Here is a 111,497-nt window from a genome sequence, read left to right on the forward strand (position 1 = left end):
TACAATCATCGTCAATATCATCATTTCATTGGTATCACATCTACAGCAGAACATAGGCCTCCTCCGTTAATTTCCTATAGGACTGGTTGAAAGCCTGCATGCAGTCATCCGACGATTTTGTCAAGTTAAGAAACAATAAAGATAAATGTTAATTTATCAGATGAAAAGTTACTAGCATACAAAATAATACATTCTTTGTTTTGATATACGTATAACAAATAGTTATTACGAGTCATGCGTAGGCAAGCTTTGTGTGCAAATTTGGAAGTACGCGCACCTAACCGTGCCATAAAAATATCAAAATCATGAATCATACAGCGAATAAGGCTACACGAACTTAACGTATTATGGTCCGTGACATATTTTTATAGAACTGTAAACAACCGTAGATTCAATGAAGCGTTTAAAAGTTTATTTACTAATTAAAACAAACAAAATGAAAACATTTCTAAATATAATTCAATCACAAACTATTTTTTTTTAAATATATGTTAAAAGCATGTAATAACACAATAGTCCTGACAATAAAATAACAAAATGTATTCATTATTCGAATTATTCGTATATATAAATACATGAATAATATTTATATCGGAAAATCTTTATAATGTTACTCTACTACTGTATTAAGAATATTGTAAAAGCGACCACAAAAAACCCGCCCGAGTTTGTTGTCAGCTCTTTTCAGATTATGTTGCGTTTGGAAGCACCGTGGCTTTGAATTGAAGGATGCCACTATAAGGAAACTCGATTCGATTCTAGTTTCCAACAAAGTGGCCTTTTCTTTCCTTCTTATGACATACAAGAATGTCCACTATAAATAAATGTATAATAATATAAATAAATAAACTGAAATAAACGTTGTAGTTTCTCAACCAAATTGTGAATAGGATGTTCTACGTTAATTTAAAGAACTCTACTCTTGTCTATCGACTAATCACTATTCCATCCTTCACCTTGTCATCTCCTTTACTTGTATGTCACGACAACCAGGAAAATATTTTGTTTTGTGAAGTATTACATATACTAACAAATTTATAATTTTTGATTTGTAATAAAACAAAATGTAGTAACTCCATTAAATTAATAAAACATAATAAAAAATGTTACCTATTGTAATCACGTTACATAATTTTGATAAATAAACTATCAAACATTTAAATTGTTATTTGATTGATAAACTTATTTAGGTAATGTTTAAATAATATATTAAGTTATAGACTTCAAAATAATTTTTAATACATAACCCGGAACTTATGTTGAACATAGTTTAAGACTCCTTGAATATTTTATCTGAAATATTTATCAAAATCAAAAACACTAAATTTTGACCTTCATGATGACCTAATTAAATTTAGTATTTAATATTTTACCTAAGAACCAAACTCTTTAATGTAATTAATGGCTGGCGGCAATTGATACTTTTGAATTAATTTTACTAACAAATTTATAATTTTTGATTTGTAATAAAACAAAATGTAGTAACTCCATTAAATTAATAAAACATAATAAAAAATGTTACCTATTGTAATCACGTTACATAATTTTGATAAATAAACTATCAAACATTTAAATTGTTATTTGATTGATAAACTTATTTAGGTAATGTTTAAATAATATGCTTATTTATTCATTGTTTTGGAGTAAAGATACGAAAGCAATTACGGGAAAAATAGTTTAATGTATTTCTTAAATAACTGTAAACATGAACGTTAACAAAATAGTGATGATACGAGCATTGTTCTAAGTTAAAGCCGGTCAAAGTCACCGAGTTAATCAAAGAAGGATCGGCAGGACGTTTCGCGTCGGCGTAAACGCGTGACCGACATCGCAATCACGTCCGCGTCAGCGCGTTCATTCGCAATAAAGCTTCACAAGGAAATACTTACATTCCCTAGAAAGGCACAAGTACAGTTTCTTGTTCGATGCATTTAAAATGATAGATAATATACAATTAGGATCGATGGAGTTAAAATTCTATGAAAACTATACCACATGCAAAAAGAAAAGATTACCCAGGTAACTTTCTTATTTACCTTCCATCCTAGGTTTTTGGAATGATAGATCACTATTATTCTCAAAAAGCAATAAAAGAAATTTAGCACAAATAAAAAATGATAAATCGTTTTACACAGGGTATTGAAAAGTTGGAGGAGAGTTGAAATAAATACTTATCTTGGTAACATACCATGTTGAAACTAAAATAAAAATCTGTTATATATATAGATTCAGTTATTAATATAAAAAAAACGTTCATTTTAATAGACTTGATGTTAATAAAGACTTAAGGTGTGTTAAATCGGAGACAATATATTTTGTTTTATTTCTTACAAAATGTATTCAATATTTTTAGGATTAAATGAATTGGTCCTTGTGTACCGGTATAGAATCAAAAGCGAGTAAGATGACTTTTAACGAATAAATCACGATTAGGGCCATGTAATAGGTTTAACAAATATATGATCAAGAAACAAAGACAGGTGATTTTTTTCTGCTAAGTTATGGTTTCTGTTATAAATGGTTTTTAATGACTTAAAATTCTGAATTACTGGTTTGCACCGCGTCTATTCTACCTTAAAATAGTTTCTCTCGATGCCTTGCAAATACATATCTAGACGGCCCCTTACATTAAAGACAGTACGAATAACCCAATAGAACGCCGAGGCTCCCGAGAGCGCTGTGGAGCTTAGTTACTATAAAACATTAATCGCGTTTAGGGCTCTATCACCTACAACCCTATTTATTTATCTGCGTGTGTACTGCTGTCTATATATGCTAAGGTTAATATAAAAAGTAAGGGGCAACCACCGAGATAGTTGATAAAAAATTCGAATTGCACACATAACATGAAACGTACTTAGTGTACAAAACTGTCAGAATTCTGATAAAATCTTGCAAACATATCAATCACTGACTGTAAAGGAAATAAGGGTTTGAAATAAAATAGCATTTTTGAATATTTCACTATTTATTTGTGTTTATATTGTAATTAGTAATTAAAATAATTCCCATTGAAATGCATTTCTCAATTTAACCTTTTACCGTGTTTATTGTACCGCCATCTATCGAGGTATTTTCCTACCACCAATGACGCTTTTACCCGTCGTTTACGAATAATATTAACTCTAACCAAAAGGTGACGCTGAGATCACTTCAGAAGCGTTAGAAATAATTTAACGTTACCAAATATAATAATTCTTTTATTTTATTTTATGACTAAGTACATTTTTTTTCTTGTTTACAAAAAATACAAGCATTCCATTAATCACATATGTTGACACACAAACTACACAAAAGTCTAGCAATACAAATAGTAAGAGATAAGCGAGGTACAGGCTTGCTATTATAGACCCCAGACAGAGAAGAAGTTGTAATCTAATTATCGCTGCATGTTCAAAAGTAGCTGTAAAATAAAATAAAATGTTATTAAATATTTCTGTTTTAACCGTAAAATTAAATATACAGGGTGATTGTTATATTTAAAGGTTAAAAGAGCAAAAAGCTTTAAAGCCTTTGTACTTATGTCAAAAGCGAAGCTTTGAATCCCAAAAACATCACAATAATTATTTTTCTATAGGAATGTATAATTGATGTATATTGACAGCAAAATTTCCCGTGCCTTCAAAGCTTTTACACCTATAACTAATCACCTTTTCATTGTTCTTATAACCTTTGATAATTAAAAATTTAAAACTTAATAACTTAAATTAATTATTGGTGAAATTTTAATTAAAATATATATGCTATATATATGTTTCAATTAAGGCATGTAAAAGAACTCGCAAATTTCAGATTGTTTTAAAGTGGAGTAAGATTTCAACACAAGAGTGCCATAAACTCGACTCATCTTAAGAGCCACGTTCGAACTCTTCCGTATTTCCCAGGAATAGCCGCAAATGTAAGATTTTACGATAACAGTTATTCACAGCTCGTGAGCTACCAAATAAGCGTAACGTAAGCAGTTTACACCAGCGCAGTGTTCCGTCTTTCGCTGATTTAAGATGAATCAAAATCATGACTTTCGATGAGACGGAAATTGTTTACTAACAATAACAACGTGTACGTAGATGAAATATAGCTAAAGATACTATTCTAGAATATGTATTTATTACATTGAAGGAGTGGTACAAATATTGGAACCTGTCTTAGACGAAAAAAAGTTTGAAAGTCTCTTAAAAATAATCATTAGTCATTCATTACTGATCCTTTAATGATCACCTCTCTGATTTTTATAGCTATTTAAAGCTTAAAAAATAATTAAAAAAGATATTTTATATAAGTTGTCTCATAAGTAAAAAATTCGTTTACATTTATATTTGTTTTATAAAAAAAAGTATCTTTGTATTTCTATAAATTTGTAACGATTCTATTTCTTTAATATTGTCTCGCTATTTGAAAAAGTATATTATTGAGTGCGTAATAGTGCTGTAAAGTTTTTATACTATTGGTTTAACATTTATATACAACTTTTTGCTATTTTGAAAGAAACTGAATTGTACATGTATTAATTTATTAATATACCTTAACATTCAATATCTTTTTTAAATTCCGCAAGAAAAAATCCAAATGTAAATTTCATATAAAAACCCCTATTCTGAGCCAATAACCTCGGACAAGCGAGCTCATTCGAGAATACGCAGGTGCTTGCATGTACTTTTGCATTTGCAATTTATAAAACAAAAAACATAAAGCGTTCATTAATGCACTATGATAATGTTATATGATTCAGTTAACAAGCGTGTTTTCCAACATAACGGAACTCTTAAAACACAAGTCATAATAAATCAAAAGCTGGATTAAAGTTAACAAAGGTTGCAATAATAAAATAAATTTTCATCTGAATAGGTGGTCAACTTGAAGTCAACAAGAGATGTAATCTATTATATGTTGAACAAAGAATTTTCCAATTTGAATTTGAAGCAAAGAAACAACTCAATTTTTTTAATACATTTTAGTTTTATTACAGAATTGTACATAAACAGTTATTTGTTTAGCTGTCATTGCCAAGATGTAATTGTAACTCGTCGAGACGCTTTTAATTTATGTGCAAGCAACCGTCAAGGAAATAAGTTTTTTTTATGTTGTCTTTTCGCACAAACAAATTGACGCGAGCGTGAAGTATTTTCGCAAGATTTAATTTCTTTACTAACTCCATTAGTAACTAGCTAAAACATTTAGACATTTTAGTCTTTTGACTGGTAAGTTTCATTTCTTTTAAAAACTCTTTACTGACGATATAACCAAACCCCCAAGGAAAAATATCGTGTTTTCTTGTATGACTAATCTGTACCACACAGCGCATAATCTACAGAGCCGATGTCGTAAGATTCATGACTTTTTCAAGCCTAAAGCTTAATTGAAATATTACTATTTTCGAAAAAAGGGCGAATACACCGAGAAAAATAAAGAGCGTCGGAAGACGCTGGGCGCCGGCTGCTTCCAACTGATCTTGTTAGAAACATATGAGGGAGTCCAAGTCCTGCAGTGGACGTCCTAAAGCTGTAGTGATTAATGTGACCCTATTTTTTAAATAATTTAAAAGCATGTAACACTTTAGAATTTTATGAGTTGTGGTCAACAAGCGCACGCACACTATACCCTACACGTGCCCCTGGCTATGGTGGATGCTCGTGGAAAGTGGGTCTGCCCCAACTACTAAGCAGATGACAGCTGGAGCCTTTGGGTTCTAGACCACGTACCGGCATGCAGAGTTTAGAACGTCTGCCAACAAAGTGAACAGACTAACTTAGTAATTCTAATGTATTATACGCTTTCAAGTCATGAATTTAATAATGATTTATTTTTATTATTATCTTTAATATATTTATCTTAAATAAATTTAATATTGGACTCGAACATTCACATTATTGCATGGAAGCAAGAATATTACGTTTAGTGCCAAGACAAAAACAAAAAAAAGAACAACTTCGAGGTTTTTTTTTACCGCGGGGTAGAGCGCAGAGAGCGGTTCGTCTAAAACTTCTTTTAAAGCTTGAGGGCTCTTTCGAAGCTTGGGTAGCTTCTGAAGCTTCCACTCAGGTCGCTACGTAAAATTTTCTACGGATTTGGTAACCACCAATCTTTTATATCGCTTAGATGATAAAAATTGCAATAACACTTGTCATGAAAAACCGCGTCTTAACTTAACATAAATTTAAAAACAAAAACTTACTCATAAATATTATTGTACAGTAAAAAACAATTCCATATACGCAATTCGGTATATAGAAGGAAGAATCTTCCGATGAAAATCCAAATCCTTTAGAAAACCTAAAAAAAGGAGGAAAAAAACAATTTTTAGTTATAGCTCGTAGTAGTATTTTTTTATTATATTTATATTTATATTTTTCCTAGTATATTTCATATCAAATAATAAACTAAATTTATTTTAAAAACATGATTATGAAACATTATTTTCAATATAACAGTGAAGTAGACAATCACATAACAACATTAATAAAACTCTTTATGCATCTCATTAGCATGTTATAATAAACAATAGAAAAGCACCTAATCATATCGGTTAACTAAACACTACACATACACGTACAGGTTACTTAAACAGAAATTAAAAATATATACTTACTCTGATGTAAGCACTCGGGTGCAACTTGCGTGTTCGGAAAGGTCACAAAGGGCCTTGTAGTCGTGGCGAGCCTCGGCAGCCATTTCCACATACAGAGCATACATGGAAACTAAAATTCCAGCTAAGGAAGTGACTATAATGGCACGATCAATGCCTTTAATCCCCATTTCAAAATTTAAGATACCTGAAAAATTATTGAAACGTTGTGGTTTTTGAACATGCTTTATTTATCTTAATAAAACGAGGCGATTGTGATTTATGTGAATAATTGTAAATAATTATTCAAAAATTCTCTGGTATTGGTTACATAATTTTTCGATGTTAAAGAAATAACTGGTCTAATTAATTTATCAAGTCGTATGCCTCCTTAAAAAACTTAAAATCTGTAACAGTTTGATCTTATAACACCTTGGTTAATTTCAATTTCATCAAAAGAAATTTTAATTAAGAATTTTAATATTAATAAGCAATGGTAAGCAGTGGATTGTAATAGGAATAAATGGACTAATCAAAAATTTCCCTAAATAGATCAGATTTATTCCTACAGGTTAAAACACTCTATTCCTCATAAAAATAAATAAGTGCTACTGTAATATTTTTGGTTGTTAAATAATTGATGAATAAAAAGGGAAGTTTAATAAATGTATAATGCTAAGCTCGCAAAGCGAAATAAACAATATTGTATTTCACATACATGTTATAAACATATTGATAAAAAGGTTATTAACTTTTGCATCGATTAAAACCGCTAAATCTATTGTGGGACTATAGATTATAAACGTTGGAACAAAAAAAAATTTACTGCAATCTGAGCTAGAAAAAATCGTCTTTATTTGAATTTTGCTACCACTTTTGACCTTAAAATTAGAAAGAAACGTTACCTTCGTTTTAAGCCGCAAAACTGAACAATCGTCCAGCACCTAATAGAAAATGACAAACTAATCAAAGTATTCGTTAGTCTTTTATATTAATTTTATACACGATTGTTTAATTTCCTCCAATAGATAAATATTACACAACCTCACCCATTCACGTCAACCGACATACTGATATGATAGCGGATTAAATACTTGTTCCGAAGATTCAGAGCGTAATAATTATGTTAATTTTATATCTTGTGATAATTATTCATTATCAAGCAACTCTGTCAAAAATACAATAAATCTCGTTGGATAATCTATTTTGATACAAATATGTAATTTTAAATCATAAATAGCAAGTTAACTACTATATTGACTTAAAAGACAAAAATGAGAAGCTCGTTAGAATACACGTTACATGTTAAAAGATACTTCTGTAGTTATTTGTATGTTTAGTAAAAACGTAATCACGTTTATCTGTTCGCTATTTTATTTTTCAAAATCATTCATTTATAGCAGCGCTTTCCAATAAGAAAATTTTATCACATATAATCATACAAGCACTGCTCGGGCCCGATTTATTCGTTTTGTACAGAAAATTTGCTAATACCTTGTTACATAAATTGCTGGATTTTATTATTCTGAATTTCTTGGAAAAATCTTTAAATATATATTTGTGATAAGTACAATATAATGCCCTAATTACTTAAACTTAATTATATAAAACAACCTGTTTTTGTCGTTGGAAATTTTGTTCTTGTTATTAAAAAAAGGTTTTATTTGTATGAACAAAAGGTACATATATTGTTAAATAAATATATAATATATATGTTTATACTGACAATAGTTATATTATCAAAAGTTTGTTTTTTGTCTTTATTAATCGATGTTTAAAAGTCAACATACTCAACTATCACATTTTTGTTAAAATCTGGACGTGACTCGCTACAAAACGTCAAAAACAGCACGCCCAAAGTACAAAATTTACTTTAACTGTTTATCTGGTAACACTTAAACTCAAATCTATCGCAAATTCAGACCATCCGTCTTAAAGCATAAGTTAAAAATTTCCTTGTCTCACTCAGAAGGCGAGAAATGCAACGAAGTTATCATTAAAGATACGTAATACCAACCTAAATTTAGAGGTGAAGAAAACATGTCGTTAAAATAATACATTATTAATTTTAAAAAACAATATCATTTAAAATATTTATACACAATGTACCAATTAATTCTACTAATATTACAAACATTATATTTTCTGGTACAGCAATATGAAATAGGTCAACAAAATAATGACATAGAAAGAGAAGCATGCCTGCGTAAGAAGAGTAAAACCAAGCGCCACATTGCCAATGACGCCCGATATCGCGGAATGTTCTTCTCGTCATGTTGGTAGCTTTGCATTAGTTCACCATCGCGACCGCAACGCAGCGTTGGCGTCGTGCAACACCTTTCATTGTATTGACTATTGACTGATTCCGAACACAGAGAATAATGTATAAATCTAATTTATCGTTTTATTGTATTAGTTCTTGTTAAAATATATTGTAATATATATAAGTTTAAGTGTAATCATGCCTCCGTTTACGTAAATGTGAAAGAATACAGTCCATTAAGTGCTACGCGGCCATTTTACTTGCAATGCGGCAACGGTGTACAATCCGCCATTGGAAACGACTAGTGTCTTTCTCTGTGGGCAATATTTGTAAATTGTCGAATACTACGGAATAGAAACAAGGTAATACCATGTGTGATAAAAGTGCAGTGCGGACTTTAGTGTAGTGAAGCACGGTGGTCGGGTGTTTCGAATAATGTGCGAACGATGGAAAACGAAGTGAAGCAGCGCAATCAAAGAAATAGGCGAAGGGAGCGGGCACAGCGCATGCAAGCACAGCGAGAGAGTAAAGTTAAGGATGGGGACAGCGGCGAGGACGAGTCTCCGGCGAGAGAGAAGCCGCCTCGTCCTCCGGCCAGGAGGAAGAAGTCGAAGGAGCCGCTCGGCGAAGAGGATATTATTGATGGTTTCGCCATAATGGCATTTCGCACCTATGAAGATCTTGAGGTAAATTATTTTGTGTGCTTGCATTCCATTCATTTGAAGCTGGTAATACTCTTTGCAGGGTGCAAAGAGCAATATTATTAGGTATAGTTTTGATAAAAAGAAATAGATTTAAAATGCATGTAAATTACAGATCCTTGAATATTGTTTACATTTACATAATGTATCATATGCTATAATTAATTGCAAATCCCTGTAACACAATGCAACTGTCGTATTAAATTTATTTGGTATTTACTTTGTCTATTTAAAAGACCTTAAGATATCGATTTCGTAACTAATTGGTTTGTTTTGCAAAAATACGTTCTTTTCATGAATTCCATTACAAAAACGGTGCTTCGTAATAGCTTCGGACGTCGTCTCGGAAGTGCAATGACCTATTGAATGAACTCCAAGTACTTTTATTTACCAAGTTAAATAGGCTCATATAAGATAATGTGACAACTATGCTACTTTTATGCCTTCAATTTATGAGTATTGTTCTCTGTATGATAGAGGTTAATAGGTCTGTACGTATAAAGGAATGACCAGCTGACTGGTGCAAGCGGCAGCCCTATAGACGGACATAGTACAACAGTGGTCTCCCACTAAGTGTAAATTTGGTTCAAGTAGCTTTCGCTCGTTGTTCATTTATTCGACGACGACAATGTGTTTTGTGTACTAAAGTCGTTCATGCACAATAAAACAACATTCTACGCTAACGTTCTAAATTATGGCGACGGGTCTGCCGTTTGTGGCTCGTTGGATAAGTGCGCGCGTATATTATAGGCCCGAACAGGTTTCTTTGCTCCTATTAATCCACCACATGCGGTGTGCAACGTTTATGCAATTTTTGCTTACAATGGACGTAATTTTTACCATTAAACATTTTGTTGTGGAATACGACCGCGAATTACCTAGCATATGGTCGAAAAATGTGAAAGGCATTATGCTTTAGGTATCGATCATTATATAAATACAATGAAAGTATTCTTTAGCATTACGAGAATCTACGTTTATTACACGAAAGTCGTCTAGTTTATGAACTACATAAACTACAAACGCTATAAATAATTTATGGCATTTAGTAAACATCAGTAATAATTTGTTATATATACGCTCAAAAGCTTCTTTTGTTTACAAAGTTACAGTACAAAAATGAATTTCATGAAACATTCAAATCCAATTAGAAAGTAATAATCCGCTTATGCACTTTCTATTCGTTGTTTTCTTTGACTTCGCTATTAAAGTCTGTCGTTTTCACCGAAATTTTATAGAAAGAATAGCGTCATGTAAACGATTAATGAATGTCTCCATTACAACAAAGAAATAATAATTGTATATGTGAAATTGTACACGTGTTTTTATAAAGTGTAGTATAAAATTACACGTAATAAATTAATGTCATTGCCTACCAATTTTAAAACAATTAAATTACGTGTTGTTTGTATATAATTATCATTTAGTTCCTTATAGGCGTGTGTATCTTATACGTTTCAAGATACAATAAGAAATTTTAAAATAATATACAAGATGACCAAAATATATGCAGCTGTCTTATATGAAAAAAAAATTAAATATTGAGTATACGACACAGAACATGTATCTAATAAGATTGTTAGTTTCAACAAAATTACATATTCATGACGTATTCATTCTTGATTAGATTAATGAACGTTAATAAAACCGAAACCATATATTATCGTTTTATAAAAATAGTTTTGCCTAATAGCAATCAAATTATTACATTTGCAATATATCCTAATACATTGAATACCAAGGTCAGTATTTAATCTTTATTATATGATGACCTGTCTACGATTTGCGTGGGATCTAAGTTTTCATATTAAAACCTAACGCAACAAGTTTTGTTATCACGGAATAAAATCTTTTGTTTATAATAAATTCAAAAAATCGTAAACGTTATGAACTAAAAAACTATTTGACCTTTTATTTTCGAAAATGAATACCATTAAATTCTTACAATATTAATGATATTTAACATAGTAACCAAGAAAATCAATTACGTTTAATTAGGATAATAATGCATTATATTCACAAGTAAGTACGCGATAACAGTGATAATGAAAATCAGCTGATTTAATGTGATATTCAAAACGCTATATAAGTATTTGGTATTGTACCCGATTCGGAATTAAAAACTGCTAGCGTGACCGTGTCATCTGACTCGACCGCCGTGCCGCGGTCCACAAAAACAATGAGTAGGTATGAGGTAAATGAATTATTTTCCCACGCCGCTGTTACCCTGTCCCGCTTCAACTGAAGGACTTATCAAATTAACTATTGTCATGATTATTTCATCCACCTTGTTGTCATGTAAACTTTTGGATGATAACTTTAATGTGTTGATATTTAAAGGTTTTATATTATTGTCATATTATCATTTTCATTAACATTTCAGCCCTAAAACGTCCACTGCTGCACATGCGATATCCAATAGGGTCGACTAGAAGCGGACTGCGTTAAACCTATATAATATTAATACAGTTTTATTGACGACAATAAACATTTGTTGCAGTAATCCATAATTATCGCGATTATAATTAAAATGTTTTATACAGTTTGTATTCAACTCAATTCACAAAATGCGCAGCATCATACCTGGTTTGCATACAAAACGTGGCAATTAAGTTGTATGAAATGGTTTCACGGTAATTAACGTTTTTATCATATGTTCTTTTGTAATTATCACAGAAGCTTAAGTTGGTATTACGAACATTTTTAAAGATAGATGTTTTTAAGACTAAGATCATTTAAGGTAAAAGAATATCTTAAATTTTTTGTAGTTTCTATCATATTTTTATAACACTTATGTAATGCAGCAAATTAATGTAATTAACAAACATTGGTAAATATACAAATTTGATAGTTGAAAAAAAAGTAGTGTAATGTCTATTCACAATATCTAAATATTGACAGAAAATAAGCATATGCATGGTTCCATGTATACAAAAGTATGCTTAAACAAAATCAATAAGAGCTTCAAAAGATAAAACAAGATGACGCGAGCGGCGAACAAGTATCTCGTCGTCTATCGTAAACGCTCTTCAGAAACATCTCTGCAAGTATTCCTAGAGTTAATTATTAACACACCGTGACATAAATACTGGAAAAAGTCAAAAACTCGTGAATTTGTTACCCTTCATGCTACTTCTTAAATTGTGTAAAGTTGTCGTCATCAATTGAAAAAGTGTCGGAACTTGTACGATTAAACTTCGTCCGTTATAACACTGTTTGCTGAGCGAAATACTGGTTTATTTTGTCTTTGTTCCTTAATGCTTTTATACACAGCGATTATTATTAGAGTGAAATGATATTTATAAGCTTGCGAATAAACATGCAAAATCACCTCAACACATGCTGATGTAAGCAATAAAAAAACTTAAAAATAAATAAATGCAGTTTTTAAGACTTGTACTCGACCAACAACTGTCTCCTAGCCGCTTTTATTTCAACGAAATTTTTTTACAAAAGACGCAAAGCCGTGCAGTTGCCGTGAACAAATGTTTATTTTTTATCAACTAGCTAACAAAAACAAACAGTAATAAAGAGGAAAGGCGAAAAGAAAAATATTTATTGTCTTGTTAATATATAGACATATCGTAATATCTTTTTATATGCGCTGATTATATATAGTATTTTTAAACAGTTTACATTAATACATTTTATAAGCTGAGAAAAATAAATTGTTATGCATCTAGATGCTATGAGGTAGGGAATCATGTTTCTGCCCTGATCACGTATCCAACTTACATTATAACTTTTTGTGCAGTTTACACCGATACTATGATTCTTAAATTTCTAAGAAGATAACATGGTTATTTTAACGTGTAGAAGACAAGTTAACGTAACATATTCTATTTCCAAAACAATAGCAAATCACTTTAGTTAATTTTTTTCTTCACTTTTTATTTTTTATGATTATATTTCTCTGGAAAAAAATGTTTTTTGTCATAAATTTATCTAATTATTGATTAATTTCACATTAGTTCTTATAAGACACTACTTCGACTTTACTTATCGAGCACTAATGTTCGATTGCGCGGACATCCGTGCCAATAAACAAGTAACAAACAAATTATTAAATAAAAGACGAAGATTTCCACATGCCCATAAGCCTAAACGGTAAAATGTTATTACACTAATATTAATAATTTAATGAATATCATTATGTTTTTAGAATAAATACGAAATATCGTTTTAGTCACTCAAAAAGTATTATTAGACTCGCTAACTGCCATTACATTTCATCTCACGCATAATAAGAATATTCCTTACATGTATGCCTCCGGCATTTACTTGCCCGTTATACATTGTGTAAGAAGTGTTTATATAAATAACGAACAGTATTCTGTGAAATAATACAAAAACATTGAAAATACGTAATTTTTAATGTATCTTTTTCACCAAATTTTACCTTTATTTTTTATATTTATAATCCGTGTATGCAGATCTATTTGATAAAAGTCTTATAAATCTAATGCAACAACATCCCTTGCTAAATTTATCGCACATACTCCGTTTATGCTAAACTAAGCAATCTGTATACGCGTTTTAGTAATCTTTATTTCACTTTCAAAATTAACGGCATAATACTTTTATTACAAATAAGTTTTGAGTTGAATAGGAGTAATATGGTTTGCATTGAGGCTCAGCTTAAAATTTCATTACTGTACTTTTGCTGATTGTTCGCGTTTTCCCCCTCCTCCACTTTGTGTTCCTCCACTCGTCTCCCTCTTCTTAACGCTTGCGTTACCACGCCAGCTGTAATTTCAGTGCATCTGACGGATATATTCATTCATCTGCTTACATCTTTAAAATTTCTTTGCTATAACTTTCGACAATTTTACGTTATGTAATAGGTTACTACAATCTATAAAAAAAAATTGTTTTTTGCTTCGATTATGGCATTCGCTCTATGGCCGATTATGTTTAAAATTATGACATGTACTTGTTTTCGCAGTAGTACGCTAATATACATAAAAATCAAAGCAACATTTAAATAATACCTTTAGAACAAATAGTAAAGACATTAAGTGAAAGTTCTTAATATATTTACAATGAATAGAGAGATAATTTTTGTGTAGAGTATACATTTTTTACATATTTGTGATTTTGTAGTTTTCTAGATGAAAAGCAGGCCAAGTATTATTAGATAGCGCGTTGATACGTTTCAATCACTTTAACTAGTGTTCTCCGCTATCATAATGTCGCACAAAATACTAGCCAAAACATAAAATTTTGGTAAAATATTTAATTAACTAAAAATAATACATTTCTGAGACTTTCTGTGATAATTATCGCCCCCTGCGTCTTTATTCATATAGTCAAGATTTACATTTGCTTTTTATGACTATTGATATGGGTTATCAAAGCCTACGTTTCGTTCAACCCGTGTGACGCACGATAAACAAGTATTGTTCTATTTACTAACAAGCTCACATAGCCTTACTTAAGGAACAATAAAATCTTAAAAGAGGGCCTGTTTGTATTAAGTACTCCTGTGATCTAACGTGTTACCTGCATAAACATATATAACTTAGCAATCTTGTGTTCAATTGTAACAAGAAGGTGATAATTTTGAAAAAAGCGTAATTACTACATTTAATATTATTGTGGCAATTAAATAAACTTCTTTTTAAATAAATATTGATTGTACTAAAAATAAAATAAATGTTTCTAATTGTAAAAAACTAAGAATGCTATGATATTATCAAAACTCATTTCTTTTGATGTTCCATTTTTCATATATATACATGATGTCATGTTTCTAGTTACTTCTTTTTAGTTAGCGTTATTTCGAAAAAGTTTAAAGAGTGAGCCAATCGAACAGTTCGTCTATAATTTGTTTTTGACTATAATATTTATTTGTAACATTGGTAAAACTAAATCGTCTGTATTAATTTACATAAGAATATTTTTATACCATCCTCCATGTATGAAAATCAGTGTACCAAATTAGTAACAGTTCAATTAATGTTTTTGTCGATTACTCGCCGTGAAGCGTATATTAGCACAAGTAACCGATTATTGTTCGTCACAATGCAAACATTTGTAACATATTGCACCATTATCGTTCAACACACGTCAAGCTAGAGCAAATGTTTACAGTGAAGTTAGTAGCGCTGAAGTGACGTGCTCGATCAGTTTAAACAGTTAATACCTCAACACTTTCATAGTTGTAGAAGAAACTATTTCATTACAGTTTATTTCTCTGTTCGAATGTTTATTTTTGAAAACTACAAAATTGAAGTTATTAAAAATATTTTATAATTATAATTTTCAATATTCAGGTGTTTTATTTTATAACAAACCATTTTTCAACCAACCAACATGTTCCATCCCTAACTATTATAATCAATGTCTTCGAAACTATAAACTTTACATATAGGATATTTATTTATTTACATATAAATTGAACAGCAATTTTACTACCTATAAAATTTTGGTGTTTTATATATTTCCAGTAAAGGAATCATGTGTATCGAATTACTGATTGTACTCGGTAGTTTTCATGATTTTTCCGCTGTTATAAAGTTTTCAGGTACGTTCGTAACTAAATTTAGGTATTGGTTTTTAATTCGACCGTAATGCACGGAAGGCTTAGGTTTCTAAGTTTCTTTTAAGTACATCTTTTGTATGTTTGTTCAAATTTGAAAAAATACTTTGTTTACTGTGTATACAAGTGAAAGTAGATTAATCTGTTACTTGCTGATGGTGGGTTTTAGGCATAGTTCGTATCATCTAGGGTTATATTATCATGTTGTTTGTCTTGTTTCTTTTATAAAAAATATTAAGAAAATGTATACATTAAAAAAAATTATTATAATCCCTCATTAAAGCTAGCGCTTGGCTATGTTAATATTTCAATGGCTAAGCGTCAATAGTCTCAATTTTTTATATATATACTGAGTCTGAGTTGGGTTTAGCAGGGTTTTAAAAGATTATTATCAACATACAAATTTACGTTGGAATTTGTTATTGAATTGTATAATATGAAATGATTCGCAAGAAATTTTATAAAGATGAGAAGAAACTAATTTCCCGTTTATACCGTGCGATCAGACCATACATTACGAACCTTTATTAAAGTCAAACGCATCCCATGGTTTCAGCCTAACACACCGCCCATACGCCCTTGACAAAGCATAGGCACCCCCCGAAGATATCTATGGGGGATACGCTGTAATCGCCCCTCTTGACTTGGATCGCATTATGGTATGACGGTAGGCAGAGAACGCCCCTGCACATCCTCTGGAAACTTGTTTGTGAGCAGTGGCAATTCTTTATAATTAATGCACAACCACTGCCCAAACGCATCTAAATTAGCAAATTTATTTTTATTAAACAATTATAAATAAAGATCGAAGCTAAACGCCGAAAGTCTAGTAATAAAAGTAAGGAGTAACAATTCTCAGTTGTTACAATCTTCATGTTGTTATTTATTTTCTATTCTGTTGTACATGAAAATTAAATACACTTCTACCGTAAAATACACAAAATATTTTTTACAAACGTTTTAAATACTGTTATTGGTGTTATAACTTTATTTGTTCGCATTTTTCTGTTTTCGAATTTATGTACCAAAATATGTTGATGGGTAGAAAATTTATTTACAAAACATATTCACACTTTTGAACAACAATTGTTTATATAATCATTAGGTCAATTGTTAAGCACACAGACGGTGGCCTCCCCTGCCCGTGGGAGGTTTGAGGCAAGCGGTGTAATGGTTCAGCGACACGCGACGAGCGCAGCGACAACCGTTTACAAATATTTCGATTACACCCCCTCGGTTAATTACTTCCTTATTCCGCTATCGTACACCATCGTTAATCTATTATTAACTCGTGCGTCGGCACGGGACTTCACGTTGTGCTTTGATGTTGTTTATTAGCGGTTCGCTTGCTCATGAATTTATTGGAGTCAAATTGATTCTTTCGAAACTGTTTACGTTGTGGCTTTGCACAGTAACGTAAACAAGAAATACGAGCAGCTTTCGTTTACCTTAACAATAAATACTCCTCTTTGTTGACACTTAATCTTGGTAAAATTTTTACTGGATAAAGCCAGTTCTTTTCTACAAAAATGTACAAAAGACATTAAACATTTATATTTAGTAAAAAAAACAGTATTTATTTTAAAAATTGAAAGCAGGTCTAAAAATATAAAAAAGCCCTTAAAATATGAATGTTTTTATTTTTGTGATTGTGTTCTCTTTGTGTATGAACAAAAAACGTTAGAATAGCTGTTTTCTACATCAACACAATGTTTTATACATCGACACAATGCATCATCCTTTTGCTATTGTATTCTTAATTGCATTAATACCGGTGTACATAAATAAGACTGTTCGAAAACTTGTATCAGTTTATTTAAGATGTCCATAAAACTTGTATGGAATATGTTTGCTAATGAGACGTGCTGTTTTATATCTTAGTCATATAAAAATAGATACACATACATACCTCTTAACTACTATATTATACACCTTAATATACTATACAACTATAGAAAGAAATATCTACAACTTTACTATAGACACATTCTTAATGATGCTGGCCGAAGATAAAAATGATTAAAAAAAGCGTACGTCGAGTATATTGCCCGAGCACGGGACGATGAAACAAATCGTATTTAAAAATATCGCACAAAAACCATTTGCAAATATTGTTTGTGAGTAACTTTTATTCGTTTCCATTGGATATTATATAATATTATTTAGCTGATATTAATCAGTGATTGCCTCGGTAATAAATGAGTACAACGTGCATGACCTGTTACAGACCAGGTGCAACTAATCAATTAACTGTTTAATCGACAATTGGAGGAGTAGTTGATTGCGCGGTTGTTGGATAGGATAACATAATCATTCATTACCACGTAGTTAGGTATCTAATCCACAGAGCTTACCGGCGCCGAGCTCTGATGACTTAATTAATGAGCCGCCGTGTCGCTTGTAATTAAACGATTCCGGCAAATTGAACACGACGGCACAGCCCGCGGCTGCCGCCAGATTAAAAACAAAATGCAATTTGGTGCGCAGCGCCTTACTCCGACCCGGATTCGAAATTATTAAGAGCAAGGTCGCTACGTACATTCTATGCTCGGATTTTATTATCGTTTCTTATAAATATTAATCGTAATATTTTTCACGTTATAGATACATTTTCCTTTAGCCCATCTAACATTTTTATCGATGTTAACATATCTTGTATAAACAATGACAAAATGTGTAAAACTTCAACTAAATTACGAATATTTAAACAATTTCAGTTGGCATAACTGCTTGGATCTGGTCCAAAAAGTACTCGTCGGCCGTGAATCATCATAATAAATAACTTGTTCGTTTGTTACTAACATATTAATGAATAGGTTGTTTAAACGTATATAAAGTTATTGAAAACAAATTGTTTGTGTATTTTTACGCATTATATAAATAAAGAATTTTTTTTACATGAAATATTTAAGTTTTTAAGTAATGGCATCTTTTTCATACTTACAATGTTGTAAAGTATATGCATTATCAAAATAATGAACCTACGAATGTCATGGTAGTTAATTATAATTTATATTACTCATCCATTCGACTTTGTGAAATAATGAATTTTAACAAAATAAAAAAAAAAAGATATTTTGGCTGTACAAATATTTCATTATCCCAGGTGGTCAATTTATTCTTGGCTTTAAAAGACCTTTAAAAGTGTCAGTTCAATTACAATAAATTAACTTAAAACAATTTTTTCACAAAAATAGTTTTAAGTTTCAATGCAAAATATTTTAAGAAACAAACAACTTTTATGTAACGTTACAAGAACGTGTAACGGTTCATTACAATGTCATTATCACACCGTAATATTTGTATCGTTGCTGTCACATTAGTGATTAATTTGTTAGTTAATCAATTATAGCAAACGACCGCTCTCGGTGGGCCGGCCACGCAGCGAGCCGTTAAGCCGTATAAGTTCGATGTGAGTTAAATACAATCTTATGAACACCACCCCCTATTATCTTTTACTTTTTCAACTCGCACACTTTCATTAAACCACTTAACAATTTAACTCAAGAAGAATTGGATTCCGTAGTAGATAAATTTAATATTACGACGAATAAATCTCTTTAGGAGAATGATAAAAACGAAATTCTCTTGAGATCTTTATTTGGCTTCCACAAAAGATTTTATACAATTCATTTCTTCAGACTCATAAAAAAGTTATCACGAGTTCACAGAAATCGAGGCGAGCTATTTTTCTGCCGCGGTTGTTCTCCCCGTGGGAAAACCGTTCTAAGGCTAAATAGAATCCTTTAACTGTCGGTCCGACATGATATGTTCTTTGGATATATTAAATTGCACTTTATTTAAACACTGCTAGAGCATATTTTAATTAATGGCCATTAAAGGTAACCCGGGGATTTATTAGTATTTTTGCACATAATATATTTTTATTTTTAATAGATTGCGTGATTGCACAAAACTGGGATTAAACAGTATATTATTCCTCGCACGGGAACTTTTGATAAATTTAAAGGAGACAATTGCAATTGCCGCGCTTAATCTATCTCAAGAATATTATGAACGTTACAATCATTCGAATTATGTTTTAAATTTTATGCATACGATATTCGAGTCGAAGTTTTAAAATATGGCTAGAATATTTTTATTAAATTCATCGTCAACAAATCTAACAGGTTTTATAATCTTACGATAGATACGACGTCTAGCGGGGACTATAATTTCACACGTCAAAATAGATCTTGTGTTTAATTTGAATATGTGATTTTCAGTGTAGTATTTAAGATATTCCAAGAATGTTTGACGAATAAAATTTATTTCTCTGTGTTGTAATTATAATTTATTAAATTGCCAATAAAATTGGGATTTATATGTCATATCGAACTATGTTTAAATTAAAAAATATTTTAATAATTATATAAATGTTTTCGTAAATCTGTTTACTATGATATGATTGAGCGAATTAATTTTAACGATTAATTTCGCAGTTTGGATTTGCTATGGCCAAATTATATTTTTTATATAATTACAGTACAAGGGTTTGCTTGAACAATGAGCTAATTTTTGTCACATCTATTAGTACAGATTAGCACGTTACTAATTTTTTTTATATAAAACTTCAAAATCTTTACATTCATTTTAAAATATAGCAGGTTTTTTTATTGTTATACGCGGTTTTCTGAAGAAAAAAAAACATTGTTTTGCGATAAGACGACCGACCTATGTCATTAGTTATTTTGTCTATTAAATGTGATTCTTATTATGTCCTGTTCATGTACAATAAAGATTAAGTAAATTCACAAATGTTGAAAAAATGTTGATTGTTTGTTATCAGGCTGCTGTAAAATGCGCTTCTTCACCTCGTACCAACGCGTTATCAACCAAGCCGCGGCTGCCACTGGCTGCATTGGCCAGCGACGCGCCCCGGAATCATCCTCCCAACAATGTTAATTCACATGTAAGTGACATTCCACAAAAGAATTCCCTTCCACAGAAAGAGGTCATCTGTTACTCGTGAGTTGTGTTACTTAAAACACACACTTCACACAGATCGTCATCGGTAGATATTATATATAAACTGTCCAGAAATATTCCCTGCAACGTGTTGTCTGTTTCATGCACGCTTGTTAAAACATAGTCATATCCTGCAAATCTGAAAATCTATATCACAAGATATTGCTTAAGTTTAAATAAATTAATGTAACAGAATTATGTTAACCCTTTTTTCTATCACATTTTGTATACATTTAAAAAGTTAATAATAAAGTGTCGTTGACATATTTCTTCATATAAAGTTTAATGAAAATGCATGTTTCTTTACGCGACTAATCCTTCTGTGTTTTGACATTATATAGACAGAACTGTAAAAAATAACGTTTAAATGTATATTTTGATAGATAGCCATTTTTATGCATAGCATAACGCAACTTGTAAAAGAACACTCGTTGGAGTATTGCGGCGTTTTTTTTAACCTCGAATACCTAAAGTATAATGCACTGGTTGATCTCACGTGTCTAAAAGCAGCCAAGCTAAATCTGTATGCCATCGGCATGCCTCTTCCGGGCCTTGCTTTCTCGCCAAACGCATAATACGTACGTAAACTGCCACTTACTTTTCAACGCCTCTCAAAGCCTATGTTATAACTTTACACAAAGATTTCGGAGACTTGGTGAAATTTTCATGTTAAAACTTGATTGAAATTAAGTCTTGAAGTAACTGACGTTTTAATTTGGCGCCATTGTACAATAACTACTAGTTTTAACGTAACAAAATGTCAGTTATATTTAAGCACTCATTTTTAATGTTAATAGCATAAATAACACAAGACCGTAATTAAAAACTTTTGAAACAACGCTTTCATTGGCTGCACGGGTGCACTGAATTGTTGTGTCGAGTTTCTTTTTGTTGAGCGGGTGTTGGTAGTAGTAAGGCGGGCGCTTGTGAATCACAATGCGCTTGAATATTGCAGTGGATAAAGCTTGGATAGGATGGGGCAGATTGTGGACGGTCGGAAGCGTGCAGTCGACACGATATTAAAATAAAATGCCGGCGAGACCGGCACGCCTGCGGCCGATATTACATAGCTATCTTCTTTAGTTTCATTTTATTCACTTCCTCAATAAATTACCCATTCGGCAACTAAATTTAAACGTCAAATTTTATTAAATGTATTTTTATCGTTCTCGAATACATTATACATGGTGATTTGTTATAGGTGTAAAAGGTTTAAAGGGTGAATTTATAGCTCATTCGCCAGTAAAAAGCTTTAGAGATTTTAGACATATTTCCGTTTGTCCTGTATAATGTCTTCACTTTGAAGCATAAAAATGCGATAGGCCAAAAAGTTCTGATAGTACAAAATCGGCAGGGATAGTAGACAATAAATAATTTTAATGTGTGGAAATCCGAAATTTTAAGACGCTTGCTCTGTACTAAATATTATCATTAAGTGATTTATTATTTCTGAAACCATTGATAATTGGTTATAGTGTCCCATACATTAATTGCCAGCAAATCAGCTATACACTCCTTTTAAGCTTTTACACCTATAAACGATCATTATATATTTTGAAAATCCAATATATTTTCTTTTAAATAATAACATACTTCAACTCTTAAGAAAATAGTTTTATTCCCTATTTGAAAAGAGTCCTAGGTGGAACGAGAGCAGTTTACTCGCATTTCGCCGGTTCGCCGCCAGCCAAGATATGTCGCAATCCCATCCAATTTGCCTCCCACTGCTTGCGCTTTTGCTCGAATAAAGCAGAATATCTTGCTTCAGGGAGAAAGAATAATTTATATCGACTCAAGTACAACCCAGTTAAATTTTGTATTAGAAAGTTTTACGAGTATCGTTCACTACCTTTATAAAGCTATTTCTTTGACTAAACATGGTATAGTTACAAACGTTTGATGATGTTTTTAACTTTAAAAGTATATCTAAATCCCTATTAGTAATAATAACAAATCCGTAACTTACATATGATTTCATATTTTTATTTGTTGATGTGCATTATAATATTGATTTTATTCAAACAGTCTATTTATTTAGAAATTATAAGCAAACTCTCAATTTATGTACTTATTGGTGCTTGAAGTGCTATTAGTGAATTAAAGTGTTTTGAAGATATATAAAATAGGAATATAGCATTCTGATCGAAAACAAACATTAATTCAATATTAAATTTAATCAAAATAATTGCATCAATTTCTTTTCGAGATCTTTCTAATTTTTAATAAAATAAATAACATTTTTATAATAATGGCAGGTAACTCACGTATATTTATTATAATATTATTAAATAATATTAATAACGTAGTGCCGCTATTTACTTACCTGCTACTTTTTACTACCAGCTATAAGATTCTGGTTACATTTATAAGGTGTCTTGCATACGCCGCGAGTGCCGGCGCGCAGATGAGCGAGATCGCCTCGCTCGCACGGAGCGAGGGGCGGGGGCACCGCAGCGGTGTCGACTAATAGCTCTTCGCAGATTCAATTTGCCGTCGAATAGAACACAGCCTCCCGGGGGCTGTCACGATCATTAAGTTTCACTCCCTATTTCCGACCACTAGCTACTGAAATTCACTTGAATATTCAGTAGTAGTTCAATATAATTATATATATTTACATTTACCCAAAACTTTTAAAGTATATATTTATACAAAAAAAAGTTGTCATCGTGCTGATTATATTTTACATTATCATGATGCCGTGATACAGAATATTAAATCAAATGTTAATTTATGTCAGTGCAAATCAACATTTATATTAAAATTTTAAATTGAGCCGTATACTTAATGAGAAATATAAAAATTATACAATCCTAGTCATTTAAAATTATTACCTCTTTCCATAAATATTTCATAATTGAAAATAAATGGGATCATGCAATAAATGTGTAAATATTATAGTATAAAATATCTTAAATTTTTGAAAAAAATCACCGTCTCTGCAGCCCTAATCTTCAATTGAATCGTATATTCACGTCTATCCGTAACTACACAGGACGCAATTGCATTTGTACGTCCTCATGAAATTGGTTGCGGTGAAGTGAACACGACTTGATTGCTTTCGACAGCAGCGTCCTTATTGTGTTGTCACTGAGAGCTGGCGAACCGCCATCGGCGGGGCACCCGAATGTTTTTATTCCCTGCTCTCTGATATTGCCGTTTGCTTACGTCTACCTCGATTTCCCTTATCTGCCGACAAATGTTTCGCCGTGTTTTATATCATACGGTCGTACTCTTTTTTTTTTTCTGTTTAAACCCTTTTCAACCAATCATGATTATCGAATTTGTCTCTAGATTAAAGCTATTTATTAGAACATAAATGTCTCTAATTTTGTTAAGAAATTATCTTTTTATACTTCGAAGTTTTTTCAATAATTGAACTATAATCCAAAAAGAGATAATATTCTTTTACTACTTTGAATCTTATTCACATTGCAAATATGTGTAAATATAAAAAGTGTTTAATAGTTAGAATGCAATTTATAGAATCAGAACTGTAGTTTGACAATTTATCAAGTTAAAAAACCAATTTCTAAGACATCTTGCTCTCCTTTCAATGTCTTTTTTTTCTCTGAACACCCGTAACTAATTGTAGGCTTCCACATAAAATATTCGAACAGCTGACAATTGCAACTTTCAATATATAGCTAAAAATGTTATGTTATACTTTTATTTGTTTATGTATAAAATAAAAACATGAATGCTACATGCAATAATAATAATACTTTTAGTGTAATATCAATAATAGGTTAATATTAACACAGATTCATTAGTAAATCAGCCACAGTCATTGTTAATTAACTAATTGAAAACTACATTATGGCATTTAATCTATTTGGTTGCTTAAAGACGTCGAAGCTTTGAGTGGCAACCGTATTTTTTTAACTATATATTCTTACCTAATCAATATAATATTGGACAGAAATTATATTAAAGTCACTTAACACGATTACTATCTTTTTTATCGTGCGGGCGCTATCATTGCTCTAAATGCTTGTCATTGCTAAACATGGGGATTTTTGCGATAAAGCGCCGAACGATAGCAACGATTATTGCTTGCAATATATTTGGCGCACCAATTCAATCCCGGTTCCATTAGCTTGTGTAAAATTAATCCAGTCGGGTTTCTATTTAGCTAAGGCGCGGGATGCTAGCGTGTGGATGCTGATTGATCGAATTGCTTTCTAAAATTGTCGTTTTAATGCAACGTTTAAAGTTGTTTTTAGACCACGGATCTGTATGCGGCCTATCATTTATATCGTTCATAGCTCAAAGATATTAATATGATATATGGTTACATAGCTATCCATAGACGATATAATCTATTTTTTTTATATCGCTGTCACTTTAAAACAAATTTCTGCCATGTACCAAACAGAAAAAAACTAAGATTAATCAAAACCGTTCTAAATTTTAAATATTCAGTACAGAAAAAAATAAGTTACATAATATTGCCGATCTCGTTACTTCGTTTAATGCTTAGAGTACTTAAATTAACAGTAGATAATATGTCCAAAAAAATCACGCAGTGGATGATAGTGGCCATGTCGATATGTAACAAGATAAAAGAACAATTCCAGAATGTTTTAACTGTTCAAAGGTTTTAACTTATTCATATTTACAGCTTAATGTTACATGCTGTATGCATATTTATCGACATGATTTTGGTTAAAACGAGTAACAGCCTACTAATGTAATAAAAGGGCGATATGAATTATCTTTAAATAATTAAGACGGTGAAGTAATTAGGACAGCTAGAATCTCTGACTACTTCCAACAAGAAGGTAACGTAACGTGCCGTGACATAAATAAATTATGCAAAGGCACTTAACGCTACCGCACTACGCCGCAACGATGCATAGACGCGCTGTGCGTTCATTCCATAATACTGCATTAAACTGATCGATTATTAATATCGTTAACCAGTTGACGAAATGTGCTTAATTAGTAATTAATTACAAAATAATTGCCATACTTACAATAGAAAAATAAGGTTTTATACTAAGAAATAATGACACGGAAAGGTCATTCACTCTATGATATCGCCGGCAAGTAGCAATTCCGTATAGAATTTTATATTATAATAGTAAAAACAGATAGGCGACTAACATCCATAGCATCCTACATTCTGACAAAAATAAATACGATTATTCGGTTGTTTAATCATATTACACTACAGTGTTGTTTTGAATGAAGCAAATGTAATGACTAGCTTAAAATTACACAAAAAAAATAAGTTTAGCCTAAAGGTTAAGGCTAATAATCGTACCAATGTTACGTATAAATGCGAATAATATTAGTCACTTGAGAGATATAATATAATAAACATTTGTAATTACAATGAGAAAGTATCTTCTTATGTCTCCAAAAAGCGATCACAAACGCGTTACTGATTTTGTATTTAAAAGCCTCAGCTCCCACTTTATGATCAAGATGTTTCTGATGTTTGTTTATTTATTTGTGAAGTACAGTCAGATAGTGAAACGTCCCTTCTTATCATTTCACTTTATTGCATTAAAAATAGTCAATTCGTGTTGAACACAGAATTTCTTTATTTATATTAAAAGAATACCCAATCAAAAATACCCTTCGTAACTTATAAATCTTTCCTTTGAAAGTCCGTAATTCTTGAAAGATTATATCAAAAGTGGTTTATACTGAATGAAATATCGCAACTTAGTAATGTTAGTTATTTTTATTGCAAATGTTAGCTGCGGCATTCAATAACATTATTTATTACTGTCATGTTACACCGCTCAGATTATTAGTTGTGACAAGATCGATGACACGCTGAAGATGTTCTTTGATGGCAATATTTTTAAATCTAATACAGCTAACGTATAACAACTACAATTTATTTTGATTTTGTAACGTGACATTTCGGAGATCATTTTCACTTTTTATTCGTAACGGCTTTATGTGATCTTTGAATAAAATATGTTCTGTATTAGGTAGCAGGTTTTCCTCTTACTCGGGTGAATATCCCTATTGACAAATACTAAATAGCTTTTAAAAATAGCCGCCAAAGGACAGTGAAAAACACAGTCCTATATGTATGATATAGTTGAACAATAATTTTAATTTTCTTATTTATGTGGTGTACATAATACTGCGATCAAAAAAGTAAATTGAATTTGTTTATAAAATATAAATACTTTATTTATTCTTGCAAATCAATTTAGACTTCTTCAAAGTAATCCCCGGATGATTAAAAGTACTTTTGCTAACGCTTTTTCCAACCCTCAAAACAGATGGAATAGACTTTTTCAGGCATAAACTTCAAGACCTTCTTCGATTCGGTTTTTATCTCCTCAATCGTGTCAAGACGGCATCCTCTCAGTGGCCTTTTAAGTTTGCTGAAAAGCTAAAAATCGCACGATTCCAAATCAGGCGAATACGGTGGTTCCGGAACGATATAAGTCGAGTTTTTGACGCTTTCAGTTGTGCTTTTTTTTTTGGAAAAATTGAGCGATTTTACCACTAATCGAGACTTACGTGTTTAAGACACAGAACATTCTTAAAAATGGTTTGGGCTGAGCTAGATGATATTTCAACTTTTGGACGAGCAGACGCTTGACAAATGTTATAGTCAGTCCTACCAACCTAGGAAATTAAAATTACCTGTCTTCCCAATGACAGTTTCGTCTTAATTTTTGATCACAGGTAGTATTTACGTGTAATTATTAGATTTCAAGCTATTTATCTTACTTATTTGCTTTTGTATAACATAAACATTGTGAATAATTTACACACTTTAAATGAATAGATGGACCAGAATCTTTAATAGTTATAAGCTTTATTGTACACTGCTTTATTGTACCACTTTAAAGCATCTGCTTCTGGTGTGTTTTTTTATATTAATAAATACATTAAAAATCACAATATCAAAAATAAGTACAGGCGAGACGAATTATGTAGGTTCGAATTTTAGGTGAATACATACAATGGTACCTATTCTTAATAATTGAATGATTTATCGCATTGGTCACGTTTCGCCGCCATATGGAGTTCTCATGAATAAGTAATGTTCTGGCGCGGTCGTTGTTTCAATTAGCGGTTGTGTCGTCGGTCGGCCGCCTCCCGTCCCCTCTCGGCCCTCCCGGCTCGACATAACTATACGTCATGAGGAATCTGATTTAATGGTTGTCCGTTACCAACTAAACGTTCATTATCATCGAGTTAATGTCTTGAGTGATATACAAGATAAAGTACAAAAGTATTATTATGTCAAATAATAAAGTATTTATTAAAACAAAACGTTTTTCAATATATAAACAGAAGTTCTTAATTATATATTTAATAACTGCAAACTAGTAGTAATTTTTCAGTCACAGTAATTTTAAAATTACAAATTCTAAACGCTTATGATACAATAATTGACGCTACAACGCTTTTTTAAGTTTTTGAGTTAAAAAATAACATATCTTTTCAGCAATATTAAACTAATCATTCTAAAATTTTGATATAAAAAGCGTACTAAATTTTGGATTTTTGTTGTGTATATTTGGGCCTTGAACTTTGGAAGAATTTTTTTTTTGAATAACTAACTAACCCACCCACACCTCATTCAGTATCACAGGTAGATCAAAGTGTGAGTGAAAGTCCGGAAAGGTAGACTGTTGAGACTATCAACGGGGGAGACAATTTGTTTTGAACAGTTACACCCTTTGTTAATAATACACAACGAATAATTTTTCGATAGTGGATAAATGAACATTTACATATTACAATTTCAAGTCTTGATTTATATTGTTCTTAATTATGTTAAAAGAATAGGTTAATAATGTAATATTCTTTAACATAAATATTTAATGAAATAATATCAAACGTAGATCGGCCTAATGACGAAATTTATTCAATATTACTTACAGTTCAAAATTGTATTTTTATTGAAATGTTGAGGTAAGACTAATGGGTTTTAATAAATAAAATATACAATTTTATTTAAAAAAAAAACTTGCACCTGGTACGCACATATGAGCGAATCGCTTACGTTTTTCACTGCTCTAACTTATTGTCATAACACGACATTAAATGTTTACGGCGTCTCGAAAGCTGCATTATCAACCATTTTATTCGAGACGGGTGCGTCGGACGAATGTCCGATGTAATTAAAACGCATTTGTAATGAGCGATAGCAATTATGTGGTAACATCCGGCGTCCCCGAGCTACACACGTCCCGGATTAAGGGATCTTGTACGTCTGTGACACAGTATAAATTGATACGACGCGTTTCAACTTCACTCGTTTATCTGCGTAAAGGGTCGGGAAGCGATCCCTTTTATTAGAAACGGGGACGTAATCGTGCGCGTATAGCTTATTGTTGTCTGTATGTGGAAATAAGGACGCGTTCAATGTTATTATCTCTCGACGGTTACTTAAGGCGCTGTTAACAAAGTTATGCTTTGACACCTCTGTGGTCTGATTTATGTAGTTCGCTCTGCTTTATGTATGAAAAAGGTCTTTTTCAAAATTGACTAATTAATCATACAGCTATTCCAATTGAATAGATGCTAGATAGAAAATACAATATATGTCAATTGCTTACGAAATAACATTAAAGATTTTCAGCTAAAATGTTATTCAGCTTGGGAAGAATGACATGCGAGTCAAAGCTGATTTGATAAATCCGTAATAAAATTGTGAAAATTCATTGAGCGAGCATTGGAGAGTTATCCGTTTATAAAAAGTTACTAGTTGTTTTATTTTCCTTTATCTGTCCCGCCGAGCACTCGCCGGGGTTCGTAGTCTCCCCCGGCCTCGAGCGCGCTTTTCGAACCCTGCCGTAAAATAGACGCGAAATGTGATAAATGGAAAACTCTTTTTATTGTTGGGCCCCGACCAAGAACATTACGGGCAGATAGCCCTGCAACCAAGCTTTCTTATACGCTAGTTACCGCTCATTTTGGAAAAAAGCTTTCTTTATACCTTCAAATAATTGAATTTTACCCTCGCAAGTCTCCTGCTCGCTTTATGTAAGTTTTGTTGCTTAGATTTAGGTTTAATGTATTGATGATTTTTGTGCTAATCCGAGCATGCTCTTTTCCATCGATCTTTGCGAAGTCTTTATTCTGCGTTGTTTGCCTACAAAGAATAGACTAGATAGCAAATACGTATCATCTGCAATATTTTTGAGGTTAATGCTATATGTTCCTCTCGGGATTGTGTTCATTGTCGAGAACTTCCTCTAGACTACGTTAATACCTCTTCCCACCTCCTCGTCTTTATTTTTCTGTGAATTTTATTTGTTTTCCGAAGTACACAGTATTGTTTAACACATTTTATTTTTTTGCGTTTAACGATGATTGTAATTTGGTTGCCATTTGTCATACTTTTAGTTTTCGCTATATTCATCTGCAAACCCACCTCGGAGAATTGATTAATCGGCTTGATGAAGTTTGACAGGGAAATATAGATGAGATACACAATCTGTTGCATGTAAACCTTATTCTAATTAGCCTCTAGTGAAATAACAAAAGTTAAAAAATTGTAAGAATTTCGTCTGTGTGTGCATTTTAATCAATCAATGATTCAAACATAAATTTTAATTTTTTTTTTTTTTTAAATTTCGTTACTTTGTGTATTTACCAAATTCATATTCTGCATAAAGATAAATATTTTTCATCTGTCTAGAGCGGTGTAATACAGCGAAATAAGTTTATCCATTTAGATCCGCTTAGTATTGTTTACGTGATGCGAGTGCCAATTGAACGTGCGGCAAAAACACGTGTACTATTTATTGTACTGTAATGTATACTATTATTTTCCTTATCGTTTGAATTAATGATTCAATTAGAGAACAGAGCTTTTATTTTGGAAAATATATTACCAGTTATTAGATAAAAAGATAATGGTGTGATGTGTCACTATAAAATACATATATATTTTCATTTTAATAAATATATTTTTTAAGCTTCAATAAGCTTTAATTTTCAATTTAACGTTAAAGTAAAATAAAACTTTAAAAGAGCGACTTAGCTCTTCTATCCCTGGAGTCCCTTACACGTTCATTCGAAACAGGAGGCCTGCCCTTCCCTGCCGTAAGACGTACAAAACCAGTTTTTATGTTGATGCTTATTATACAGGGCATTACGCTGCTTCAAGACGCTGGTACCTCGGATGACAGTGGAAGGGCATCAGAACGGCTCACGGGCAGTTCTGTGGCGCCCCGTGACCCCGACTCCTCGCGCGACCGTCTTAGTGACGTACGTATACACCTCGTCACTAAACTTGTTCTACCGATTGCTTTATGATTTTGTGAGCTTTAAAAAATCGGGATTCGTAATAGTCCTTGACTACTACACAACGAAATAATGTTCTCAAAAATTATCAAACAATGTTCACGAAACAGTCCATTTCAATTGCTTTATATCAATTTTTGTCTATTATACCAAGTTGTATGCATGTAAACGACGACAACCTCCTTTAATTCAATGCAATTATCTCTAAATGTTAGCCATCTAAAAATATTGTTCGTTTCTGTTTTTAATTAGTTGCTATCCTTTACCCGTTTCTCCCTGATTTGTTTCGAGCAATATAATTTTTTGTGTAAGTTTGCCTTAACTGTTGTAACATTAATTTTATAAACACAAGGGAGAGACGGGGATCATTACCTACTACCTCAAACAGTCCAGCCCACTCATATGTTCGCCTTCTCTCTCCTGTCTACAGGCCAGTAGCCGCTGTAGTTCCGGAAAAGGCTATATCGTGAGTATCCTCATTGTTGTCTTCCTCTAGTACACAAACTCTTCGAGCATGTGTCGCACGTTCATCGGCTTTGCTTATTTTATTATGTTCATCAATCAAGTTTTATTACGTCTACGCGGCATGCATGCATTAACATTGGCGGGGCTTTTCTTTTTACTAATTCTAAAACCTTGCTTTCTTTTCAAATGTTGTAATATTAAGTGCTATCACATTTACGTGAATGTACTCTATAATCCGACATCGCCGTCGTCCGAGGTCGCGTACGTGTTCAGCCCTGTTAGTCGACGCACGGATCCGATGTTCCACGCTTCAATAAAGCCAATAGATGTATCATTGAATTGCCATTCCCAGTCGCTAAGCGGCCCACGAACGTTATTAGGAGTTGTTTAAAGGTAAAAGCCATAATTTTCGATTACTGTGTGCAAATTTACTCCGATCACGCAACACATAGTCCCTGCTCGATATTCGGCGCGTATCGCAGGTAAATCACGAGATTTGTCGAGGCGGTGCCGCTTCGTACTACATAACATTACGCGCGCCCGCCCTGAATACTTCATGTACTGTATTTATTTGAAATTGTAATATCTCAACCTGATCCCTTGTTTCCCTCGGCGCGAAGTTCCTTTCTAAATATTATATGGATTATTTATCCTCGGCACGTCGTTCGTCTTACAATACGAATATTGGCTTGTAATTTTACGTATCAACCATTTAAGTCTATTTTAAGCTTAAAATCTTGTCGCGTAATCTATAATTTATTAATGTAAATTGGTGATTAACAAATAGCATAAAGAATTTAATATATCGCCTGAATATAATTTGTTATGCATGCAAGAGCTTCCTAGCTTTGGAAAATTCTGTTTTATTAATGCTTAAATGTTTCTCTTTTGCAGTGTGATAGTGAAGGCGACGACGACAAGGCAAGTACAATAATATTATTTTATAGGCGGCATTTCAAAGGAAACTCACAGCGATATTTGCGAAACGCGTAAATTAATTAAAGCGGTACTCAACTCCTTGCGAGCGAAAAGTTGAAACCAAGCGTAGGGAATAAATGTCCGTGTAATGAAAGTGGTGAAGTTGTTCGCTCCCCGGGTTATTACCCGCCCCGCTTCGGTTGGGATTAATCTATTCCATAAAGAAACCTCTGCACTCGTTTACATATTCATTATCTTCTGCCTTAGTGTCACTATGTAATAGCCATTGCTTTCCTACAATAACTTCAAAAGTCACACCAGTCCTGAGTATTAGGTGCATCGTAAACATGTCAGACTCAAATTAATGAGTGGTATTCGGTAGCAATTTAATTTATAGGTCGACTACTTAAATACTACCAAGGCTGATTTTTATCACTTTAGGCGCACATGAGCAAAAAATGTACTCCGGTGTAAAGGCTTTTACAGTTTATAATATTACCATGTCAATGAAGCTTTTTTTTTTTTTTTTTTTTTTTTATGACCCCCGCTATTGGGGGTCTCTCGTACCCCTATCTTTTTGTGGGACAGGGTCTTTTGTTACAGTAATTTTTTCACATATATTTTTTTTTTTTTTTATTTTCATACTCATCAGTCTTTCATCACATATTCTTTTAGTCTGTCTTTCATGCTATATTTCTTTCTTTTGTGCCCTTCTATACTACTCTTCTTTCATCCCTTTTTTTATTTTGTATATCTTATTTTCTAGGTATCACATATTTGCACATTTATTATTTATTTTATAACAGTCTTTTATCTTATACCTAGGTTTTATTTATTTCTATAATCTTTTTAACTATTGTTTTACAATAATATACAAAATCCTGCCTAGTAGCTTTATCGCCTATCAGGGAGGGTATCGTGTCTTCTTTGACCTGAACACCAGACCGGCACTCGAAGTCGAGCCGGAGTCCCCCGAATGCGGGACACCGGGCCACAAGGTGGATCACGGTCTGGCCCACGCCCGGTTCACAGAAGCACGAGGGGTCCTCCTTGAGCTTGAACCTATGAAGGTACTCAGAGAACCCCCCGTGCCCCGTGAAGAGCTGGGCCGAGACCGCGTCCACCTCGATGCTGCGGAGCACGCGGTAGGCTGAGACGGCGTCCGGGAAAAACATCCTCGTTACCGAAGCCGTCGTTCCTTCCACATACCTCCTGTTCCATTCGTCGAGCGACTCCAGTCTCAGTTGCCGCTTGACGAATGAAACAGGGCATCTCTCGTACTCTGGTCGTCTTTTACTCTTCAGGGCCGCTTCCTTGGCCAGCTGGTCCGCCCTCTCGTTCCCCTCCATCCCCGCGTGCGCTTTCACCCAGAACAACCTTACATCCTTCCCTTTCTCTCTCGCTTTCATTACATTCTCCTTCACTCTTAACGCTAAGGGATGGAGGGTGTCCGATCTTGCGACAGTTTCGAGAGCGGACCGCGAGTCGCTCAGTACGGCGCAGACTTGCGCCGACTCGCCGGCCGCGTACCCTGTTGCCTCAGCTAGAGCCAGCAGCTCTGCCTGGTATACGGTGCAGAAGTTGCCCAACTTGAGTTTCTTTGTGTATGACTCTACGGCGCCCCGCTTGACGCAGAACGCCGCACCCACCTTATCCTCTATGCGGCTGCCGTCGGTATAAATTACCAGATCGGCAGCCGCGGTGGCAAGTCGGACTTCCTCCGCACTTTCCCCCAGACAGGAGAACTCCACACCAACTTGACCAGACGGGTGCGGTAGTCTCAGGTAGCTGACCGGTACCTCCAGGTCTCGGTCCTTTACCACCTGCCGGGAATGACCCTTTCTTATTTCAAATAAGCGGGCTGCTTCTTGGACCCGAAGGTCCAGGGGAAGCAACCCGGCAAGTATAAGGGCCGAGTGCAGGGACGCGGTCCTGTGGGTCCTCGCGATCTTCTGCGCGAAGCCCCGCTGGACCGCGCCCAACTGCCTGCGGACCAGCAGCTTCCTAGCCGCCGGCGCCCATGCACTCGCTGCATACAAAATCGTCGGCTCCAGCACCGCCAGATACATCGTTCTGATCACCTCCGAGTTCAGACCCCAAGATACCTTCGCAGCCCTGCACAGCTGACGATAGAGGCCCTGTGCCTTCTTGCTCACGTTCTTCACGTGACTGTTGAACGTGAGCCTATCGTCAACTGTGAGGCCTAGTATCCGGACCTCCCCAGTCCGGCCAAGCGGCTCACCTCCCATGCTCAGTAATGGGTAGTCGAACTTTAGCTTGTTGGTTAGCACCATCACCTTGGTGTGAATGAAGCTTAGCGTCTTAGACTTGGCAATGATGAGCCCTAGCCCTGTAGTATTGATATGCATACGTTTTAAGAGTTTTCACACTGTTGGGTATAAGGCATAACCAGTCCCAACACTTCGTATTAATAAAAAGTTTAAAAGATGAATCAATACTTGCTATCACGCAAAATTGTTTCAACTTTATTATTACATCATCAATATTGCAGTCCATTGGTAGACATATGCCACCCCCATGTATTATCAATAAGACCAGTTGGAAGCGGCGTGCATTTAACGTTTCCTGATGGTCTTAACAAGGTCATACGTCCACATTGTACACAGACGTCCTATGCTGCGCTAGCTGGTCCTTAGCCTTACCTCAAAAACCTCATAGTCCGAGCGGCCTGAGAAATGGATGTTTTGCCATAAATAGACTGGTTAGTCACGAAGCTGAACGATTTAAAAATATGTACTTTGAAATCGTCAAATTTTAAGCACGTTATAACAATAATTTACTACATGTTAAACCATTCTATGTGTTAAGTAAAATACCATACTAGCTTTGCAAATATTTGCGGGCAATGAGTTTGAACTTATTATCCATACAGATCATTAATGTAATAAATTCACAAAACTAAACTTATTAAAAGGCAAGGACAAAAAACCTCTTTAAATGGTTTTTAAACTGACAGATTAAGTAAAAGTGCTATAAATCATGATAAAATTTGTAACTTGTTATAGATAGGAAAAGTACCGAACTAAAAAAGTTTTCTAGTAAATCTCGTTTCAAACGAAACTCGGAATTATTAAACATTAAAAACAACAAATCGAAATTCCCAATCCACGTAATTAACGGTGATCTGAAGAGATTGTTGTTAAACTTTCGTTTAAACGTTAGCAAGAAAACGAATAGCAAAAGAGTGGATTAATTCTTGCGTTTTATTTGTAAGCGGGTCAGTCTCGCCAGGCTGCAGTTGAAGGGGTTAGCGAGTTTCTCTTTGTACGGACCGTACACGTTGTAGGGGCTTAACTAACTCGTCAACAGGTTGTGAAATACGAGTGAAAAGCTCGAGTTGTAAACGTCGAGCGCTCTCCGGCGCGTGTCGACGTTGCAAAGGGCGCTGATTACGCGCCGCCGCACCGCTTCGTAATTGCAAGATTGGCGCAGTCGTCAAGTGCCCGTAATTAAACATTACATTAAGTCTTTTGCTTCTAACGGCCAGCCTCGCCTCTGAAGCACGCCATTTGATGTGTGCTTTCGACTTGTCACTTGCGTGTACATTACGTGCCCGTCAATAAGACCGGGAGTTCAGGCGATATTTTATAAAAACGCTGTGTAAAAAAATTTATGTAAATACTTGAGGATATGTATCTTTAATGGCTTTTTTAAATAAAGGTACAATGGCTGCCGAATCTTACGGAAATTCTGAACTACCGAGACCCACGGGAGACTCGACTGGGGTTTGCGTAGGAGTGAAAAAAATGAGGTTCACAAGAATATATATATATATATACACACATATTTATATATTTATTTTTATATATATATATATGTATATATATCTGCTTTCAATTGTGGGGAACTAAAATTTGACTTCAACTAATAAGATAAAATTTTTAGAAGCTTACCGACTGCTACTTGTAAAAACTTGCACAAAAATGTAACCGGTATAAGCTAAATTTTGAGAGAAGTTTATGGGAAAAAAGTATGCGAATGTCTGGTCTAGATTAAAATTTGATTTTTATTATAATTTGTAAATTGCAAAGTCATCGGTAGTTTTAAAATTTAAACGCATTATTTTTCCATCACACTGAATATTTTATGAGGTCATATTTTTTCTGGCTATATTTATACAATACGATGATTATGTATTTTTACCTATTTTTTATTCGAAAGTAACGGTAAGTGATTTGAGTAACGAGAAAAAAATTATATTACTTATAAAACAAAAAAAAATAACAACAAGACCTCTTTTTCATATATTGATTATATACCGCGATAAAGACTAAACGTCAAGTTTTTTTTTTAGAATTGGTTTCAAAAATTGAATGAATAAAATATCTATTGTTACCCTAGTTATTTCTAGCATTATATAGTTATTGATTAAATTTATAATTAATAGTATTAAATCGCATTAGAAGCACGCGCTGTTCGTCGCGAGCACTTGTTAAACACACTCTGAGTTAAGTGCCGCAGTTTCGACGGTAAATGGATATTTGAGGAGGAAATCAGTTTCAGCCACGGCACCGCGTTATATTTATTAATTAAATTATTCCCGGGGACCACGTCGATGTTGCCAACTGATTTGTATGATGGATAAAGACAAGTACTATGCATTTAAAATAACATTATTCTTTTTTAATTATGCAAGCGTCTTTTTGCAGAAAGAATAATATACAAAAAGTAATATAATTTAAGGATTATAAATGATACGAATAATTTTAACATTAAGACTCTTTTTGCTTATTTTTTTAAAGATTTACTCGTGAAATTTTAATCACATAGACGTTATAAAATTTTACACGCGTTGTGTCTAATTTTATTACACCAGAAATACACGACTAGTTCCAAATTTATCACTGTTTTAATATGTAAATGAAGCTGCTACTTAATAACTACATTGTTGCTTCTAATTCGACACCCTAGAGGCCTTGGTTGTGATAGTGATTTACTTTTTAGCAATATATTATATTGTGTAAGTAGCTGATGCGTATGATACGAATAACTGAATTTTTAGTTATATCATTTCAACCGTACGCCGTAGACGGCTGATTGGGTTCTCTTATAGTGCTCCTAATGAACTGGAAATGAAATCTGCCTCTTCTTCATATTCCAACGAGTTTATCAAGGTCACCTGTCCACCTTGCCCGTGGACGTCATACGCCGCTCTTGCCAATCTTTGATCCGGCCAGTTTTACTACGCAGTCTGGCCTGCCCAATTCAATTTGCCAATCTGCTTGGTCAAATCAGTTACTTTCGTTTGTCTATGGATCTCCTCATTCTTAATACGATATCTATAATTCGGTGTAGCTACTTCAGTTGATCAAAATTTCAATTAGTTCATTGTATAAATGATTAAAATGTAATTTAGTGACAAACGAAATGAGTGAAATTTATTTCTTCGTGGCAAACTCACACCGTTCGCATCAACACTTTCGACAATATAGAATTTTTAACTTGAAACATCTATTAATTTCTATAAGCAATAGAGCAAGGGTTAGCCAGAACTCTGTTGTTAACAGTATAACGGGAGTAGTGTTTGACGATCCTTATGATCATATTTTATATTTTTTTAATCCTTATAAAATTTTGATTTTATGAAAGTTTATTAATAGTTGTTTGTTCTATGGTTTGTAGATATAACTAAATTTTACACTTGTCATTTTGATCTGCGAGATGATACTATTTATTAAGGCCAGTAATTCGATGGTTTTCTGTATACGTAAATAATTAAATATAGTTTTCCAACTACTATTTGGCGGTAAATATGTCTTTACTAGAGTTAGAGAACTAGAGTTTACTCCCACTACCAAAAGCATTTCGACTTGTACCTAAATAAATATATTTCAGAAATATCAATTCAAGATTTTCTTGTTACAAATTTTAAGCAACGGTTGTGAAATATCACCAAAAGAAATATTTGCCGCTGTAGCGGGCGCCTCTTAGCAGAATTTACTTTTCGCAAACCTGCCTCGGTTAATTGAAAGAGCTTCTTTCATTTAGTGTAATATTTTATGGCGCGGAGTCTGGCGGCGAGAATGCGGTTTCTCTCAAACACGTAACGCTCCTTCGTTCCCGCTATTCAACAGTCGGTTACGACGCTTTGTAACGCTCGCACAGGCGAGAAAATAATTTAATCTCTCCAACGGAATCGGAATATAAATTTGTTTCCAACATTATCTTAATTGGTACTTCTGTTCTATCAACTTTCAGCTTGGGCTTTGACGAATTGTTATGCACTAAGTTCTTTTTTCAGCTTAAATATTTTTGTAACATTACATAAATTTTTATTGACAGGGATCTAAAACAAAGTAGTTACGACAATAACTGAATGTAATCACATTGGTTAATGTTTTTAAAGGGTTTGTGCAAATTGGCGTTCTATTCAAAAGGTTGTTTTTGAGTTATATTGACGGGTGTTGTAATATATAAACCTCAAACTGACCGCCACTGCTGAGGCATGCTAAAATAAGGGTCTCTAAGAACCATTAAGCCGTCTAGAATGTTGCACCGCAACGACAAGGTCTCCCACGCTATTTACACACTTTACAACACCGCTCACCTCTTAACACATCGTTAGACATCGTAAATCCATATAAAATACTCGTAAAGTGTATTTTATAAATAACAATAAACATCGTACATAACTACGTGATTAACATAATGTTTCTGGAATGTTCCACTTTTGTCTTGTAAACGAGCATAAAGTGAAAGAACAAATTGCGAGTTTCCCCAGTATTTTCCTCGCTCGGAAAAATATATGTTTTATTAAAGCTCGGCATTTCCGAGAGCGAGGCAACCCTCGGGCGGGGTGGGCCGCCGCGGAGAATGGGGCGGCGCGCCAGTGTATAACAGATAGTAGAAGGATATAAAACATATTTACGCGCCTATAAAGTACTCTCGTACGTTCGCTCTCCACCATTTTCTTTGTTCTTCGCTCCCAGCCAATGATAATGCCTTCTATGGTTCGGTTAAACTTATTTCACTTCTGTGTTATCTGACTTTTCTTCAACCGTTTTGTTTACAACCAAACTGAAATTTAACATTTTGAAATAAACGTTTTAGGGTGGTTGGTCTTTACAACTGCGTACACAATCCTTTTTTATGTACGGTACCTTTTTATTAATGCAAACATACGGTTGATGTCGTGGTTTCAGACGTTTAAAATAAAATTAAGAAACGTAAGCAGACAGAAAATGGAACCCTTTTGATATTTTTAAAAAGAAAGTACACAAGTGATCGTATTATGTTAAAGCCAGTGAACAGAAAGGGAGGAGCACAACACTCGAAGTCATTGAGAGCGAGTAGAACGGAAGCCAGAGCGTTAACAGTAAAGCGAGGAGCGTCTTAATCTTGTGCGACAGTACGGCTCTGAGTCGAAACTCCTTGCGTAGGTGAGAGGGTGTAATAACAAGTCGCCCCCACCCTGCACTTCACCACCCGTTTATCGCCCACAAGCTTTCCTGCTTGCAAACTTTGGAGATTCGTATTATTCTCTCGTACAAACACGCTCCACTTGAAACCAACTTGCAACGGTGCAAAGTTAAAATTGTTTTTCGCATCTTTTGCATTTTACATTAGTCAATTAATTATTAGTTTTTAAAAAATATTATGAAGTATTTACACTTTTCATGATTACAGAAAATAAATAGGTTTTATTATAAAACCATTTCATTTGCTTTCTAGGCTAAATGTTTCACAACTTACGCTTATGGCAGATTATGTGCAAATAACATATGCAAAATAACAATTTTCTTTAGCTTCTTGACATTGGTTTTGAAATATTAACAGTTTATTTTGCAAGTTTGATTATGGATGCTTGGATTGTTATTTTCATGGTTATCAACTTTTACCTCTTTTTTGGCAAGACTTAATGGCTATTGTAAAACTTTAACGCTTCAAATTCAAGTATTCCAACTTTTAACGTCATCGCTATGAGCCCGGAAAAAAACATAGTTCTCACTTCGGAAACATATAGAGGACAAAGATGCTTCGTCAAAGAGCCGTAATTATCCGTAGGCGGGTGAGTGGTGGCACTCGACGCCGAGGTCGAGATATCTCTCGACGGATCAGCGGTTCACTCGGGGTGCACTCTGCGATTCCGTTTGTCACTGCGCCCGGCTGGGGCGTGAGCTCTCGCTCTGATAACCGCGCGTCAACGTGCTTTGAGTGCGAAGCGCCTTTAACCGCTGAAGCAATCTGAGAGCTTAGTGATGCTACTGCGATCTGCCTCCTGACGTTGCCACAAACTATACCTGCGATATTTGCAGTCATTCGTTCATTTATGTGTTCTCCTTTTGAACTAAAATATTTTATAAGCTACGGTAACTAGTTTGTGTCATTTTTAACCCAATGCTACTTTTGATTAACCATGTTATGTTCAAATTATAAATTTAAAACTGGAACTCATAGTTCTTTACGGATATCTTTTTTACAGGTTAATATTATCTACAATTCAGAATGAGTATTATTTCATCGTGATGTCGAGGCTGTATGTCCTAGAGGCAAAAAAGAAATTCTACTCTTTTTTTTTATTTCAGTAACACAATTAACTTTTGGACTGTTTCTAGTATGTGTAATAATTACTTACGCGAAAAGCTGCTCTCTGGAACTGATTAGTTTGGCTTATCCTAATAGTTTTTCTTTTCTTTTTTTATTTCGAATGTCTTAAGTATCACGTTTTCTTGTGTAAAGATTAGATTCACTTACAAAGTTTACGTACAAAGTAGCGCTGGTAAATGGAAAAGTTTCCGATATTAGAATAAATACCATACCATTAGCTAACTTCGTCTTTACTCGAGGATAGCAGATTCTTTATGCTATTTGCAAAATTATTACTTCATAAAACAATCACAAATCAAAAATTGAGATCAAAAAGCAAGTTCCACTCGGCCGCCGAATATAAGGAGTTGTTCAAATTTATTCATGTCTTTATTTGTGTCGTAAATTGTTCACGATCGTTAGCGACGGGGAATCGAAAATAAGCATGCGACGACGTTTTGATAAAGTGCCCGTGTCTATCGCCTCATAACTCTAACCGTTCTAATCCATTAATAATTTAGCAACTCCGTGACAAAAGCCAATTTGTGAATTCCGTCTGGAGTGAAATTTCAGAGAATTATTATAAAGTAATCTAAGTTAGGCGATCCGGAGGGAGATGGAAGCTCTTGGCAGGTAGGGTTACCAGGTGTATAAGACTTAGAACTTAATTTTTAAATATATTAAGTTTGTTTTTAAAATCAGAACAATAGTTACACTTACAATGATAAGTTTAAACTATTTTTTTTTAAATAAAAATTTAGTTTTTTAATTTAAATTAAAAAAAGGAAATGTGTACAATATTTCAACGGTAAAGGTACATTATTAGTTCCCTCATCAAAAAAAATATCAACTAAAGCCAAACAGGTGATTCACCATCATCATATCAGCCTATAGACGCCCATTGCAATGCATTGGCTTCTTGAATGATCACCACGGTGACTTTAACTATGTCGTCGGACCAAACTGTGGGAGGCTTAACCACACTTCTTCTACCGGCTCGTAGTCACCACTCGAGATAGGTAAATAGATAATCCAAGTGAAATTGATTCTTAAATCCTTTTTTATCGAACTAAATATTACATAATCATGTCTAAATATACATTCATTCGGTTCCGTCTCTGATAATCGAATGAATGTATTTGGCATATTACATCAGAAACGGAATCATTGAATCGTGCGATTGCTGGATTAATTGCTCGTTTCACTGCGGGACGAGTGCTTGCTCGGCGCTTTAAGATTGTTAAATGCCAACGAGTTAAAACTATTATATTCTCTAGTTTGGTACTGCCGTAGCATATTACTTTTGATTTGAAATGAAATTTTTTTTGAACCTGTTTATGACAAATCTTTACCTATTTTATTGCATAACAAATAAGTTATAAAAATATCTCATGATACGGAAAAGTCATTTACAGATTTTATTTTAACATTGATACATTGAATTAAATTTGGAAAGGTATTTAGTACTGCTCATTAGCATTTATGTAAAATTAATATTCATTTACAAACAATAATTTATTGTATACCTTTAAATACAAATATAACTTAGATTACAGTAAGTATTGCCCCGACATGTTTCACTTAAAATCAAAATTTAATTCGTCACACTGGTACCAAAATTAATACAAACAAGAATTTAATAATTATACAGAGTACTTGGTTATAGATGCAAAAGCTTTAAAGTAGTAAATGAACAGCTCAGCTGTCAGCGAAGAGCTTTAAATATTTTATAGTTATTTCTAATTACTCTGCGATTACTATATCGGAATGCGACAGGCTGATAACTTCTTAGCACAAATTCTGCAGGGACAGATAGTGAACAATAATTAATAATATGAAGTACTCAGAATTTTAAAAATTCATTTTGTTACTGTATTATCATTACCTTTTTTATTATTTATGAATTCATTTATTTTTAGACTGGGTGTACTATACATTAATTGAGAGTAAATGGGCAATTTTATCAAGCTTTAACAACTATAACCAATCATCCCATGTATTATACGTACACATGTAAATCATCTTCCACCTTCAGTAACATAACTCACCATTTAGTTTATACACTGTCTAATTAAAATGACTCTTCAAAGTGATAGTCTATTAATAACCGCGTAGTTGAATAAGTCATCTGCATAGACTAGAAGACGGAGAGCTTTAATTGGATACCGTGACAAGTCGCGCTCACCACCGTCTCTCCGTTGCTTTGATAAACATATAATTTGCCAGGAGTGTACACACCCGTTGGTGCGGTGGCATAAATAAATATCAACATCATAAGTACAATACTTACGTGACCATTAGCACATTAAGTTCTTGCTTGTGTTGAGTTTTACAACTTGATTGGCCATTACACTGAGATGTTGTCGTGTTGTGTCAACCGATAATGTTATGATTGTGCCGTTAGAACGGTATAAAGAAAATAGCTTTTTGCTCAATCATTCTGGCGGGGTGTTAAAAAATATTACAGGTATTCAGATATTCTTAAATATCATCCTGGGTTAATCTCAATTCAGTATGTATAAACGTGCATTTTACAAATCGCGTACGCGATTAATAATTAGGATTTAACGATGAAAGTACCGTGACAAAATTGTTAAGAATATATTTGTCTCTGGACACTGCAATGTAACTCGTAGAAAGAGAACATACGAATAGAAAGTATATCACAAGCGATACGCTTGCTCTAATTTAATTAGTATTCAAAAGGTATAAAGAGATTGAAATGAGGTTTTAATGGACACTGGAACGGGCAGAACCGGTCCGACGCATGCTCTCTCGTGTAACGTCGCTTATGTGCGTTCTCGCCAGCTCATTAAAGCGGTTTTTGTACGCGTCTCGTGTTTATCTCATTACCTCGGCGGTCTCGCGCTACTGAATCGGGCCGGCTCGCTTACACCGCCGTGTGTGTCAATTATGGCGACATGAGACACTTTTCATACGCTTATTTAACCCTTGACCTCCAAGGCGAACTCAATTATGAAAAAAACGTTGCACAACTGTTACTAATGTTACCAATTTAATGACAATTCAATGTTGTTTTATTTATTTACTTATTTACACTTTTTTGTACACCATAAACAATAAATAAAGGAAAAAAAAGAACATTCATAAAGTTGTTTGTTGTTAGAGAACAGTTGACAATTATATAAATTAAATAAGTATGACTCTTTTTCTTTTACGATATTTTGAGAAGCGTTTTTATTTTATTAATAGTCCTAACGAAGACGAATGATTTTCTTTTTTATTTTAGGCACCCTTATCGCATGTACTCAAAATATATTTTGATTTCAACACGTTATTTTATTAAAGGGCCGAAAAGTAACGTCGTTTCTGTCGACATATTTTACAGAAAAGCAGATTGATCTTTACACCCCGGCATTGAAAATTTGTATACTAGATGGCAAAAGGTTGTTGATAACGAAGGTGAATATATTGTTGATCAGAAAGAAAAACTTGTAAAAATGTAGTCGTATGAATTTAACTTAAGAAAACAAGATTACTTTCCAGTTCCCCTAATGGTATTAATGCACTTTAACATGTATTAATATATAATTTAGATAAAAGATATAATTTACAACAAAACAATTGTTAGGTATAAAATAAATAAAATACTACTGGTAACGGCCTTTTACTAGGCTGAATCATAAATTACCTCGTTGAAATGTATACAAATATTTAAAATTCTGTCCCCGACATTATTACTAACATGCTCGTCATGCAATTTATTTGTAAGTATATCTAAAACCGGTCAATATGAGCATTGGGATCGATTCCTTCGTTTGTGTGGAGACGAGTGCACACCACTTCGACGTTTTATACCTCTCGAAGCGACTACGCGCCGCCTCATTGCGCTCCGTCTTTGCGCTCAGTTTTCCCTCTTTATTTTCGGCTCACGTTACTATGTAAATTTATTTTAAAACAAGCAGTAACGAATCTCTCTGCCGTAATATGGCATGTGCACAGGCATAAGTTTGCGAACTCTTAGTTCCGTCTCATATTTTGCACAACTCTCGAGTCCATAATGTGTTTAACAAAGTATCAACATTGCGCTTTAATTGCATATGCTTACTGCTTATGTTCTCAAGGCTGTTATTTGTTTAACAATTAACTTTTAGATTTTTTTCTTTGTAATGGATCAATTCATGTTATTACTGTTGAATGTTATTGCATGAATTTCGAAATGTACTTTTGAACCAGAGATCTAACTGTGCCAACCTTTTAATTATAGATACCCAAAAGGTAGTCTTAAATAAGGAAAAATGAAAATGTATTTATATATTCAAACAACAAAAGAAGTCGTTCGAGTCGTTTATTCGAAACGAACAATCGCCAATTTTCGTGTTCCCGTTGTTATAACGCGGGGCGAATCCGATGGCCAGTCGACCCTCAGCAAACGCTATAGAACAAACTACTTTTTTATACAGAGAGCAAACAAAATGAGTTAGCGGTGCTGTTGCCGCTACGTAGCTCTCTGTATTCCGAGCTTGAAAATTCGCTTTAATACCTTTGTTCTACAGCGCTTTACGGTTCTCATGTTGCGCGGAAACGTTTCAGATTTACTTTTATGTACGAAATACTTTCTTCACTCTCAACTTCTGGGACATTTTGAAAGATTAGATTGTTTGCGTGCTTGTCATACATTTTTCTATTGTTAGCACATCTTTAATAATACTTCTATATAACTAGAATATTATTGCTTCATTTTGTGTAAAGTTAAAAACAGATCATTTATACACATTTTATTTGAAGCTATTTTTTATTCGAAATCTGCGAATTATTATACCATTGTAATAAAGCAATAAAATCAAATTATGAGAGAGCCGAGAACTCTCGAAACCAGTTTAAAATCGCAGTTATTTGTAGTCCCCTATTACGTATTCTTACTGCGCCGTTATGTGATAATTTATTTGAAAGGCAATAATTAATAATTTAATACGCGCTCACGGAACTCACAAATTTATAGACATAATTCCTTTAATAAATACAAAAATTCAAAAGTAAATCGGTTTCATTGTTTAGTAACAGAACGCTTACTTTCGTCGAAAAATTAAATAAAATAGAATCTCGAGTTTGAGTTTATTCATTACACGCCACCGCTGTGGGCGGGTGGGGGTTCCATGGATGGGGCGCCCACCCTCGTTCTGCTCAGTTTATGGATATAACCTCGACAAAATACCCCTAAAATTGCACTGTTTTTATTACGCTCTCTCTCTCTTTATCTCTTTTGGTTTGTTGTGCCCGCTATATACGATGTTATTATTTTATTAGCGAACTTGTTGGCTTCTATGAGAAGTTTTACTTTAAATAAAGCTTAGTTTATTTTTACTTCATTTAGGACTTTAGGATAATATTGTATAAAATCTTGTTACAAAGTATTATTAGCTTTTGTTAGAAGCCAACGCCGTTTTATACTATATTTTTAATTGGGAAATTGAGATAAGGTTTTAAACGATTAATAAAATGTCATTTGTTTTTTTTTTGGGCTTTTACATTTTATAAAAACATACTGAAAGCTGATTTTACATTAAACACTGTGTTTTAATCGTTTCTATGAATGCAGGAGGGGTCATAAATTAAATGAAATCGAACTTTATAACTCAATATAGCACAGTTCATGTTGAAGACGCCGGGTATGACACAATGAAATGTACGATATGATTTTTCTATCCGTTTTATATAAACATTGTTTAGATGCCAAATAGTTTGCGAAGGCGATAAAACAAGACGGCTGGCAAGCGACCAAGTCGAGTACGTTACGAGTGGATGGGCCCACGATTTGCGACACGGACGCGAGCGTCGCGGAGCCGTTTCCTCTCATCGGCATGCTTAGCGCAGATTTCCACAGATACATTTTAAATGGAGCCGCCGGATCGCAATTACACTCCCTTTGAGCATACGGAATGCGTTATGTATGACATTCAATTCAATTTCGCACACAAAGCGCACGGCGAAATTCTCTTTCTCTTTGACCGGATCCTCTTATGCAATGCTTTGTTAGTGAAATAGCTCGCAGTTTAAACGGCTGCGCCGTTGGTCCGTTACGCGAAAATGTTATTTGTTTCTGTTGTGTTTATATTAACATTTCGCAAATACAAATTTGGTTTTTGTGCCTTGTCTGGGCTAATTTGTTATTTTTCATGCATTGTAACGTAATACTTATAAACAAAAACCATGTTATTATAGCTGTCAAATGAAATTGTCACGTTTTTGGTCCCGTTGGTGTTTAGATTAGTTTGTTTTGTTCGGACATGCGACAGATTGTTTCACCGGCTTGTGGGTTGATCGATGCTGTCAAGTGTTACAAACAACTTTGTTGGCAGGCAGCGAGAACATTACAAAGTGGACGTGTCCACCTGGCCGGGACATGCCTCCACTCATGTCCTCTATAAACTAATTTATCGGCCTATTTACGTCTAACCGAAGTAAAGCAAAAACTTTTTTATAAATTAAAAGATTGTGAAGTAAATTTCATCATCATCATCACTGTATCAGCCGATAGATGTCCGCTGTAAGGCATGGGCCTCTCCGGATGACCGGTCTTTCGTTACCCGCATCTAGCTACTTTTAACTATATCGTCGGTCCCCCTAGTGGGGGGCATACCCACGCTGTCAGTACTGGTTCGTGGTCGCCACTAGAACGTTTTACCAAGAAGTAAATGTGACAAAACTCAAAAATTAGGTTATAAATTACAAACCTACCGAAATTATAAAATCATAGTAAATAAAAATGACCGCACGACTAATAGTCTGTTTGCATCAAAAAGTAATTAGAATGCCGATAAATAGTTTGATCAGTAGTCGTGTACGATGGTGAATTGTCTGCAAATTTCACACGCAGAAGTTGAGTCGGAGTTAATTAATTTACGCGGGGCAAGGTGAAGCTCGATTAGCAGAATAAATTGGGCTTGCGGCGGGCGTAATCCGGGCGCAGTAACAGCGCCGACAACAAAGGCACCTCGATCGCCCCCTCGCGAGAGCCGGGCTTAATGCTAACTCATTATTTATTCACATCTATAACGAGATTGTCAGTAACCGTCTCCCCGTAGCAACCTCCTATCCCCAGCCACTTATTTGTCTCGGCACTCTGAACGTCGCGTCGCCGTATTTACTTGCTCTTTTTTCGTTCCCATTATCCTCTTTTCACTTTTTGTTTATACAAGTCAGAGAGCTGTTTTGATTTAATTTTTTAGTTCGCCGCAAATTTTTAACACCGTTTAATTTATGGCTCAATTGAAGTATTTTATTACAATTGTAAACTTTGCTTTGATAATTTATTAAATTTTATATTTTAATTACATATATACATCTTTTTCCGACTAACATAGACGTGTATTTTCTGTGTTTTATATATATTCACAAATCGTATGTTAAATGTATATTTTTTTATATTAAGAATGAGGGTATCATAGTAGAGGGAAACAAAATCATATAAAATAAATTCGCGAATAGGAGCAAATTTGTAAAAGGTTAAACAATTGTACCGTTATGATTATTATATTAAAAAAGCAATCAAAAGGCGATCGCCACAATTGCCTGCCTATATTTAAGTTCCTTTGTTTCTACCACAATGCAACACTCTTTCAAATAACACGAACGAAAATTTAATGTGAAAACGTTTTATCCGCGACAAATTGTGCGACACGTGGGCGCGTTAAACACGTCGTAAAAACGCACCGCGTGAAAACTGAGCTCTGAAACCGCGCGGAAACAATGTTACACTAGAGAATTTTTATTCAAAAGATACGAGGAGCGTTGAAGCACTTGCAAACGGCTAGATAATGCCGGAAGATACTCGGCGCAGTCGTTGAAAATTTTATGTCACCTCGCTGCATCGCCGGCTGCAAGGCCCTCACGCCCCCCGCCCCGGGCCCCTCTCGCTGTTGCGTCGTTGCCGCTAAAAGCAAATATTAACACGCGGACGTAAGCTTTTTTATGTTCTGCTGTCTGCTTTTTAATAACTTGTCAGTTGTGATATATTTCTAATTTATAGATAATTTATGCTTTTCCTTTACATTTACATAATATTGTATTCTATGTTAATGTTTATACTCCGAATGAACTTTTAAATGAAATTTGTCGTTTTAAAATGTTTTCTAGTATGAATTATACATTGTCTAGATAGACAATAATTCTCCGTTACGTTATGCGAGCCACACTTTTACGTGTGTAATTGGTATTACTATTCATACAACGACGCCTCGAGTCACGACTCCATTAATATGTTTTTTGTATTATCTACTTGTTGACGCATTGTGCATGACCTAGCAATATATTTGGAAACAACACTTTCAAATTTTAGGCCCCTACTTTCTACAAGTTTTGACCTGTTTTATTTGTTCGTGAACATAAATCGTTTACACTAACTCGGCGTTAAATAAATTAATTGAAATGTGAATTTATCACAAATTGAGGTTTAAATGATAATACGAGTTCGAAAACAATTCAGCAATACGCTCGCCGCAAATTGAATGAGGTTCGAAATAAATCCACCGATCGTTATATGATTCCCCAATCTCCCTTTTCATAATGCGCACCCCTGTTTGCTGTCGTTCACAATTTATACAACAAGAGTCTTCCAATTCATAACTTTATTTTTATTCTCACATTCGTTTATATTCAATTACTATTTTTTTTATTTCATTTCGGCGCATTGCCTTTAAATTTGTAATCAAAATTAAACATTAGTTCTTAAATTTGTACTCAACAAGTTTATCAATATTTCTTTACTATCATTAACAATCCGATTCATTTAAAGACTTTGTTCTAATACAGTTAATAACGAATAGACACCTGTATAGATAATGTATACAGGTTGATTGGTTATAGAAAAATGCAACAGACGTATAACTTTGGGCAATACAAAGTCCGCAGGGACCGATAGTTGTAAATAATATTTAATTTTAATGGTAGTACAAAGGTACAAGGTTAAGTGGTAGTACTCCGAATTTTGAAAACGCTTTTTCTAACTCAATTATCATTAAAAATATTTATTACCTCTGAAACCGTTGATTTTTTTGATATGGTTCAATTCAATCATTTAAAGCCTTTACACCTTTTATTATATTATATTAACCTGTATTACACCAAATTTCTAAAACAAGCAAAACAATATGTTTTAATAATTGACTGAAAAAATTTATAATAACATTGAGTTAAAACGAAATTAAATAAAAAACAAAATGAATGATCGGTAAAACAGCGTTGAATTTTGTCGAACCGCTTTCCCTCTCATTAGAAGCCGCGACCCCGAGGGTCGACCACCATAAGCCGACACTCCAGTGTATCGTAAGTGTTAATTACTTTTGTCACTTAACAAGCCTGTGATTAACATTTCAAGCGGTTATATATTTTAACGTAACGCTCTCAGAGTTAATATGCATACGTTGTTTTAATATTACGATTTAATGTCTTTGAACGTTTTTAACTGAAAGTTAAATCGATAAACGTAATCCATCGCTTATTGCATCATTAACGCGCTGGCGAGGGAAGCGAGGCGTTTTCAATCTGCGTAATCAATGCCGGAAGTAATCCGTGCAAAGCTGACTGAAGACTCGACGTTGCACGGATGTTTACGATTTATAAGTTTTACTACCTTACATTTGTTGATTTTATTCAAAGTTTCTAAATATAATTACTCATCTTTTTAATTTTAGTATTTGGCTCTTTTTGTTTCATTTAACCTTGTCTAAACAGATACAAACAAAGGTTATTGGCCATCTAAGCAAAGTAGATAATTAAAAAAATGGCAACTTGAAAGAAAACATAACTTCAATCATAAATTTGTTCAATATTAATTTTGTTGTGTGGCTTTTACAACGCTTTTATTTTCCCAAATTCAATATTCAAGTATCCTGATCTAAGAGTTCAAAATTGCATGACATTAATATATAAATAATCAATGTGAAATAAGGTTAAAGACAAAAGTTATAAAAATAAACTCCTCGGTCTTTATTACATGCCTTTCATACTAGAAGACTAAGTGTCGACTACAGTACACACAAATTGCTTGTCTATATGCGACCCTACTTTTTTCAGGGTCTTTGGGAAAATAAGGTTTAGATGTGGCACAGAATTTTACTTTCAAATGTTACTGTATTATGTAATCTTAAAGAGGATCACGTCGTGTCTGATGAAGTGATAAATGATAAGTCAGTTTTCGAGTTGGCCTTGAATGTTGGAGTATCCAATATTCGATTTCGAACATTGATTAAGAAATACGTTAAAAAAATTGACGAAAATAATGTTTGATCCGTACTTGATTTCCATACTTTTTTTTAACTTAAAACGCAACACAGATTGCCAGAGTACGTGATTCCAAGTTAAACCATAAACGATGAAGAACAATGCCAGCGGAACTGGATTTATGCCATGTGCTTGCCCGTTTCTTCTCTATCTTTATGAATAACTTTTATTTGTGGACGAGGTTTCTATAGGTTTCGTACTCACACTGTTGACCATTAGTGAAAAACTTAAGTCATTGGTCGCTGATTTTATGGTCTTTAAATTTCATATTTTCTTGTAATCTTTTGTGAGTATTATGTGATAGCAGCAAAGTTATTTTTTTTACAAATATTGCATGAATTGATTGCATCATGAAATGAAACCACGTGAAAAAAAAGTTCTTAAAATAAATTTATGCGGCCCCAAACAGACAACAAAAAACAAAAATAATGTTTCAGCTTTACTCTAATTATTGTTAATATACTATATTTAGATGTCGTAAAATTGTTATTGTTGTTCTTACTAAATATTATCGTCTTATGGTGAAATTAATGACGTATTATTTGATACAAATTGCCACTAGTTATTATAAATACTCCGCATTGATTATAAAAAGCAGTTCATATCCGTTTACTACGAGGAAAATAAAATTTTATCCCCTGCTGCTTCAGCGTCTCCCTAAAATGGGGAAAGAAATCTGCGCGTTTTTCATTCACAAATAGATCATTCCGGATTATTATTCTCTTTAGCGAAGGGGGCTTATAATAAGTTTTAAATTACTCGACGTTTTTATACTTCCGCTTTACATGAATTTCTTTTATTATTTTTAAGACATTGCTGTTTTCTCAATTTGAATTGTATTAAAGGATGATAAACATAAATCGTCTACCTTAATTTCGTTACCGAAAGTAGTAAAGCATGGATTGTCGAATATATTACAGTAAATAGCTTCTTCTCCAAGTAGGGATAATTTTTAAATATGAAAAAATAAACATTTACAGGGCGTTCTTTTTCCTTAAAAGTTAATTCAAACAACTTGATAAAAACTTAATGAAAAATGTAAAAGACTAGAATAAATTAATGAAAAGTTAAAATACAAATATTCATTTTAAATATATCTGTTTTATTGACAAACGTATCTTTAGACGCTTTAACGTATTTATAAATATTTATTAAAAAAAATATGTGTCGTCGCAATTTAACTAAAGAATTTTAATTCTAAATAAAAGGTTAATTTTATTGAAATTTTGACTTTCGTTAACTTACGTCCAAATCTTTTTTATTTTATGAGTAACTGGACGAGCAGAAAAAAGAATCGCAGTCTTATACTATACATACATTTTTCATTATACCGAAAATTGAACGTACTTCATTAAACGAGCGATGTCCAAAATAAATAGAGCTAAATCTATGTCATGAAAGCTTTCAGAGGAGTATTCACGGCTATCGGTATCGGCTCCCGAAATCCGTTTACATGTGTCGTGTATCAGGAGTGATGTTTAACGTAGCGTTGGGCGGGCGGTGGCGCGTGCGCGGCGGAGGGGGGACGGGCTGTAGGGCGACGACCGCCGCACTCCTGCCCCGGTCGTCGCCGTGACACCACGCTTCTCTGCGACGCAACTCTCCTTTGTCTCCGCTCGTCACACGAACTATTCGTTATTTTTAATTCGCTCAACGGCGCGCACCCGTATCGGATACAAGTGTCTGGATTACAGTGCCTCGAGGATTGCAGTGATTTTCAGTTCGGATTTCTGTTGTTCTGTGTACATTTACCATGTTTTACTTATTTTCACAAGAAAGACTAATTGAATGATACTAGGATATGTTGAGTTAGTTATATTTTGATTATTTAATTACCACTGTGTTGTGATGGTTTTTGTTTATCTATAGAGATATAAAAAAGTTTAAAAAGTTTGAATTGTCGAGTTTTAAAAGTTACCATAGTGAGGATCAAAGATAACCCTAAAAGCAATGCTGAAAGTAGCAAGAAAGAAATCAAGAAAAAAAACAACAAACCAAAGACCGACAGCAACGGTGCGGTGACAAATAATAAAACGGAAAAAACTACTTCAGGCATTTCGAAATCGGAAAAAGAAAAATCTTCACCCCCCAAGAATGAATCCGGTATCGAGGTATAACTACGTCATTTATTTTGTAAATGTTCTGAATATAAATTATGTAACATTAATGATTATCTAAAAATTTACCCAGTATATGTAACTAGTTAAAAATAAATGACATAACATCAATCTCTTAGGTGGTGTCTAATATCACAGAAAATAAATCATAAAATTAATAGATATGAATCGGCGAATCTCATTCGTGCGTTTTCTTTGTAGGAATAGAACCCACCGCCCGTTAAAATTAAGAAACCGAAAAATGTGCACAAAGTTCCAAATTGAAAACATCATAAACATTTATTATATTAATAAACTATTGTTTACAATAATATAGTCAAATCAAAGTCAATTAAAAACTCACTTAACCGAGAAGATAAAAAGTGTTCAAGTGCAGTAAAACTAGGAAAATGTCGTTTTATTAATTCCAAGTTACAGTAAAAAAAAATAGAATTGTTATTGCTCTCAGTCACGACATTCACGGCGAACAATGCGAACTATGCACGTCATTATTAAACAGCGAATGCGGTCAAATGTTTATGTGCCGATTTATGTATTGCGATCGACTTAATTACACTTAAGAGCTCACTATTTGAGCTATAATTTATACTAGCAGTACGTTACGCAAGTTTACTGCTCAACTTTATATCATATTTCGAAACAGTTTTAAACGTATTTTGTTGTTTGTTACTAATACAACAAATAGACTGTCGACTTTACGTTTAATCACATTATTATACAGCAATCATTGACATCAAAATTGTTTTAAAATTATTTACAGCTTAAAAATTGCAATAACTTAAATTTTATTTCTAATAAAATTTTTGAACAGGCTTCAAAACGCTTAAATTTTTGAAGAATAAACCGGTTTTTTAAATAAAGATAATATCCCCTTCAATGATTGACTATTAAGTATATCAGCTCTAAAACTTGAATGCGTAAAACTTAAAATCTGTAAAAACCAATTTGCATAATATTCACTTAATAAATGCTAATATTTTGTAAGTTTCACTAAACGGATGAAAAATTCACACGGTGTTTAATTTGAATTATACTTACATTTTCTATTTTTATACATGTTATTGTTTAAATCCTCGTTCTTGCATTATTTCTGATTATTAACCGTGACTTGTAAAACGATCATTATCAGTATAGTAAAAAATAGACTTCAAATCATTGACTGATGACAAAAACACGTATACTTTTGTCTTGACATCAAAACTATTAATGAATTAATGTTTAAACATGGAGAAATATCTCATCACCCGTCATTGCTTAAATAGTAAAACATAATCTCATTACCGTCTTGTTTGTCTCCTTGTCCGTCACAGGTTATCCTTTGTAAAAAAATAGTTTATATAATTTAAAATAATTGTGATATGGTTAAACTGGTATTTTGTTCAATTTTTCTCAATGTTTAACTAGTTTTGTTAAATAGTGTTAATTTTATATACTGACAATGATAATCTCATATATCCCATTAAAAAAACAAGGAATCTTATCCGTTCCTTTCTTTTCGTCTTTGTATTCTACGTCGATTATTTACAAAATTATTTATAGAAGGACTTAACCCTTTTAGTTGACCCCAAGCACCATCCGATAGACAAAATATTTCTGAAATAAGACAAATAAAATTGAAATACCACTCCGTACAAAAATTTTGCCTTTTTGATGCATGCGTATTACACGTAGGTGTATAATTAACACGTAAATAATAAACATTTTTATGAAAGAGTTAGGGTAGAGTATTTTTTTATATTTTATTCCCTGATGAAATTAAAATTGCTAAAAATGATAAAACAGAATTAAAATGTTTATAAACATCCTTATCTGAATCGACAGCAACACCAAATATTTTATCATATTTCCTTGAAGAAAGTAAAGATCAACTGGAAACTACTTTTGACCTCTTAGTCATCGATGTATTACAATATATTTACTATTTTCCTTATACGTTTTTATAGCTTCCTGATAGTAATATTACGTTTAATCCTATGATAAAATATTATTAGTAGTTCTTAGAATTTGAATTAATATAACTTTTAAAGTCAACGTTAAATACCGTCTATATAAAGTTTATGTTATATAAATAAACTCGGGTTATATTTTATAAAAAAAAATAATTAATCGTCAAACAGTCAAATAGGGTTTTAACCGTTATTTAGGCTGAATTAAAAAATTGATTAGTTCTTATTAAATAACAAAAAAAACATCCCTATCGCGAACTAAAGTGCAACGCTTGCAAAGTTTTAGATTCGGAGAGAAATTGAAATTCGGTGTCCGTTTCATAGCTAATTATTTATTCTCCGGTTACTTTTATTAACTACTTGAATGATAGCAATATTATACATTGTAATTTATTAATTTCTGTGGATGCCTGTATACGGGAAATTGAAATATTTTTAACTGGATAAATTTTTTATCCAAAATTTAAAAGTTGTTTAGCAAACTTTGTTGTTTGTAAAATTTAAGGCTATCCCAACCTTTTCACAATGCACCGACCATCGCTACGAAGAAAATTTTGTATGCGACACCAAATTCAGGTCACGAACTAACAATTCTCGCGTTAAATATTCACAGTGAACAATTTATATTTTTGCACAAGCCTATGAGTGTGCTAACAAAGTTACTCGTTTTCTTTTTAAATTATTTTATTTGCCTAAACAAAAATAATTTTAAAAATAGGTTACAAACTGAACAAACAATTTTTTTAAACAAATATTTACACAATATTATTAGCACTGTTCTGGAAACAATATATAGCTTGTATAACAAAAAAAATTAAAGCTAATTCAAGTAACGATTTATATCTAGTTATTTGATCGTTTGCCTTCCAAACCTTGTTCCATTCTAAATTCTTCTTCAATTTTAAGTTATCCTATTAAAAGTTTGCGAAAGTATCAAAATTTTGGTATACAAAGCAAAGAGCTATCGTACTTATTTTGCCGGATCTATTTCATTCGCAACAATAGGAGTGAAGGAGAAAACCGAAACGGCACAAACTAACTGTGAAGCTTATTTCAAGATTTGTTATTCATTTGAATATTTGTATTGTTCTTTACCCCTCCTCAACGGGCTCAGTGCGGATTGGTGGATTATAAATGTTTTTTTTTTTATATTATTTATCGAATTTTTGGCCGTCGAATTACAGAATTACTGAACTTTTATACCTTTCCTTCTTTACTTACTTTACTACTTACCTTCTTTATTTAACCGATCACTCTATATATGTTTTGCATTTTATAATGCTTTTAAAGGCATGAATAAAAATTTGTAAAATAATACAAGGTATTTTACACAAAATCTTGATGAATAGTTTCAAGCGAGTTAACGTGTGAAGTTTTATTTTGACATCGCTGACTAATGGGGCCGTTTACTTTTATTGCTGCTTTATTTAAACTCTGCTTGTATATTTCCTCGAAGGTGGGCTAGACGAAACTATTATTGTTTGCTGACACGAAAAGCATCATTAAGCAGATAGTTTGTGATTGCCATTTTTAAAATAATTTTTATTTTAAAGTGTTATACTTCTTAAACCGTTTTAAAATAAAAACATCAATGTTACATGTATGTGAATATCGAGCATCATTATAGACTACACTCGAGGGTACACATTTTGCTCTATTAAGAATAATATTTTTCATTTATTTATTGACAGGTTACGGTGTTAAGATTACTCGTGATAAGAATTTTTCTTAAACTTTTTGACTGACTACAATTGACACATCGCTAAATTGTTGACTTGTTAAAAACTGTAAATCCTTACAGCCTATTGGTTACGATCAGTTATTTCTGTTGTTGATCATAAATTCGATTCGCTATAGATGCCCGCTTTGTTTGAATTGTATAATAGTCGCACTGCTGAAAAACTGAAAGAAACCATCCGAAACAATCAACAATCCCTGTTCATTCTAGATCTTTCAGCTCTAACGCTTTCAGTGATAGTAAGGTTACATATGCCAGGTAATAGCATCCGTCGAGATTGGTGTAGTCAAGATTTGGCCCTCTCGAGTGGGTGCCATTGAGTCATATTCGGGATCGGGTATTTTCGCAAAGTGACGACCGTAGCCTGGGTCCCCACATGGGAGACCTTGAGACTAGTCACTCCATATAACGTACGCCAAAGCGATCTAACAGTATATAAGTAAGGTCAAAAAATAAACATTCCGTTCTGTATAAGAGCTATACCGGTCCCAAAACCAACTTTATATAAAAAGGCTTGTTTCGCAATCGTGGAAATGTTGCAGAAATAATTTCAATGTAGGAAGTAATAAAAGGATTATTATATTTTAATTAAATACTATCATTAAGTCATTTCAATTTCGAATGGAATAGTTTAATCTTCAATCATCCGGATAAACGGTACGTAATTGGAGCACGGCCATATTAAGCGTACAATGTAGGCGGCTCAGCCGCCGGCAATGTTTAGCGTCGGTCGAACGGTTTAATATTGTTAGCATTAGCTTATTATACGTGATATAACCATGATTAGGTGGACATATGCGCTCGAAGCGCTTCTGCTTACTAGGTCTTCTTACACCTGCGATTTTAGCATGTTTACTGAATGTAAACACAAATAGAAATATAAATACGTAGCACATTAATTAACATGCCTCTTGAAACTATTTGGCGCCTGGTATTCTGTTGTATAATGTTGGATGACAGTTTTGTTCTCGTAATATAAAAGTACAATACATAATCCACGATCAAGCCAGTCAGTCGGAATAGTTTTAAAACAAACACATTTTTAAGTTGATTATTTAACGTTATTCAATTAAAATTTTAGCAGAATTTAATGTACAATCTAGTCGTATGTCATTTATCCTTGTGGTAGGTATAATATCTCAATGAGATATGAGAATAATTAATGTCCAACTAAACAACTGTTTCATGTTCAATAAAATCATAAAGTTTGTGTGTTTGCTTACCGTAAATTAAATCCAATGCCTGCAAAATAACATTCTAATACTCACTTTATTGAATACTGTGTGTACTTATGTGATAGCTGGTAATGTTACCAACTTATATATCGCAGTGTAAATGACTATTTCCTTTATAGTTCTGGTATTCTTATATTTTTAAGGGGTTTTCGTCAACTTAAGGGCATGTCAATGGAGATTTGCTTTGCAATATTTTATAACGTATTTGAGAAGTTTAGCTACGGCTACGTTGTAACGTATTTATCTGTGCCCCACATGATAACTTTGCATTTCTGCAGTTTAATCGTTTATTTGTAAATTTAGACACTAACGACCAATTTAGGTGTCTGACCACAACATGAGCAAAGCAGTATTTATTTTAGGTTATTTAAGGGTGAGCATAACTCTTTCTGCATGGGTTGGACCCCAGTTGGTCGACCCATGACATAGTTATTAAGGTCGCGATATATCGCCTGGATGCGATCAGATCTAGACTGGTAATTGAGGCGATCCTTGGAGGAGGCCTATGCTTTTGCAGTAGGCGTCTATCGGCTGATATATTCTGGACATGATAAATCTTTGGACAGAAGGATAAATAACAATGACAAACAAGTTAAATAACGAGAAAATAGAACAGGGATAGCTAAAAACTATTTATCGAAAGAAATCAAATCTTAAGCTCCTCCTAGCTACAGACACACTTGTTAAGGAATGAAAATTAATGATTATGTTTAGATATTATATTATTGTAATATGGCTTATGAAAAAAAGAATTCAAATTTAAAATGAAAGAGTTTAAATCTATATATTTTAATATCTCTGTTACACGTGTGACCTAATCCCTTTAACGAAGAAACAATGTTTTAATGTAAATAATTATTTATGCACGATTAGACACATCAACTATAACGCTAAATAGAATTAACTCATGTTATAAACAAAAATTTAAATGTGAGTTTAACGGGGGCAGTACGTTTGTAGTTGTTAGACGCAAGACCGGACGCCACGTTCACCAGCGCGTTCCAGACATGATGAGAATACGGTTTTTCACAAAGGCGGCAAAGAACAAGCACATGCCTAAACGCAAATTAAAAACGCCAAAAGTGCACTACGACCAGTGACAAGAGCGAAGAGGCGGTGCCTTTGTAGACGAGTCTCGGCGGCCGGACGCGGCGCTCCCGGCTGGCACGCGCGCTCCATACTTGATTTATCACTCCATTGTTGCGGACCGACGACCCACCCTCCACGGATAACACTAAACATTCAATTGCCGGAACGCTCCCGTAACCATTTGTGACCCCCTTGCAACCAACCGGTTGTCTCTTTTGCCACTTGGCTTTAAGGATCTCTAAGACTTGAATTGCTCCTTGTTCGCGTGTTTTCGATGATATTTTTATACCAAGTGGAGACATTGGAGTAAATGATACGCTCTGATCGACCATTAAATTGTTGTAGCAGCAACATGCTTTGTTTGTCACTAGATAGTGAACAGATTATTAAACAGATGTTTATCTCATTAGACTTATATATATAATTTAAATTAAATTTTAATTATTCCTACTGGCTTAGAGACCTAGTGTCGTTTCATTACTTCTTTCTTAGTTATCAATTTTGTAAACATTTTCTGTCCCGTCTTAAATTATTGTATAATTAAAGAGTATTTAGACAAATATTAGTATTAGTAGGTTGGCATCAATAGTTATAAGTTCACATTAAGTAGTACAAAGAATTGCTTTTCTGAAGTGGCGGTGGGCGGGACACATCGGCCATTGGGCCCAAAGATTCTCAAGTGGCGACCATAAACCAGTGGACGTAACCGAATTAGTTGGACCGACAATGAAGTCGAGATCAAGAATGCGTACAACGCTACTACGATAATCAGGCCGGTCATCGAGGGAGGACTTGCGCCTGATGGTAGTGAGCGTCTGTTGGCTGACGAAATGATACGTTCCGCTCTGATATCTCATTACATAAATATTATTAGGTCTTAACAAGTACCACCACGTTGTCTATTATTTCTGCAGTCAATTAACAAATATCATGCTGCGCGACACATTGCATATACTCAGACATCACATAATAAAAAAATTCAATAACAATTGGGAACCCTTTGCCAGGCAACGCAGTAATGTAAAAAATCTTTATTATTTAACAATGTACATCGATGTAACTTATATGTATTTTGTTGCTTATTATATAAGTTAAACTTTATACTATGTGAAGTACTAGTCAAAAGATGTCAGAATCTGTAAAAATCAGTCAGCAATATAAAAATGATAACTAGAAAGAACAGATTTCTAATTATAATTGAAGTACAAGGATACAAATTATACGTATGTTCAAACTTCATTATTTAACAATTAAACTCTCAAATAAGTGTTTTAATAATAACTGGTAAGATTTATAAAGCAAATAAAATGGAAACAATGGTATTAATATATTTTATATTATAATTATTTTTTAATATTCTCTTAGCGTCATCAGTTTAGCCAATGAAAGTCCATTGTTGGACACAGGCCTCCCTGTATGTACCGGTTTATGTAACAAATTTAAAGGTAATGTTCCGATAAAATAGAAGTTTGTTGTTTTTATTGAGTATACAAGTTTAATATTGACATTACCAATGATTCTTCCATATGAGTAACTATAGTGCCGCTGGTACTCCAAGAATTTTAAGTAGTTTTAGGGAAAAATATATGTCAATACAACATAGAATATATTAATCAAAGAATTAGAATTTCTGTACAGTTATTAAATGCAGGAAACTTGAAAACTTTGTTCATCACACCAAAAGAATATAAACGAGATTTTGTTTTTCTTATTGTTGTCACAAAGCCATAAATTCCAAATATATTATATACTTTTATGTCGTATTTTTATACCGTTAAATATTTATGTTTAAAATTGTAATCGAATGTATAATGTAAATTTTTACAAAAGTGTAATTATTTAACTAAGTACTAGCCCATAATTTAGTTGTTTTTCAAACATAATGTAGCTTAATCAACAGGTACTACGATAATATTGGACGTAAAAAAATAAGTAGATATACGTCACATTTAACACATTCCCACGTTCCTAAAATAATTTAACGATTTACATTGTGTTTATTATTGCTTTTTGTTTCAGGCGAGTCCAGAAAATAGTAGAAATGCTTCTCCGAGATATCACGATGTGTCGATGGACGACGTAAGTAATAGTTTATTTTATAATTTTACAGTACTTGTAATATTTGATTTAAGAGGTTTGGTATATTTTTGTATATTGGTTCTCGTCTTTAAACTATTTTGTATGATTCCCCTCTATTCCTCCAATATTTATCATATTCTTTTATTTTAAATATCATGTTTATATTAATTTTCAGGCATCCGATGCCGGCTCTCTATTCCGGATGACGGGCGCAGGCGCCGGTGGAAAGAACGAACTGGTTGCTCGCGGCGGAAGCGGTGGAGCATTAGCTCTGTCGCGTGCACCGGTGGGTGGCAGCGCCAGCCCTGCGCCTGCGCCGCTGCCACAGCCCGCGCCCTCGCCGGCGCCCGCCGCGCTGCCCCCGCCCGCGCTGCCGCCGCCGCCCTTTCGCGCTGACACGCCTCACCGGCCCAACGGCGCGCACATACCTGCGCTCGACGGTCATGCCGCCACGCAAATACCATCACGACCTGTCGGGGCAGCGGGCCCCGAAACGCCCGAACGGCCTGCCAGCAACAACAAGCTGCAGCCCGGCGCGCGCGCCGCCGCCGACAGTCCTACCCCAGCACCACCGGCGCCACCAGCGCCCTCGCCCCTCTTCCCGTCGCACACTGCATACCAAGCCCACGCTACCGCTGCACTGCCCGACTACAGACATACGAATCACGAAACGCGGACAGAGACCGGCGAACCGGCGGGAGCCCCGCTGGATCTACACGCTCATCACACGCAGCGGCCACAACACGCGCCAGCCTCACCTCGTCCGCATGGACACACCCATGCCAGCCTCCCGGGCAGAGTGCCTCATGCGCAGTCTCATCCCGTCATGCCAGGCCACGATGTCCGGAATCCCCCGCCCTCTTCACAATCTCATCCTATCCCTACTTCATTCCCCAATCGCATCAATACCCTCCCGCAGACTACTTCCTCCACTCCCACCTCAAACACCACTTGTCTTCCCAATCAAAATATACCCGGACGGCCACATTCCCCGACCACGTCACGCTCATACCCCGCCTCAACCATCGGGTCTAGTCATGTAAACTCGAGCATAAGTTCCAGTGTTCACAGTCATTCGATACCTTATCAAAGTCAAGCAAGTTTGCAGAAACATTCCGTTCAAGCGGCTTATACGAATCGACCCTTGCATCTTTCAACATTCAGCGTTGCAAATCACATTTCCTCTAATCATAACATAAGCGCTAATCAGATGGCGCCCCATTTAAGTCATTCGATTAACAGCCATACTATAATGAGCCATCCGAGTGTTACCATGAGCAGTTCCAATCAATTAGCGACATCCACTCCGAACCATATTGGTTCACCGTTATCTTTGGCTTCCACGACAACTAGTACAATGTCAAGTTACTCAAGTCTGAAACATCCCGGACTCAGCTTACCGCCACATTCAACCTCCCTGGCCCCGCCGGTGTCAATGATGCAAACTGTAAACCATCTGGATTTCCCGCCATCCACCAGTGCGACAACAGTGACTCCTTCATCTGCAAACAACCATCCACATATTACAACACCAGTATTAGACTCAAGACAGACAATGGTTTCTTTAAGCGAGCCACCTAGAAGCGAAATTCCTCCCAGTAGCAGTTCACTTGCTTCTAACGGATTTCCTCCACCTGCCATTTACTCCGGTAGTTCATATCCCCCTCTGTATGCACCCTATGCCACGACATTACAACATAGTCCTTACCTACCACCAGCGGCTGCGTCGCCAAGGAACACTACTGACACGGTAAGTGATTCCTAAGTTATCCTGGAATGTATTTTTGATATATTGGAAAGATTTAGAATTTATTGACGATTTTCGGCTAATAGACCATACCCATTGAAAACATACTAACAAAAATATATATGTCGTAAAAACACTTACATAGCATAAGAAATATCCCTGAAAGTGATTGTTTAATAAGGGCTAATTGATTTACGCAACCTGCGTATGCTATAACATGAAAGATGATTTTAATCTTAACTAAATTTATTGTATCAGTGTGTTTAGCTTGCTTTTGAAGGAACCTACTTTATATAAACTAATCAGAATATTTCACTTCATTGATTTATGCTTTTATAACGACTAAGCGAAATGCAATTCCTTAAAGGCAAGTGTAACATTATTAATTTAATATTACAGAGAACTAGTCTGTCCGCGTCGCCATTAGTGGCCCCGAAAACTCCGAAAGGTGTACGGCCTCATACGCCGGGTTCCCTTGGCGCAGCTGGAGCTTCCCACGCGCCCCTCTCCTACTCTCCGCGAGGTCATAGTCCAGGAAGAGAAAGAGAAAGCTTTAGGTCTGGTTATGCACAATAGTTGTTTTCTTATTATGCCCAATTACATTTAACAATTAAAACAACAAGAATAATTTACACAGAGCTGTGTAAATTTTTCTTGTTCTCGATCCCAAGCTTTTTATAAAAAGTGAATAACAAAATTTATTTACTTGTTTGAAGTTGTTTTACCTTGAGATTAGAAGTGCATGTTCATGAATGTATAAAATGATAACATCATTATTAAAGCTTTAGATGAATAAAACTTAATTAATTAATTCAAAAGCAGGTTATTTATATCTTGTTATACAAAATATAATCTATCACTATATCTAAATACTTTGTGATTGAATAAACCAGCGGTTAAATAGGCAAAAGTGTTCAATAATTTTGTCTTTTGCATAGTATTTGTTAATTTAGTAAAACATAAAAATACGCATTTCGTATCTATATTTATTGTTACAAATATTTCGGTTGATTGGATGCAGCCGCCCATTCAAAACTTTAACAATTATAACCAATCACCCTGTAAATAATTTTATTGTAGCAGCTAATAAGTTTTATTATTTAACTATTCCCTAAAAAAATTCAAACAAATAATTGTAAATGTAAATATTCTCAGCAGTAACATCAGCAGCTTGTCGCGGAGCACGCCGGCATCGGCGGCGAGCGCACCGGTGCCTGTATCATCGCTAAGTGCACCGCTCGCCACGCCTCTCGCAGCACCAATCGCTGCACCGCTCGCTGCACCACTCGCGGCACCACTTGCAGCTCCGCTCGCAGCACCACTAGCAGCTCCGCTCGCGGCGCCGCTGGCGGCACCATTAGCAGCTCCACTAACCGGTCCATTGGCGGCACCATTACCAGCTCCACTCACGGTTATTAATTTATATTAACCACCAGCTTATAACTTACAGATCAAATTATCATATACAGGCATTCTCTATAGCATCAAGACGCTAGAAACACCTGAAGAAGTTTTATTAATTGAAATTTAAAGTATCAATAAGGAATTTATTCACACATACTTCAATAACTACTGGAATACTACTCTGGTGAGAAGAGTCATAATAAATCCATCTTATGAACTGGAGTTAACAAGAACTAGCATATATTACCAGATTGTTACAATATTATGACTGAAAAATTCATCCACGCACCATCATTTCAGCCATAGGTCGACCTCTGCTGGAAAAAGATCTCTTTATTAGATTTCTGAAGACTAAATGTATATGACCTCCATATAGTGCCTATATTTATATGAGGAAAAAAGGACAAAAATTATGAATGTATTATTGGATCTTCTCTCAATGTTTACGATTGAAATTTATTTGCTGGATCATTATTGATAGAACCCATTTCATGATAAGTAATTAATCCATGTTATTTGTATGTAAGGCTGTTTATTAAAATTTTCATTAAGGTATAAAAGTAGTTTGGAAATTAATATTGTTTTGACCTCAGCAGTCTTCGCTCGGCGCGGGACTTGGGGCTGCACTCACGGCGCCACTAGCGGCACCAACACCAACTCCAGCTGCAGCCCCTGCTCACCTCACGCACTCGCTCGCACCTGTACCCACAGTGCCGAGTATCAGCTCCAGCGCTAAACCGCCCGCCCACTGGGGTGTAACGTGAGTACACGCCGCAATAAACCAGCATTTTATTCTCTTTATCTTTACTTAAGTAACCCCTCAGCTCTTCAACTATAGGACTGTTAAAATACATCCAACACTTCTTTTACCTGAATTTTTGTTCTAGAACGAATCACTATAATTTTTTTCAATTCTAATTTTGACAGTTCTTACAGAAACATATATACATCGACAAATAGCTATTGGGGGAATACCATAACCTCTGGTTCTGATCCAGTCCTTAATAAAAGTTCACTTTTCTTATCAAATAGGCAATAGTTGCGAAATTGATGTTTTAACTGTCGTTTTATGTTATGTTACCTTATTTGTTTATTAAAATTAGAAATAAAAAATAATATGTTCAATGCATTAATGAAATTATTTTTAATTTTTTAGCAGACCTACTGCTGCTGATCGGTCACCGTTTCCGCAAGCGCCGCCTCTTTTTGGGGCACCGCTGGCGCCGTCAAATCCAAATCCGTTTTCTGCAGAGTCACTTTTTCAATCCAGTAAGTGGTAACTTTTTAATCTAAATAACCTAATGACTAGGATTATATCAGATTTACACATTCTTTAATAAGAATTTTACAGATTTTTTCTTCTAAATTTGTAAACTATAGCTTTTGATCAAACGAAAGCTGGAATTATCATTATAATCTTGTTCTTCACTATTGGATCATGTCTCTTTTTGGAGAATAGTTAGTGGTGCCATCTGTGTCGGTAAATGGTGTTGTGCATTGAATTTCCTTATAAAATTCATTTATTGACTTGTACAATTATGAGTATTTATTAAATAAATATTTCAAACAGTACTTGAAATGTGAATTGGTTGATTTAAAAATTGTAAAACTAAATGGTTATAGGTCCCGGCGCAGATCTTTTGCGCAGAGAGTTGGACAACAGGTTCCTCGCAGCGGCGGGCGCAGTGGGCGTGGGGTCCGTGGGCGTGCGCACGGAGCTGCACCACCACCAGCACCAACACACGCATGTGCACCAGCACCCACCGCACGCGCCTCACGCTGCTCATCCCACACACCCTGCCCACGCACCGCCGCCGCAGCACCACCCGCACCAGCTACTGGTACCACATGCACCACTGGTTAGTACTATCTTCTATAAAAATATAAAGGAAAATTTACTACAATATTCCTATCGAGTAAAAAGTCGTCTATGTTTTGATGCACATATTTACTAAAACAAAGAGACTTTTCTTTTAAATGCTTATAAATATGTTCAAGGAGCATTTCCAAACTGTTGTATGTGTATTCCAAACATGTGTAATAAGTTGTTAACACGAAAAGTTTAAGAAATTAAAAAAAAAATTCAAAATTATTAAAGAGAACTTACTAATCTTTTCACTTACAATTACGTCATTCTCAATTATTATTACAAATTGGCGGCAACTTAACATTACATTTCAGGTTCGTTATGGACGTTATCAAACAACATTTTAGCTATAAAATGTTCATGGATCTTACTGGCCTGCCCATAGGTTTGCAATAGGACCGGAAGCGACGGGCATCCAGAACATGTGTTCTGTGCTGTGGCATGTCTTCTACTATTTGCCAATCTGATGGGCTATATCAATTACTTTGGTTCATCTACAGCTTTTACGTAACCCTCACGCACGCTAACCAAATCTAATCTGAGAAGCACTTCGAAATCACAGGTTAAACAGAAATAATTAACTTAAGAGTAGGAAGATGTGTTTCTGTCGTGCAAATGACATACTCGTAAACATTATCACTAAACAATAAGATTGTCATTTTGCTGCAGGATGTCTGCTGGATACAGGCCTCCAGAATGCGATAACTTGCGTGCATATTTCTGTAAAAATTCGGTCTGATTATTACTTTATAAGTTCTTTGATTAGACACTGGGCTTTATTCTTGTGTGACAATAAATTCGAAGACGAATTATAAGTAGATATTGCTCAATATGTTTATTTAAAGCACCAATCTTGTATAACGAATGTGCTAATGCTAGATAATAATTCTTTTCTACTAATTTTTATATAAGTTTATCTTTAGGAGTTTCAATGTCTGGTTAAATTTATCAGAAATTTGTAAATTGTATCCCTCAAGGCTTCTGTTAATACATAAAATAAAATTATGCCTCTGGGCAATGTTTCCACGCAAGTTAGTATTACTAAATAAGAAAGGACCAATATCTAGCCACCTCCGCACATGCAGTGGTTCATCCCTCCGCAACACGTGTTTCACCCCTCCACGGGGCATCTTCAGGAGTCGCTACACAGATTAGTGCTAAACACTGAGTCTTCTGACTGAATTCTGACAAACACTGAGTTTGCGGTGGCGGTTGTGTAGTTGGCATTGTCTGTCGCATGCGCATTTACGAGCGGGCTGGCGGGCGGTGCACTTTCATGCACGACAACCACTGCATGTGCGGAGGTGGCTAGATATTGGTCCTTTCTTATTTAGGATGGACTTCCGCAATGTGACGCCTGAATCCATTAAATATTTAGTATTACTATCCAGTTTAGTATTAGAACAGCAAAGTTTTTATTTTTAGAAAAAAATTTATAGGCACTAATGCTTAATGGTTATTTTGTACTATTGGTATTAAATTTTTGCATAAATCTTATTTCAGTTCAAAGATGTTGGAAAAATGTCGTCGTTATATCGCACAGGCCTTGGCCTTGGATATCCATACTCTTCAAGTCTTTTACACCCTTCTTCCCCTTACGTGCCTCCAGCACCACTGACAACTTATGCTCCTAAGGTAAGATCACTTTGTCTGTATGATAATGTATTATTGATATAATAATAGTCCCCTTGACATTCCTGTGTAATTGCTTAGACCAAAACGCTTATATAGTTTCATGATAATGGCACAATTAGTGCTCAATTTATTACCAGTTTTAATTTCGTGTTATTAATGCCTAGTTTTTTCAAAGCTGACTTAATGTAAATTTTTACGCACTTTAATAGATTCTTGGCCAAATGCAAATAAAAATAGCAAATTTAATATTACTAACTTATTCAATTTGGTTTGCATTTCTAAATACGTAAATGATTTTTTTTATCCATTGAAAATATAAAAGTTAGTATATAATTATGTTATCACTTATTTACTGGTATTATTGTACTTGTTGGAAGTTTTCTAAAGTTCTTTTAACATATTAAAAATTACAAAGGTGATGTGATACTTCTTTTATGTCTTAAGTGGGTATTACTCTTAATAGTTTTTTCCCTATTTCATCTACCTCAAGCTTAGTGCTTGCACTTTTCGTTGCTCTGTCATCATTAACACGCATCGCATAATGTTAACAGCCCGTAGTGTCGGCCGCAAGTGACTCCGCCACTAAACCACCACCACGTCCCGCTGTCGCGGTAGGTTTTTCCTCTTTAGCCTTTACTTTCACCCTGCATGCTTATAGAATTTCATTAAAAAATTAAATTATAGAACATATTTTTACTAGGATAATTAAATAATATAAAAATAATTTTTAATTTCATTCCTATAGAAAACCGGAAAATGGAACGCAATGCACGTCCGTATCGCATGGGAAATTTACAACCATCAACAGAAAGAGAAGTCGGGTGGTAGCAGCGCGCTGGCGAGCGCGGCGGACAAGGACAAGTTACGCGCTTTTCCGGCGCCCGCGCCTCCTCCTCCGGCATACCGGTCCCCCTATGAGTTGCCGTCGCCCTACCTTCCACATCACCCACACCTAGGTAGCAGCCGATACAGCGCCCGCTCCTCCCTTGCGCCTCTCGCGCTCGCCACTCACAGAGATTTGGGCGTTTCAGGGGTGTCGCCGTTTGCGCGATATGGCGCCGGCGCCTTCCCTGGAGCACCCGCGGGCTTTGGCCTCTCGCCATACTCCCGCGACCTGGCACTCTCGTCGTCCTTACACGGCGTACACCATCCCCCTCCACTGGGATTGCACGACGCCTGGCGAGGCGTGCGTCCACCGGTATCCGCTGCCGCTGAAGTGCGACGAGAACACGAAGAGAGAGAGCGGGCGCGGCGCGAGAGAGAGGAGCGCGAGAGAAGGGAACGGGAAGAACGAGAAAGGCGCAAAGCTCGCGAACGTGAATTAGAGCGCGCCCGGACGCGATCGCCGCTGCGTAACGGCGTGCCTGAACCTAAAGAGGAGCGCAAGGAGCCCCCCCGGCCACCTCCTACGTTACCGGCGTACCCTCCTCCTCCACCGTGGGACCCTTACCGTACATTTGACCCGCTACAGCACATGAGATTCGCGCCGCTCGTGGAGGCGGCTATCCGTGCGGAAGAGGACCGAGCGAAGATGCTTAGTGCGTACGCACACCATCAACAACTCAAGTCTGGGCCGCTTCTGCATCGCGGATTGCACGGTGCCCACATGCCGCACGGGCACGCACATGGGGCCCACTCGGCGCACGGCTCGATGCCGCTGAGCGCGCACGGCCCTCTGGCGCCCCTACCCCCCCTGGCCCCGTCCCTGGCACCCCTAGCCCCACTCGACCTACTGAAAAAGGAAGAACCGCGATGATAGCGACCCACGCTCCCGTATCTAATGTACATACGACGTGAACGATATCCCAAGTGAGAGTACGACTAATTTAAATCTATATCGTTTCACAATATTGGTTTAGAGAATTATTTATTGTAATGACGTCGCTTGCAGAACGACGGTCGCTAGTCTCGTTGGCCGCCCGTCTCGACACATTAATTTTTAGTGTAATATTAAATCTTATCGTAGTTGAGTGAGGGCGCGAGCGCACGCTTTCTCAATTGTGCAATATAGGACGAGGACGCTGGGCGCTCGTCGCTGCCAGCCTGTACACTACTGCTTGTTTATTTACTGAGAATATCTATCGAGTTGTTATTGTGACCATTATTAGTTAATTATACATTCAATTGCTGATTATGTGAAGAATAGGATTATCGAGATCGCTATCGATATAATTATACATATTTATATATACTTATAAATAAAATGTAAATAGTAGCTGGTAAATTAGTGTTAAAGTATAGAATTGGTTTATTTAACGTCATACGAAGGAAAAAATACATAAATTATTATCGTATCGGGAGTTCATTTTACACTTCCGTTAAAAATCTCAAAATGGTTTTCAGATTGTACCAGTGGAGTTCTATTTATTTATTTTTAATTCTCTTCTGTACGTTCATGTAATTAAAAAAATTATTTGTTACATAAAGCAGTTGACATTTCAGTTTAATGCATTTAAAAATATGTGATATTATTGTATTATAAAAAAACATTTTGTCTGACTTCAAAGTAGATTGTATCTAAAATTAGTTAAAGATGTCTATGATTGAAAAAAAATCAAATTCATGTGAAAACTTTATTCCATGTCACATTTTCTTCTATACCTCTTAAAATGATGATTTTAAAATAGCAGATACTGATTGATTACACTATTGTTTAAAAAACTCCATTTGTGCCATCAACAAGAATAGTGAATGAGCAATTGAGTCAGACAGAATTGAATTAATAACCTGTTCTAAGACAAATTTTATTATTTTTGTTCTCATGATTTAACGAAAGTTATTTCGGAAATGTATTATAGTTTATACAAAAAAAAAATAATTCTGTATACTAAAAAGTAAATGAAAGCTTGGTGCGATTCAGAAAATACCATTAAAACTTTTGATTTTTATACCAACACGATTTTTTGTACCACTCCCATTTCACTGAATCTTCAATTTTATCAATTCGTCAAAATTTAAAATTTATTTTCAAGAAACAAATTAACATACAGCCACTATAAAGGATGGTTTTATAGCCATTAATACCTCTTTTTATGACAAAAAATATTACATTAACACGTTTATCACCCCATTGGTATTTTAAACGATATTTTTAGAGCTCTGAACCTCTCAATTATGCAACACAAGTAACCATTCAGTAGTCTTCACATATCATCCTACTATCCAACCTTGTTCTGTTGAGATTTCTTTATGATACTTAAATTGTTATGAAATAAACCAGTGGGGTAAAGTGGGCGGGGTAGTAGGTCTATTGACAAGGAGACCTACAAACCTTCAGCGAGATAATTAGTAAGGTAACATTTACATTGAAATGTTTTCATTAATTTTTTATTGATTCAACAACCCACATATAAACATTGCTACACATCCAACAGATGCTTTACTTATTAATAATGATAAAAACCGGTCGTCGTGGCGATCTTTAGGAAAGGCGTGAGCCTTGCAATGATTGTCTTTTTGTTCATATGAAGATGTCATCACGATGCGCATGTTTCGAACTTTAACTATACAGCAATAATTAGTGACTACTAAACCAAGAAAGTCTTCTTAATGTAGGTAGACTTGGTGAGGAAAAATGTTTATGAATTAATCAAGGATTTAAAAACCAGGTTTGCTTGTTTCATCAAACCTATATTTTAATTCTCAAAGGTTCTTTTATTAAAAACCTAAAAATTAAAATACTATTACAATTAAGAGTAACTGCCAGGCTGCTACATGATTACATTTATTGTAATTTGAAATAAATTACATTGATTTCTATTCACAAGAATTATTCGTTTATTTCCTGTACCATATCTGAATTGTCTTCATTCTCTTTACTTTCTTTTGTAACTGTAATATACCATAGAGCAAAGCTTCAGCACTTGGAGGACAGCCAGGGACATATATGTCAACGGGTACAATGCGATCACAGCCTCTGAAAATAAAAATTATGTGATAACTAATATTTTGCCTAGTTCCTTAAATGCAAGAAAAAAATAAATATGAATTAGCATAAATAACTTTATAAACAATTTTTTCTCAAACCTATTAGGTAAACACCTGAATATAAGTAAATTTGGATTACCAAGCAGATAACAAAATTTTGTGTTATTTCTTTTGCTATTCACTTTACTTATAATTCAATACAACAATCTGCTCATCACAACATAATACCGTCAATGAGTTTCTTGATACAAATTTATGTACAAAACAATATTTGTGGCGTTTTCGAAATATACACCAGATGCTAAAAATGGACAGTTATTACCTCATTGTTCTAGGAAATAAAAAGTTCCATTTAAACATAAACTATTCTAACATTAGTACAGTTATGTCCATAAAAATAACAATTTCAATGTAACATGACCTTTCTTAATTGTCTAAAACACAAGCTTCATAATCATTCATAGTAATTAATAAGATTTTGGATTGGAGGTGAGATTTGGGCAAATAAACAGATATAAAAGAGCAAGGGTCAAATTTTTTATGACATCTAAATTACTTTAAAATAGACTTTCTTTTTTACAGAAAAAACTATTATACTAATAATATTCAATATGATATAAAGAGTTGTAGTGGTAAACTTAACATCATTGTATAAAATAAAATGTCTCCAATGTAACCAACTGTCTGGATTTCTGATCAGGTTGGTGGTCTAATGTAAAGGATCAAGCCCAAGTTCCTCAGGGAGCCTCCAAGCTCAGTTGCAGTGACGATATTTAAGGTCAATGAAATACATAAACCCAGTGAACCTAAATACTACAGATATGATTAAAGGATTTAAACAATAATCCATTAATTTTTCCTTTAATGATATCCAAATTACCAACTATTCAATTAAGGTACCTTATCTGGTAACAGATATAGTTTCTTTCTTTTCTACTTATGGCAGTTTTGCCACGCGTCATTTCTTTTCAATATTTTTTATCTACATAATTGATGCCGAATAATTTTTCCTTTAATTTCAAAGGAATTTGACGCAACATAATCACCCTCATATTAACATTTTAGTAAGAAATTAAGTTTTTTTAATGGTTTTAACTTTTTTTATAATCTTGTTCATATTAAAAGCAAATAACATATTAACTAAGGTAGTAATTTTAAATGGTTAAAAATAAATCCATTATTATTTAATAATATTCATTTCTTAGAGTGTACATGATAACCATATCACTATAATTAGTAAAACAGATGAATAAGATGTGTTTTGCCACTTGTTGTTGAATTTTGAATTTTAAGATAATATTTTACTATCGACTAATCAATTTAAATGTAACCAAAATTTAATTTAAGATTTAACTTCTAGCTTACATAGTTTTTACTCTAACTCAAATAGTTTATTTACCTTACAACAGAATAAGAGTAATGGTAGTAACCACCGCCATTGGCACAGCTGCCCATAGAAATAACCCAACGTGGTTCAGGCATCTGGTCATAGACTTTTCTCAAAGCTGGAGCCATTTTGTTTGTCAATGTTCCTGCTACAATCATGACATCAGCTTGCCGTGGTGATGCTCGGAAAACTACTCCAAACCTATAAACATATGGCAAGTAATTGTATTCATCCACAAGTAAACAGATATATTAATAAATTCATGGCAAGATGGTGGATGGAGCCTTTTATTTGGCCCTATTGGAAATTCTTTAGAGGCCTATGTCCAGCAATGGATGTCATACAGCTGAAATGATGAATATAACAGTTACTTATGATTGATCTTAAAGGTACATTGATGTGTATTTAAAACAATATATGGTAATAACCCATGACAATGTAATTGTTATAACACAAACACATATTTATGCAAATTAAAGACATCAAAATTATAAAATGCATCTTAATGGTTTGAAACAATTCAAACTGATACATTTAAAAAGATGTTAAAGTAAGTTCATTTCGTTAAATAAACCAAAAAGTAGTAACCCATAAATAGTAAATGAAAGGATTTTTCAATTGTTAATATAAAATGGATGAATTTTAGGTATGGTTTATTAAATATAAAACAAACAGTTGCATGGTGATTGAGTAATCAAAGCAATACCTGTCCATATCATATCGAGGAGCGGCGATATGCATCATTTCAACAGCGCAACAGGCCAGTCCAAAAGTCATAGGCCACATTGAACCTTTTCGCCCCCAATTCAATAAGTCGTCCAGCCTTGCAACAGCATATTCCGCCGTATTACTGGTGTCTTGGAAAGGGGAATATGTACGTCTCTCATTAGGATTAGGTGCAGGTAAATGAGTTTGACGTAATTGTCCGATAGCCGGTGAAAAAGCTCCTTTTTTTAAAACGGAAAGAACCAAAGAAGGAGCCGTTGCTCCTAGTGATTTGATGGCCTGCATTGCCTAAAAGATTAAATGCGCAATAATTAAATTTGAATTTCATTCTCTTCAAAACAATTACAACTCAATATAGATAATAGTTTGCAATGATAATAAGATGAAACTCACAGAATTAAAACATTTGCTACTTAAATCAATAAATTCAACTTATGTTAAAAGATATATTACAGAGAAAAATATAACATTTTACGTAACTTGATGTCCGTTTACAAAGCCTTATTTTGTTTTCTTTTTGTAATGATGTAAATTAAAATAATTTTATTAAAGTATTGAAATATACAAAAAATAAAAAAAAATACGTGCTCAATGTGAGATTAGGAGGAACAATAAATGATAAAAATCATTTAAGAACTATTCCTTGCAAGCAATTCTGTTTGTCATAGCAAACTTTGTAAAAGCTTGTGACGTTTAATTATTTCATAGTACAAGAATCACGAACCTTTATTTAAAATTAAAAATTATACTTAAATTTCGATATAGATGATATGATTTTTAAAAAAATTATATTTCTGTAAAATTTAGTCACTATTTATAGTATTCTATCACAATACCGTCAGACATATGTCCGAAAGTGTGTTAGTGTTGGACAAATGATTCGGCCTATAAAGCAAATAATGAAATAAAACGTTAATAACCTTTTAAAAACAATAATTTATTTTTTTAAGATTAATGCAACCCATCAACATAATTTTTTGATAAAATCAAAAATAATAACGAAAAACATAATCTTAATGCAGGTTGGGTTTGTTTTTATTATCTTTTATTTTCAGTAAAAAGGCTATATGATTTATTACCGGTCGCTAAAACAATATTTCGGTAATATTTTAATCGTCCAACAATCTAGGAGTCAAATGTTTACGATATTATGTTACTTCTTTTTATTTAATTTATTGGTTTCAAAATAATACATTTTACTGAGTTCAAGAATTTAAGCCAACTATAATTTATTAAATGGAATATGTTACAATTTGCTTATTTTTTTAAATACATATTTTAGTAAATTGGACATATTAGTTCACCATTCCGAAATGTCAATGTCAAACTGTTCGTACAGTTTATTTAAAATATTAATAACGGAAAGAAATACACGTATAAAATTAAAATAAAAAATAAAGGTTTTTTCTATCAATTATTAATTTATAACTAAAGGAAAAGTTAAAATGCAAAAAGTATGAACTTAATTTTTATATAAATTTGTGTTTTCTCTTGTAATTTCTTTAAACTGCATTATTGTTTTAACAGGGTAAAAAATGGTTTAATCCTGTATTTGATGACGTAGAAACCGAATCGACAAAAAGAAGTAAAAAAGATGATAAGATAAAGAAACATGCACAGACGGATAAGGTACATTATATTTTTTCATTTATTGATTTGAATTTATATGTAAGTGTTGTGTTTAGAAACGGAACCATTTCAAAGCCAGAATAATGTGATGGTGAGAGATAAAATATGCGGATAGTTCTTTACATGGGCTTTTTTTGTGGGAAAACCATATTTAATTTTATGAATTTTTAAAGAAGTGACATTACATTACTGGTTTTAAGGCCCTCTTGCTGAACTTGCTAGTCTTTTTTACTTATCGAAATAAATTTTTATTTCAAATCTGATGTGTACTACCAGTTGAATGCAATTTTGTAATTGATGTATATGATTATTATTTGTAATGTAATTGATGCTACATACTTATTTATGATATGTGAAAAAGAGAATAGCTTAAAATTAATGGATAATTATTATTTACATTTAGCAAATATCTGATAAAAAAAATGAAAATAAAACTTGTGAGACACCAATTATTGACCATAAAATTTGGCTTAAAAATTTTGACCCAGTTAATGTAGAAGATCTAGCAGTACATAACAAAAAGATTCAAGAAGTTGAGGAATGGTTAAAAAATGCTTGCAGAAACTCATGTGATATACTACTATTAAGTGGACCTGTAGGGTGTGGAAAGACTGCAACTATAAGAATTATTGCCAATAAACACAATATTAAAATTACAGAATGGATAACTCCAGTAGATATAGAATTAACTACAGATTATGGTAAGACAGTATTTTTTTTCTTATTTGTTAATACTAGACTTAGTTTCTTTCACCACAGGTCTGACATATCCATCTATTGTAATAGTATCGAAATTTTAATATCCAATTTTAATCCCAATCCTAATGAAAGATAACCAAATGTTTTAGTCCGTGAAATAAATTTAGTTTTTACAACTAATATTTATAACATAAAATTACAAAAGTTTTTATGTATCTTATGACTAAAAAATAATACTGATGCAGCAACTAACTACTGAAGTAATGATAAGTTTCTTTAGATTCAATTGTTGAATCATATTTTTTAATTTCATTTTATATCTTTTTAAACTTTGGTTTTTGTATATATTTTCTGTTGAGGCAAGTAATGTTATTATCATGGAGCTGCCCAATGACTTCCTACAACCTTGACTATGTCATCGGAGCCCCCGGTCAAGAGCCTAACAATGTGATTTTGTGTGTGTCTTTCTTAAACCAAAATCCTATATAGATCTGTCATATACTATACCTTAAGAAATCACTGAATCCCTAAATTTAGAACACATGTTTTAGCCACCTGTGCATGGTTGAAGTTATGTAGGTGACATGGTGGTAGCTGACCAGACGCCTATTGATAAAATCATCAAGTAAAACAAATCACATTAATTACATATTATGCCCATTCATGTTTAATATTGAACTATGGACCATCAGCTATGTTGTGACTGTTTTTTTTATTACAGGTGAATATGAGTTCAAAGAAAAGCAATCAAAAATATTTTTAGACTTTATTATGAATTCAGCTAATTTTACTTCTCTATTGGATAGTAATAGCAATAAATTAGTGTTAGTTGAAGACTTTCCTAACACTTTCTTAAGAACACCTTCAGAATTTTCTGATATTTTACTGTAAGTTGATTATAAAACTCATTTTACTGTAAAGAAAGCTTAAAATAAATTACTTGTAGCTATGAACACATTTATCATCCTTTTATGTTATAACTTTTAAATAATGATACTGTTTTTGATTATATGCTTTCCACTCTAGGTTTGTTGTATTGTGTTCTAACCCTGGACATTAAGGCAAAATGTACAATTTATTTGCTGTATAAACAAATAAATTGTAATATAAATATAAACATAAAATGTGTCATTAAAGTTCTTAAAATGTTCATATATAATACATAGATAGCCACTGTACTACATGTACAGATATCAAAATGATGAGTTGTTGTATGAACTCCTTATGTGTACTATAACTATATAAAATTATTTTTAGGCAATATAAGAAAAGAGCCAAATCACCAATAGTATTCATATGTTCAGAAAGTAATATGGATTCAAAAAATATTGCATTAAACATATTTACACAAAGTATAAAAGAACAATTTCACATTCACCATATTGCGTAAGTATATTCAATTTTGCCACTTTCTATTTGTTATGAACATTGATCTCTTGTACATGTACATTTGAGGAACTTATTATTACAGTTGTTTAAACTCCAAATCAATAGTTTTCTTGCATCATTAAAAGTGATAATATCCAACAATTTTTGGTGGAGCACAATTATTTTTAGCAGTTAATGAATTAGATCAAAAATACATTATTACCTTTCTAATTACCATCTCATCTTATCCAGTTTTATTTAAAAAAAATATTATGTAAAATAAATAGTACAGAGTAATTTTTATTTTTAATATTTCAAAAACAAAAAATATAAAAACATTTGTTGATCCTCTATATATTTATTGTTTACAGTTTTAACAGCATTTCAACAACAGGACTGAGAGCAGCTTTAAAAAGGGCTTCAGATATTATAAGTAAAAAGTATTCCGCTACATATAACATTCCAACAACTGATATTGTAGAGTCAGTTGTAAATACATCAGCAGGAGATATAAGATCGGCCATTTTAAATTTACATTTTGCTTGTCTTCAGGGTATGGTTATTTCTTAAGTTTTATTTAGATTTACTATATATAAAGAATAATCAGATTAATTTCCATTCTTCAGGTATAACTCACAATTTAGAAACAAGTATTATACAAGAAAACAAAGTCAAAGGTAAAACAAAAAAGAAAAAGCCTACATATAAATTTATGTCCCTTGGTAAAGATCAGGCAGTCAGCATTTTGCATGGAGTTGGGAGAGTGTTAAATCCAAAAAGTAAGGTAACATGTAGTCTAAAAACCTAAAAATTCTTGTAAATGTGAAAGTAAGAGCGCATTCTTCTTCAAATCTTTCACCACGCAGGCCGTTCGATTGTGGAATGATTTACCGCTGAATATAAGATGTGCTAACTCACTACCTATTTTCAAGAAAAAGGTTAAGAACCATTTACTAGACCTATAATTATGTATCTCTTAGTTCATTTCTTTTTCTTCTTGCTTTTTTCTGAGGCAATTGCGATCGAACCAATACTGATCGAAGTCAGTTAAATGTTTTTATTTATTATTGTATTATATTTATAATATGTATTAAACCTTTTTTATTATAAGTATATATGTTATATACGTATGTATGTATGTTTATGTATATTTATGTTCATTGGTTTGTGAATATGTATTTTTTTGTACACATGAACTACCCTTTATAAGTACTTTTATCTTTTCCTTACTATGGTTGTCTGTAAGAGATTGCCTTGTGTGATAAGACCGCCCATTGTACTTTTATGTATATTATTGTAAAACTTATTAAATGTATCTTATAGTGTACAATAAAGAATATTAAATAAATAAATAAGAGTTCCTTAGATTTCAATCTGGAACTATCTCAATTTCAAGTTAACACCCATTGTACTTTTATGTATATTATTGTAAAACTTATTAAATGTATCTTATAGTGTACAATAAAGAATATTAAATAAATAAATAAGAGTTCCTTGGATTTCAATCTGGAACTATCTCAATTTCAAGTTAATTAAACCACTATAGTTCTTCCTTACATACATCTTGTAATAACAAAAATAAACACTTTTTGTGCAAGAGTGTTTGTGAATAATGACGAAAAGCAATACAGCAATTTTTTTGTATTAAAGAGCTGAACATCAGGTTTTCGCTTTCAGTGTGTTTCATATTACCTTGTTTTAATTAGAGTCTAAAAGAAATATCTAATAATACCTTGTCTTTTATTAAGATTTTATACATTGTATTAGAAGACTTAAATAAATAGAACAAAAAAACTTGAAAATTGCTATGTTAATATGGAGATAAGTTGTATTTTATTATAAATAGTATTAAAAAAATTACATTGTATATACTATTGTTTGTCCCGCTTACACATTTTGGTCTCTTCTTTACTTATTATGCAATGGTTTTGTATGTTTAATACTTTTTTAGTTTTACATGAAACTGGAAAACAAAAATTGTCACATTCTCCAGAAGAAATTGTCTGGCAATTCTCTGGTAGTCCAAGTACTTTTATCAACTTTCTTGAAGAAAACTATTTGCCTCATTTCTCAAGCACAAATGATGTCGAAAAAGCCGCATCTTTATTGAGTGATGCTGACCACATGCTTTCAGAATGGAGGGTATAACATTACTTTGAGCTTGTATTAATTAAGAAAAAAATACATATAGCCTGATGATAATATCATTTATAACTGCTTAGCTTTTTAATCCCAGTGGAATAATCTATCTCCTATATGTAAATAAAAAAAACGAAAATGGGCTGGTAAGCCCAACATTTGAAAATGGCTCCACCAATTTTTTTATTATCACAAGACATTGAGTCAATAAATAAAACCATGGCTCTGAAACAAGTTTAAGTTGCGACATTTTAGTTATTATTAGCAATAATAATGTTAATGTGTAGCAAGTGTTGAATTTACAAGTAATAATGTAATCAAAACAATTCTTTTGGTTTTTAATGATTGTTTTAATTTTAGCTTTACCCTTTAGTTACATGCTTTAAAAATTTTGCAGGAAAAGTATTGTCAAGAATATGGATTGTATGTGGCAGTTGCTGGTTTGATGCTTACTAACAAGTCTCCAGTATCTGCCTGGAACCCTGTTCGAGGACCCAAAAAAATAAATGTTGAATATCCGTATGTATTATATTATTTAATAATTTTAACTCAGTTTTCCATATTAATATGATTTTTTAAACGATTTTCAGTTTGCTTCAACAATTACCTCTTTTAGATAAAAACTTTATATACAAAGGAAAAGTTCTTGCGACTGATTATGTAACATACTGCAAAATAATTAACAACAAGACTGCTACCTGTGAAGAATTTCAAAATGATGAAGATGAAGTGATAGAATGAAATATTTTTTTCAGTCAAAACAAAAACTAATAAAGCTTAGAGCAACTAAATTTGTTTTAATTACTTTCAAATTACAACAAAAGGGTACATTTTATTTGACTACTAGAAATAGGTCCTTTGAATATAAGACTTCAAATAAAAATCAGATTAATCTTCAATGTTTATTAAACAAATGTCAATAGTCCATTCAGTTTACAAATTAAAATTAAAAGAATACATATGCACTTCACTATGTTTAGTCGTAATATGAGTTTATATCACTGATCACTCACTCTGCTCAGTTCCCATTTTGCAAGCTTTTAATAACAAGAAATTTCCAATTAATAAAGATATTCAAAAACAACTGTAATCTATTGGGAGTAAAGCAATTTTCTAGGTTATACTTACCTGTGCCTTGTAGTGCTATTACTCTCTTTAGAGGTTTAATATTATGGGAGCATACTTACCTGCATGGAGGTCTCTGGAATGTGGCGTGAGTTTATTCTGAGTAGAATTAGGATATCAATGTTATAGTAAGAATTGGTAAAGATTAAACCAAAGTAAAGATATCTACTTATAAATTTAGCATGTATTAAAATTTCAATGACTATATCTGTTGACGTTTGAAGGTAATTCAATGTGATTTAATACCATCAGCCAATTAATGTTTATTTTGGAACATAAAAAATCGACATGTTATTGGTTATTGACATTACATGTGCATGTGTGTTGTGTATTTTATGTGTGTGACTATCGCGAGGAAGAGGAGGAGGACCTGGAACGACGACGACGGGGTGCGGCGCGCGGGGAGCGAGACCGCGTGCGGCGGCGCCGCGGCGGGGAGCGACGTCGTGGTGGACTACGCCGCCGATATCTACACAAATTATAATATTTGTATCAAATAAACATAATGTACATATTTATATGGTGTACTATAAGCTAATTTTAAACCTTTCGCTACGTCGGTGTGCTCTGTCTCTAAACGGTGATCGATATACACTGCGTAAAAATATACACATCGCGAGGCTAATGGTCAAAATATACACATCGCGAGGCTAATGGTCAAAATACTATCAATGTAACATACCGTGGTGGAGAATGACGCCGTGGCGGCGCGTGTCGCGGCAACGGGCGTGGGGACGGCCTTCGTGGTCGAGACGGGACCAGCACTGGAGCCGCAGTTATCTCTTGCCCGTCGATTTGACCTGCAATGTGTCATAACGGAAAAATAATTAAAATTTGTTAAAGGAGTGGCTACAGTTACTTGCCAGGTTCTTTTTACTTTAACATTAGAAACCTGGCAGTAGTTTATTTATAAAAAGCATTGTAAATTTTCGAAATATCAATATTTTGACTTCTCAAAAGTGCTTAGCAAGGATAAATATTTTTTAATTGTTATTTACGTTATAGTTTTAGTTTATTTACTGTTATAGTCCAAACAAAGACAAGTAATGCACTATCCCAGACAATGTTTCTAAATTGCCAAGTACATAAAAAATTACATATATTATCCAGTAAAAATTACAGGATTTTAACCCTTTTACAGGAGATTCTACTTTACAGAATTTGTAAGAGCAAGTTCAATAATTTTATTGATCTATGCATAAAATTACTTTACCTCCATCCATATGCTTCATAGCATTTTCCGCTTCATCGGCATTACTGAATTCCACATAAGCATATCCCCTTCCATTGTGAGGATGTAGCCTATCCATTGGAAATTCAACTGCTTTTACTGTACCATATGTGGAGAATATTTCATTAATATGGTCTCTTGTGACATTCAATGTTAAACGACCAATATGGATTCGAGTGGGTCTTGGTGGAGGTGATCTTTCCCTTTTTTTTCGACCTGGAGATCTGTACAATAACAATATATTCATTAATAAAATCTGCACAAAAGTTAATTGCTTTAAAATGAAAGTAAATTTAATAAACTATTATTTTTTACCGTTCCTGCTTTTCCTTGATCTTTTGTTTATCATTTGTTGCTGGCAAAGACAGTTTTTTTTTGTCTCCTGTCGGTGATCTGTCTCTCATTTTCTCTCTTTCTGGCTCACGACGATCCTTGACGGGACTCTTATGAGGAGAAGTCCTGATAAAAATAAGATACTTAAGTGTTTAAATATTGCTAATATTCAAATAACATTCCAGTTTTTTTTGAATTCTCATGTTGCAAAGGGATTCATGTGTATTAAAAATAAATATATTATAGGTACAATGATGAAATAAATTTTGTTTATACATCTAATAAAGTACTGTTTATAAAGATAAATTATTAAGAAGTTGTTAAACAAAGATCTTACTTTTTCTTTGGCCTTGAACGGTCATTATTGCTGCTGCTGCTACTTGATGAGCTGGACGAGGATGACGAGCGTGACGAACTGCCAGAGCTGCTTGAAGAAGATCTTGATGAGGAACGCGATGAACTGCTGTCAGATGAACTGCATGGAAGTAGTTTCATTAATGTATAAACTTTATAGGTGTAACTAGAAATTTTCCATTTTATATTTTCTTGTTCATGCCAAAATCATATTCTTACCACTGTAATAGAATCCATTAGCATGTGTATGCTAATATAATCAATTGAAGTTGTAAATATATAAATGTAAACTCAAAAATTAGCCATACATATGTATGTAAGGTTAACTTTTGTTACTATACTAACCAAGAGTATTGTTATATTATTTTTTTTATTATTTCCATCAAAATATTGAGATCAGATTATTACAAAATTTCTACACCATATATTTTTTCAACAAAGTAGCTGTTTATTCAATTCAGCTTGATTTCCTCTAGTATTAAATAAGCATTGGGAATATTCAAGTTGCTTATGTGCTTTTAAACTCCTACTTTTAAATAATTTTGATGCAATTTTTACTTTCTTTACTCTAATATATTTTTTGGCGCAGAAAATATGTATGGTTTTAAATCTGGAAATATATTTTATTTTCATATTTCCATAGAGCAATAAAAGGTTGAACAAGTTCATAAACAGTTGCATGAAAAACAACCTGTATGTTTATATATCTCACTATGACACATTGTACTTTTTAAAAGTGGATTGTTAAAAAAATTCTTTGCTTTACTCAGTTATTCATTCTTCAAATATAGCAATTCTAATGTCTACTATGGTTTAATACACTATATATGCAAGTTGATTTAGCAACCTATTCACATCTGGTATGGTAATGTGCTTCAATAATTTGTAACATGGATGTAGCTAATAAGTGATACAGCCTAACAATTAAATAAAAAAACTTATTATAAATATATATAGTACAAAAAAATAAAACTTTTATTCATTCAACATTCCTCCGTGCCGAGAGATGAACTTCTGCAACCAATATGTCTTAACGGTTGCTTTTAATTAAATTTATGGATCAGAATCCTAATCACTCCTTTCTCTTTGGGTTTCATAGGCAAACTCATAGTTGCTTGGACAATGGAGCGGACTCTGTGATTGAAAGTGACTGGCATAGGCCAACATAGTTATAATGGGAAGGCTATATAGTGTGCAGAACATGTCACAGCCCTAAGATCTACCTTTAACCTTTATACAGGCACACTACATAAAGATAAGTTATTACTTTCTAAGTCGTATAAAGATACTACATAAAAAGTAAGAACTCAACCAAACATGACTAACTCAATTGTTTTGTTTAAATATTTACAAATGAAGACTAATTATTACAGATAAAATCACAGCAAATTAAAACGCACTAATTTGTGTAATAATTATACTCTCCTTATTCCCTGTACAGGGTGAATGATTGAAAAACATTTTTTATTCAATCAAATAAATAGTGAATATATACGAGAGCACAATAGAAAATATTCCAGTTTTAGCTTTTCAAAACCTTACCCCAGTTTTAAAACTACATTGAAAATTCATTTAAACGTAAAAATTAAAGGTAAATAATATTATGTGGTGATTTTTTTATTCTGTTAAAGATACAAGGCAATCCTATAGGTTATAATATTTAAATTCGTATGCATTCTAAAAACAATAATATTTTTGAAGGCATACCTTCCACTGCTATCACTGCTGCTAGACCCGGATTCTTCTTTTTTCTTTTTATCTTTTGGTTTCTTTTTATCTTTATCCGAAGAAGCTGTAGGAGATTTATTTCGCGCCCTAGAACAGAATTTATAGAAAACATTAACAAGTACTTCATTACAACGTTAAAAAATATACTAGCATTTTAGAGATGTTTACATTTCAGAAGGATTTCACTTAAAACGGTGAAGAAATAATCGACCAAAGCTAGGAAAGCTACTCTTGTATCGTTCCGCGTCTGGCCAGAGTTTAAAAAGGCAAAATATTATGTAAAGATCTATGGTTTATGTTTATTAAGATGTGGCCAAGACCTATGAGCTTTTTGCCGTTACCAAAAGTACGTTTTTTTTTAGTTTTCTACAATTTCTTAATTTAAAAGTGAGTCAGCGTTAAATAGGCCAAATTGTAATTATATATTTGTTCTTGACACAATTCGGCAATACGCGGTTAATTTGTAGTTATAAGTTAGTATCTCATGTAGCGTTATAGATTGGTGAAAGTGATAAATTATTAGATATTATTTAACAAACTTAAAATAATTTTGTGGAAATTATTTCAAATAAAAATTTTCTGCATATGATTAAAAATGAAATAAAATAGAATTCTAGTCATGGATTTTTATTGACTTTGTAGTGTCCCTTAAAATAACTATTGAATTAATAAATTAGTGACCGATGAAAAGATAATTAAAATAAATTTATTATTATTTTGGTCCTGTTAGTTTACATTTCCGTTTTAAAAAAATCCTGTGTTATGCAATTAAATATTTTATCCAGTATTTATTATTCATTCAGTATTTATTTATCATGGCTCTAGGCAGTGGCTCACATTTCATTAGAAGTTCACTGAAAGCTTGATACTAAATCGATTATAATGAAGGTTGTAATAGATAATATTGAACGTGAAACTAAACAGTCTACTAAATTAGAAAACCAAAAAAGTTGCATAAAGGTGAATAGGCAATTAAAACTTATGTCTAAACTAAAGAAATATATGTAAATCAAAGAAAATCTTAAAAATATTTATTTAAGGATCAAAACAAAAATGGATCTCGCCATGATGAAAATATTGCCCATAAAACAACTCATGTATGAAATAAAGATGATGAACTTCGTCGCCCAGAATAATAACAAAAATTTAAAAACGTTTGAAAACAGTACATTCATCTTCGAAAACATTGATCTTTATGATGAAACATCCACATATAATTATAATGATGGTAGCTGCGGTTCTCGTGAACTTCTTACAAATATTGTGACGTGTCTAATGAAAATAACCAACTTTCTTCCTTTATATGCATAAAGGTTTCATTGACAATGAGTATTTAGATAACGATCGTCAGAGTCTCGAGGAAGGGATAGATCTGTAAGGTTGATCGTGAGTGTTTCGTTGAGTGATCGTGAGAGTTTTCGGTTGAGTCATCGAAGTGCTTTAGTAATGAGTACTAAAGCACTTCATCATCAGAATGTGTATCACTCCTAACTTTTCTGACTCTTCACTTAACGTGTGTAAGGGACTCACCCGAGTCCGTCACGCTCAAAGACGTCAAAAGGGCAAGTTGTCACAAATTTCTAGCCCACTGTGACGAATCCGGTCTTAGGTCTAGGCCGTCAACCAGAATTCAGCTGTCGAGGTTTTCCACAACCTAAACAGCCGCCATATAGCGCTACAATTCTGTTTAGTGGTTATGATTGAGGGAGAACGAAACATCTCAATATACCGGTTTTGTGATGTTTCGCTCCATTCAGCGAGCCTACTCAGAGCGACCGTCGTTTGTAATTAGGCCGTGGCAAGGAAGCCCCCTTTCTTAAACGTCATCATTAGTTAAGCATCATTCTAGATACGATGCTATACTTTAAAAAAAAAAATCTATAGAGACGTGAATACGTATACAGATGCATGTTGCCTGCACATAAAGCTTTTTATCAGATTATTTGTTTGTATTATAACTATATAGTTTAAAAAAAGGTTTTGTAAGACACTATCAATTAAAGAAGAAAATAAAACATCGCTAAATAACCCCTCTCTGCTTCCAGAATAAAAAGCTATTCGCAGAGAAACTACAGAACTTGACATTTAAAAAAATTACAGTTACGTAAATTTATCACCAAACAAATATAAGTATGTTTAAAAGCATAAATAATGTAAAGGTTTCGCAAGACGCGGGATCTGCCTAATTTGGGAAATTTTGAGAACTTTTATCATGATTTTTAGAATAGGTTCTTTAGGTTATAGCAAAATTTTGAATTTAGTTTATGCTACTTGTAAAGATATTATGCGTTTGAAAATACATAAATAAATTCATGTTCAAAAAGATTTCAAAATGACATGTTTTCATCATATTTGTAGTGTTATTGTCGCGTTTGTTTTAACTGAAAGAGGTTCGATAGTAAAAAATTAAAAGGTCCAATAATGTGAAAAACGATTCCGATAAGTGATATTTTAATTACAAAAACTAGTGCAAAACTTAGATCGTGATATATATTACATTTAGCCATCACACATTTAATGTCCGTCCTTGTTGAGTGGTTAAGTACTATACCCCTCGCTGAGAAACATGACCAACACATTATAGTGACGGGATAGCCCCTTGTTGCATTACCAGACGAGTCGCCCACATCACTGTTATTATGACCTCTGCACGAGCCTACGTAAAATATCTTTTAGTACCTATATATATCGTCTTCGCGTAAACTTTAAAAGGTTCAGCGTAGGTATATCCAATTTGTGTCACGGTTATAAATTAGGGTTGTAACATGAGCATATCTCCTATCGATCATATGCCAAACATGCGAATGAATAAAGATGTATTAAGGTCGGTGCCAGTAAGATTTACAACTCTTATTGTTTATTTCTTCAGAAAAGTATAAAATTATAACTGACATTAGTTAATCGAAAGGCGCTCAGCATTTTGTCGATTTACAACATATTTATGGTTTAAAATTGAACATTTTTTTCCTTTTCTTCGTTCAATAAAGATTGAAAGTATTTATTAAATATTCTTAATAATTGTTAACACCAAAAACCAACATCACTTAACTTTAACACACCAAAATTAATATCATTTGTGTTAATGTTTCCTAGAACATAGATAGTGTTCAGTATTTCAATAATCCTCTCCCGATATCGGTTGTTTATGAAAATAAAGCTTATTGTATCTACTCGTGTGGGCATTTTATGACTTTTTACAATATTCGAGCCATATCGCCAAAGGCGGGCAATAAAACAGCTCTTGTATGTGTAATCCTTTTATTGCAAAATATGCTTTATAATATAGGAGAGCTTCATTAAACTAAAACGTATTTTTTCATAATAATTATATATGAAAGTTTTACCGCTGTTTAAATCAAGGTTAAAATTAATTATTATCATCATCGTTTTAGCGATACGACGACCTCTGCTGAATGAAGGCCCCTCACATAGATTTCCAATAGGACAGTCAGTATCAAGCGTCTTGGAAGCCACTTTGTGAGATAAAGAGAAAAATGTCGTGCCGCAATGACTTTCGTATCTGTTTATTTAGTTGTATCATATAAGCAACGGATGCATGATTGAAGGGCTGTAGCCGTAGTGAGCTTCGTTCAACCATAAATAAGGTTTGGGTTGCAGTTTAAGATAGTTAGCCTCAATAGTGTGAAAAGTTTGCACTAACCTGTTGTTAATCTCGTCAACTGAGATCGGGCTATCCAGGCAATCAAAGAGGTTAAAGAGTACGAGATGAAAAGTTTTGAATATAGGTATAAGTAAGTCGAGGCGAATACTTCATCACGATAGAAATTTTTGTTATTATTCAGTTAGCCTTTTACCATGCAGTGATCGCTATTAGTTATCACCTGTTGAGCACAGAGACGTAACTGCCGAGGTGGTACCGGTATATAGAATAGTCTTCACCTTCTGCTTCCGTGGTTGCAGTGAGACCGGGAAAAATATTAACGAACGAGAGACAGTAGCAACTCGTGAACCTATTTGACGAAAAATATGGTGCTAATCAACTCGCCAAACGAGGCTAAATTTGGCACATACCTCTATCATCACTGACTAAAAGATCAGGTTCTCAGTACGTAGTAGCTGTTCTAACCCTGGCGGAAATAGCAGCCATGGTTACGGCTGAGCAAGTGGGTTTAGTAACATACTATAATATATACGTACGATGAGGATTGGCGATTGAAATATGATGAAGCCGAGTAACTTTTGAATAGGTTCAAGACTGGGTTATACAAATGTAACTACGACAAGAAAATGTGTGAAAATGCTAACAGGCGAATGAGACAATATAATACGCCTGCAATTACGCGCGAAGAATATCCTCACAAAATAGTTACTTTTGTTAACTTCAATCTATTAGGACTTTTGAAGCCTTCTCCATAACTTCTTAATAGCTGTAGATAGTCTTACGAAAAAGAGTTACAATTATTTTAGATAGTTATTTAAAGGAGATAATATTATGGTAAGGACTTAACCCTTAGCTTATTAATGAATCTATAGTGTTATAATATGATAATAACAATGGAAAAGTAAGTTTATTGTATTAATTTATAGAGGGAATCAAGTTGATTTTTAGCAGTAGAAGCCCAGTGTTAGAGGGCTGAGACTTGCAATCGCAGGTTCAATTCCCGATTTACGTTAAATATAATTCACATTTTTTGCGTTAATTATTTTGAATTACCATTGCGCACAAACAAGTTTTTAGAGGTTGGTCAGCAGCGCCCATTGTATATCATAATACTACACTGCTATCGCCAACCCGCGTGACAAGCGTCACGATTATGTTATATCCTCCCACAGATATCCTTGGAGCAGGCCTTGCAGTGGGCGCCTATGGGCGCAAACGAACATGACGGCGACGACGATCAAGTTGAAATGTGTCCATGAATTGACTATGTCTGAGGCTAATGTATTTTAAGGGTCTGGAGGTGACTGCGCTGTTGCGCTTCGACTACGAATATACCAAGTATATACAAAAGTTTTCGTAGTTTCTTTTTTGAAAAAAGAAAATTAACCTTATTATAAAGAAAAACATTTTTACTTAATAAAATATTAACCAAGGATTTCTACGTTAGTACACGTAAGTATACGTTTAGTTCATCTCTCAGGTTATTCATGAATACCATGCCAGAAAAAAAGACCAAGGTCTACGATCAACGTGGGTTATCAATGATAACTGACGCCATAGAAACGTGGTCTTTCTTTGTGAAATCGAACCAGAATTGGAAAATCTGTAGACAAACCGACATAGCCAATCGGATTGACAGGTTGTAGCTGTAGTGCGCAGGCCACATAGCACGCAGAGTAGTTGGTCGCAGGGTCCTTAGGTTCTAGGGTGGAGATTACGAACCGGCACACGGCATTGTTAAGATTGTTGGAAGCAGAGCGCTTTCAATCAGTTCTATTTGAAATATATATGCCATGTCTTGCAGTGGAGGTCCTACGGGTAAAATGATGATGACGCCAGAATGGTTTGCCTTTTGTTGTCTTCGGAAAAACTTAACGCATACAAGTGTTGAGCTTGAATAATCATGTGACACATAAACGCATTAAGCTCCAGTCTATTACAGTTAAAACTAAAGTGTTTGTTCCAATTAATGTATTATAATATTTAAGTATAAATATTATTTTTTTAGAAATTAGAAAAACCCAAAAAACGAGTTCAGTACTTTATGGTTTGTTAAAGATGTATGTATCATGCAAATATATACATTTTTAATAAACCATACAGTACAGTAATGTGTTAATTAAAGTATAAATAAAATTAAATTGTAGTAATTAAAGAAATATAGGAAAAAAAACAGTGAATTCATTAACTGAAAATGGTTATTGAAACAGGTATACGAAGTTGTTTAGTAATTATTGATAAGAAATCATAAATTGTATCTTTTTTAAACGTTTTAATATCAGGAAAAAATAAATGTACATGCCAAAAATACAAATGATTTGTTTACGATAACTGTACGTAGCTATAGGCTGAGTTACTTTAATCGGCGATGTGTGCGGCAGCTCTTTCGTACAGCCTCGTCTGGCGGTCTTATAAAGGCTTAGGCAGAGCGCATACCGCCCAACACAACCACACGAGCTTCCGACAAGTTACGGCTTGCGGACGATCACTAAAATATTGGCGATAAAAAGTTTGTCAACTTTAGAAATAACTTTAAGCGTGTAATAAATATAAATTTTAGTTTTAATAGCATTAGCAAATTTAGTGTTTTTGTGGTAAGTATTAAATTGATTGTTATTAACTTTAATTTAATATTTGTTTTTGTTTTAAGTTTTTTTTATCTTAGTGACCATAGTTTTATTTTTATTTACTTTTAATTATTAATTTTACAATAAATATTATTCCAAAATAGCCTTGAATTATAATTATTACATTGTTATAGGTGTTTAAGCTTTAAATGATTAAATAGCTCATTTATCAGCAAAAAGCATTGAAGCTTTTACACTAATTTCCAATTATCTGTATAAAGTGAGCACTCTGAAATACATGTGTTATTATTTCATTTTTTCAATTGAAATGCGACAGGTCAATAATTTCTAGCAGTACAGTCTGCAGGGACAGATAGTAAACAACAATTATTTTATATGTAATAAACGGAATTTTAAAACTATATTATTATTACGATATTTATTATTTTTAAAATCAGTGAGTTTTGGATAAGGTGTACAATACATATATAAAATGCTTATCCTGTATGTAAAGTATTCATATAACGATTTTTCTCTCTAAAACACTGTCCCGTCTTTTTGGACATTGTGATGCACGGTGGACATCTATCTATTTGTACGTTTTAAATATTTAACAACATATTTTATTTTTTCATTTATGTTGTGTAAAGACATTGTACAGTGTGCTTTCAAATGTTGACAGGAATTAAAAGGCTATCTCAAGCCTAAGCAAATGAGCTATACGTTCACCTTTTTAAAGATTTTATACCTATATACGATAATCCTGTATAAATATTAAAGTTATTGTTAAAGTCTTAAATGATTTTTGTCTTATCTGAATTTCAAGAGTAAACCAAATTTAACACTAACAAAAGATATATAAGTTTTCCTTTTCGTGAAAACAATTGCGTCTTGTCACGTGTCTGTCAATAAAGTCTTAAATTCGCTAGAAGAAGAGCTTCGTCTCGTACGATATTTACCAAATGGATTTTCCTTTCCTAATCCATGGATATATTTTACCATGTAAAACAATACTAAAATTAATTTTTTATATACGATTCAAAAGTTCAACCTACTTAATATTTATTCTATTGCATTTCATAAACTTGATATTTTAAAATAATCCTACCGTTTTACGTTTTAATTTAGCGTACAAGTCTTTTCCCTGCATTTTTTATTTTTCTGTGCATACCTTATATGGTTCGCAACGAACCTAAGACTTAACAATTTTGTTAGACAGCAGACATATTCAGGAAATAATTCGTACTCGGATGGACTCGCTTGAGACATAATACAGAACCCCATAGAACATAGCGAGGCCGTCTTCTAGGACTTATTTCAGTTTCCAAAAACATTGAAACTTTTAGTATTAATGGCACTCCCTTTGAGACAAATATACTTAGGTATACCCCATACAAGGTGAATAAGTATGTGAAATAGATAACGAAATAACAAGAAATAAGTTTATATGGAATTCGTAATGAGAAAGGAGCGAGAAAAATAGTGAAATCTCTTTATAACCCGCTGAAGGATTTAGGCCTATCAAGATGGAACATCAGCTCATTTTTGGAAAGAGTTTCCAAAACATTATTAGAGAGTCTGGTGGGTCAAAGCAAACGAAATCCTATGTATTGGAAGAAAGCCGGCCTCCTTAAACTTGCTACAGTTGACGGACCCAAGAGCCCATCTAACCCATCTCCCTATAACGCAGTAGATCCGGCATTAAAATGTTGTGAATTTACGTCTTCAACCGTTGTTCTAAAATTATCGTGTAAAGATACCGTTATTATGTCTTATGATACAAGCATATGTCTATAAACCTGTTCTTTGGTAACCTTAATTAGGTTCTCAACTAGCCAGATGCTTGTTAAACCATTCGAAAAGTGTATTGATAGATACAATATTCTCAATTAAACAATGAAAATAGTAAAAGTGCCATATTAAAAATGTTATATGTAACATTTTTTAATTTTTAAAATATTATTTATATTTATAAAGGAAATATGATTCATTTTATTTACATTTAATATGTTAAAAGTAAATAAAATAAAAACAATACAACAAAATTATACAAACTATTCATACAGCCAATGCTAATTTAAAGAAAAACGAACTAACTTAATCATCTTTGGAGCCAGTACCGTTAGTAATAATTTTGAATTTATAAAGTTAGCAAAAAACGCTATATATTTTGATAAAGGCAGTGTTAATCTCGATATTTCTTGTTTTTAAAAAATGGAACAAACAAGCTTGCTCTAGTGTTTTACAGTTCATCTTACATTAGGTTTGATAGAAGTTTATGCTGTCTTTTCCCTTTATAAGATATTTTATTAATAAAAGCCATCACTACTTATATATTGGTCATATCATATCACAAGCAATTTAAACTTATAAATGAAATAAAAAATGTCCTTGTCTTAATTTACATAAGTTATTACTATATCTACAAAAGGCATGGGTAAATTTTTTCTTAAAAATACCAGAAGTGAACTCTCCCTGAGTTCACTTCTGGTATTTTTAAGAAAAAAGTTACCGAATAATGTTCTTAAAGCTTGTCCAGTGTTTTATCATCATTATTTCAGCCATACTATTATGTCCACTCCTGAACATAGACCGTGTAGTGTTTAGATTCCTTCGATGTCAAAGATTTATTTCTCTTCTTTTATTAGTTGAGGCCTAAAAGTGTTACTAATAGTATTACATAAATTATACAAACAATAAAAACAATTCTGTTATGTATACCTGGACATGATGAAATTTAAAAACGTACGAAATGGTAGTATCTGTAACGTACTGTACGTATCCGTATTCTTTTATATCATTTAATAAACATATTTGTCTATGAATATATAACTTTTTAAAATTAATATTAATAACATATATTTTATCGGCAAATTTACAAATGCACATATCGTTTATGCAGGAAAAATATTTAGGTTTTAATTAGATCACAATTTTAACACCATATCTATATTAATGGCCGATCTCCGCCTATATTAACTTTACATTACAGATTTTTTTTAAATTGTATAAAATTATAGCTTCAAAAAGTAAATTGTAGCACATAATTAAAAAGTTAATATTAAAGGTACATAATTTAGAGATTAATTAAATTCGCTAATGAAATATGTTTTATTTTTACTTGTTTTCTCACTTTTGTTTCCACTCTGTCTGTCTGTAATCCAAATATTAAAGGCCCCATTTCGTCAGTTTTCACCATCATTATTGAATCACTATCAATCAGCAAAGTGCAGAGGAATGCACAGTCAATATATTCAATGAATGATACAAGGCAGCAAAGTTCAACAAAAACAATAGGCATATCACTTTTTAGAGCGCAATGAGTTGTTCGACGTTTAAAAAAACGGTGGATAATAGGGAGTGCAGGAACCAGCAGGCGCAGATGAAGAGTTCATTTAAAATATATTAAAGTTACAAATTATTTTTTTATTCCCTCCTGTTTACAGATTGTAATCGTGTTATGCCAGAACGATGATGTTACTAGTGCAGTTGCTTGCGGTGGCGATGTCCGCTGCGCTCGCATCGCCGGTACCTCCAGCTGCGCTTTCCGAAGACACTGATGGAAACTTTAATATAAATGATCTTAGTGATGTAAGTATTTTATGTAACGCTTCATGAAAAATTTATTAATTAACTTAAGCTACATGTTTAACTTATTATTTTGCCTTTTTCTTGAGAATTGCTGATTCGCATAATAATATAAATAAATAAAACTAAAAACATATTTTCACATGTTGATATTTGTTATTATAGGAAATATGTTTTTATTTAATGTAAACTTTTAGCGAAGACCTTCAGATAATAAAATATTTATAGATGCCATATATGTATTTAAAGACATAATAGCGAGTATGATTCCTTGTATCTTCAATATTTAATTTCAATCACATAACCTATTGCTATTCGCAACATGTACCAGATTTGGTGCTTGAAAGAAAGAATTTTTAGTAATAACTTCTAGTTTTGCAATTAAAACTATTTAATTAAATTGATTAAATTTATTATAATGTTTATAATATACAATTCTTTTAATATTTACATAGATTTACATAAAATATTTCATGCACCAAATCTGGAACGTGTTGCGATAAAACATTGTTTATTTAATGAATATAAAACAAAGAGTAACAAGTGACGGGAAAGGCTAGCGAAAGTAGACTCATGAACACGCGATCTAACAATATTTAAGGGACGAAAAGAGTATGTGATCTTTCTTGAAATATCGTGGGAATCTAAATATGTTCTTTGGTAAAGTTTTCGCAAAACTAAATTTAAATTTGTTATTAGATAAGAGTGACACTTACATACTTGAAAACAGTATTTTATTGTAGGCGAAGATATTAGTAACTTTGAATATTGGGCCATATAAAACTTAAGCAAACCAACGCTAACCGCAACAATATATTGGCATTGAGTAGTAAAATCTTCTGTACTTTGAATAAATATGAGTTGAATAAAATTATGAGTTAATTAATATTCTAAATATATATTAAATAAAAACGTCTAGTAAACGTATTAACGTATGTTAAAACAATATATGGCACATAATGAGTTATTTAAAAATAACTTTGTCTAATGTTAAGTGTCGCATAATGAGTGATACAGCGGTATCTTTTTGCATAAATGCTTCTTAGTTTATTCTTTACTGAGAAAAATTAAATGCCTACGCTAATTTGAATAAACTAGCGTACACAACGAATAGGCATGATTATCGATGTCAAAGCTGATTCGTAAACGTAAAAATGTTGCGTATGTAATTACAATATCAGATAATATTAAATATGAAAAAAAGAAGTGTAAAATTTTTTATTAAGTGCTTGTGTTAAATAGTAATGTAGCCTTCGATAATAAAACACAATTACAATTAAGCAGGCTAACTATTACATACTTATTTTTGCTCAATGCATTTCTGTTTAGGATTTATTTTGATATTACGGCTAATAATCTCGATTTTTCTTTATAGCAGGTTATAGTTCCTCAGAAACGAGCTGCGCTTGTGCTCGACCGGCTGCTGGTCGCGCTACAGAAAGCGCTGCACGAAGGCGGCGGCCCGAGCTACGACGTAGAGCGTGACGGCCCGCGCACCTCTCCGCTACGTATCAGCAATATGGAAACAAATGATTTGGTTTGCTATATTTACTTGCTAAAACTTGCGATCTACCGGCACAACATAAATTATTCTGATGTCAGTACTTTACGAAAGTACTTAACAAAACAGTCTTAGTAATTCTACTTGCATATGTTTTTTGTTTTGTGTTTTACCTACTGCAAAAAGGCTCGTTCCTGCAAAATCAAATTTTAACAGATGTTGTAGTATTGTTTCTTCACACACCTCTAAAAACTATTTATATAAAGGAAAATACTAATCTATGTAAATTACGCCACTTGTTGTTATGCTTCAAAATGAAAAACTGTAAATTCAAATATTTCTTAGAAATGTAAACCATGTAACCTTAGTCAAGATTGTCGAGGGTATCCTTGTAGTCACTGTAAAGAGGAATCTAAAAGCCTGTAAATTTAAATCTCGGCTATAAATAAATATCAATGTACCAAATTAATTTTTTAAAGATGAACTAAAATTTACAACAAAGATGGCGACAACGCTCGGTGTTAAAAGTGGAGTATCATGTGATTTTTTCGCGCCCTTCTTAAAATTAATATTTTTAAAAATATCCTGACACTTGTAGCTTTACATCACGGATGTATTGTCTGTGATGTCACATTAAAATTATTTTAATTTCCTATATATAATTTCGCAGAATTATAACATTAAGACAAATTGTCACGAAAAGATAAACAAAAAGTCGAATACTTAATAGAGGAGACTATGTAAATTGCGTTAGTTAAAATATCATAGTATAATTTTAACAATATTTATGATTAATGAGTTTGCTAGCTAACTCATAATATCATAATGAAACTTGTTTAGTTAATAAAAGCAATAATAACTGACATTGTCATCGCGGATAATGTAATTGATGTCCGAATAAAATTTAGGCACTTTGTAATTGGATCAACTAACTTTTTGTTTATTAATTCGAATACGATGATTATTAAAATTATGTTAAATGTTTTTAAAACGTATTAGTAACCTGCAGAATTCCAAAATCAAACATCGCTTCTGAAAAAAATGAGGGAAGGAATAAATATTTAATTTTATTGTGAAATGACAAGTAAAAATGTGACTTGGATTTATAGTAGACTAGGCTATATCGTCATCTATAGAGAGATCATAGCAAGTAAAAGTTCATATAGTTTATAAAATTGACGACGCGCTTTTATTAGAATTTTGTTAAACTGGTCACCTTGTATAAAGTGATTGTGGAATTTGTTACCTTAATTTATTTTTGTTTATTGAAATGTGTGACGCTATAGGTACAGGCCTTCTCCAAAGATCGTCACAACGACCGGCCAGCCGCCCTGCTGCCCGCAACCTGCGACTTGCCGCTTCCTTAATTAAGTCGTCGGACGACCTTGTGGGCGGCCCACTCACATAGATAGTAAACAATAATTAACTTTAACATGGGGCAATCCATATTTTTAAAGTTTTTTATTACGATATTTATTATTACCGAACCATTGATTATTGTATAGGGTGTACCATACGTTAATTGACAGCAAAAGAATTAAATAATAGTTAATATCAGTTGAACACGCTTGAAAATATATATATCAATGCATAATAGTGAAGAAAAAAGTGCAATGGGCGGTCTTATCACACGAGGTAATACCTGCCAGACAACCATAGTATGGAAACAGCATAAGTATAAAAAGAGAGCTGTATGTTCACTCTCTCTTTGAAACCTTTTATAAATAAAACCAATGAACCATTATTCACATACATATTATGGTTTCTTCTTCAATTAATAAGTATGTTTGTTACAGTCTGCTTTGCAACGCCGAGGGCAGGGCTCCGGACGCGGCCGGGTGTTGCGCTGCTATTTCAATGCGGTGACATGCTTCTAAAGTTTTATATCAATTGCAACAAGGCAATACTGCTAAAAAAAATTCTATAATTTTTTAAGAACATATATAGATAACCAATACGTGTAATAATATAATACTTTGTAGAAAAAAAGTTTAAACGTATTAAATTACCGCGAAATAAGATTTGATTATCATTATTTTCTAATTGATTATGATGTACGTTGGTGTAATTCTTAAGCTGAATAAATAAATAAATATTAAATATACTTTTATTTGCCAATTCAAATTTTATTCTAAATGCAAAAAGATTTTATAATCTTTTTCTATAATATTAAAAATGCTATTTAGTATTTATGGTCCTTCCATTCAATGGAATCTGTGCTGTCAAGATTATAGAGAAAAGTAGAATCCAAACGGGAGTTTCTTACTGTCTAATCTAGATTGTAAAAAGTAATTAGAATTGTATGAACGCATTCTGCGGCAGAGTCAAAAAGGACATTTTCTCGCGTCACCGAGATGAAGTAAAAAGTAAGGAATTAAAAATGTGCAGCCAATTTAAACACAATGTATGTTCCCCAGTAATTTGCTAAACAATAGTATAAGCTGTACTCACTATACGGTTAATACATGTTTGCAAATTTTGTGCTAAAAACTTTTACTAAAGACAGTTAATAACCAGTGTGTTTTAAATTAAAAAACATAAAAGATCTTTACAGACAAAATATTCTTTAGTTCTGAAAATTTCACTACTATTAACTAATATAAATAAAATAGTGATACTATCTTTAACGTTATCGAAATATATCCTGCATTATATGTAACATTAAATTTAAGTTTTTTTTTCTTAAAGATTAAAAAAGTAGCCTGGGACTTGAGTCCAATTAAATAAGTAATAACAGTATTATATTTAATATTTTACTAAATAAACAAACAAAAACGTGCCAAGAAGCTGTTGTGTTATCGAAATTATTCTGTAGTAATATTTATTCTCTAATTAAAACAAATAATTTAATAAAGTTATTTTTTCTAAAGGATAAAGTCGTCTATCTCAATTATTTGAAAAACCAGAATTTTAAATAGGATTCTAATCCTTACTCTGTATTTTTAAAAGTTACCGAAAACTTAATTACAAATTAATGACCAATTTTTTACCATACCTTTGTTACTGAATGAAGGCGACATCTCGTGATACAAATGCAAAAGTGTACCAGAGTATCTAGAAGTGCTTTATTTACTCGTTAGTACTAACCTTAGATTCATTAAAATAATAATAGATGGCGAGAATGTTTATTACGCTTACACTTAATATTTTATTTAACATAATCATAACATTATATATAAAATAATATATATAAGTCAATAATAACAAATAAATTTATTCGTACAATGTTTTAATAAAGCGACGCTTCTACATTAGAATTTGTGAGCATCTCGGCAATAGAGTAAGTAAAAGTAAACAGTAAAAATAAAGTAAAGCGTAGTCTTTACTTACTAACATTCAAGACTAACATAAAATTTGTTAAGAAAATTATGTAGCTACCACGCTTAAAGCACAACCGCTCAATATTTAACCAGGGATGAACTTCCTAGGTAAATATTGATCGATTGTGCTCCACAACACATTTTAAGCAAAGAGAAAACAATCGACTCGTTGACAGAAGACGAACTTCGGGTGAAGTCTGAAGTATATTTTTTTAGACCGTACTTTTACTGTTGCTCAAATAGCATTTGCAGACTTTGCGGGTTCTAACCGTCTGAGTCCCGACGGCGCCCCTTTAAAGGTAGCAAAGTTCGAAGGGGAGCGTTAGTTCGGGATGCTATGTACTACTATATCAACAAATTGGGACACCGCTGAACTCTTAGATCGCTTCAGCAGAGGCGGACTTACTAAGCTCAGGAGCTCTCACGAGGGTGCCAAGGCTTAGGTTACGACTCCTCCATAATACTAGTTCAGAATTCCCAAACAAGGGCACCCGTGAGAGCCGATCTTCGTCTTGAGCGATTGCTATTGTGTGGCTATTAACACTACTACTACTTCGGAAAGCGTTAGCGCTGGGAGAAGAGGTAGAGGAGGAAAGTCCACTATTGTCGCGACGTTCAGAAACTTGATCACGTGCCTCGGTCCCAAGATAATGCAGCACTTGAATGTAAAAGGTGTGGTTTTTTGTAGGTGGCACTTACGAACGTTCTACGTTGATCTCTAAAGTATTCCAATTCTTAAATGCAACTGGACCTCGCGTTGACAAACATTATAACTACGAACCATTCATAGGCCGCGCGATTGTAGAATCCTTTTTAATATTATTTCCATAGGTGTATAAATGGCCTTGCACCTAAATTATTCAAAACAAGCATTCCGTATGGAACAGCCATGCGATTTACTTTAGACAATAGCGTTTCATATTTAATGGATTCAGGCGTTACATTGCGGAAGTCCATCCTAAATAAGAAAGGACCAATATCTAGCCACCTCCGCACATGCAGTGGTTGTCGTGCATGAAAGTGCACCGCCCGCCAGCCCGCTCGTAAATGCGCATGCGACAGACAATGCCAACTACACAACCGCCACCGTAAATTCACTCAACACGTGTTTCACCCCTCCACGGGGCATCTTCAGGAGTTGTTACACAGATTAGTGCTAAACACCGAGTGAATAAATAGCGTTTCATTTCAGTTAGTATAGAAAACCTCTCTTTATTCCTAAGGTTAAGATTTTTTTATTCCCAATATTCGGCGTATAGTGTATACATGTTTTTATAAATAGTTTATATAAGTTTGATAAAAATATGAAAAAAATGCAAGCGATTTTTCACTGTTCTAGAAATATAAATTCTTTTGTAACGTATTCTCATTGATGGACGCGTTCTGCTATTCGTTGCCGGGTTTCTGTACTTTAACAGTCAGTCACTTCTTTGAACAAACGAACAAAAGTAGGGACGGAATAGCATATAAAGGCAAGCTTTGCAATTCACTGTGTTCCTGTTTTTAAATGAACCTCAAATAATGTTTTATTTTTTTATATTTAAAAGACTAGATTTGCTTGATATGGAATTTACGAAAACTTGATGAAATATTGAAGTTACTACAGAAAGTTGAATTATGTGATAAAATTCTATCAAAACTATCATGAATTTTAAAATTAAAAACAAAAGCATTATATATAAAAAATAAGATTAGCGACTCAAGCCTACCAATATGTTAAAGTAATAAAAATTATTCATTTCCTGAAATAGTTGTTTATTACCCCAGAAAAATAAACATGCAAATGAACTAAAGAACATATTTTATAAATGCTTAGTATCTTTATATTCCTTCATAAAAACATGAGATATTTTTTTGGTAATATTGACATCTGAGACAGTAAAATTGTTGCGTTTGCCTATCTAAACCAGTTCATAACGTTATTAATTTTGTCTTAAATACTTAAAACGGTTGCTATCTCAAAATATTAGCATAAAGCGTTTACATCCATTTCATTGTTATGCAGATTACTGTGCGATAATAACAAAAGACCCTTGAGAGGCATAGGAACGCCTATTTGTGGTTGTATTTGAATTAATGTTAGGTATTACATTATATTATATTGCTCGTATCATAATAAATGTTTTATTAAGAACTTAATATTGTGTAATAATTAAAGAACTCAATATGATGAACAGACCTCAATCTTTGCGGCACCGGGTAGATCTTAAAATGAACGTGGAAGAAACGAAAACTGTTTAGCGCCCATGTCATGCCCTTTAAAATATGACTCGATTTTTGAAGTTGTTCAATAGTAAGTTTACCAGGGACGAACAGTCAAATTGCTTTGGAAAAGAGGTTGGAGGAGGTTGAGGTAAAGTCAGGGAAACCACGAAACATCTTCTCGTCCAATATTGCACGGTGTCTTAAGACGAAGGTCTACGGAAAATGTGTTCTACCCGTGATGACTCACGCCACTATTCACGGTGTAATTTCACTACTTAACCGAATACAATAGACAATAGATATATAGCATAATAGATAGTCGCTGAGTCTTATGGTTCTGGAGTGGAAAACACGGACCGGCAAGCGCTGTGTAGAATGTGCACCTACAAAGTGGGCAGACAGTATTATTAAGTTTGTCAGAAAACACTGGATGCAGCCTGCGCTGCTTCCGACAGGTTTAGCATATTCTTTACTTTGCTTTTTAAATGATAATGATAATAATATAAATAGATAAAAATAATGATAAATGATATTCCTATGATTATTTATATTTCGAAATACATTGTTTTCAGAGGTTTTCCTATTTACTTGATACACAAAAAACATTTTTTTGATTTTTATTATAAATTCTGTATAATTGAATGATAAATTAATTTCGCGCTCATGAGCCAGGTCGTTATAAAAAAGATAAAGAGATTTTTTCTTTCAGATGGGATTAAAATATCACACGCTATGTTATTTGATAGTTGCGCTGATTGAGTAAAACGATGCCCTTTGGTAAGGTAAGTAAGACACTAAATAGTTCTTGCAACTCAGATTTCTTTAATAACAATTTTTTTTTTCATAATTATTTTACTATAATCTTGATATTTATCAAAATTAACGAAATTATGGTCACGTTATCTTTATAATTTGATTTTGATCCGTCGACAGTTATTTTTCTTCAGGTATTGTATCCACTTTATAATTTTTATTTACAAAACATTGTACAATATGGTAAATAATAACTATGATTTTTGTTAAGTAAATTTACATAAAGATTTTTTTGGGCATAATATTTATAAAATACATATACTCGTAATTAACTATACAGAGCTTAAGTTGCAGTGTCTGAAGTGGCAGTGGATGTGACACATCGCTCATGCATCCGACGGCCATTGTGATCTTAGCGGTCTGGAGTGGTTATTCCTCCCTTCAGGTGTACACGGTTGAGGTCGTTGGAAATCATCATGGCGACCTTTGTGGGGAGTCTATACTATATACACCTTTGCGGTAGGCTTCTGTAGACTAAAAAGAAAAATCAGAAGAAGAGTTTAAGTTTTCTGATTATGTTAATAATGTACAACAAATTAATACGCGAATCTTGATATACATTAATAAAAGTTAACTAATAATTCAAATTTGGAAACGTAAATCTAGTCTTAGATATCTAATATTAAATGTTTAAAATATAAGCTCGGGGGAACACGGATGAAATTGGTGTTTATTCTAAACGTGCGTGGTCACCGGGGCATGTAACGAGGGTTGCGTCGTCTGCTCGTTAGATTGCTTATAGAATCAACTATTTATACTACACGCTCATGGATTATTTCTACTTTAACTTATACAATCTTGTAATAAATTAAATCAGTTAAATATTTTTTTGTAATATTCTTTTCATTGTCCATTGTCTCTTTTAAAGTGCCGTAATTCATTTTAAGATCAAGGGTGCTTTTTCATATATTCATTTATTAACAGTATTTCTCTTGGTATATCAAATTGAAACTAAAAATGTGAAGAAATGATGTAAAAATTACCAAAAAAATTTACACACCCTTGTACATCACTACGTACGATGGAGATATGGACAATGTTATACGTTTATAATATTCGTAAAACTACCCAAGTACAATATGTCTGACAAAATTAAAAAGTAAACGGGGCAACGTGTTCTCGTAACCTCTTCACCTGAGAAAATCAGTAGGATTACTCATTATTAGATTATAATACTCATTACACATTTTCTTTTAATTTTAGTATTATATAAGATAAATAATAATTTAAAAGTTTTTTTATAATATGTTCTTATTCAGTGAACATCATTGTCTGTCATTGTTGTACCATTTTTATCATACGTAACAATTTTATACATAACATTATAAAAAAAAAACTAAAATAAACGTTTCATTTATCCGAGATTGTAAATAATTTAACTTAAATTTTTAAAATATTTTTTTAAATTATATTCATACAAGTAGAAGATGAAATACGTGTAAATGTATAATGAAACTTAAATTTATTGGATCGTAACGTAGCGTCAGTTTTAATAAGCCATTGGTGAAATATAACATATTTTTATAACATTTTTCGCTTCCTTGAAAGTAAATTACAGCTGCAGTTTATACAGTAAGTTTTTTATAATCGATTGGTGTACGGTTCTGTTTACCTATCATAAATAAACTATATCTCTATTACTATATATACTCTATTTGAATAAAAGTAAATATATACAGATATTCCTTTTATACATAATATGTTGCATAATTAAAAAACAGAAAGCGAAAAATAACTCTTGATCCGAATCAGTTACGTAAAAAATCTTTAATAATGTACCTGGGGAGTTCGCGTTTGTAAGTTATATTGCTTTACGCTACTATAGCTTTGTACTTGATTGTGTATTCGTAAACACAGATTGACCTTCGAGTGTTAATTGGTCACAATTCCCTAGGGTTTTAGGCCTTGTCCTCTGTTTGAATGTTTTGGAGGTTAAAAAGACCTTTATCTTATTACATACACGACAGAGTTCTATACAATGTACACATTCGTCTAATAAATAAATATCATTAAGAATTGCTATAATATTTTTTTATCCTGTGGCTGAGATGATGATAATAATATTATTAATTTTATGGGATTTATGATATGGTTTCCATTAGATCTAAATATTCGCACAACACATTTTTTTAAATAAATGTAACATTTTTATGAAATGTGCTTTAGAGGTTGATTGCAATCTTTTAACCCAATTTATTTTATGTATTATATATTTATATATTTTGTTATAATATTTACAAAGGTTTTGTCAAACAATTCCGGATAAATCGCAATCGCATGACTTGAAAATATTTCTGTTATCATCATAATCATTTTAATCGTAAAACAAACTGATTTAGCTTATATTTAACAAAATTAAAACAGTATTACTATTAAAAAATTACATGTTTATACATGAATTATCATAAGTATACTTATTTTGAAATAAGATTAGACAAATGTGAAAGTAATGCACCTCACTAAGTACTGTTGAGACTTGAGGCTATCAACGGTAATTACATCATATTACATTAATTGCGCGTGAATTCGACTGATTACAATCCATCAGAAACACCATAATCACATCTTTCTTAATCTTAATATTGCTCGTTTGTGTCCGGTGTAGATTTATGTGGTCGTGCGTTTACATTTTATCGGCAATAATTCATTACGACCGTTACAATAGCCACTTCACAAAATTCGATATACTGAGTGAGGAGCTTTATGCGTCTTAAATTTCAAAATGGTATAAATTTTATGTATCCATATTAAAAATGATTTTACTTATTAATAAGACACTTATATATAAACAAATATAATTAAATAATTCCTATCACGCTTAAGAAATATTTAATCTATTCTAAATAAGTTTCTTACTTATTGTGACATTAACTTCTGCTTGTATATAATGTAAATTATGTTATTATAGAGTGTGTGTAAAATATGCAGATCGATGTGTCTTTTACTACATAACTGTAACTAAGTTAAAAAGGTTAGCATCTGTGCTAACTTAGTTAATATTTGTAGCATACCTTCATTTTTATCTTATTTATTCATTCATATTTTTAAAAAAAGTCGATGAATACGGATAACATGAAAATTCATGTATGCATGAATGTACGCATGTTTGCTTTAATTTATTATTTTCTTTACCTAAAATCTGTTGTATTATCAACTGAAAAAGTAATCCTTAATTTTAAAAATATCTAATTGCGCAATATTTTTAATAACTTTTTCGGCAGATTAGTATGCTGATAATGCGCGCTTTTCTTACAAATTTTTCTTACGTAACTTTAATATAATAATAGGTTGTCAAATATCTCCCTTCCGCCTTTTTGTCTTTTGAATTTCGCGGCTATGTACAAAGCGCTACAGAGCTCGTATCTGGCAATACTATACATAATTTGAAAGGTCTTGATATAACCTACAAAACGACGCTATGCATGATTAGTTTGGATATTGCGTTCAACAGTTATAGACGTGTAAACATGGAGTTCACTAACGCCGAAATTCGCGCTATTTTAATGTTTTCCTTCGTTAAAGGCAAATCCGCTAGAGAAACGTTCCGTGAGATTAATGGTGTTTTGGGGGATGGTACTCTATCACTTCGAACCGCGAAGGAATGGTTTCGACGATTCAGAGCCGGCGAAAACGACACCATGGATAAGCCAGCCGGCGGAAGACCTGTGACGACAAATACCGATCAAATCATGGACTACATCGAGTTAGACCGGCATGTGGCATCTCGTGACATCGCCCAGGAGATGGGAGTTAGTCACCAAACCATTTTAAACCATCTGCAGGCTGGATGCAAAAAAAGCTTGATGTTTGGGTGCCGCATGATTTGACGCAAAAAAACCTTCTGGACCGAATCAACGCCTGCGATATGCTACTGAAACGGAACGAACTCGACCCATTCTTGAAGCGGATGGTGACTGGCGACGAAAAATGGATCACATACGACAATATCAAGCGAAAACGGTCGTAGTCGAAGGCCGGTGAATCGTCCCAAACAGTGGCCAAGCCGGGATTGACGGCCAGGAAGGTTTTGCTGTGTGTTTGGTGGGATTGGAAGGGAATCATCCACTATGAGCTGCTCCCATATGGCCAGACGCTTAATTCTACCATCTACTGCGAACAACTGGACCGCTTGAAGCAGGCGATCGACCAGAAGCGTCCAGAATTGGCCAACAGGAAGGGTGTAGTGTTCCACTAGGACAACGCCAGACCACACACTTCGTTGATGACTCGTCAGAAGCTACGGGAGCTCGGATGGGAGGTTTTATCACATCCACCATATAGCCCGGACATAGCACCAAGTGATTACCACCTGTTCCTGTCCATAGCGAACGCCCTTGGTGGTGTAAAGTTGAACTCAAAAGAGGTTTGTGAAAAGTGGCTGTCCGAGTTCTTCGCAAATAAGGAGGGGGGTATTATGAAATTGCCGTCTAGATGGAAACAGATTATCGAACAAAACGGCGCATATTTGAACTAAATCCGATCACTGTAACACTTTTTATAAAGCATTGAATAAAGAGCAAAAAAGCGGAAGGGAGATATTTGACAACCTGTTATTAATAATTTATACATAAAAGTTCCTTAAATCGCAATAAATCTAATATTTTAAATAGTTCTAAAATTCAGTAAATAATATTAACAAATTTTTATTAAAGACGTAAGTGGAATAAAGCACTTATCCCGCAGAAAGGCAACTAGGCTGTAGGGGAATTATTTATACAAGCTGTTTATAGTTAAGTGGATTGTAATGGAGTCATTCAAAGGCTTTGGTGGGTTATACTTGATTTATTAAAACATTTCGAGCTACAATAGTTCATTTACAGACATGAATAGACTAAGTGTAAGTACTGATCGGGGTGTTATTTTGTTACTTTTTATGCCTTAGTAAATTATAAGTAGACAAGTAGCTCTACTGAACGAAGTTTGATGGATAGATTATACAAAACAAACATAAAACAATGCTAAACATAAAACTTTTTAAAGAAAAGGTTTTACATGGTTAACTTTAATTACTAAGAAATCCAAAATGTAGAAGCGAGTCGAAAACTCTTTGCAGCGGTTTGGTCTCTGCGATTACTTCGTAAATTCCTTCCTTTATGAATACTGCAGTTGTACGATCTTTTACATTCTCTTTACTTAAATATGCCTGTTACCCAGATTTCACTAAAGCCCAGTTTCAAATGCCAGAGTGATTTCAGAACTTTTGGTTTTGATTGAATTTTGATTCTTTTAATTTGGATTATGCAAAAATGAACATATCGCATAATTTCGGTTAAAACTCAAATAGCTTTCTATACGCCTTTGCATTACAGCAAAGAAAACTTAAATTCTTACAATACTTTAAAGTGGTTTATTTTGTCCGACTTCATCATATTATTTAAAAAAGAACTTCTAATTCTTGTATAACAAATATTCTCGATCACTAAGATCATCTATCATCAGTCTCGAGTTACAAATTCCCAAAAATACCGTTTAGTTCCTAAACTAGTCTTTTACACGCTGGACGTCTGTGATATAATAATATGCCGATAATATGAGCCTCTTTGGACTCTTTGAAGGCTTGCAAAGCTACAAAATTTATCCCTGTCTTAATATTAAATATTTCTGATGTTTTAATGTATTATAATATTTAGCACTAGTGGTGAAATATTTTTTTTTTCGTGCTGTCTTATTATTTATCACAAACGTGTTGTGGCTTTTTCACCCAAGATCCATGTCTATTTTTTAAACGAACACCACTTGAACCTCCGCTGCGGTTGGAATTTTGTAAAATCCGATGTCTTAGCTGACCTCTACTTGGTAAAAGGAATATTAACATCTAATTTCTCTTAACGTTATAATTTAAGAGATATCGTGATGAGTCAGTACATAAGTGGAGTTCTCTTATAACAGGTTATAGGTGTAAAAACTTTTTACTGATCTATTCACCCTTTTAAAACTAAGTGCTAGTACTTTACTATATTTAAATTTAATTGTGTATTTGTTTAAGTATTTTTTAATAAATATAAATGAACAGTTTTTTTGACTCTTGTAATTTTACTTTATGCCTAACATCATCTATTTTTGGTTTCGGGGGAAATCTTCCGGACATGCCCCGCCTCTGTGGGGAGGACAGGAATATGTGGGATTCCTAACCACTAAAACCCCCCGGTGATCGCTCTACGCGCTATACGGTGGACCGCGGTATCTCCCGGTCAGGGATCGCCACGCGGTCTTCCCTCGCTTCGTGCCATTTTCAAAAGCCCGTCCTGGGATAAACATCATCTAACCTAACTTAACCTATCATCATTAATCGACATGCCTCTATTAAATTGCAAATCTTTTTCAATCCACCAAAAAGTTGTCTGTAAGAAATCGCGGAATGCGATAAGACCGCCAAATGTGCCTCTGTGGTATTAAAGTATAGTTAGTACTTTATTTTTATAAGAATGTATTATTATCATTATTACTAAGTTTAATATATTGTTTATATTTTATGCCTACGTACAGAAACAAGTTATGGCATATTAAAGATTAAACGATGTTTGGTATTAAACGTACGAATGAGATTGATATACAGCATTTGTGTTATTAATTTCTACGGAGAGAAACACTGTGTTGAACTGTAAAGTCGCAAATAATTTATACGGACGTTCGTAACGCGCCCCTTTTAAAGCACTTAAGGGTCCATTATAAATTATGGCTGTTTCTGTGCAAGTGTATTGTGAAGTTTTATTGACATGTACAAATGTGTCCATCAGTGTTATAAACTACAATTTTATTATAACAGGTAAAGTGATTTTTAAAGGTTTATATGCATTAAGTAATGGCAGTTTGTTTTATTACACTTATTTTATAGCTACTGTCGACTAATCAGATATTTCACGATTTTTACGAAAGAAAATCAATAATCATGTTGCAATACTGATACTTTTGAGTATTAATGGATAGCTAAGATAAAACTATAGTACCCAATCCTATCAAAATTTTCGTACATTTTAAAAGATGTATCAAGAACACATGTATGGCTATATTTTATGCCAAATTGTTAAATTCTGTAGCTGAAACTAAATAATCGTAACGGTAATGTAAGGTGTGTTTTAAGCTATAGAGATTACAGGAATTTAACAGAAGATTATTTATAAATCGTTTAACAAAATGTGTATTAAAATATATTATCTATATGCATTTGTTTTCTAATGCTTTCTGAACATCGAGTCACTAGCTGACAAGAATTGTAATATGAAAGGTATCAAAGAACTTGCTTTACTTGCGGTGGATCGATATCACTGTGAAAGGTCGCGTAATATCTTTTTCATCAAAAAAGAGAACTTTACTATGATTGAGTGTTTTTCATGTTTTTATATACGTATTAATACATTATTTATAACGTTCTATCCACATACTTTTAAAAAGCAACCACCTAATAAATGTTAACAAGTTTATTTATGATATTGACATATGTATGGCCTTAAGGTTCTCGAACTAAAAACCATAACAAGCGCTGCTAAAGCCACCAACCCACAAGGTGGATAGACGATCTGGTTAAAGTTATCTAAATATGCTGCATGCGGCTCTTCAAACTGGTCCTTTTGAAAATCAATGGGGGAGGCTTAAATCTAGCAGCGGACGTTTTACGTATGAAATGATGATAAAGTTTGGAATATTTTTGAAGGTGTGTCATGAATACATAATGAAACAAAAGGTCAAGAAGCTTAAGTGCTCATATATTATACGTAAGTGATGGATCAGAATACTCAAATAAAATGTAAACATGACTGTCCCAAGAGAACTGGAGCCGCACAATACTGGCAGAAGTAAACGACTCGTTTTTACAAGTCATCTAGCGAAGTGATGCATGAAGGGCAACACAAATCCACCTCGAAATTAATCGTGAACGTTTACTTTCTCACCGGGGACGAATGGTCATAAAAAAATCAAAATATTCTGAAACAGTGGATGTTATTTTCCTTAGATTCCTTTAAAGTAGAAGGCAGGCGACCTTGTGGACGATCCCCAACAAGATGGACCCATCTCGTCAACTAAAAACTCAGTAAAAAAAGGCTCACACTCCTCCAAACACCGAGCTACAAGGGCATAACGAGAGCAGTGGCGGCCCAGAATCGAATGGGACATGATCAAGACCACTTTGGCAAAAGAATATTGGTAAGAAAATTCCTTTAGTTTATGTGCTGATATAAGCCATACATTTTAATAAAGTGTTGTTAAGTATAAAAAGAAATATCGTTTGGTTTTGGATATCCGTTAAAACAAGGCTAAGCTAATATCTATATGCAAAACTAAAACTGTAGATTACTACACTAAAATTAATATTAGCATAAATTAATAATTTTCTTTCACATTATATTGTGTTACCCGTTTTATATACATTAAGTATATAAACACATAAACAAGACAGTTTTGTGTCATTTTTGTAAGGGATTGGGGTGTTTGTGTTTACCGTCAGCAGCAATTTTACTCTCAAATGCTAAGAAGTCATAGACAAGAAATCATTGCGGAGTTTTCTGAATACTTTCCGTCACGGAACAGCCAGCGTGGCGTAGAACAGCAGCCTACAATGACGACAGACAATTTTATTAAGGTCGTCGAAACGCTGGAGACAGGCCAATTTCAACAGGTTCTATAGTCATGGATATTGACTTATGCCCAGTTGTGAACATCCTATGGCTTAATTAATGTTAATGTTTAATTCAGAAATAAATTTATTTCTTGAAATTGGATCAGCCTTTCATATTATAAGTTATACGTATTGTACATATGTATTGTTCATATTTAACTTATTTTTGTTTTGATGTCAACCTGTTGATATTTTTTGATAATAATTAAAGATTAGAGAAGATTACAAGAGAAGATACTAAAGAACTTTTAGATTCTCTACCGTAACAGTTGTGTCCACAAAAGTACTTGTGACTGAATTTTATTCATTAAAAAT

At 33.3% G+C, this 111,497-nt stretch overlaps 6 protein-coding genes across 19 annotated transcripts; 3 read left to right on the top strand and 3 right to left on the bottom strand.

Annotated features, from left to right (window-relative positions):
- Window positions 1–3,012: 3,012 nt before the first annotated feature.
- On the bottom strand, window positions 3,013–6,766 carry Vkor (Vitamin-K epoxide reductase). The gene is made up of 3 exons (XM_068777483.1): window positions 6,587–6,766; window positions 6,173–6,270; window positions 3,013–3,403 (listed from the first exon to the last, which is right to left on the bottom strand). The coding sequence occupies exons 1-3, from the start codon at window positions 6,751–6,753 to the stop codon at window positions 3,201–3,203; spliced, it is 468 nt and encodes a 155-aa protein (XP_068633584.1). The 5' UTR covers window positions 6,754–6,766; the 3' UTR covers window positions 3,013–3,200.
- Window positions 6,767–8,917: 2,151 nt separating this feature from the next.
- Window positions 8,918–71,200, top strand: LOC137933585 (proline-rich protein 36-like). Of its 12 annotated transcripts, XM_068777596.1 has the most exons (16): window positions 8,918–9,511; window positions 20,857–20,979; window positions 31,122–31,241; window positions 31,708–31,743; window positions 32,637–32,663; window positions 61,594–61,653; window positions 61,829–63,403; window positions 63,800–63,957; window positions 64,556–64,811; window positions 65,398–65,564; window positions 65,961–66,073; window positions 66,428–66,663; window positions 68,175–68,306; window positions 68,858–68,917; window positions 69,052–69,262; window positions 69,338–71,200. In XM_068777596.1, the coding sequence occupies exons 1-16, from the start codon at window positions 9,272–9,274 to the stop codon at window positions 70,060–70,062; spliced, it is 4,239 nt and encodes a 1,412-aa protein (XP_068633697.1). In that variant the 5' UTR covers window positions 8,918–9,271; the 3' UTR covers window positions 70,063–71,200. The 12 variants fall into 12 exon arrangements, with proteins under 12 accessions (XP_068633697.1, XP_068633691.1, XP_068633694.1 ...); XM_068777590.1 differs by having other exon boundaries at window positions 69,052–71,200; XM_068777593.1 differs by having other exon boundaries at window positions 65,964–66,073; window positions 69,052–71,200.
- An 814-nt stretch (window positions 71,201–72,014) lies between these two features.
- LOC137933587 (NADH-quinone oxidoreductase subunit B 2-like) lies at window positions 72,015–74,847 on the bottom strand. The gene is made up of 4 exons (XM_068777603.1): window positions 74,740–74,847; window positions 74,327–74,634; window positions 73,633–73,821; window positions 72,015–72,222 (listed from the first exon to the last, which is right to left on the bottom strand). The coding sequence occupies exons 2-4, from the start codon at window positions 74,629–74,631 to the stop codon at window positions 72,084–72,086; spliced, it is 633 nt and encodes a 210-aa protein (XP_068633704.1). The 5' UTR covers window positions 74,632–74,634; window positions 74,740–74,847; the 3' UTR covers window positions 72,015–72,083.
- An 843-nt stretch (window positions 74,848–75,690) lies between these two features.
- On the top strand, window positions 75,691–80,961 carry Rad17 (Rad17 checkpoint clamp loader component). 3 transcript variants are annotated; one of them, XM_068777268.1, is made up of 10 exons: window positions 75,691–75,800; window positions 75,874–75,975; window positions 76,379–76,676; window positions 77,396–77,561; window positions 77,932–78,060; window positions 78,414–78,595; window positions 78,669–78,821; window positions 79,994–80,184; window positions 80,579–80,700; window positions 80,772–80,961. In XM_068777268.1, the coding sequence occupies exons 1-10, from the start codon at window positions 75,792–75,794 to the stop codon at window positions 80,920–80,922; spliced, it is 1,503 nt and encodes a 500-aa protein (XP_068633369.1). In that variant the 5' UTR covers window positions 75,691–75,791; the 3' UTR covers window positions 80,923–80,961. The 3 variants fall into 3 exon arrangements, with proteins under 3 accessions (XP_068633369.1, XP_068633371.1, XP_068633370.1); XM_068777270.1 differs by lacking the exon at window positions 80,772–80,961 and having other exon boundaries at window positions 78,669–78,826; window positions 80,579–80,669; XM_068777269.1 differs by lacking the exon at window positions 75,691–75,800 and having other exon boundaries at window positions 75,880–75,975; window positions 76,537–76,676.
- A 108-nt stretch (window positions 80,962–81,069) lies between these two features.
- On the bottom strand, window positions 81,070–85,228 carry LOC137933336 (RNA-binding protein with serine-rich domain 1-A-like). The gene is made up of 7 exons (XM_068777257.1): window positions 85,121–85,228; window positions 84,932–85,039; window positions 83,208–83,345; window positions 82,853–82,996; window positions 82,520–82,761; window positions 81,989–82,106; window positions 81,070–81,775 (listed from the first exon to the last, which is right to left on the bottom strand). Coding segments are annotated over exons 1-7 (876 nt in total). The 5' UTR covers window positions 85,123–85,228; the 3' UTR covers window positions 81,070–81,651.
- A 5,806-nt stretch (window positions 85,229–91,034) lies between these two features.
- LOC137933548 (uncharacterized) lies at window positions 91,035–98,139 on the top strand. The gene is made up of 4 exons (XM_068777509.1): window positions 91,035–91,168; window positions 94,588–94,732; window positions 96,105–96,266; window positions 98,027–98,139. Exons 2-4 carry the CDS (start codon window positions 94,613–94,615, stop codon window positions 98,105–98,107), a joined length of 363 nt encoding a protein of 120 aa, XP_068633610.1. The 5' UTR covers window positions 91,035–91,168; window positions 94,588–94,612; the 3' UTR covers window positions 98,108–98,139.
- The last annotated feature ends 13,358 nt before the right edge of the window (window positions 98,140–111,497 follow it).

This window comes from Battus philenor, unplaced genomic scaffold, assembly GCF_028537555.1.
Source record: "Battus philenor isolate CCGP_79_NKW_IND1 unplaced genomic scaffold, ilBatPhil1.0.hap1 SCAF_13, whole genome shotgun sequence".
In the NCBI taxonomy this organism is placed as follows: domain Eukaryota; kingdom Metazoa; phylum Arthropoda; class Insecta; order Lepidoptera; family Papilionidae; genus Battus; species Battus philenor.

Coding starts and splice junctions, on each gene's coding strand:
- Vkor (XM_068777483.1), bottom strand. CDS start 6,753: ATGGGGATTAAAGGCATTGATCGTGCCATTATAGTCACTTCCTTAGCT. Junction 6,271..6,586: donor ACCCGAGTGCTTACATCAGA/GTAAGTATATAT, acceptor TCCTTTTTTTAG/GTTTTCTAAAGGATTTGGAT. Junction 3,404..6,172: donor CTGTACAATAATATTTATGA/GTAAGTTTTTGT, acceptor TTTATTTTACAG/CTACTTTTGAACATGCAGCG.
- LOC137933585 (XM_068777590.1), top strand. CDS start 9,272: ATGGAAAACGAAGTGAAGCAGCGCAATCAAAGAAATAGGCGAAGGGAG. Junction 61,654..61,828: donor ACGATGTGTCGATGGACGAC/GTAAGTAATAGT, acceptor ATTAATTTTCAG/GCATCCGATGCCGGCTCTCT. Junction 64,812..65,397: donor CATTACCAGCTCCACTCACG/GTTATTAATTTA, acceptor TTTTGACCTCAG/CAGTCTTCGCTCGGCGCGGG.
- LOC137933587 (XM_068777603.1), bottom strand. CDS start 74,631: ATGCAGGCCATCAAATCACTAGGAGCAACGGCTCCTTCTTTGGTTCTT. Junction 73,822..74,326: donor CCTCGATATGATATGGACAG/GTATTGCTTTGA, acceptor ATATGTTTATAG/GTTTGGAGTAGTTTTCCGAG. Junction 72,223..73,632: donor TACTCTTATTCTGTTGTAAG/GTAAATAAACTA, acceptor TTTTATTTTCAG/AGGCTGTGATCGCATTGTAC.
- Rad17 (XM_068777268.1), top strand. Junction 75,976..76,378: donor AACATGCACAGACGGATAAG/GTACATTATATT, acceptor ATTTACATTTAG/CAAATATCTGATAAAAAAAA. Junction 78,596..78,668: donor ACATTTTGCTTGTCTTCAGG/GTATGGTTATTT, acceptor TCCATTCTTCAG/GTATAACTCACAATTTAGAA.
- LOC137933336 (XM_068777257.1), bottom strand. Junction 83,346..84,931: donor AGCAGTGATAGCAGTGGAAG/GTATGCCTTCAA, acceptor ACTTCCATGCAG/TTCATCTGACAGCAGTTCAT. Junction 82,762..82,852: donor ATCAAGGAAAAGCAGGAACG/GTAAAAAATAAT, acceptor GTTATTGTACAG/ATCTCCAGGTCGAAAAAAAA.
- LOC137933548 (XM_068777509.1), top strand. CDS start 94,613: ATGATGTTACTAGTGCAGTTGCTTGCGGTGGCGATGTCCGCTGCGCTC. Junction 94,733..96,104: donor ATATAAATGATCTTAGTGAT/GTAAGTATTTTA, acceptor TTTTCTTTATAG/CAGGTTATAGTTCCTCAGAA. Junction 96,267..98,026: donor ATATGGAAACAAATGATTTG/GTTTGCTATATT, acceptor TGTTTGTTACAG/TCTGCTTTGCAACGCCGAGG.